General features: G+C 41.5%; 2 protein-coding genes across 2 annotated transcripts; both read right to left on the bottom strand.

Moving 5' to 3' along the window:
- Positions 1-7,125: 7,125 nt before the first annotated feature.
- Nkx3-2 (NK3 homeobox 2) lies at positions 7,126-9,625 on the bottom strand. Its single transcript, XM_047565629.1, has 2 exons — positions 9,160-9,625; positions 7,126-7,661 (listed from the first exon to the last, which is right to left on the bottom strand). The coding sequence occupies exons 1-2, from the start codon at positions 9,623-9,625 to the stop codon at positions 7,126-7,128; spliced, it is 1,002 nt and encodes a 333-aa protein (XP_047421585.1).
- A 15,416-nt stretch (positions 9,626-25,041) lies between these two features.
- Bod1l1 (biorientation of chromosomes in cell division 1 like 1) lies at positions 25,042-76,958 on the bottom strand. The gene is given in 28 exon segments (XM_047566234.1): positions 25,042-26,363; positions 30,665-30,818; positions 31,232-31,316; positions 31,414-31,463; positions 34,465-34,510; positions 35,516-35,550; positions 35,649-35,724; positions 36,705-36,778; positions 37,161-37,245; positions 40,757-40,836; positions 42,081-42,153; positions 42,779-42,849; positions 44,519-44,579; positions 45,864-45,907; positions 46,975-47,041; positions 48,380-48,444; positions 51,369-57,477; positions 59,296-59,368; positions 60,688-60,709; positions 60,712-60,825; position 61,263; positions 61,451-61,561; positions 62,718-62,884; positions 65,480-65,629; positions 66,162-66,770; positions 67,192-67,382; positions 71,299-71,423; positions 76,590-76,958. Coding segments are annotated over 28 exon segments (9,099 nt in total). The 5' UTR covers positions 76,833-76,958; the 3' UTR covers positions 25,042-26,245.
- Positions 76,959-144,179: the final 67,221 nt, after the last annotated feature.

Here is a 144,179-nt window from a genome sequence, read left to right as displayed (position 1 = left end):
CTCCTGACACCGTTAGGAATGCGTGGCACACATGCTGGAGCAGAGATTTTACTACTCGGTTTTTGTTTCCTCAAGCGGGTCCATTCTACTGAAGCTTTTCCAAAAAACACAAGCAAAAAGTAGAGTGGGCCCACAGATCCCTCGAAACGATGACACTTTGGCGCTGCCCAAGTTCCTCCGCAACCTTTGAACCCCCGTGGACTCCTAGCCTGCGGTCCACACTTAGCAAAGCTGGACGGACGCCAGATGCGCAGGTCCGGAGGTGGCGCTGTGAGCGCCGCCCAGCGGTTCCCAGTAGGCCCGGCCCCGCTGCACTGACAGCCAGGCACCCGCGCGCACACCTTCGTGGGTGTTGATGCGCAGAAATTCCAGTCGCACGGCTCGCGGAGTCTCCCAGGGAGGCCTTGGCGCGCACAAGGGAAGCCATTCAAAAATGTTAATAAGCGTATTAAAATGAGCAGCTTTACTGGCTGTCGTTTTACAGGGAGCCGCCCACCCTCGCTTTCTGGTGGACCCAGAACGCGAAAGCACTGGAGACGTTTTCCCCCTTAACGCATTTGCCATCCGAGGAGAGGGTACGCTCCATAGGCCAACGCGGTTCAGAGGCGGAAGAGCCCCAGATCTCCTCCCGCCCCAGCGTGGTGGGTAGCGAGAAGGAAAATCTGGACTTTTCCAATACAGCTGACCACTCAGGCCCTGAAAGGCAGGCAGAGGCGGTCCAGCTAGTGACCTTCCAGCGGAGGCCTGCAGGACAGCAACTCAGAGCTCCCCAAACCCTGAAGACAATACCCGCTCCCCGGAAAGCTAACACTGCTCTGGAAGGCAAGGATTCCGCGTTTAAAGTAGAAAGCATTTGTCCTTTACCTTCACTCTCCGCCAGAGCTGAGCGTGGGTTCCAGTTACTCAGGGGACTATCAACTTATTATTTTTTTTAAATAGACGCCCGGAGAAATCAGTTGCTTAAGATTCAACAACTCAGTGGCAGAACTGCCTGGCCTGTGGAGTGCAGGCCCTCCGGCAGCCTTACCGTAGGTACCTCAGGAGCCATTGACCTCCATCCACCGCCTCCCACTCTGTGCGTGCAGGACACACACGCGTAGTTCTTAACTCGAGCATCTTCCACCTGACCTCAGGGCACACGCCCAAGTCCTAGGGAGAGAGCTGAGACTCCACTGGTGGGGGCCAGGACAGGAAGCCCCCACGCCCGCACAGAACCTAACACTAGATCTTCACTCCCCGGGGGTTTAAAGATGCTATTACAGAAAGCACGGGAGGAATCAGGCGCTCACCGGAGACCTTGCGGTCTGGTGCAGAGATCATCACGTTCTTGGCCTTGGGGGCGCACAAACCGCTGGGCTTCGCGCCACAACGGGGCTACCGGCAGGGACAGGGAAGGGACGAACAAGGGTGCTTGCTCTAGGGAGCGTGGACGCTGTGGATCCGAAGATCTCACCGTGCACACCCCCTCAAACTTGGAGGAAACGTTTCCGTTCAGCAGCTAGCTTACCTCGCCAGAGGCTCCAGGGAAGGTGAAGCCCTCAGGTGACGCCCCCGCAACTCTCTTGTTTTCCCTCTGAAAGGAACGGAGAGATGCTATTCGTGGTGACCAGGGATTTCGGTTTTGCTCAGGGTGCGCCAGAAGTCCCCGCTACTGCCTCTCCCAGTCGGCCTCAAAGCAAAGAGTCTTCGGCAGGACTAGGGGCCAGGTGCGGGACTGCAGGGTTATTTCCCAGTTCTCACGCTGGCCAACTGCCCTTAATGTAGACTTTGACATTTCCTTCCCAGGAAGTGTAGTCTCTTGCATTCAACAAATTTGAAACAAGTTATTCAACTTGAACTTGTACCCTACACAGGACCACCCCGGTTTGCAGGGTCCTGGGAATCAGTCAGTCTTCTCCTATAAATGCTTTAATGATTTTAACAACGCAATTTATTTGAACAATTCCTATGTGTCACTCCGGGGGGAAAAAACAATTTATTATTAGATGATGTAACCACTTATAATAAAACCTTTTTTTTTATTTTTATTTTTTTTTTTTTTTTGCAATCCTGAGTTTCATTTTTAAAACATTTAGATCAGGAGACCAAATACTGGCCAGGTGTCTCCAGACTGACAGACCCTAAGTTTAGCAGACCGCAGTGCACTTGGAGCCCCCCTGGAGGATGTAGGAATTCAGTTCAGCAATTTGGCATTGCCCAGAGTTCACAGTAATAATAATTAATAATAATGTCAACAATGATATGGTCCTACCAGTTGTACAGTGCTTAATGGTTTTCAAAGTGCATCCACACTTCTGTGATCCAACCACTAGAGCTAAACCTGGGGAATGCCAGTGCTAAAGAACAATCTTTCGGCCACCTCGAATCCTAAAGCATGTGCTGAATCCTAAAAGGGCTTTGCATGACCTTGACCCCACCTCTTAGTGGCCTATGATGGTGGAAAAGTCACATGGCCTCTTTGAGCCTCAGTTTCCTCTTCTGTGAATGGAGATCAGGTTCACTAGGCTACAGGCAGCTTCAGTGAATTTGAGCAGGACATGATTTGGAGACACTTCCTCATGTATAAATCTCTAGACAAATGAATGGAGTTGTCGGGTTTTTGCTGTTATTGTCATGCTTGTAAACATTGTTAGGTTACTCCTCCGAGCCTTCCTTAGATTAGGAGCCTCTGCTGTTTTTTTCATCGAAGTGGCTTTCTGCAGCTGCAGAGTGCCATGAGTGGGTGCCAAAAACCCCCATGCTACAGCCAGCCCTTCACTCTTTCTGACCTACAAAGTGCTTTCAAGCATTTGCTGCCTCTTGCAGTTGCTGCATAGCTCTGTGCCATTCCCAATTAAAATAGTTGGCAGAGTGAGATTGCTGGACTACAAAGTTGAAGCCTTAGAGTCCCTTTGACAGCAGACTGGGCCCCTGCACTGGTCTATTTTGCTCCCCCTAAAGAGTGCTGCCCCATGTCCCCTGATTGTTCTTTGGAGCCCAGGACCTGCTCCACAGCTTTCCAGGTTTCAGGGGAAATATCCAATTCTTCCTGTAGCGTATGCTCTGTTGGCAGTGGCTTTCCCTTGAGCGAAGCAGGAGGCTTTCTATAAGAGGGTTGAATTCTGTGGACTTTGCAGTGGAGACCGGATTCTACATTTTCCTCCATAACACCAACAGAAACTTGGGTAGAGAAGAGTAGATTTTCAGCTGTTGGTAGAGAGCTCTGGTGGCTGGATAGGAAATTAGTTATAGGACCCTTTCCTGGAGGGAGATCTGCAGGCCTGGGATGAGGTTCTAACTCTCTGCAGTATTGGTCTGTCATTGCCAGGCTTTGCTCTAGAGGCCCCCTCCTCTGACAGGCGGAGACTGGGAACTAAGAGCAGTACTTCAGGTCATACTGCGCTCCTCAGAGACCCCAAAAGGCCCCTCCTCCAGCCAACCCAGTCTCTCCAGGTTCAGGTAACTGACACTACTGAGTCGCTGCTTGGAGGTATCAGGACACAGTGTTGGAGACCATTTCCCACTGTCTCCAATGACACTAGATTAGCCATCATTACCCTCTCCCCTTTCCCAGTGTGGGAGTCCTGCAAGTACGCTGGGATTTACTATGACCAGGAAGCCATTTGTTTTTGAAAATAGAATCCAATCTCAACTCTGCTATATCCCTATATAACTAGCACATTATACCACAGACTTAAGCTGCTGGAATAGGACACAAATGGAGATAAGCAAGGCCTACAGACCCAGGTTCTCTCTCTCTCTCTCTCTCTCTCTCTCTCTCACACACACACACACACACACACACCAGTGACATTTGACATCCACTGATCCCTAACTTGTTTCCAGAATGAGATTTGTGGGGTCAACTTGGATCCTCGGGACTCAATCAGTGCAGGTCACAGCGAATTCTGTCCCCTTTCCCAACTATTCCCCTTGCGTTGGTTTACCTATCTGTAAAGTGGGGCGGTGAGACCTGAATATCACCCCAAGACCAGCTCCAATGCTCACTAAAAGACAAATGGACAGAAGGATGAAGAAGAGGAAGGACTCTGGGCTCAGGCTGCAGCCCTGGCTGCTCTTGGTGACCAGGCCTCCAGGAGGAAGAGAGGGCTTGGAAGAACAGGGGGAGGAGATGGAGAGACCCTTGAGCAGTCAGCAGGGCGTCAGGGAACCAGACTGTTTTTCATCTTTAAAAAAGGAGGGGTGATGGTAAGAAAGGGTGGGAAGAAGAAATAAAGTAATGCTGTGGATTTCCAACAGAAACCGCATTTGAAGTTCGAGCTACAGGTAAAGACACCAGGTCTTGTGTCTCAAAATGAGGTACGAAACCTCTTGGACCTAGCAGGATTCAGAGGTTGCCTGACTCCTGACCTCAAAACAGTCCGGAGGCAACTCAAAGGGAAATTGCTCCAATCCGGATCAAACCGAATTCATTCGAATCATCTCCCCCCCCCCCCCCCCCCCCCCGCCTCCGGCACTGCAGTTAGCCCAGTAGAGTCAGCCCAGGAGGGGAGTGCGGGACAGGGAGTGGGAGAGCGAGAGAAGGGGCGCCGAGCACCCAGGTGGGAAGGGCAGGTGGGTGCGCGGTGGAAGAGGAAGCTCGGGGTGGGAGCCTGGAACTCCTTTTTCTCTTCGAAGCTTTCCGGTTGTTTGACCTACGAATTTTCTCTCTTAGGACGCAGCGACAAACTACTGCAATTTAGATAGATAGATAGAGAGAGAGAGAGAGAGAGAGAGAGAGAGAGAGAGAGAGAGAGAGAGAGAGAATGAATCAATCTCCCCTTCCTAAAAACCCTCACTAAATGGAGCTCTCCGGGGAAAGGAAAGGGGCATTGCAACGTTATCGGAAAGCTTCCAACTTTCCACAAGGAAAATGCATTTATAATTAATTATAAAATTAAAGTGTAATTTTAAAATATTTGAAGAAGAAACAAAATGATCGCCGGAACCATCTGGAAGGTAGCTGGGCTCGGAAGCGAGAGGGCGGGGTGTGCATTTTCCGAGGGCCTTTGCCTTTCACTTTTCGCTGTTCCCGGAAGGGGGAATCTTTCGGTAAAGCGCTGGTCGCCACGCTCCTCCTCACGAAGGGTTGCGGGACTCCTGGCTGCGGCCTTCCCAGAACCAAGGGAGGCCCGGAGGCCGGGAAGGTTGTGGCTGGGGAACGGCGCACATCAGTCTTTCCCCTCCAGGTGAAATTGAAAGAAGCCCAGGCCTGGGTTTCAGTGTTTCCGGGCCCCCGAGCACCGCATGGAGGCCTGGGCGCCTGCAATGTGGCATTAACTCTTCCCTGCTCGCCAGGGACCTAGCGGGAGGGCGCTGCTGAAGCGAGCATTTCGCTCCGGGGAATCTGGTATTCCGGGGAGTCTGGAACCCCAGCGGGGCCTGGCCATCTGTAGAACGGGGTAGTAAATAAACCTCGCCCAGCCCATCTTCTGCTCCCCCAGTGGATTTTGGTGCGGAGCAAACGACGACATGTCGTTGAAGGAGCAGAAGCGCTTTTACACAACGTAGAGTACTATTTGTCCCCAGCAGGGATAAATGCCCAGGTGATCCTTCCTGGGAGACTTGGTTCAGAATTTCAAGCGAGAGTGTTCACTAGCCAGTTCTTGGAATCAAATAAAAACTGACCACTTAGGAGAAATGCTCCGAAAATCGAAAGCAAACAGGATGGCGGAGGACACGAAAGGGTCAGCAGATTAGAGTAGGGGATGGAAATTGGCTGTGGGCTCAACTATGGGCTTTCCTAGATCTGCAGCCAATGCCCTCGAGAAAACAAGGAATCCTAGGAATTTGCCATGGGATTCAGTGGGATTCTTCCCTGATTCCTACAAACCCCTGGACCGTGGGGTTCAAGCCTTTCCTGCCGGGTGAGCAGCGGGGCTGCCCTGGGGAGGCAAGACGTTCCCAGTCCAAGACGGAGAAGAGTGTGAGAAAACGAGCCCAGCCACTTTCACCCCACGTTATCGGTTCCCTAAAGCCAAAGCCGCACCGAGTTTGAGAGAAAACACCGCATCAAGGAAGGCAAGTTGAACTAAGTTTATAAATAAAAAAATACAGCGAATAGTTTCCAAACTTCACAAATCTTTTTAAAGATAATACTCTAGTTGAGTGCACAGTGCCCTTAAGGAGGCGAAAAGCGGCGAGGTTGACCAGACAGGTAGGATCACCTGTTTTAGAAACAAGTGAGGCGTAGAGGGGAGTCCCGAGCCAGAGCGCAGAAGTCGCGGAGGGGCCTGGCGGCTGGACTGCTGAGCGCGCCATGGGAAGGCTGGCCAGGCATATTCACATTGATTACAAAAATAACCGTTATTTGATTACAAACAACTGAAAAGTGCTACAAGTCTTAACCTCCTTTGAAAAATAAAAAGAAATAAAGGCAAGTTTCTGCGAAGGGTCGCTCAGGTGTGCTCTCTTCGAGTTGGGGGCTCCCAGGCACTCCCTGTTTGGGCGCGGGCCGGACTTGGTTGGGAAAAGGAAGGCTGGGGACTTCCTGGCCGGTCCCGCGCCTAGAGGCGCCCTTTCTTACATTCAGCACCCTATAGTGCACCCCCGCCGGTGCTCTGGCACTCGGGAGGTGTGGGGCGGAGGCCCCCAAAGCCAAACCCTTCACAGTTCTAATCAACCCCGGGCCTGGGGCAGCCAGGCTTCCGCACTCCTTTGTCACAAATGCAATTTCCAAAAATAAGAGATATGTAGATACACATAGATCGGTAGCATGGATACCATGAACTAGTGTGGCCTAGTGCACGAAGCTCTCGGCAGGCCTGAATTTCTGGGGATTCAGGCTATGTGGTCTCCAGGAGTCCTCTCCGCTCCGGGGAAACACCATCCCCAGGCGAACACAATCCAAATCCGAATCCAAATCCACAGTCGTGGTAATAAATAGTGTCCAGGGGCTTACAGGCAGATGAGGGGCGAGCAGGGCTCCGAGGCCATGGGGTGACTGTCCAAATTAGAAAAAAGGCGCCCCCTCGGGGTGACTTAGTTCAGGTCATACGTACTGACTGGCGGAGCCAGAGCTGTATTTCATCCCCCACTTGCCCCTTGGGTTGGGCGCGCCTGCACCGAGGACAACCTGAACAACTGTCAGCGGCAGTTGGCGCTAGGGCGCAGGAATCGATCACTGGCTGCCTTGTCCCAGGCAGCTCACTGGGTGCCACCAGCGGCTGCGCACGTGGACAGCGCCCAGCCCGGGAGGCAGTAGTAAGGGTAATAGTAGGAGGGCTGAAGTGGCAGAAGCGAAGGTGGCCTCAGCACCTCGCCGGGCAGATACTGTCTCTGGTCGTCGCGTACCAGCACTTTTACTGCCACCTTCTTGGCTGCGGGCGCCGAGGCCAGCAGGTCGGCGGCCATCTGCCGGCGCTTGGTCTTGTAGCGACGGTTCTGGAACCAAATCTTCACCTGAGTCTCGGTGAGCTTCAGTGACGCTGCCAGGTCGGCGCGTTCCGGCCCGGACAGGTAGCGCTGGTGGTTAAAACGGCGTTCCAGCTCGAAGACTTGCGCGTGGGAGAAGGCGGCGCGCGAGCGCTTCTTTCGGGGTTTAGGCGCCGCGGGTTCTTCCTCCTCCTCCGCGCCGCCCGCCGGGCCGCCGCTACCTCCGCCGCCCGCTCCGCTGCACAGCCCTGGCAAGCGCGCACCTCCCGGTCCAACGCCGTCATCCTCGGCTCTCGGGCTGCGGTCGCCTGCAGACCCCGGTGGAAACAAAAACGAGAATGTCACATTGATCAAATTATGTGCGTGTACGAATATGCCACAGTGAAACACACTATTCGGTGCTATTATGCACTGGTAAAAACATTTCTTTTTTTTAAACAAGAGAATGTCAGAGTCCAGAGTGAGTCTAGGTCTCAACTGCAGGGGCCACCGGGGGCGGAAATACGCTTCGATCCCCGCAACACGGAGATAAGTCCCGAAATCCGTGGGCTCTGGACATATGTCTCAGAACCCTGTCCCACTCGCTTCTCGCATTTAGGTTTCTTCTGGAAAGGGCAAACAAATCAGCAACTGTGCTAACGCTGTGCTTCCCGCGCCCTCTGAGCTCCAGGTTCCCCTTAGTAACGTGACCCCTTAGTAACGCAGGACGCTGGGCCTGAGCATCCCTGGAAGCCCTCTGCTCAGCACTGAGCCCTGGCCTTCTAGGCTGCGTTTCTGTGACCCTCCTCCGGTTCACCGCCTCCGCACACTCACACTCACACTCACACACGTGTGTCGTCACAGCACACACGCATTGGCTACACATAAAGGGAATGTCGGGGGGGGGGCAGATCTTGGGACCAGAGGTAACTGGCATCTCCCCCCACCCCCCATTGCCTAGGATTGCTGTGCCAAGGACTTAGGTGGGTTTTTCGACTCTCTTCCCAAGGAAAGGAGAAGGCTGGGGCTGAATGGTGCAGCGAGCTGTCTGCCCCTGACTCGTCCTACGGCTCTTCCCCGGCTCTCCCTGAAGCCCCCCAGTGGAGTGGTCCACTGTGTTTGCCTGCTTTGGGGCAGCGGTAGGCCTACAGCAGCGTGCACCCAACCGACAGGCACCGGGGTTGACTTCCCACCAAGAAACGTGTCAGCTTCTGGCTGAGGGGGCTCCTCTTCGAGATGCCTTGGTTTTGACTTCAAACCCTCACCCTCTTCTTTCAGGTGGCTACTGAGTTTGCTCCCAGCTCCTGGTTTCTCAGTCCAACACTGCTCTCCCAGCCCTAGGGCTGGAAAACTAAACCAGCCTTTCCCCCAAAGTCCCTCTCTGCAGATCCTGGGCTCTGTCCCACTTGGAGGTGTCCTTCACAAGTTATTCGGTTTAGGTAAAGCTGTCCTGGAACATCCAGACGTCAGGGTATTTGGGCCAAGGCGAGGTCACTGCCTAGCTGAGGTCTCTGGTTCCCTTTTGCTGACTTTGAGGACTTGAGGACAGACACAGCTAAGGCACTGGTGACGAACTCCGAGCTCTCCCAGCACCAAGTGCAACTGTCTCTTCCAACCGGGTCCAGGGCACATTGCCCCAGGAAGCAGGGTGAGGAGTTCCTCGGTCCTCTGAGGGTCCCAGTTCCCAGAGGGTCAGGGAAGTCCTCACCAAAGCGCAGAACCTTGGGACCTGGCCAGAAGCTGAGTCCCGGGTGACCCCATGGTGACCTCCTTGTTCATGCCCTCCTTGTTCAACCCCTTCCCCTCCCCCGCCCCAAGCCAGCAGACCTGAAACGCTGGCTGACATCTCGCTGTCGCTCCGGCCTGCGACTTCCTCCTCCAGGTCCTTGGCGGCGTGCAACCCGCAGACCGGCTGGTCGAGGCCCAGGGTCCCCCCGGCTACGCCGGCCCTGCTGGCTGCCGGCACGTCCACGCAGCGCCGCCTGTTCTCGTTGTCCTCGCTGAGAGCAGAGTCCGAGTCCCAGCCTCCCGGGGTCTCCGCGGTCTGCCCCGCAGCTGTTCTGGCCCGGGCAGGAGACGCTAGCAGTGAGTCCTCGGCGCCCCCCAGCGCACCCGCGTCCGCCTCCCCAAAGAGCCGCCAGCAGCAGACAGCGGGCGCTGCGGCCACCGCCACCGCGGTGCTCCCAGGCGCCGAGCGCCCCTCCGGCGCAGCCAGCCCGCCGCGCTCCTCTTTCTTGTTGAGGATCGCCTGGATGGAGAAGGGCGTCAAGGTGTTGGCGCCGCGCACAGCCATCTGCGCCGCGGGCCGGAGCGGGCGGCCGGCCGGGCGGGCAGCTGGGGCGCGGGGCAGCTCGGAGCCAGACAGAAGACGCCAGCAACCCGAGAGCGAGTGAGCCGGGCGCGCCAGGCCCTTGCAGCCCACTACTGCGCAGCTCCGCAGCCCCCGCCCCCCTCTGTCCCAGGATCTGCGCGGACCCTCGCCCCCACCTCCGAGGCCCACCCCGCCTGGAGACCCCCCGCCCCCTGAATCCAGCGCCAGACGCTCTCCGCTCCCTGCTCAGCTGGCCAGGGGTTGCCCCCTCCGGGGAGTGCGGGAGAATCGGTGGGGGCCCCTCCGCGCTGCAGTCCCTAGTTCCGCCGGGGCGCACGGCCCAAGTCACTTTTTCTTAGCGCCTCTGTCTTCCCCGCCTGCAGGATTTCACTCGGGGCCGGTCCTCCTCTTCCCCGCTGGGCTGGCTCTTCCGGAGCCCACCCCCCTGGCGGCGGCGGCGGCGGCGGCGGTGGCGGCGGCGGCGGCCTCTGGATTCAGAGAGGAACGGGGCACCTTTTTTACCCTCTGCCCTGGTTTTATCTGTTTCTTCTCTCTTTCCTTCCCCTGCGTTCCACCGCACCCCCCTCCCTCCCGGGTGTCATTCCTCACCGCTGAGTGACAGCCTCAAGTCACACCCCTTCGTTGGGCCGTCCGGAGCGCTCCGGGCCGTCGATTGGCTGGTTCCAGCAGAGAGACGTTGACTGGAAGAGACAAAACTGGGCACGTCGAGCCGCTAAAGACAGAGTCTCATTTAACCTCTTCTCTCCTGAACCTGGTTTTCGAAGCATCCTCCAGTAACAAGGAGGCTCACCCACCCCGAAACTACGTTTCTTATTTTTGCAGATATAACCATCTACTCCAGGGTCATGATGGAGCACGGATATGAAGTTCGGTCAAAGTCTGCGGCGAAAATCCAAGATAATTCGTAAATGACTCGGAGTTTCTGTTCTTTAGGAAGGATCCCAAAGTCGAAGAAAAAAAAAAAAAAACGCGTCCTTCTTATCCCCAAAGTTTCGCTGTTTCCTCTGTGTTAATGCTATTCTCTGAAATAATCAGTTAAAATCGTTCTGGAAATAGTTTCCTTTCCTTCTCGTCTTTGATTTGATGTGACTTCTATAGAGGAATTGATTTTTAAAATCCTGTAGTTAGAACTAAAGTCAGGCGAGAAATTGGAAGGCATCTTTGGGAGAACTTCTGGAATTGTTCAGTCATTTCTCTGGGCAGTGAACACTGAATTTAATTGGAGCTTAAGTTTTTCACCAGGAAGAGAAGAAAATCTTCCAATTTGTTCTTTAAATATTTTGTTACTTGTGAATTTAATAGAAACAGATAAGCGTTTGTTCGAAGGAATATCTGGGAATTACCATAGTAATGATCCAGAACTGACAAAATTTAATACTGTTTAAAAAATAAGAAACACATTGTTTTATGGAGTAGAAGGAGCCAAGTAAGAAATACGAATATTGTGGGTATATTAAAACACATGTTGTTTTTATTTTTAAGTAAAATTTGTTCAAGTAACATTTTACTGTCTTCTACAAATTTTACCAGAGGTTTAAGAACATCAAATACACAAACTTGAACCATTAAATACTTTTAAAGAACTGTGATTGTTAACTTACTGATTTGCTGGGATTTGTGTTTTAAAGTCATTAAAATAAATAACATTTCCCTGTTTCTGTTTTGGTTGTTCTTGTTCTGTGCTGCAGGAAGAAATGCATGTGCAAGCCCTAGTTTGCAGACCCAGAATGGGGTTTGGCATTACGTAGACTTCAGCATTTCATGCACATGGTTTTTTTCTTTGTTCAGAACCTGTAATGTACCTTGGAAAAAGTTCCCACTAGAAGAAGCTATTGCCATTTATAATTTTTTTACAATTATATTAGTTTTGAAGGAAAGGTCTTAAATTTGATGTTAGGATTTTGCAGAAAAGTTGGGTACACTCCACACCAGGGAGAGAAACATAACAGAATGCTTGCAAGGTTTCTAAAGAAAGTGACCCTTCCCTCCCCACAAATTTCCCCTATTTTTTTTTTTAAATTGCCACCCCTACAACCCACCCTAGTCAGTGTGTAGGGAGTACATTAGGTACTGTCATTCTCTAGGAGCAGATTGAGGACGAGGTTGACATAGGCTTCCCAGAACGTAGGGGATAGGCAGGTGTAGACTTTGTGTCCCATAGAGTTATGGCTCTGTGGGGCTAGGTCTTGGTTTGACAAATAATAGAGTGTGTTTCGGACATACAGGCGGGTAGAGATGTTTGGAGGTTGAATGGGCGAGTACTAGAATAAATTTGGGAGCTATATACTTACTGGAAAATAAGAACTACTATTTAGTTGACCAAAAAAATAAAAAAAAAAAATAAAAATCCCATCAAATCTCGGCTGCCACAGGCTTGGGAAGAGGTTTTGAAAGCATGAAAGATGCGGTTCGGTACTCTTGAGTTGTCGGGGGTATTTTGTGTGTTCCGGGAGTAACAGAAAGTGGCTGCATTCCGCGGCTCAGTCACCGCCACGGAGACTGCTGTCGTCAACTCGGGCAACTGCGGCGGCGAGTCGATCTTTAGGTTCGGTGAGTGACTGCAGGCAGGCCAGGGAGGTGGCTATGTGGCAGGGTCTTGAGCTACAACTAGAAGCTGCTCCTAAACAGGGCTTGGGTGGAGATGTAAGGCTTTTGGGGACCGAGAGTGGAGCTAGTCGGGTGCACAGAGATACCCTGGGGTGCATCTAGAGTCGAGGCCCGCGAGTGAGGTGTGTGACTGGAGCTCAGGAAGTTATCACGCTTCTTAGGCGCGCAGGTCGCTGGGGACCGCGGGGGTCTCAGTCGGCGCGCGGGGAATCCCGCTCTGAGCCGGTGGAAGGCGACTTCCTCCGGGCTACGCCTTAGCGCCAGGACCCGGGGGCCGCAGACGACCGTGCCGCCTGCCGTTTCGTTGGTGCCGCGCTCCGGCCTGAGCGGGCCAGGCGTCGGCGGAGCTGGGGAGCCCGGCTGGGCGGCCGGAGAGGCTCCTAGGGGCGTCCGGCTCGCCCGGCGCCCGCGCCTTCCTCCCGGGCCGCGCCCCTCCTCGCCCCCGGCCCGGCTCGCCCCTAGTTTTCTCCCTCACCTACCCCTCTGGCGGCCTCCTCTCCTTCCAGGTCCTCCTCCTCCCTTCCCCTCCCCCCGTTCCTTCTCTGCAGTCCGGTTCCTGCGCGCCCCCTACGTGCCGCGCCCTCGGGTCCCCGAGACGGCCCGGGCCTGGAATGCCGCTGTGTGGTGACGCTTCCGCCCGCCGCGGGCGGAGAGGGGATGAGGATGGAAAGCCTCGGGGGCTGTCCAGCCGGGAACCCCGGCCTCCCGCGCGCGCTCAGGCTGCTGCGCACGCGTCCGCGCTCCCAGGAGCCCCAGTCCGCTGAGCATTTTCATCTGGGTCACACGCGACGCGTCGTTTCTGTCCGTCACCCGCACCCTCCCTGGGCCGCTTCGCCTGAGCAAGGAGACCACCCTCTGCCACAAGCGTCCCGAGGGCGCGCGCCGGGCGCTCCTCTGTAACTGCAGGCCCTGCGGGTCTCGCCTCTCAGCGCCGGCTACCTGACTGGAGTCACCTGTGCTCCTTAGTTTCCACTCCTTTAAAACGAGGGTTTGGACGGTGCCCCGTGAGGCGGCTGCTGAACTGCGGGAATAGGGAGACGGGCAGGGGGTTGGTGGTCGGCTGGCCAGAACTCGGTCTAGGCAGAGGTCCTGCCCCGCACCGACTGGGTTGCCATTCACACTCCGAGGGCTCTCCAATCAGCCGAGCAACTCAGGCGTCAAGCCACACGGCTTTCCCGCCAGCAGACCCGGCTCCTGTGGTCCTAGGTTATTCAGCCCACCGCGGGGTTTCCCATGTGCATGGACCAGGTGTATCAGACTGCAGAGAGAAGGGTTACCGTGACGGGCCAAGGTAGTTTTATGGATAAACAGACACTGCTCGTCCACAAAGCACGGGAGCCGAAGCCTATTGGGTGGCTTCCTGTAGACCAACCACCCTAGGGATACAATGAGTAGAAAACAGTGTTGTCCTTTTACAGATGTGGAAACTGTCTATCAGTAGGTGGCTGAAGCAGAATTCAAATCTAGCCTCATCTGATGTCAAAACTAGTTGAATTTTCCTCTGTAACCGGTTTTTCCTCATTAACCTCCAGGTGTATTCTCCATAAACGTTTCCAGCATCGTTATTATCAGTTTCTAATAACTCATTCATTAGAAAACGAGCTTTATTTGCATTTAAGAAAGTCAAAGAAAAAAATGAAGCAGGTAAATTAACCATTTTTTTTTTTCTGTTCTGCGCATTTGAAAATAAAGCACTCTAAGGCCCGCGGATCTGAACCTTAACTTCTCTTTAAGGAGAAAGAAATACCATTTTATTTTATTCAATAAACCAAACCATGCGTAGAGGGAGACAGCCAAGTGATGGAAACTCATTGGGTTCAGAGGTCAGATTAAGCTTGTGAGTCCGAGATGTAGGGAAGCAAGACACGTTCCCTTTGGAGCTTAGATTCCTTGCTGTAGAAAGCCGGGGTTGGAGATCCGCTCTTAAGTGTACTAAAAATAAAGCACTGGCTCGGGAACCCGCCTGGTAAATGGAGAACGGGCGCCACCTAGCGGAAACTCCTTCGGGATGCGTGGTGGACCGATGTAAGGAAGTACCGAGTCTAAGTAGGGGAGACACAGAGAAAAGGTTAGTTTCCCCAAACAGAATATTTTTGCTCCCAGTTTTATGTTTCCACCGTCTCACGTAGTCAGTGACCTAATAGCAGAGATGTTCGACTTTAAAACTCGCCCAGACACAGAATTACACCTAAGGCTGAGCTCATTCAAGGGTTGGGGGAAGGGATTGGGGGCAGGGTGAGGACATGTAGAGATCATTTCCAGCACCATGGGTGTTGCAGTGGGGCGAGCCTAGAGACTTCTGACCTCCTTCCTAACCCATCTTGGATTCCTCTGTGCAAATTCTGCAGCCCTGCACAGCTGTGAGCGTTCGCTGCTCTCCTTGGATGATGGTTTAGGGCTTGTGTAGCTTTGGGATGTTTTTCAGAGACTGTTTTGTTCGTAATACTAACGAGGTATTTAGCCCTAAACATCGCAATGCTCAGGCATTACAAAGCCCTTCTCCTCCCCAGGGTTTTATTTTCTCATTTGGGTTGTCAGTTAGAGGGTGGGTGGATGGAGGTGCTATTTGGGCGAGGTGGAGGGTACTCCAAAGCGGGAGCAGGTTTGAGACCAGACAGAGAAAGAGGTTTTGTACTGTTGGCCATGCTGAGTTTGAGACGCTTGTGGAATACCAGTAAAACCCTATGGATTCATTGTGTTTCTGTGTCTCATTATCTTGGGGCCTCCCTGTTCCATACCAGGTTCTTCTTGGGAAATTTCCCAGCTTGTGCCTCCTCTCAGGCACTTTTCCAGGTTCTCAGGTTCAAAGACCTTTGAAAAACCCTACCCTCCATCAATAAACAAAGGTATTTAACACAATGGAAAAACTTCAGGTGGTGATAAGTGCTATGGAAAAAATCAAAACTGTGATGTGATAGAGACAGGGCTGCTTTATATGGAGTCAGATTCAAAGTAGAAAGAGATACCTTGGGAAGACTGGAGAGATTTTCAGAGAGAGAGAGGAAACTAATACACACCTGATATTTAGGTGGGAACAGTCTTGTTATGGTTTAGATGTGGTGTCCCCCAAAACTCATGTGTGAGACAATGCAAGAAGATTTGGAGGAGAAATGATTGGGTTCCAGCCTTAACCTAATCAGTAACTTGATCCCTGATGGGATTAACTAAGTGGTAACTGGAGGCAGGTGGGGTGTGGCCCGAGGAAGTGGATAATTGGGGGTGTGGTTTTGGGGTATATATTTTATTTCTGGACCTGGAGCATCTTGCTACCTGCTTCCTGATCAACATGTGAGCTGCTTCCCTCTGCCACTCTTCCGCCATGATGTCCTGTCTCACCTTGAGCCCCGAGGAATGGCACTGGCCTTCTGTGGACTAAGACTTCTGAAACCATGAGCCCTCAAATAAATTTTCCTCCTCTACAATTGTGCTGGGTGGGTCTTTTAGTGACAGCAGCAAAAAAGCTGACTGAAACTGTGATGGTCTGAATCTTTGTATGGCCCCCGTTCACATGTTGATATCGTGTCCCGCAATTGATGGTATTAGAATGTGGGGTCTTTGGAAGGTAATTAGGTCATAAAGGTGGGGTCCTCATGCATGGGATTAGTGCCCCCAGTGAGAAGAGACAGGAGAGAGTTTGCTTCCTCTTTCTGTGAGTCTTTGTCTCTGTCTCTTTTTCCCATATGCAGATACGAGAAGGAATTTGTCACCAAACACTGGATCTGTTGGTATCTTGATCTTGACCTTCCCAGAACTGTGAGAAATAAATGTCTGCCCTTTAAGCCATCCAATCTGCCATTCTTGTTAGAGCAGACCTAACTGGTGGAGGCACTCCCCGAGTGTGCTCACTACTCAACAGCATGCTCCTGTGGCCAGGGCACAGGGGAAGAGGGGCAGAGCGGGGAGCTGGGCCCTGAGAGTGCTCAGAGCCAGCAGGGTTCTGTAAGCCACCCTAGGGAGGGTGAGCTTCTCTCTAGATATGATGGGAAACCACAGGAAGATTTTAAGCCGAGGTAACTGAATATGACTTACATATTGAAAAAGAACACATTGGCTCTTCCCTGGCAAAAACTTGGTAGGGACAACTAAAGGAGACTCAGCGAGACCATCTGGAAGCTTGTGCAAGAAACTGAGCCTGGATCAGGTAGTTCTACTGGAGATAGAGGGAGGCGACCATCAGAACTGGCATCTGTCAGTATTCTTAATTTTTAAAAAATTATGGCACAATATACACAACAAAATTTACCATTTAAGTCATTTTAGAATATGCAGTTCAGGGTATCAAGTACCTCCACGTCACCACCATCCATCCCAAGAATGCTTTCACCTGATCACACTGACGATCTGTTCAACACTGACTTCTCACTTCCTCCTCACCCAGCCTGCTCCACGTACTCCAAGTGTAGAATCATGCAATATTTCTTTTTATGATTGGATTATTTTAATTAGTATAATATTCTTGAATATATACTGTAGATTGTGCCAGGATTGTCTTCTTTTTAAATTATGTTCTCTTGTATTTTCTTTATCCAGTCATCCATCCGTGGACATTTGGGTGGCTCTTGCCTCTTGGATCTCTAGAATAATGCTGCATTGAACATATATGTGTGTCACTATGTCTTCCTGATCCTGCTGCTTCCAGACCCAGAAATGGGATTGCTAGATCATGTGATTATTTCATTTTCAATTTTTTTCTGGCACCTCCATGCTCTTTGTTGAATTGACTCCCACCAGTGATGTGCAGGGATTCTCATTTCTCCACATCCCTGCCAAACCTGTTATTTTCTGTTTTTGTGATAGCAGGGGTATCTCTTTGTTGAATTGTTTTGCATTTCCTTAATGATTGGGAATGTCAGAGCATCTTTTTCCTGTGCTTGTTGGCCACTTGTATATTCTTGGAGAAATGACTAAGTTGTTTGCCTATGTTTGAAATGTGTTATTATTTTGTAGTTGAGTTGTAGAAGTTCTCCATATAATCTAGATATTTATCACTTATCAATATATCATTTGCACTTTTTTCTCCCATTCTGTGGATTGAAAGTCACTGGTGGTTTTAGTCAGCTTTATTGCTGCTGTGACTACAGGACCTGACCTGACCAACTGTAAAGGAGGAAAGGTTTGTTTAGGGGCTCACAGTTTCAGAGGTCTCAATCCATAGACAGCCAGCTTTATTCCTCAGGTCGCAGGTGAGGCTGAACGTCATGACGGAAGAGTGTGGCAGAGGGAAGCAGTTCGCAAGGTGATCAGGAAGCAGAGAGAGAGAGAGAGACTCCTTTCTCCAGATGCACAGTATATACCCAAAGCCAGGCTCCAATTCCCACCTCCTCCAAACACACCCACCACTTGACTTACCACTCAGTTAATCCATATCAGGGGATTAATTCACTGATTGGTTTAAGTCTCTTATAACCCAATCATTTCTCTTCTGAACCTTCCTGCATTGTCTCACACATGAGCTTTTGGGGGATGCCACTTCTAAACCATAACAATAGTTTTCTTTTTCTTTTTTTTTTTTTTTTTTCTTTTGTTGGGGGAGGACAGTACTGGGATTTAATCTGGGATTTCATACATACTAGGCAGGAGCTCTACCACTGAGCTATATCCCCATCCACTTTTAAAATTTTTGAGACAGGTTCTTGCCAAATTGCCCAGGGTGGCTGCAAATTTGTGATCTTCCTGCCCTCAGCCTCCCAAGTAGCTGGGGTTTCAAGCCTGTGCGGCTGCACCCAGCTTGTCTGTCACCATTCTTAACAGACCCAGTGGGTTGGATGCAGGTGAGGAGAAGGGAGTAATCTAAGATATTTCCTGGGTTTGAGCTTGGGGAACTGAGTTTATGGTTTGGATATGATGTGTTTCCCTAAAGCTCCTGAGTTAATGCAGAAGTGTTCAGAGGTGAAATGATTAGATGAGGAGAGCTAATCAGTCCATCGTAGTTTAAATGAATTAACGAGGCGGTAACTGTGGGCAGATGGGGTCTGTGGAGGAGGTGGGTCACTGGGGGTGGACCTGGAGGATCATAGATCCTGTCCCCTGTTTCCTTCTTTTCTCTGTCCATTTCCTGGCCTTCATGAGCAGAGCAGCACACCCTGGCACACTTGTTGACCATGATGTTCTGCCTCACCTCAGGCTGGCTGACCATGGATGGAACCTCTGAAACCAGGAGCCAGAGATAAATATTTTCCTCCACTAAGCTGTTCTTGTCAGGTATTTTGGTCATAGGGATAAAAACCTAGTTAACACACTGAGTGAGTAGTGATGCTGTTGTTGATCTAGGTGGAAAAGACTTGGTGGGGAGAGGGTGGGAGGAACTTGTTCACTTTTGGTGGTATTACATCTGAGATGCTTCTTAAAGATTCACACCAAGAAGACTGACTAATAAACCACAGAGTAGGAGAAAATATTTATAAATGATTAAATTTTTAAATGATTGTTGATAAAGAAACCATATGTGAGGTATGAATTAAGGAATGAAGATAACATTTCAAGAAGTCAGCCAAGACAGAAATTTGGGAGTTATCAGTGGAAAGGTGGTGTTGGTCAAACTGGATAGATCACGTAGAAGAGACCGCACTGATCCTAGAGGACCCCAGGTGCAGGAACCTGGGCTCTGCAACTTTTGCAAACTCAATCACTGAGGGAGAGTCAGCAGAGACTGAGGAGTCACCTCAGGAGGAAGGACCAGGAGAAGCTGGTACTTGAAACCAAGAGAAAAAAATGCCACACATAAGGAAGCGATGAACTATAAAGTGTACTGCTGTTTCACAGCACAAGAAATCAAAGCAAGAATCAATAAATGGGATGGTCTCCAACTAAAAACTTTTTCTCAGCAAAAGATGCAACCAATAATGTGAAAAGAGAGCCTACAGAGTGTGATAGATAGTAATAACCAAAGACCTGGAAACTGCTGAAATGCTCAACAGTAAAATGTATATTGTGTGGTATATTCACACAATGGAAAACTGTACAGCATAAGAAATGCCCTGTTTATCAGTACATGCAGCCATCTGGATGGATCTCATAAACTCAGTGTTTTAAATGACTCACTATAACATCCCTAGTGCTTGGAATGGGTCTGGACATGGTGGACTCGTAGCAAATATTCACTGAACAATGGTCTCATTCTGTCCTCCACACAACCCTGTGAGATGAGATGAGCAGGACAGGTTCCTGAATTTCTCTTTACAGATGAGGAAACTGAGACATGGAGAAGCCTGGTGATTTGTTCCGGGTCACCTGAACCTGGCTGCTCCCTAGGATGAGCGTGCCAACAGCCTGCTCCGCAAGACGCGTGCTGGCTCACCACCACGCCAAGGTACACAGCAGTTCCCTTAGCCCTTTAGCACGAATCACATATTTTAGTTTCTTATGTTGGTGTGAAATCATCTTCCGAGACCTAACGTGGACATGTTTGTTTCCATTATGGGATGTTTTGGACTGGGTTCTGAAAGGGAAAGTGCCTGAGGGCTGTGCTTCCAGTGAAAGGGGTTTAAGGTAGGGGAGAAAGCTTGCTGGAGAGATTTATGCAAATGCTGCCACTCTGTCTGAGTAAGTGTGGCCAGAAACAGGAAGGAGAAAACAGGGTGTTGTGGTAGGGAAAAGGTTTAATGGAATATCAGAACAGATGGGACTGTGCTGTCCTGGGAGCTGTCAAAGGAAGTAGTTTGAGGAGGCTTCAGAGGAATCCCTGCACAAATGCAGGTGACCTAGGGATGGGGACATGTGTTTCCTGTAAACTCAGAACGGGTTGTTAGCGAAGCGTGGGGAGGACAAGGAAAGCACCTTCTCTGCAGGTCATCTCTGGAATAAACCCACCTTCAGGTCAGAAGGAAGCAGGGGCCGAGGGTGAAGGGGGACAAATGCATCCAGACATGGCTTTTGCTGAAATGATTGATGAACTTTTTTAAATTTTAAGAATCTGAAATGATCAATTCCATCCTTTTAAACTCTAACAGTATTTTTTTGAAGAGTCAGAGGACCCCAAATGACAGAGATGAAATTAACAGAGTTTGAGATCTTGGGTTGAAAGAAGTATCAGTTTGACTATTTACAGTAAGACTTTTGGAAGACTGAAAAATTGTTTCCTACAAACAAAAACAGCTCCACTGTTGACAGTAAACTTTTTTGGAGTTCAGTGATCAAGTGGCCCTGAGTTCAATCCCCGGTACCCCTGCAAAACCCCCAAAACAAAAAGCTGACTGAGACTGATCCTTCAGTCAATGCAAACGGCAAATGAGGACATTAACAATTCCTTCAGAGACGTTGAAAATTCAGGCTTGGTTTCCACCTTAGGTAGCGTGGCACACAGGAACCTGCAAAGGCCCTCCTGCAGGGTAAGTTTTAGGTGCCAGATTGTTTACTTGTTTGGTCAGCCTAAAGAGCACAGCTGAGTTTATCAGAGATAAAGGGAAACCCAGCAGCCATAGTTGTTAAATCTAAGTTTAAACACCTGGAGAAGGTGAGATGGATGTGAGGGGTCAGAAAGTGACCCGTGCCAATTATGAAGCCGTTGTGTCTTACCTCCAAGTCTGTCCTTCCTATATTCTTCCTGTATTCTGTTTTGCAGTGGCAGTTCTGGGTCCCTGGGTCCTTATCAAGGGGTTCTCCAGAGAAACAGAACCAGCTGGATGTGTTCAGAGATATGAGAGGTGAACACTAGGGAATTAGCTCCTGTGGTGCTGGAGGCTGGTCCCATGGCAGACCGTGCGGGCTAAAGACTCGGGGATGCTGGCAGCAAGGCCCAGCCCAGATCAAAGGCTTCAGAGCCAGGACAGCTGGTGGTGTAGCTCTGACTGAAGGCCGGAGACCCAGGGGCTGCTGGTGCAAGTCCTGGGGACCAAAGACCAGGGAGCCAAAGAAAGGAGAAGAGTATATCCCAGCCTGTGGGAATCGATAGAGATTTCACCTTTTCTGTTTTTATCTCCCACCCTCCATCAACCGGATGGTGTTTTGCCCAGATGGAGGGTGAATTTACCCCACCTCGTCCACTCAGGCTCACCCACAAAACCCTTCCTCGATATACCAAAAAGAATGCTTTGCAAGTTTCGAGGTATTCTTAATACAGTGAAGTTGGCACCTAAAATCGACCACTGCAGGTCCAGCTGTTCTTGACTTATACCCACGTGCATCTCCTTAACCCATACTTAATGTACAGAAAAGATAATAGGCAACAGTCCCGCCTAACATGAGGTAGTCAATGCACTGCTCCCTCCCTGAGGAGGAGAATGAAGCCCTGAGGTGATGTTCACTCAGCTCTCTGAGTGAACCCATCACTCGAATACCGGGTTGTCAAATTAATAAAGCTTAACACTGATATGAAGCCAATAAATCTCATGTTACAAGAAAAAGGAACGGTGGATTGGAAACAAAACTGTTAGCATACTAGATGTGTATGTGTCCGCACAGAGAATCTCTAACAAACCAGGAGGGAGATACTCAGTCTTCATTTCTGTCTAATCATCACATCATATACCTCAAATACACATAATTTTCTATTTATCAATTATGCCTCAATAAAATATATATTTTTCCTGGGGGCAGGGGATAAATTGGCTAGATGGCCAGGTCCTCTGGTGAACAGGGGATTTCACTAAGCAGCGACCATCCTTGTCCTGCTGTTGACCTTAATGTGCCTTTTCATGTCTCACACTGTATGTGAACAATGACATGTTTTCAAAGCTCTGTCCTACAAAAATTTCACAAAAATGTTCACAAATTGTTGATTAACCTGGGAGCAACCAAAGACCTAGCAACAGGTGAATGGCTCAGACTTTAAGATGTGTATGTAGAATACTATATGGCAGTGAAAATGATCTATCTGGAGCTACACATAGTTAACAGGTTAATTTCAAAATATAGAAGAAAAAAAGCAAGTCTTAAATAATTCGTATAAACTGACTATGTAAAGCACAATGAGAAATTTCATGCTTGGAGATGTGTATGTATGTAGTAAAACTGACGACAGGCAAGAAATAAAGGACCTGTATTTAGGATGGTGGTGACCTTGGGGAAGGTGAGTAATGTGACTGGGATGGGGTTGGGCACATCAGAAGCTTTTGTGTTGGTACTGTTCTGTCTTAAGCTGAAGGCATAGTAAGTAGGATTTTTAAAAATGTGTAATATCTATCCTTTTGACATTTCATAAAACTGTGCAGTATTTTAAAAATTAAAATCTCGCTATTGTAAAAAAAAAAAAAACTACATGTTAAATTAATTCAGAGAAACAACTCGAATAACTGTCACTTGTTCAAAAGCATCTTACAATTGCTGTGGAGCAAGTAGCAGTTTTCATGTGGTTCACCGTGTTTGCCAGGTATGGACTTGTTCACAATTATTCAGCCTGATGTCACTTTAAAGTACATCATGGGTTCTACATAATTTGATTTTAAAGAACCAATTAAAAGAACGTACTGTGGAGATGCTGGGCATGGTGGTTCACACCTGCAAGCCCTGTAACTTGGGAGGCTGTGGAAGGGAGATCGCAAGTCCGAGGGCAGCCTCAGGAACTTAGCAAATCGCTGTCTCAAAATTCAAAAACAAGTAAGTGATAAGGACGGGGATGTAGCTTTGTGGTCAAGTGCCCCTGGGCCAATCCCTAGCAACAAGAGCAATAAAGTACATTGTAGTTTGGCCTCAAAACAAAATTACTGCACACTCCAAAGCACAGAAACCTGCCCCGCAACCTTATTCCTGGTCTGCTACTCTACTGGTCTAATTTCTACTCATTTCTTAATTGTATTAATGTGCGCACTGAATTTCCAGAAGTTTTGAGTGTGAAGGTGCATCTCTCGGAAGGAGTTTGATGTAACTAAGAGCTATCTAGCTATTACTACCTGCAGAGTTCTCCTCCAGGAAGTTTCTGAAAGGCTGACTCTGTGGTCAACATGGTTCTCATTGTCTTCTGTCTCTCCTGCTCCTCAGCTCCCAAGATGCTCTGTTCTCCAAGTTCCAACCTTGCTTCAAACTCTATACCTATAAAACAAACATCTCCCACCCATCCTGACCGCTAGAAGTTATCCTGTGTCCTAACTTCTCTCTGAAGGTGATTTCACCCCTTGCCATTTTCTGTGGCCCGACACCAACCTCTGCCGCCCAGCTCTGTGCTTCTGTGGTTGTCACCCCTTGGCACTTGCATTCATATTTGTTCTGTGATGGGCACATGCACTCAATAAATGTGCATTTTTATAGCATAGCACTTCCAGTGGAAAAACTGTGGCTATACAGCCATTTTCTATTTTCTTTCCCTAAGAAAAGTGTCCCTGTCATTGAAATATTAAAAAAAATCTTGTTCTTGATTAAAATTACACAAAGTTGAAGTAATTTTAGAAAATGTAAGGTACTCTTTTGCACATAGTAGGAATAATAAATTATAAAAAATCAAAACACAAATAAGAAAGTAAACTCCTTCAGCATTTCTTCCAGTTAGAACCATTTCCCCATTTCTCCCATCAGTCAGGTTTTACAAGCTGGGGAGATGCTCGGGGAAAGCACCGGCTGGATTATGGCCGTAGGTCAGTGAGCATTCGGTGGAGGTAGAAGGGTTAATGCCTCCCTCCCCTGGGGAGCAGGACGAACCCTCTGGCCTGGGGCTAGAGACAAAAAGTAACTCAGGCTCAGCTTTGCCACCAGCTCACTGAGATGTGGCCGAGGAGGGGAGTGTTACCTGCTGGTCGTTCTGAATTGGGGTGGATGTGGTGAACCTTAGTAGGTTCTAGAACTTACTCCAGTGGTATAACCTGAGGAAGTGGCCTTTCTGTAGGACTGGATTACCAAGGGAAGAAGACAGCCACCTTGCCCTCGGTTGTGGGATGCTCCCTACCTTCAGGAAGTCTCCCTCGACGGTGGCAGCTGTCTCACGGTGATGAGGAGAGCGGTTGGCAGGGTTGTTTCTCATGGAGAAGCAGTGAGGTCGTGGCAGTGGTGACGTCAGGGAAGTGACGTATGGGGAGAGACCTCCGAGTGTTTCTTAGTGGATCAGTAGGGAGCCACTGGCGTGCTGGGCTGCAGAGTTTTGGATTCTGTCTGTCCTGTGAGCTGCAGGATGTCTCACATCCTAACCTGTTTCTTCCTAAATGCTAGCAGTATCAAGTCACCACATCACCAAGAACTGCCCCCACACAGTCCCAAGGACCCCATGGGACCTGCTCTCTGCTTAGGTTTTAGAACCACTGGAAGCTCGTGGTCTAGCTGACTTCCACTAGGAAATTCTTCACACAGTTCTACTATTTAGTTTTGATTTAGCCGAGAGGCAGCATTTCCTCAAAACCCAACTACTGGGTCCCTACAAGGTCATGCCCCATTGCAGGCCTCTCTAAATGGAGGGTGGTTTTGTACTGAGAATATATTTTCAGGTCTGCACTTCTGTTAACTGATCTAAAAGTGACCAGTGCAAAGACTGTATAAGGAATTGGGAGCTTAAAACCTAGTCAGCCTTCTAACCTTGGCTGACTTGAAGATGATTCACTATATTGTTGAGCTTTGTTTAAAACTCATCCATACAAATAAAAATGAGAAACTCTCATGTTCCTGGTCCAAAGGTCCCTTCTAGGTCTAAAGTTCAATTCTATCACACGAGAGGCCATTACTGATTCATCTTTGAATATGAAAATGGAGCAGTATATTTAAAACCAGTTACTTGTAGAGAAGAAATGATTTGCACAGGAAAAGAATTTAAGACACATGAAAAAAAATTTACCACTCAAGATTTAGGGAAACATTTTATAATTTATATATAAAATCTCAGTAAGAAACCATGTAAAATGACAGAAATATCCACCTTACATTGAGCCAAAAAACAAAACAAACAAAAAATAACAAAAAACCCACACACACTGAATGTAAATTTTAATTATAAAACAAGAATATGAACAAAACATTTTAAAATAATCTCAATTATTTGGCAACTCATCACATCATTGCAAGAGACAAATTTGACCTTAAGAAAAGTTTATGAAAAACTTAAATTGGACAGTTTGTTCATATGGGAGTTAAAACATGTTTAAAAAAGAACCTGGCAATAAAACCAGTTTCTATTCTGAAATAATTGTATATAAAACAACATAAAATTCTGAAGCTGAATAGACAGGAGTGACCTAACATTCGATGCGTTTCTCTTTACTGAAAAAGATATGGAAAGAATATTGGTAGAAGCTTCGGAACAGCGGGAAGAGAGGAATGGACACCTGCAGAGGAGCCCCACTGCGGGAGGTGGCATGTCACCTTACCTGATCCAGGCTCTCTACCATCAGCAGGGCTGGTGGTAAAGTCACGGATGCAAATACAATCTAAAAACGAGTTAGGTTCTTAAAAACAGTCACGACTGTGAACAGAAAAGCAATGGAGACCCTTCTTCAGCTCAGCTACTTTACTTGGATACATGCGAGAATGTCTGTGTTTCCTGCCAGGTCATGTTCAGATAGTCAAAGGGCAGGCAGAGTCCTAAAAATTTTCTACTAATGACTGCATAGCATTTAAAACCCTTTTTTATTAAAAAAAAATAATAAAATAAAATAAACAGATATAGTAAAGTTCACCAATAAGTTTTCTCTGTAAAATAAATAAAGTGTTCATTGATTAGCATCATACATAGAGTAAAATACAACCTATTTTTACATGTTCATATACTATACACAGATCACCAGTGGGCAGCCTGGTGTCTGATGGCTGGAAGGGTTTGCATTAGTGATGTGTCACATTGGGAAATCCCAATTTTGAATGTTAAAATATACAACTACTTTGTTTTGAGTTCAGATACAAAGTAAACTTATTTTCCTTTATCTGAAATAAATGTACATAGTATCTTCTATGAACAATAGTTTATAAAGCTGTTTAAAACATAACAAGAAAAAGCTTGCACCTAGGAACTTATAGCACATGCATATCCTTTTCTTGGTTGGGAAAAAAAACAAGCCTACGGCCCACGAGGACGATCCCCTCTTCTCTCCACTGCGATCCTCAAGCGTCAGGGACGCAGTGTCAGGATTATCGCTTCGCCTTCTTCACAGGGGCTTCCTCGACCCTCTGCTGGCCTCTTGTCCGGGCTCCAGGAGGACTGACTTCTCTCTTGCGTTTGGTGGAAGGGGAGAGCTGTGTCTTTGATCTGCATTAAACAAAGTCAAGACAATGGCCAGAGTTAAAAACGCTGTTGCAAATAATTTGGGAGTCCTTTAAAAAAGAGTTTTTAACTAGACTGCCAAGAAGAGAAAAGTCCAGTGGCATTTATACAGAAAAAGGAGCCTGAGCCCCATGGAAGAGTGCGGAACCTGTGCTCTGGTTCCTGCTCTACCACCTCTGGGTGCTGGCCTGGGCAGGCTGGCCGCCTCCTCGGGTCTTCCTTCTAGCTCACCTATGTACACATTCCTACCAACATACACACTGCTCCAAATCGAAACAACTAACAGGAAGAGCAGGACTGTAACCTAGGGTCTGTCTCGTGCAAAACCATGTTTCCCAGTTCAGCACCACGGAAACAGATGGCAGAGTTAGAATAGGCTGTTTGGAAAAATGTTCTGTCCAATCTCTGTCACCAGCACACCCCTGTCCTCCGGTCTGCACTCAGAACTGTTAGGACTCCAATTAAGCATGTTACTGTCCTTAGATGTATAAAATCCCTGTTGGCTCTCTGAATTTTCAGGATAAAGTATCCAGAGCACAGTATACATGGTCTTTTATAACCAGCTCTCTAATTTTAACAAATGATGTTTTCTTTACAGCTTCATGCTTTTGACATGATTGCTTTTTAAATCACCTCATTCTTCCCCTCTGACCAGATTCCTTTGTTAAGGCCCAGTTCAAAAGCCACTCCTCTGGCCTGGGATTGTGGCTCAGTGGTAGAGCACTTGCCTAGCACATGTGAGGCACTGGGTTAGATTCTCAGCACCTTATAAAAATAAATCAATAAAATAAAAGTATCGTGTCCATCTACAACTAAAAATTTTTTTAAAAAAAGAAAGTCACTTTAAAAAAAAAAAAAAAAGAAGCCACTCCACTGGGAAGCCTTCTGCATCACAGAGCAAGCTGTACCTTCCTCAGAGAATCCATGGCACTTTGTATCTTCATATAGCATTCACCATGGTAATTTTTCTGTGGTGTTTTTTCAATCTTCACATTACGGTCAGCATTGTAAAGCAGCATATTAGTAGAACACATTAGAAAATACCACTGATGGTATACCTATCTGGATTTACTCATGAAAACTTGCTTCAGCTTCTACAGTGGGAATGTTAGCACCAGATATACTGCAAAACATATTCTTACTGTGGGTTGCTGTCAAAAAAGCTTTCAAAGTCTTACATATATCTTTCCCAATAGATAAGATGTTCACCCGGGGTGGCTGTTGAGATTTATTCATTTTTCTATCTCCAGTGTCTAGTGCAATGCTCAACACATAGGAATAGGCAAGGAATTTCTGTCAATGAATGAAAAGACTAGGAAAGTCAAAACTGCAGAGTAGGGAAAAATGGAACTTCATTGGTCTAAAAACAGTTGCTTATAGACTTTAACACTGTTGCAGACAGTGTGGTTCTGGCAAGTTTCCTACCCCTGTGTGGAGAATGGCTAAGAAGCAGTGTTTGCTAATAACTATTTCAAACCATGTACAGGAGAGACAGTGATCACTCAGGGAATAGGATTACCCAGTGCTATTGTGTCAGGACCCAGGTGATCAGAGAACAGCTCTGAGCAGACTGTCTTCCTGCCATGGGAGCTCCCTTTCCATATCCTTTCTTTCCACCTAGAGTGTTGTCTGTGACCAGTGGCACTGGTCGCCTGGGAGCCTGTTAGTCCCGGACTCTTAGTCCATCCCACACTTCAGAATCGTAATCTGCATTTTCACCAGGTGATTCCTCTACACACTGAATTGAGAAGTATGCACCTAGTTCTTCCAGGATATCATGAGAAAATCTGCTTTCCTTTGTAAGACATAGGGATAAGAGCATATCCATGTATTACAAATGTGCTATGAAGATCAAAGTGTGGCAAGAGATACCAAAACAGTTTTTTTATACATGTGAATCATCTTTTATTTTTGAAGTAAGATCTCAAGGACAGACAGCCCAAAGGGGAAAACAATGCCATGCCAGTAACTGCCCAGTACTGATGGAAAGTGCAACAGGAAGGAGAGAGGAGAACGGGCTGAAGCAGGTGGGGAGGGCACCCTAAGGAAGAGACTTGAAGAAGGGGAAGGATCTGTTTACTGGAGTGACACAGCTTACCAGCAGGGGGACAAACACGCAAAGGCCAAGCTAAGGCAAGAGATAGGACTTGGCACAACCTGTGGAGCAGAGCTTGACCAGGCTGCTGTGGAAGGTGCAGCTGGCAGGTGGCTGTGTCTTAAAGAAGATGCTCTGTCACCTCATTACCTCTGCAAGGCTCTGGCTAAGCCAGATGTATGATGCTTCACCACACTGTGTGGATTTAACCAAGCATCCAGACCGGTGACCACTTGGGGAAAGCATGCCTTGCCTTTGGTGGTGGTGGCTGAGAATCAATAATCACGAGTCTAAAGGATGAGCCTGTGTAGCCTGGCTGGGTGGCAAGGTCACTGAAGACACCTCTGAAGTTCTTCTTATTCCTTTTGGAAACCAAGGATTGCCAAAGACAGTTATTTGGAGAGATAAAAATCTTAAAACAAATTAGGAACAAAGCATTACTGTACCAAAAATAGTCTCAGGAGTTAAACATGACTTGAAGTGTAAGCAGGGACTTACCTTCCTAATGGGGGAGATTTACTAACTTTTTTGCTGGTAGGTAACTTCTCTTTTGCTAATTTTTGGCGATTTCTAGGAGAAACTGTTTCTGGGCTGCCAAGTTTGGAGGTTGCACGTGCAGATGGCTCACTATGATGCTTTCTGAAACAGATTATAGAAACACTGGGCAACAGTAGCACTGAATACTCCTGTCCTTGGGACTATTTCGAAAGGATGAGGCTCCTTGTGCACAGGAGAGTGGGGAATCAAAATGGGGATCAAAAGCAGAAAAATGGTTGGCTTCTTTGACCATCACTATTAAGCAGACCTCGATGTCATCCAGGACTAATGCTACTTGTATGGCTCTAGCTTGGCTTTTACTGTGCATGACATTTTATCATAACATAGAAAAAGATGAATTTGTGAAAAATAGAAAATATACTGGTTGACAAAATAGAGATATCAAAAGAGTTCACTGGAGCAGAATAGGGGCCTAGATTAATGAAAGTGCAATTCAGAGGTCCCCAAGAGTCAACTGCATAAAAAAGAAATTGAAATGAGGGAAGATGAATTACCAATAAAAGCTCTAAGAAAAAGAACTGTCTAGCTGGTGTGTGGTTCAATCTGAGAGAAGTGATTTGGATGCATACTGAAAAATAGAATCCAGAAGATAAGATGGGACAGTCCTCTTCTGAATTCACCAGAAACACCTGGTATAGAACATTTGCTTGAAAGAGACTACAAACTGAAGGGAGCAAACAGGGATAAAGAGGTTTAAAACAAGACGACCCAGAAGTTACCCTTAAATACTTAAGAGAAAATTACTACAAGGCCCCCAAAGTAGAACTAGAACCAAGAGTAAAAGTTACCATGAGACCAGCTTCTACTGAACATGAGGAAGAGAATGCCAAGGAGAGTGGCTTCCCCTGCCTGTGTGCAAGAAAAGGAAGACCATCTCAGAGGAACTGCTCAAACAGTGGTTCAGTCACTGACGGCCTAGGACTGGATGACCACTGAGAGCACAGCCCACCTGAGATCTAAAATTATGAAGAAGACACCATAGCCCTGAAACCAATCAACCCATTCCAGGGAATCTAAGCCAGAGAGAAAAGAATCCATTCATAAATTACAGGTTCCTAAAGTACCTTCAGGAAGAACAGTAATATCCAGGTGGTTTATCCAGATGATATAAGTCAAATATGATTTTTAAAGAATCACTTTTTTGGGGTACTGGGATTGAACTGAGAGGCATTACCACTGAACTATATCCCCAGACTCTTTTTTTTGGTAACAGGGACTGGACCCAGGTTCTTCAAGTCAGGCATGGTGGTCTGCACCTGTAATCCCAGTGGTGTGGGAGACTGAGGAAAGAGGATCGCAAGTGCAAAGTCAGCCTAAGCAATTTAGTGAGGCCCTAAGCAACTTAGTGAAGCCCTGTCTCTAAATAAAATATAAAAAGGGTCAGGATGTGGTTCAGTGTGAAGAACCCTCAGTTCAATCCCCAGAACCAAGAAAAAAAGGAAATGGGTTCTTCAAGGAGGTGCAGAATGATGGACAGCTGAGAACATGTGCCCTCTGTTAGAGATAAAATGAAAGGAAACAGCTTCCACTGGGGCAGGAGTGCTTCAGTTCAGAGAATCCCATGGAACTAGGAGCTCTTTCTGGGTGGAGAAATTGGTGAAGATGGCTGGCAGCTCTAAGCTGCCCCCATTACCTCTGTGCCTCTGATCTAGTGGTGGATCTTGTGGTGGCTCCAAGGGGCTCTTCCTCTTCCTCTTCTTCCTCTTCCTCATCAGACTCCTGATCTTTTTTGTCTTCAGTTGCTTCAGAAACTGATTTCTGGCGTTTTCTTTCTGGCTCTGAGAATTCTGTTCAGAGAGAAGGGTAACACCTGGATTGTACAATTCCCAAAGACACTTACAAAGGAGAGTCATGGAGTTTAGAAGTTAGGATATTGGGGACTTGGAAGCAAAAGAAGTGGTTTTCCACTTCCTTTTAGTTTCAGCACTTGCAATTCACAACTGTTTAACTTGATCTCAAACACATTTGGGATAGTTTATTTCTGCAGTTCACAGCCAGCATGCATGAGAAAATCACCTGTTCTGAGAAAAACATCTGGGATGTACCATTTCTGACAGGGGATCAGAGCCATTTCACACATATTTACATAATATGAATATGAGTTGTACCCCACTGGATTCTCCTCTTCCAAGGAAAAGTTCTTTAAAAAAGGTGATTTTGAAATACTAAGTCTGTAATTCAGATCACGCTAGAGACATACCAGCATCGTCCGACAGAGTGAGCGAGCGCTTGGGCTTCCTTCCTCTCCGACGTGCGCTTGCCACGGTTTTCTCATCACCATCGTCCTAGGGGTAATAAAAATAGAGTTGAAAGGGTGGTCAACTGATCCTTTATTACGTTTACTTCTAAAGGATGTATCCTGATAAGAAAACTAACACTTACATTGCTTATACTTCTCTCTTGTAGGGTAGCTGTTTCTTTATTGGATTCATCTTAAAAAAAAAAAGGGAAATCTTTGCATTAGTACATTATTACTGAAAAATTAACTTTGATTGTCTGATTATTATCTGTTCATGCACCAATGCTATTTAATGTACTGTTATACAATTTATCATCATTTTATATCAGTTAAATAAAGAATCAGAATACCTAGCAGAAAGCATGTCAGAATTTAAGTTAGGAAAACAGTTTTCATTTCAGATTTGCAATGCATAAGCTGTGATCTTGGCCAATTATTTAAAACTCCTAAGCCTCAATGTTTTCATCTGTAAAGACAAGGAGTTGCGTTAGACCACCTTCATGGTCCCTTGTAACTCAAGTACTCTGAACCCAGAAAGGCAGGGAAACAGGGTTTGTAGGGAGACTCTAAGACACACCAGGAACTGCATGCACCTCAGGATCATGTACGGGTTAGGTATTCCTTATCTGAAATGCTTAGAACTAGAAGTATTTCAGGTTTCAGATTTTGGAATATTTGTATGTATATTGAGATATTTTGGGTATGGGACTCAAGTCTCAATGTGAAATTAATTTATATTTCAAATACACTATATACATACATATATTTCAAATATACTTTACATATACATATATCCTGTAGGTAATTTTTAAATATAAAAAGTATAGAATTTCATGTTTCTTCAAATAACACAGTATAAAAATGACAATAAGGAGCAAAAAGCATTGCAATTTGAGGATCAATTCCTAAAAGTAATACCATTTTAATGCACAAATTTCTCAAAATATTATTATACCTGGGGCAGACAATTATATCTGTGTAGGTCATATTGATAGATAACTGTGCTTGTGTGTGAGTTTTTTTTAAAGTGATAAACATCAGATGGATATACAAAGCTGGTTGGCAGCTTCACTGATATTTCTCTAAGGTAAGTTTTGGTCTTTCTCCTTCCTTTCTTCTGAAGGTAATTTTATACAGCAGTTTTAGTGCACCTGTATTTTGACTGTGACCTGTCACATGAAGTCAGGTGTAGAATTTTATGGTGTCATGCAAGCACTTGAAAAGTTTTGAATTTTCGAGCATTTCAGATTTCTGATCAAGGATGTTAAACCTGTGCTGCTTTTAAATTTCAAGGTAGTTCTGTAAATTACAATCCTGATTTAAAGTTTGGAAAAACCAAGTTTGCATAATTTGATTTCCATAGTTTGTTTGGAGTCACATAATGAATAAGCAGAGTGATAACTGGAATAGTTTAATACATCACAGCAACTAAAAAATTATGTATTACAAGTCTGTTTGTAGGCTATTTAAGCCTATTCACAATGCATTTGTTTTCAGGAGATGTTACAATTTTCTGAGAATATATGTTGGTATGAAAAATGAAGATTAGTCAATGTACTCTTTGAAGCTATAATCAGGGCATGTTTGTAGATGATAAAAATTCAAAGGTACTTAGTAATGATGAAGACTATAGTAGTTGCCCTTCTCTGCAGGTTCAATATATTATACTACAGAGAAGATGGAAAAAATTTGATAAAAAGGCCAAAAAAGAAGTCTATTTTAAATTGTTCATCACTACCCAGATTCAGAAAACTATTGTCAAGTAACCCTCACAACAGAATCACATAGCTTAAGTTGGAGTCTTTAAAGGACATTCAAGTTATGAAGACTTTTTATATGGATTTAAAATATTATAAATTAAAATTGGTTAAAAACCAAGCATAGCTAGGTGTGGTGGTAGATGCCTGTTATTCCAGCTACTAAGGAGGCTTAATAGGCAGGTGGATCACAAGTTTGAAACCAGCACAGGCAATTTAGTGAGACCATGTCTTAAAATAAAAAGAACTGGAGATGCAGGTCAGTGCTATTATGCTTGCCTAATATATATATGAGGTCCTGGGTTCAACCCCCAATATTGTAAGACAAAAAAACAAAAAAGTTAATAATGGTGACAAAAACCTTCCCAAAATACATAAAGCAGAATTCTCCCTTCCTTTTTTTTTTTTTTTTTTTTTTTTAAATAAATGAACCTTAACTTACCAAGAGACAAAAATAATCACAAGCTTACATGGTTGAATGTGGAAAACATTTTGTACAGGTATTATATATTTGCTTTATCTTGCTGATCAGAACAGATACGTTCCTACGCTGGCTGTGCTATTTGTTTGATATAAAATAGCTCTCCCTCTCATTCTTTTTGCTTATGTCAGCCCTTTAGAACCCACCAGTGGCTCTTACATGAAAATGTACAGAATTTTAAACCTTAAAATCAATGTGTATGCACTTTGAAGAATCTGGAAAATGCATGGAACAGGCTAAACAATAAGGAATGCTCCCCTCATTCTGCCTGGTGGAGCTAAAGACTGCCAGTGTTTAGGAATGCATTTTCTCCTGGGAATGAGGACAAAAATATTTCAAACAATTTCATCTCTTGTGTCCTGGGCTCTGTAAACTGAAGAGACTGCTTCAAAATTACGATCCCTCTGAGCTCAGCAGGCTCTTGAGCTGAATTTGTGCCTTCCTGGAAACAGTGCCCAATCCCAGGCAGCTCGTCTATTTCTTTCCTACAAATCCAGCACATCTGGTGAGGCCCTGCAGTACAGGCTCTTCCTATGGATGCAAGGCCCCCAGTGTTGTGCCTTCAATTTTTTTTTTTCGTGGTGCTAGGGACTGAACCCAGGGCCTTGTGCATGTGAGGCAGCCACTTTACCAACTGTGCTATATCCCCAGCCTGTGCCTTCTATTGCCTTTACCTTCCTCCTTCTAGGTTTCTTAACAGAGACAGGCTCAGATCACAGAAAGAGACTGAAAGTATATTCTCTCATGGCTCTACGAAAAATTGTTACCACCAAGGAGTTCACTCATTTTACCAATGAACAGAATGAAAGTCTAAAACCTTCCCCAACAATCAGCCTTCTTGCTCACCAAGGGAAAAAGACTTAGTTAGGAAGTCGGTTTGAAAATTTCTGTGAGAGAACTGAAAGCACACCAAGTTCCTTCCAGCATACACAGAGCTAGGTGCTCCTGGTACATACCTGTTTGCATCATTTTCAGTTTGCTGCTAGGTGGAGAATGTTCTACCTAAGTTTAAAAGAACAAAAAACTGAAACCAGCAGTTTATCACATAGAAAGGCAATCTATAATGAAAAGAAGGTTTAAACCTCTACTTATTACACAGACAGGAAGTCTGGGACTTACTTTCTGCAGCAAGCTAAGTACACCTAGCCAACATGAATGCCCATGCTTCTGAACAGTCTTTGCCACCAGCTCTTCCCCAGTCATCCTGCTGCATGCTAAAGAATGGGCTGCTGTGGTTGATATTCTTAATATTCATTTCCCAGAGCCAGCAAACCATTTCCCGTGTTGGTAAATACAGTCACACTGGTTCTCTGTTTTTTTTCGTCTTATAATATCCCTATGAGACAAGGGCTGCAGGTATCATTATGTCACTTTACAGCCAAGGAAACCAGAGGTCCCTTGACTGGTCCCAAATCACAGGTCTGGGAATGAGTGTTTCTGCTGGGTCAGTGGTCACGTGTCTGTCCTCGTAACAGTGCTTCCACCAGACCGCATCAGTAGAGTCTTGACACCATGACTTCAGTGGGCATGCACTTCAGGGTCAAAGATAAAAAAAATTCAAAACGATAAACTATTGTTGAGGATTCTCCTACACTGGAACTAGTACACATTTTAGTATAAAAATAATTCCACAGAATGTAGTAAATGGCAAGACATGTTAGAGATTTCCATAAAAGTTACTGGTCTCAAAAATCATATAAAATAGCAAATTTCAATATTTTAGCTAAGGGTAACCATAAGGAGGTAAGTTCCAATACACAATTTTCCCATGATCCAACTCAAGGGAGGAAGGAATGGAACCTAAGAACAGCTAATAAAATTCCATTTGTATGATGTCACTACTAGCCAAAACATTTGAACGGTTGCCCCATATTTAGGAAAATCTTTTAAAGCTTTTCAAATACTTAAAAAAACAGGAGTTCAAAATACTAGATATTACAGTGTACCCTTTCAAGGCCAAGAGCCAGTATTTGAAGAGTTCTTTCTCATATTTTTGTAGGTACTTACAGTGGCAATGACAGTATCTGTTTTGGAGTCATCTTCTAAAAAAAAAAAAGAAAACAATAACAAAAATACACACTTAACAGATGAGTTTAAGAATTCTCCTGTGTATGAACTGAAAACACTTCCAAATACCTACTCGTTTTTAATGCTGTTTCTACAGGGTATTTACGAGGTCTTCCTCTTTTCCTTTTAATAATAATTGGTTGATCTTCCTAAGAGGGAAATGAAAAAAAAAATGCAAAAGAACAATTTTATCCTCTATTATACAGTTTGTTTTCTCAGCCTGAGATTTAGTTTCTTCCTAAGTGTGATCAAATTCCAACTTTGTGACTTAAAGTTAAGAGAGGTGTTGGGTGTTCTATTTCTCTCTCTGTAGTTCCCTCACTGGACCCTGACAACTCTCTTGAAATCCAGGGAGAGGTGAGGATTTTGAGAAGATGAGGTCAAGGAGGTAAGTGCTGGCAAGTGTCACCTCTTACTCTGTAAGAACTATGTAAATCCCATCTGAATTGGGACTTAGTTCAAGTTACTTATGAACAAATGTTATTTCATATAAAAAAGAAAGGAGTTCACCGATTTCTCATACAGAGGTATAAAAAACCAAAATGAACCATTAAAAATTGCAAAGTTAGCAATGGTTATCTAATCCTGGTTAGTGTACAGGTTGTTCCTGGGTTTAAGGGGCTCTGACCATGGGCTCCCTGAAACCTGAATGGGTCTATGAAAGCTAGGGCTGAAGTATCTTGTCTATTCCTTCATCCTCCCAGGAACCTAAGACATGCCTCATGAAACTGGGTCCCCTTGGCCCATCTTGATGCTGCTCCCATTTTCTCCTGGCTGGGCTCCATGGGGCTCAGATTCTTGCTGCTGTCCTGTCCTGGTACCTGGCCTGGCAGTGTGCTAAGCTTCAGGGTCAGACTTTACACTGCCACTGAGGAAGTGTTGGACTGACCTGATCTGACCATGCCAAAGTAGGTCTTACGAAAATGTTCTGATAAAACAAAGATGAACAAAATTAATCATAATGACACTGATAAAATGCATGCTACATAATGGTGTCCCACTGCACTGAAAAAGTAAAGCTCTTTCAAAAGTACTTAGGAAAATCTCTTGGTAACACTATTTCTCACATTCAATCTGGTTTTAGTACTTAAATCATTCTGAGCAAATAAACATGAAAAGCAGCTCTCACCTCCTGTGATTTGATGCTATCATCTTCATTCTGCTCTGGTTTTTCACTGGTAGCCTCACTGCTGCTAAGTTCATCTGTAGAAAAGGTAGGCAGGGCTCAGTGCAAGAGTCATCCTTCACCACTGCAAGGGGTGCTCACCTAGAGGACCTGCACCATCGCGGACACACACACACACACACACACACACACACACACACTTCATTTTCATGCCTCCACCATCAAAATTAATAGCTTGAGCTTGGTTCAGAGAGCAGCAGCACACTTTGGGTAGAGCAGGACCAATTTAAAAATAATTCTCAAACCTTATTAACCTCAAGCATGAGGTATGGTGTTATACGGAGAAAGCAAATGAGCAAAACAGACATTTCAGGGGGAAAGTTCAGTGAGAAAGATGCTGGTTACTTTGAAGGCTTAATATTTCAATTTATCCCAGTATACATATATGTTTTAATTCACCTTTTTCTTCCATGGTCCTTGAAGCAGTGCTGTTTGTCTTGGAATTTGTTTTGGATACTTCGTCCAAGTCTCCAGAATTTTCTTCCTATAGAGAAGTTGAACAAGAGGATTCTTTTTCAAACAACTCTGCCTCCACTCACCCTCTGCAAAGTTTTCTTTCTATTTAAAAACAATTTCTTAGCTGTTTTTTAGGACACGTAGTTGGAAAATGGCTTTTAAAAAGCAACTATTATTGCTGCTAGTGAGCTTATTAAAAATGAATAGATTGGCAAAAGATATTTTTCTTTGTGGAGTGGTGGCAGGGAGGGTTTAGGAGGAAGGAATAAATTGTAAGGTGCTAAAGGGATTTCTGAGTATTTCAAGGAGTGTAGATCAGTGATCTTTCAATAGTCAAATGATATATCCTTAGTCACAAAAGGTTTTGAGCATGAAATACCAAAGTGTTTATAGTATAATACCAATACAGTATGTAAATAAAACTATATAAAGTAGGATGAGATAAACTTAAAAACTAAAAATCTTAATTAATTTTACTTAATAGCCCACTACAATAATTATAAATCCTCGTTTTTTTAAAAAATTATATAACTTCTTTTAATTTTCACAGACTGCATTTTGATTCATTGTATACAAATGGGGTACAACTTTTTGTTTCTATGGTTGTGCACGATGTAGATTCACACCGTTTGTGTAATCATACATGTACATAGGGTAATGATGTCTGTCTCAGTTCACCATCTTTCATAACCCTGCCTCCTTCCCCCTCTCATTTCTCTCTACGTAATCTAAAGTTCCTCCATTCTTCTCTTACCCCCAACAACCCCCATCCCCATAATGTATCATCATCCATTTATCAAAGAAAACATTCAGCCTTTGGTTTTTTGGGATTAACTTATTTTACTCAGCATGATATTCTCCAATTCCATCCATCTACCTGCAAATGCTATAAATTTTATTCTTTAAGGGGGAATAATATTCCATTGTGTATCTATACCACAGTTTATTTATCCATTCATCTATTGAAGGGCATCTAGGTTGGTTCCACAATCTAGCTATTGTGAGTTCACTTGCTATTAAACATTGACGTGGTTGCATTACTGTAGTATGCTGATTTTAAGTCCTTTGGGTATTTACTGAGAAGTGGGATAATTTCTATGATGATGAACTTTTGGGAATCAAACCCAGGGCCTTACATGTGCTAGGCAAACATTTACCCCTGGGCTTTGCCCCTGGCCCTCTATTACTTTTAATATTACTTATCTGAAGAAGTTCTCCTGTTCAAAATACAAAAGGTCTACAAAGAAATACCCTCACCTGATACTTCCCTTCAGAGAGGTTCAATGTCACTGGATTTTGATTTACCTTTCCAGGACTTGAAGGGGTATAAATATGAAGGCAAATACATCCATATAACATCCACATTTCACATGTTTTTTCTTAAGCATTTAAATTTTTTTTTTGCCTATTTCATGCTGGTTCTTTTTACTTAGTATTGAGGATGACAAAGAGCTTCTGTTACTTCCTAGTAATACTAAGTGGTAGCTCAGTCATTTCTCTTATGTATTTGTGCCTGCATTATAAATGTTATTTTTTTCTTATGGTTTGCCTTGTAGGAATCTTAAGTATGTGTTTATTTTGAAAGGGTCAGTTCAATTAAAACTAGTTTGACAGACTCTGCAAATTCCTTTCACTGAGCATTTGTAAATTCTAATCAATCATAAAATGTTGAAAGAGAATAAAGAACTGAAGGGGCTATTCTCAAGTCCCCTATATTATGGAACTACCACTTTCCTTAAGGCACCTTGAAAGTCCTTCATGCCCAGGACTGAGACATGCAATTATGGTGCAAGATTGACATGTGATATCTAGGTAATGTTGCTCTCAGTAAGGACATCAGGCCCAATTTGCATATTAAATATTATTAGAGACTTGCTTATTTTTGGATAAAAGGCTGATATGAACAGAGGTTCTACCATTTCATCTCATAGCCCAATGGTACACTTTATACCCACCTTGGAAGAATATGGTTTAGAGAATGAAAGGTCAATCCTTAGGGAAAGTGAGAACCTTCTCCTAAGCAAATTATTTCCTCTAATCCAATAAACACTGAGACTAATGCACACTGTGATTTCCAGTCTAGAATTTCTTCATGTGAGAGAGGGGGGAAGAGTGTGTGTGTGTCTGTGTGTGTGTGTACTGGGGAGTTGGCGTGAGCAGGAATTTGGGGGACCCCTGCTCTAAGTGCAGCAAGAACACACATAATTTTTTTATATAGTGGGTTGAAGAACTGCCCAGAAATTTTCAAACCATTGAATGAACTGCATTTCTGTCCTTGGTGTGGTTCTTTTGAGAGTCAATCTCTAGCACCTTAGGCACTTAATCAGATCCTGAGGACATGAGTACATCTTGCTTTTTATTCCCTCTATGACTTTTCCAGTGCCTACATTTTATCACATATTCAATTTCAGTCTTCTTTTAGTCTTGGCATACACATTTTAGAATAATGATGTTATTCCTTTTATAAAGTGATACATACTTATTATGCAGAAAGTTATAATAGGAATGATAAAATCTCTTCCAACTTAATATGCAAAAATTACTATTAACACTAACCGTGATATGAAATAAATGCTATTACAGACAGTTTTCCATGCAAGAAAACATTCTAATACTAAAAATACTGTGTATGCAATTTTTGATGAAAACAGTTGACTTTGGTTAAATTCAATATTAAAAAACTTAAATGAAATTGAAGAGACAATAAATAGATACCCTTTCAAACTGCTTCTTTTCAAATTTAGGAGCATTAGCTCACCATTCCTGTTCTGGACAGGGAAGTAAGGGATAGGTTAAAAGCTATTTCTTCCTTTGACTACAATTCACCAGAATTTATGAGAGTATGCCATTTTCCTTTTTTGGATGGTAAGTAACAACCTGACTTAAATACTTTTGTAACGAGTGGAAGAAAATAGAGAAAGAAAAAAAAGAGAAGGAGATGGAGCTAGTCTGGATACACAATAAGAAGTTTCAAAGTGCCAAGTCTCAGAAATGGAAGAAAATTCTAAAAGAAGTCTAGCAGGAAAAAGGGGAAATCTGAGCAGGAGCAGAAATGAAAGTCTGAATTTCTCTGAGACATGAGGAAAAAAAAAAAAAAAAAAAACAGAACCATAGGAAAAGGCAGTAGGGAGGCTGACCTTGGGGATCCCTATATTTTAGGGGCAGAGGTTAAGCAAGAGAGAAGGTAGAATATTAGTATTTTAAAGTAATACCCATCACTGTATTTTGTATTTTGGTACATCTATGATGAAAATACATGAAAGCCTCTTTAAGAAATCAATATTACTGGGCAAAACCCCAAACAAACATTACTCTGAATTGTGATGTTAACATAATCTTGCAATTTACGAATTATAAAGTAAAACATTTTTTTTTTTTTTTGTGGGGGACACTAAAAAAAATCCATATATTTTTAATATAGTGATTATTGTTAGGTATAAACAAAGTAAAAGGGATACTAGGATGAAAAAATACTAAGTATTCAGAGTGATGTGATTAGGCTACCCCCAAACTTAAAATTAATATGTAGAAAAAAATACCTTTGTGTCTTGTGGCTCAGTTTCAGAGCACTGTTTCTGTGTTGTTTCTATTCTGGAATCCAGGACATCTGAATTACCATCTGTAAATCAGTTTGGACAGAATCACAAAGGAATAAAAGCTAAATGAAAAATGAAATGCACAGTGCTATTTTAAGACAGTTTTAAACTTCTTTTTTAGGCTTGTGACACAAGGAAGTCCAAAGTTATTCTGAATATATTTACAATATCATGTGATCTGAGCATCAACCACTGGCCTTTGGCTCTGGCAAAGTAAAAAAATAAAATAAAGTAAAATAAAGCATAACATAAAAAATTCCTAAATGCTCACAAGGTATCAACAAAGCAGCAGTTTTATGGAGAGGGCTAAGTGCACTTACAGTTCCCAGAGATACCTTAACTTTAATTTCCTGGATGAGTTACTACTTAAGAGGCACAGCTTAGTGGCTGGGCTTCGGACTTGGATTTGGTTGGCAGACGTAAAGTCAAGTTCTCAGAACCCTAATTTCTTCTTTATAAATGGCAACAATACTTAACTCACTGAATTACTATGAAGATAAAAATGGGAAATGTATATGAAGTGCCATGGATGGTACCTGAATATAATATGAACTGAAGAAAATCACTATAACTTAGCTACAAAAGTATTTAATTATCATTTTTTTATCCTGTATTCACTCAATAAGTATTTATTGAATTTCTACTTTGTGTCAGATATTTGAATAGAAAGGTCCCTATACTGTCCAATAAAGTTAGTCACATGTGGCTACTGAAATTTAAAATTAAAAACAATTAAAAATTCATTCTTTTATTCACACCGATCACAATGATGTGAACAGCCACATGTGACCAGTAGCTACTATACTGACAAAGTAAGCATGGAACACTTGCATCACTACGGGAAGTTCCAGCTGATGGCACTGATAGGACATGAGAAAACCAACAGTATGAAGCAGAGGGGCCTCACATGCACTCTGCCTAAAGTGCTTCAGCTCTGTAGGGCATCTGCTTCTGATGCAGAGCAAGGACGTGGTGACACCTGGCTGGGTAACAGACCACACTGCATAGGGAGCCTGAGTTGGTGTGAGGTCCAGGAGTCGACTCTTCTACAGGAGACATCCTAGCTTCTAGAGAGAGGTTTAGAAGAGATCCTGGCCGCGTCAAGACACCTCACATCAGCCTCCAGAGTTGTGACGTGAACAGTTGACACCCTCAAGGATTCTGTTACTGGTTTATTCTTTTGGATGTCAAATAATGTAATTTTTAAAGATGTCTGAAAGAGGAATATATATGTATATATATATATATATGTATATTTTTTAAATACCCAGTTCATCTTCTGAGGAAGCATAATTCTTCTTTCTTTTTCTTTTAGGAATATGCCTTTCTTCCTCTTCGACCTAGAATTAAGAATGACTACATTAAAGGCAACAGAATCTTGACCAAATGAACTGATGGGGGCACATAATATAGCTTCTATTCTTTGGAATAAATTTCTATATAAATTAAAAAAAAAAAAAAAAAAAAACACCTCAAGTAAAATTTTTGGCATCTAGATTTGAATTACATAATTTTCTAATCTTTAGTCTTTCTGGTTTTGAATGTAAATCCATACAGAACATTCAAACCTGACTGTGGTAACATACTACATTTCAACAATTCTAAAATAATTTTTATTTTATTTTTCATTTTATCATCTCTGAGGATAAGCTATATCTTACATCAATGGCATATCATAATTTAATTAGTAATTTTCCTACTTTCTTAGTGGCCCATTAAAAAAGGGCTTCTTATGGTTGATGAAGACACATTCTGATCATATAACATGGATGCTTCCAAATAATCCTGGAACCTGTGAAATTGTCCAAACATTTTAACAGCACACAGATACAAGTGATATGTAGAACTCATATTACATCCATTTAATATTACAAATAATTAAAGCCTCTTAACACTTTTCTTTGTGTACAGATGAAAATATTATATCCAAAACATGAGATGCTTAGGTTTATTATGAAAACATACCTCTTTAGAATTTGCTTCAACACTGTGACCTCTTATGGCTTCTGTGTTGTCTTTTCCACCACTGGATATCCCTGAATAATAAAGACAATAATGAAGAAAACACCTTAAATATTGGAATATTTTTTATTCTAATACTTATTTTAGGGGTGCATGGTGAGGATGGGGTGAGGAAAACATGGACTTAGAAATTTACAGAATAGCAGTAATGTTATGGAGTACTGCTATAGTTCATAAATAATTTTTGATGAGATCATCCCCCAAATTCCATTGGTAAGTTCCAGTTTCTGCCATTGTTAGATGTGACTTAATTGGGGGGGGGGGTAACATGTGCAGGGTCACAACAGTGGATTTCACAGTCGACTTCAGGCCTTTTCCCTTCAGCTTGTGTTGCAGCAGCACAGTATCAGCACACAGCCTCGAGACAATCTGGCATATTGGGTACACTAAAGAGTGGCCTATAACAGAATGACACCACACTAGAGACAGAGGTGCACTGCAGACTCTGGGGATCAGGCCCAACAGTAAGCAAAGCAGCCCACTCTGCAATTAGGAAAAGTAGCAGAAAAATCTAAATGTCCACCAACAAAAGAAGCAATAAATAATTATGGCATATTTCCACAATGGAACAGTGACTAGCAATTAAAATAACTAGTACTACACAAATCAACAGGAAAAAACCTCAGAACATATTGCCAAATGAGCAAATAACATGGAGATGGTTTATATAATACCACTCATCTAAATAAGGCAACATATGCTGCATATTGTTTATGAAACTAGAAAGTCTATTCAATGCAGAATAGTGCTTCCTGTTAGAGTGGGATAATAGAAAGAGACTGCAACAGGAAGGGGTGGTAAGGGGATGCAACTACATTTGTAACATTTTAAAAAGACGCGGGAGGTAAATATGCTAAATGTTAACATACAGTTAAACTAGGCACTAGGTATAGGGCTGTTTATAATTATCACTGCTTTACTTTTGTTTTATATGATATGCTATAAAATACGTGTATGAGAAATAGACCTTGTTTTCCATTCTCAGAATGGAGAATCAATAAAATTCTATTTTGTGGTTGAGAAGAAAATGATCTGCCTGGAGTTGGGGCTTCTACATATTGTCTGCAATGAGACATGATCCCTGGGAGAAGACCCACATAAATGTGATGTCCCTGATCTGCTACTACATTTCAGACTACCTATCAGAAGTTAGCAAATGTTCTGTTGAGAATATAGCACAGAACTTCTAGACTTCTATGGTACAAACTGTAGGGGACTATGCATTTTGTACTTTGAATCCACTATGAGGTTACTGGCAAAATTTTAGTAGTTATTTAAGGCACGATACCATACTTCTAAGCTGTGTGGCCTTGAACAAGTCAACTGACCTCTGCAAGCCTTAGTCTACTCAAAGATTTATGCAATGCTTAACATTCACTTCAGTGGATTATATAAATTCAATGAGAAAATTTGGAAGTAACTATCACAGAGCCTGGCACATAGAAGATTCTCAAAAACTGGTAAATATAATTAATCTTAAAATGATAATTATGAGCTAGATGCAGGGACACATGCCTGTAGTCCCAACTACAGGAGGCTGAGGCAAGAGGATATTAATTTGAGGTCAGCCTATACCTCAGCAAGACCTCGTTTCAAAATGAAAAGAGGGTTGGAGATGGAGCTCAGTGGGTTTAATCCTCAGTATTGGGATGGGGGTGACAACTATGAAATTCATTAATTTACCTGATTTTTTGTAAGATTCATTATGAACTTCTTCATTTGCTCTTGAGCCTGAATTTTCAACCTAAATACACAATATAAATGGTTACTTATGGATAGTTTCAGAAAAAGTTAAAAAGCAGAAAAAAAGGGGGGCAGTATTTATATAATCTGGTTGTTTGTGCAGACACCAAAAGGAAATGGAGGACATGTTCTTTTTAATTTACCCCAAAGCTCCAAAGCACAGAACATCTTCCTTGTAAAAAGTTTTAATTTAATTAAATTCTCATCCCTCAGTGTTTATTCTCCTTGTCTTTGAAATAGTTTTGGCAAAAGAGTGAAAACTAAGAGAAAAATTTTCTGAATTATATGAATTCCCTTCCCTTCCAAAGAACTCTCATGGTATTCTTTTTTTTAAAAAAACTCTGAAGGATTTTGTCATAATTACTTGTCTAGGTAAATCACGTCAATGCCACTTTATTTTAAACTGAGAGGAAAGTCTCAAAATATCCTACGATATTCCAAGTTCCGGTTACAGAACTTTGTGCCTGGGTGGAAGTTGTGCTCATCTGGGGACAGGATGGTTGCTGGGGTCCTGGGGAAAGGACGACACCGAAGGGAGAACACACAGGCGAGTTCTGTGGGTTTCAGCCCTATTTAAAATCTCTGTAACTCTTGGAGGGCAAACCTGAAGCACGCTTAGTGGGGCTTTTCTCTCCATCTTTCCTTTCCTTTTTAGCACACTGTGTCTGAACTTGCGGCTGCAGAACAGGGTGAGCACTATGATCCCATGGGGCCTGATGTAAGTAAAGCTCTCTCAGCAGCTCTAAGAGCCCTGAAGAGAAGGTGGCTATCAACGATTTACTAGTGTTTTATAAAATGCTTACCTCTGGAATGATATTAGGTTTCCTATGAATACATTAAGAAAAAACAAAACAAAACAAAACAAAACCAAATAACACTCTTCCAAGCATGAAAGGAATTATGAGCCTGATCTGGGGAAAAATATGTATATGTGGCAATTATGGTTCAGTACCTTCAGACAGCTTTCTAAATTTTCTCAAAACTAAAAACTATTTTGTCTATAGTACCACGATGAATTAAGACATCATGATCCAATTTTCATTTTACTATAATTATAAAAACCATAAAGTTCAAATTTCTTTATCAAAGACTGTAGGTAAACAGGGAAAAGACTGAGTAAAAAGCAGCTGGCAGTAGGTTGAATTTCAGTGGTAAGCATGCTACCAACTGGCCTCATAAGTCCTCAAAAGATGCACAGACAACCCCTCCACTTGGTATCTGTTTCTCACTCTCAAACAAAACAGAACCACCACCACCACCAAAATCAAAACCATTAGTCACTTACATTTAGGGATTCATTCACTGATGAAAGCTCCTTCTGTAGTTCAGCTGTTCAAAAACAAAAATGAGAAGTAAGGAAAATAGTTTTTGAATTGCAGAGAAACAAATTTAAAGATTTTCAAGGTAGTTAAATAGGATCACAAAGTGGTGTTTGTGAACTATAAAATTCTGACCAATTATTTTTCTACTACTAGAAAAACAATGGAAATCAAGGTTGACTGCATTTTTGTAATGATGGCAATGGTCCATTTAGTCACTACACTGATTTAACTATCTTGGTGATCTGAAGCTTAGGAAAAAGGTGGAGACTTAATGCAACTGTTAAGCTGCAGTATAACGCTGGTTCATTTAAAAATAATGCCATCAAATGACAAGTTAGATCCTATCCCTTCAAACAGCAATGGTCTGTTTATATTTGGATATTTGAAGTACAAGGTCTGCTGTTTCTACTCAACAGTGACAGAATACACATTTTTCTTTTAAACAACTTCCTTTTACGTAAATAGCTCTCTTATTGAATTGTAACTAAACACAGAAAAGCAGTCAGAAATATAACTGTGGGAACAAAGGACTTCAGAATCCAAAAATGTTACCTTCTCAATGATTAACACAAGATGTTAATTATCTGCACTAATTAAGGTGTCTGTCCAAATTCTGGATTAGACATCTTCAGCATGAAATAAGAAGTCTTGGTGAGGTCTTCCAGGACTGATTGATCTCTCTTAAGATCACTATTATTTGGAGACATCATATTTAAGCAATTACCTTAAATAAAATGGATTGATATTTAAAGAAAAAAATGTTAAAAATGAAAGAATAAGCTTGGTGTGGTGGCATATGCCTATAAATCCAGCTCAGGAGGCAGAGGAAGTAGAAACACCAAGTCTGATGCCAGCATTGGCATCTTAGTGAGACCGTGTCTCAAAATGAAAAATAAAGAGCCTGGGCATGTGCCTCAGAGGTTCAAGCCCAGCACCAGGGCAGGGCAGAGGGGAGTGGAGTCCCTCTAGAGGCAAATTCACACAGCCTGGATCAGCTACTGATTTTAAGATGTAATGAAAATAAAAACATATGCAAGGAGAAGTCAACGTGAACCACTGCTAAAAGGAGCTTACCTCCACACACAGTCCCTGGTGGTGCTAGAACGTTCTGATGTTTCTCTTTCCCTGAAGACACAAGTATCTAAAAAATCCAAAGTGCCATAAAAATAAGTTAACTGAAGTTTCTAAAACAAGGAGGTTAGACTAGCCTCAAGTGAATTAGACAAAAAAACAAACAAACAAAAAAACCTAGAATCTTTAAACAATATAAAAGCATACTTTCAAATGCATACAAAATCGAAAAATGAAAATGAAAAATTAATCTAATCTCATACTTCACCCATCAATAGTTCTCTTACTGCTTTAAAAGTAAAAATCCAACTTAGCACAATACGCAGCCTTCCTGATCAGGCCTACATCACCTCAAGCTGCTAGGAGCCTGGGACGCCACAGGCTCTGCCCTCTGAATCTAGAACACACACTCCTTTGCCTGGAAGGCTCTTCCTTTGCTTTCTCTTCTGGTGAGCATCTAGTCTACTCTCAAAGTTCCACTCAAATGTCTCCTGGCCCATGGTTCCTTTTGGGTAGGTTGTGCGCCCTCTTCCCTCTTGGTAACCTCCACATTTACTGCCATCTTGGAAGGTGCCATGGAATCAGGCAGCTGGAATGGGGCATGGAATGAGGCACAGAGACTAAATTGTATAAGGTACACAGGCCACAATTAAGGGGGAAAAAAAAGGATTTTGTCCTAAGTGTGATGTGAAGTCACTGAAAAATCTGTTTTATAAAACAAAGCACATTGCAGGGGACAGTGGTGTACACCTTTAATTCCAGCGACCCAGGAGGCTGAGGCAGGAAGATCTCAAGGTTGAGACTAGCCCTGGCAATGTGGTGAGACCCTGTCTCAGAACAAAAAATAAACAGGGTAGCGGGTGTAGCTCAGTTGTAGAGCACCCTGGGTTTAATTTCCAGTACTTGAATACATAAACAAATAAAAACTAAAGCTGATCCTTTAATTTTTAAATCTGGGTCTGTATGAATTACAGACTGAAGCGGGGGGCTACAGTAGAAGTGTAATGAGAAGCTACTGAGACAGTGGCTTAGATGAGGGCAGTAGCTACAGAAATAAAAACAGATGTAAGAACTGACAATGGAGTATATGTGGTTGACAGAAGATAAGGCTGACTCCTTCCTGGGTTTCAAGCTTGAGAAAATGGACTTCATGATGGTAATATTTACCAATATTACTGAGATTCTTAGCACCCATTCCCCAGAGGATATGGTAATGCCGATACTCAGTGTCAGAAATTCAGTAAAAAGAGGAGCTATATGATGCTTAGGTATGTATATATTGGATATGTGCATGTATATACTTATGTATACACACACACACACACACACAACACACACACACACAAGAATGAATATATGGCAAAATGGCATACAACCACTAACAGCTCAAGGTAATTATCAGCCATACCTCTGTTTTGAAGTGGGTTGACAGTTCTGCTCCTTCCAAAACTTTTGGTGGAGACTCTTCATTACCTAATGAAATACAAACCATTAAAAGAACTTAAGAATCTGATTGCAAAATACATTCTAAAAAAAAAAAAAAAAAAAAAAAAAAGACAATATTATCTGGCAGAGATTCCTTTGCTGGCTTATTTTATAGTAATTACAAAACAACAGAAAAGAATATGTTGTGTGAAAAGGATCTGAATGAAAGGCAGGGTAGTTTATTCATTTTGAGGCAGTAAAACTTTCCTGCTGTACAGTAAGTTGGCTACTCAGAAAGAATGAAAAACAAACAAACAAACAAACAAAAAAACCCCCAAAACCCAAAACAAAACAAAACAAAAAAACAAAGAAAGAAAGACCAGTGGATTAGAGGAAGGGGAACAGGAAGAGCAGGGAGGGGAGAGAGAGGAAGTTCTAGTGAATGAACTGAAGCAAACTTTATTCCATGCATGCATGATTAAGTCCAAATGAACCCTGCCATTACATATAAATATAATGTACTAATAAAAACATTTTTTAAAAACTTATAAGAAAGACAAGGAAAAATTTCTCAGGTGGAAACTCAATTTTACTCTGGGTCTTGCCTATTTCTTTCTTTTCTGTCCCTGTCCTTCTGTGGCTGTGGCTTCTTCAATTTCCCTCTCTTGCCTCACACATAATTTCCAGAGAAACCTTCTTTTCTTGCAAATCAACACTACCCTAAGATTCCATCTCACCCCAATTAGAATGGCAATTATCAAGAACACTAGCAACGATAGGTATTGGCGAGGATGTGCGGAAAAAGGTACACTCATACATTGCTGGTGGGGTTGCAAATTAGTGCAGCTGCTCTGGAAAGCAGTGTGGAGATTCCTTAGAAAACTTGGAATGGAACCACCATTTGACCCAGTTATCCCACTCCTGGCCTATACCCAAAGGATTTAAAATCAGCATATTACAGAGATACAGCCACAACAATGTTCATAGCCATTCAATTCACAATAGCCAGATTGTGGAATCAACCTAGATGTCCTTCAATTGATGAATGGATAAAGAAACTGTGGTATATATATACAATGGAATATTACTCAGCCATAAAAAATAATAAAATTATGGCATTTGCAGGCAAATGGATGAAATTGGAGAATATCATGCTAAGTGAGATAAGCCAATCTCAAAAAACCAAAGGATGAATGATCTCGCTGATAAGTGGATGATGACACATAATGGGGGGTGGGAGGGTGGTAAGAATGGAGGAAGGAGGGACTGTATAGAAGGATAAGAGGGGTGGGGGGGAAGAAAAAATAATAATGAATCAAAAACTATTACTCTAGGTAAATGTATGATTACACAAATGGTATGCCTCTAGCTCACGTACAAACAGAGAAACAAGATATATCCCATTTGTTTACAATAAAAATGAATTAAAAAAAAAAAAAAAAAGAAACCTTCTTTTCTCCAAGAGTTTGTGGACTTTTTCTTGCTCAAAGCTCTTCTACTTTTCTTCCTTGGGGGTGGGGACAGGGGAGGGTTAGAGTAACAGACTACCAGTGACTAAGTGGAAAACTTCCAGAGTATTCAATTTACTCCAGGCTAAATTCAATAGAAAATTTTAAAGTTATCTCTTTTAACCCTTAGGACATTTCTTAATGTTACCTAAGTCTTTATAATGAACAGGACTAACCCTACTGGCCTGTTTCCTAAGGCTATGCTAGATGATAGCTAAGGTCAGCTCCAGTTTAAAAGTCCAGGATGCCACAAATTACACACCCTGAGTGGAAAAGAAATATGTCCCCTGAGTCCTTCAAGTCTAGCCCATGTGCTTTCTTTGAGTTTTCACGACACAGGGCTTCACTTTATCCTATGTATGTGTCATACCTCAGTATCACTGCCAACTTGGGTATGATACATGGATGGCTGAATTTGTAGCTGTCTTCCCAGATTCTCTATCTTTGCATCCCCAGAGCACAGAAAGTAGTATTTTGTACAAAGTATCTGAAACTGGATGGTATAATGAATGTCAGATAAATTACCTCTAAAGTTATCACCTATTTCTAAAAGACGAGCATTCTCCGAAATCTGTCAGGAGGGACAATGTTTCCTTTCTCTTTCAAACATATTCTAAAACAAATACTTATTTTACTTGAAAAGCAAACTCAGTTAAAAAATTACAGGGGCTTGGAGTGTAGCTCAGTGGAAGAAGGCTTGTCTGGTATATGCAAAGCCCTGGGATCCATTCCCAGGCTTTCCAAAAGCAAGCGCTCCCTTAATTAGGAGTAGGCAATAACTGAACCATATACAAAATCTATAATTACTGTTATGGATTGTAATTATTGCAATTTCCATTTTATACAATAGAAAACAGTCTCAGAAATTACACATTTTTTTCCCTAAGATATTCCCAAGTGTCATACAAATTATTTAAGTTCTCTAACCTTATTTCTTCATTTGTAAAATTAGGGTGGTAAAAACATATTGATCTCATAGGGTTCTGGTAGTATTCTTCATTTTGACTGACAAGAAATTTGAAGATAGGCAGCTGGGGGTGTATTGCTCAGTGGCAGAACGCTTGCCTAGCATGAGTGAGGCGGTGGGTTCGTCCCCAGTATTGCCAAGTAAAAACAACAACAAAAAAGAAATCTGAAGATGAGATGGAGGATTAGAAACCTGAAACAGTCACAGAGATAAAACAGTTAACTGACTTTTTGTATCTCAGCCTCCTGCATCTTCTCTCCTGAAAATGAGATGTGGGTCTAAGGTTTTAAACTTTTAAACCCAAGTATATTTTTAGAGAAGCTCAACCTTTAAGTTTGAGAACTATTTTGCAACATTCTGATATGATGAAAAAATATTCTGATATATCATTCTTTTGGAATGGAATTAAAACCATCTTTTGGAAAATGTTTTAAGTGAACTGTTAAATAATCATCCTTGTAAAACACTAAAATATGCGGTTACAAACCGATTCTCACCTATGTCACACACGCTGGGTTCGACACAAACAGCATCCTCTACGTTTCCTTCTCCATGCAATGACCTCTGTGTGCCATTCCCATGACCTGTTTTCTCAGTAGAAGCTTCCACAGCCTGTTTACTGCTATGATCACTCTTTGTGGTCAAGTCCTTCCCACATTTTAAAGCCAAGGACTGAGCTACATGGCTGGCAGCTGGAAGGCTCACTGGGTGGGAGGAAGCAATTTTTGACTCTTGGCCAGTAATACATTTGGTGGTGGTAGTTTTCAAGTTGCCCTCCTGCTCCTGCTGGTCAGGAGGATTAGAATACTCTGGGGCAGTGTCTTTGACAGGTAGCATGTCATCAGCCTTTTTAGCACCGGTATTTACTGCTGACAAAGAACAAATACTGACAGAGATGTCTCCAGCCCTCTGCTGCAGTCCTCTCAGATGGACGGAGGAGGTGGCGCTTTTTTCTGAGCCCCTTCCTGCTGGAGAGCAGCTGGTAGTGCTACTGCCTCCTACTGTCTCTTTCTCTGGGCTTTCGTCTTTTCTCTGAATGGAGCTCAACATTACATTCTTCTCTTCTACATTTATGAGGTGCAAAGTGTTTTCATTTTGTCCTCTTGCTGCAAATGAGCCCTGAACAGGGCAGTCCTTGTCATGTCTGTCTTCCTCTTCTATAGCTTCAGTTCTTGGCTGGCTTTGCTCTCTGGAGGGCTCACAAAGTGACAGTCGATTGTGCCCTTCCTGGGTGCTCACTGCCAACCGGGGGCCTGCTTCTTTGCCTCCTGTGAACGGCCCAGGACGCTGACGGTTATTCTCAGCAATGAGGCTTGGCAAGGGGATCTCGCACCTGCTCACCTTTGGCAGGCCATCATTACCTTCTGATTTGCTTGCAGCCAGCTGACTCTCCTTGGGTCTGTCTAGGCTGGTGACCATCAGCACACACTCTGCCGTGCTGGTGGAGATGATGGCAGCATCACCTGAGTCTTCTACCCTTGCAGTGGTGGCCTGGTCTTCATCTGCAGGGACAGCACCAATCATGACTGCTTCGCACCCTTCAGAAGTGCTTGTGGAAATCATGGTGGTGTCACTTGACTCTTCCACTGGTGTGACTGGGGCACGGACTTTCTCCTGAGGGACGGCACTTGACACGGGGCCTTCACAATCTTCCACAGAGCTCGTTGAGATAATAGCACTCCCATCTGTAATGGATTGTGCATTTTCACTTACACCAGAAATAGAGGCCTCACATTCTTCTGCTATGCTGGTGGAAATGAGAGCACATTCGTCTTTGTCTTCCTTGCTGGTTGAGGCAAGAGGACATTCAACTTCTGTGGGAGCACTGGGCATAGGGACCTCAAAGTCCTCAGTGCTTACCAACACTGGACCTTTAGCTCTCTCTTCAACTACTGCAACTGGCTGCTGACTTTCCGCACATTTGATGGTTGTTGCACTAGAAATAGGCATTTCAAATTCTTCCCCTATACTTGTAGAAATCATAGCACACTCATCTTTCTCTTCACAACTCCTAGCTGTGAGTTGGTTTTCATCACCTGAAACTGCACTGGGCATGGGGGCCTCAAATTCTTCCAAGTTTATTCTAGTGCCTTCCAAATTTTCCTCAGTTCTCAGACTACGTGAATGCCCTTCTCCCATGTCTACAACTGTGCTCACCTGAGAGGTGTAATCACTTGTACTGGTGGAAATCATCAAGCCTTTCCCTTGACTTTTACCCCCAGCTAAATCATCTTGGTTGGAAATATTGCCACCAGCTGTAGCAGTCATGAGGCCATTACACTCTTCATTTTCTACAGAGGTGATGATGCTCTCATCTTCTTTCTCACTTGGAGATGTGTGGTCAACTTCACATTCTGGGACTGCCCCAAATATAAGAATTTCATGACTGCCCCCAACAAGGCCAGTAGAAATACTGGTATCGTCAACCTTTTCTTTCCTGGTGAGATGACTATCACTTTGATCAGAAGTTGCACTAGTCATGAGATCCTCACAACCTTGTGGAATTGGTGCCACTTGACTCTTTCCGGCAACTGCACTGGTCACACTGCTTTCTACAATCCCTTTAGCACTGGAGCAGATCTCCGTGTCTTTGATTTCCTTTTCTGCACCACTCATGCTATCAATGTTACTTTCATTTGCATTCATGATGCCTGCCCCAGCCTCAGCATCCACATGCTCCACCGTAGGACCAATCTGACTGTCCCCTTCTGCACTTTCACAAATCAACACCCCTTCACTTTCTTCTCCTATTCCTGTGCAAGTTGAAGCATGTCCAATTTCATTTCCTCTTCCGGTACTAGTCACAATGCCCTCCCCCTCATCATCCTCCTCTTTTGCACCTGTGCTGGTCACAATGCCTTCGTCATCGCAGGGACCAGTAGCAACTAATGGTGCATTAGTGACTTCTTTGGCTACTGTGCTGTCCATTGCACCCTCTCCATTTTCTTCTGTTTCAGAACTTATAGCACAGCCTTCACCGCTATCTTCTGAGCCCATGCAGCTTGCTGGTCCCTCTCCATCTTCTTCCGTTATGCCTGTGCTGGTAACCGCACTCTCACCTTCAGCACCGTCATTCACTGAACCGTCTCCTTCTTGGTTGGCACTTATTCCTGGGGGTGTGTCATTATCTACTAGAACCACATCTGCCCCTGTAACCATGCGCTCCTCCTGGGGCCCTGCCTCAGTTACTGAGCAGATAACAAAGTTATCATTTCTGCCTTCTGCTCCTGTACAAGTCACGGTGCCCTCCGTTTCTTTCTTGGGACCCATTCTTGTCCTATTTCCCTGGGACCTATCAATCTCTTCACTGCTCATAGATCCCATTCCTATTTCTGTCCCGGCACTTGTAACTGCACCATCACTTTCAATTTCACTAATAAAAGTCCCAGTTCCTTCAACTATTTCAGGGTCTGTGCTTGAAGAACCATCACATTTTTCTTCAGAACCTGCACTGGTTACGGCATCATCTTTTTCTTCTACGGCAACACTGTTCATACTGGCTTCACTTTTAACTGTATGAGCAGTCACGGGACCTGCTGCTCTGTCTTCCGACTCAGCCACAGAACACTCTCCACTTTCTCCTTCCTTAGTACTTGTGAGGAAAGTTTCACTTGCAGCAAATCCTTCTGTGACAACACCCCCACCCTCTTCAGCTGCAGCAAAAACAGTGCATTCGCTGGCTTCCACCTGGCCCAGGAGGGGATTGTTTATGGGGCATGCACCTACTACGAAGCCTTCGTCTGCCTCAATGCTGGTGCAGGGAAAAGCTACCCCACGTTCTCCTGTTTCTGAAGAAGTAGTAGTGGCATCCCCAGTCTTTATTGGATTTAAGTCAATGCCTTTGTCCTTCTCTTCAGTACTCGTGGCAACAGAAGCCCTTTCTGCTCCTCGAGCGCCAGTCACCAAATTCTCAGGTTTTCCATTCCTCTGCTGCAAGACCGAGGAGGCAGCACTGCCCCCAGCACTGGTGTCCACCTCACTGATTTCACTCCTTTCGGCATCAACTGATAGATTTTTAATTTCAGCTGGGACTCTATTATGCTTAAGTGCCACGGTTTCAGCATCGTTTCCCGTACTCATGTCTGCCACAAGACTGACAGCAACGCCATCCTTCTTGCCATTTTCTACTGTAGCTCTACCTGTCTGCTTTAAACTGGACTCTGCACTTAAGTCACTTTCTTGCTTGGTTGTGTCTATCAATCCACCTTCTTTACTAAAATTCTCATTTTCCACAATCATGTCCGATGACTTGCTAGCAAGAGATGTGTTCACTTTTCCCTGTTTGCTGTCCAAGGAAGTGTCCTGGTAACCTTCTGGAATGTGTCTTTTGCTGGCCACACTTACTTTTGCTGGTGTGTCTACTATGGAAGCTTTGCCGCCTTCTTTGCTGTCACTTGTCCTAGGGGCTTCTGATCTCCTAGCAGTCAAGCTTTGGTTAGGGATATGAGAGCGATTCACAAGGGAGGGGCTGGCTGTGCTGCCTCCTAAAACAGTTCTGTCAACTAGAGGAATCACAGCTGAGTCATGAAATTCTTTCTGAGGCATAACAGTCATTGAACCTAAAGATAATGAGGGGTCTACATCTGTGGAATGTTCAACAGCAGCATCTCCTTGAGTAACACATTCTTCAGTGGGTCTGGCTATGCTTTTCAAATTCTTTTGTGGCCTATCATTTTCTGATGGGACACTAGGGAACATTTTCTGGCTTGTCTTGGAGTCCACGTTCACTTCATGAGTTCCTCGAATGGGCTCTTTCTCCCCAGGATTTGGTTTAGATACAGCACTTTGGATATGCATTTTCTTGGTCAAGGTGCTTTTATTATGGTCAGCATGCTTTTCAGAATTGCCAGTAACGCCTGTTCCACGCCCTGGTTTGCAGGCTGTACCTGCTGTTTTTGAATCTACTGTGGAAGTTCTTAACTCATCCTTTAGAACTGTGGTAGCAGTTTTTTGTTTTGTAACATTTTCAGAGTCGAGGTCATGCTGAGAACTACTATTGCTGCTGTCCTGGGGTTTAGACACTTCCAGTACGTTTTCGACAACTGCCTCAGAATCAATTTCCATTGGCTCTTGCTCAGGCATTGATGTGGAGTCACCACATTTTTTTGGTCTCTGAAGGGAAGAAGTACTGGGAGTGCCCAGTGTGTTTGCTGCTAATTTTTCTTCTCCTTTAGTCATTTCTTGTGATAAGCTTCCTCTTCGATTTTCGCACAACTTTCTACTCAATTTCTTTTCTAGGACTGAACCATTTCCTCTGGCCTTTTCATGATTACTGTCAACTTCTTTACCATCCTTGTCATCTGATTTGTTTTCTTCTCTTTTTTTCATATCTTTGCTGCCATGCTTTAAGCTTTTGTTTTTGTGCCCATCTGATAGCTTCCTGTCGAGTCTGGAGGAGCCTGAGTCCCTCTCCCCCTTAGACTTCTCTTTTGCTGGTGGTAACTTAGTTCGGTGACTAGAGTCCCTTTGTGTACTATGTGCCGAAGCAGCAGCACTTTCTGATACAGGCTCAACACCCGTTTCTTCTATAGGTTTGTCTTCAACTTTAGATTTGCGCTGTTTTTCTGAGTCATTTTCTTCTGTGTTCTTCTCCTTATCTGGTTTTGGAATTGTCATCTGTTTTGTGACGTTGTCTTGTAATTCTGTTTCAGCAATTTTTAATTGTTTGCCCTGACCTTTTGATTTAGACTTCAACACAAGCTTCTCTTCCAACAAGCTCTTTGTTCTTCGCCTCTCCTTGTGAACAACCTCTTCTGGTTTTAAATTGCTATCTAAATTAGTCGTGTCTGTATCACACTTATCTTCTGAATAACTTTCACTTCTTCGCTGTAATGTGACACCATGTTGCTTGGAACCTAGAGAATCTTTCTGAATTTTAGAATCACTTGATCTTCTTGACTTGTGTTCTACCTTAGTTTTCTCAGTAGACAGATGTCTCTCTTTTTTGTTGTTGTCTTTTCGTACATTGTCATCTGTTTTTATAATATATTCAGAAACTGGCTTTCCATCTTTGCCTAAAACTGATAATTTCCTTTCATTTCTATGTTTACTTTTTCTTTCAGCTTTCTCATCTGAAGAAAGCTTCGTTTGTTGACTTTGCTTTTGACTATTTTCCTCTACTTTTAAACTTTTCTCAGAAGAGTGAAGTTCAGTCTCATCACCTGCTTTATGCATACTGTCACCTTTATATTTATGTTTCATAGATGATTTCTCTTCTGACAGAGTTTTCTCTTTTTCTGGCTTCTCCTTGGAGGATTTCACGTCTTTCTTAGGTAAGCTTTTCAAATGTGGTGTTTCAGAATCATCTTTCTTCAAATGCTTTTCATTTTTAAGTGTGCTCTTCTGTTTCTGGGGTTCTTCCATGGCAATTTCTGAGCGTTCTGTTTGTCTTTTTCCATCTCTGGTGTCAGTTTCTTCTGGTGCTCCTTCCATAACCACAGGGGTAGATGTCCGTCTTTTATGTTCTCTTTCAATTTTGGATTCATTCTTGTTTTCATCAGCTGAATGCAAAGACTCTGAAAGTCTCCGGGCAGGTTTACTTGGTTCACTTTTTGCATAAGCATGCTTCAGCTCCTTTGAAGAAGATGTCTTTTCCTTTTCACAGTGCTGTAGGAAATAAAGGTTAAAATGGGAGAGTTACCACAACCAATCTTTAGATTCAAATTTAATATCTGAGCACACTACATTACTATGTTGAGTCCTGCCATATATGTGACACCTCATCCAAGCCTTGAAACAGCCTGTGGTAGGTATTATTAACCTCTTTTATGCAGCAGGAAGCTGAAGACTGCATGATTCAATAATAGGACATCCAGGCAATAAGTACTTGTGCTAGCAGTGAGTTAGATGATCTTGCTCTGAGTCCTGCACTCTTCTACTGCACTGCAGGCAGATCTGCAGAGACTAGTTACTTCTCCTGAAATCTGTTCACGCACTTAGGAAGACTTCTTCAACTCTAAACAGTTGGAACTCACGAAGGCCCAGTAGTCATTAATAAATGTGAACTGGATGAATGACATTCCAATCTTCATTCTAAAAATATTATTCATGCTAATGAAAATAATGTAAATGCTTTTATACTAAAATAAAGATTTCTTATATTTTACTTTAGAACCCCAAATCGTTTAGACAAAAACTCTTCAACTAGATTACTTGCACAATATTCTACTTATGAAGTTTCAAAGGTACACAGTAACTCACAGGATATAAAAAATAAGTAAGTTTATGTATTCAGAAGCAGATACTAAGAGATAATAGCATCTAAACCTTCCTCTCCACTCCATGTCTTGGTACTGAGTAGATTCTTAATATTAATCAGCAGATGTTAACCAAACCCACTTCAAAAGAACTGTTTATCAGCTATAATTATTCTTGTTCAAATAATGGGCCAAAGTCCTGTTTTAGGAAAGTCCTTTGTGTCTCTGGGTCAGTTTAATAATACAACTCACATGTTTCAACATAAAGATTTATGTACTTCAACTAATATATGGACTCAGACTCAGCAAGACCCTAATAACTATTTTAAAATTAAAATTTTCAAAGAAAGAACAGGAGTTTGCATCAATCTATACAATAAATAACTCTAATTAATTAATGTGAATAAAATTTTATAATTTTCCAAAAAAATTACCCAAAATAAAAATTAAACACTTAAAAGATATGCCAGTAACATATCAGGATGTACTTCTATATATGACTCTAATTTCTGGATAAAAAAATGTAAAATACTTATTGGCTATGAACAAATAATCACTGAATTATTAGTTTTTTCCCTTGGAAATGTTAAGATATTTCAGCTAAAGAACTGTAAAAATGGCTGAGTAAAGAGGATTTAAACCCAATGAAAGCCAGTTTGTCCTGAGAAAATAAGCCAAAAGGAGAAGAAATGTATTCACTGCATATAATTTTACTACTTAAAATGATCAAATCTCAGATACAACTTAAGTGCTCAAATATAAAAAATGCTTAAATAAATTACGACAAATGCACTTACTACACCACAATGCAATTGTGAAATAATTACAAAGTTTGCAAGATAACATCAAATGAAAAACAGATTACTTCCACCCTAAAATATTATGTGCATTTGTGATTAAGGAATGAAAGAGAGGAAAATGGATTATTGTCGTTTTAGTTTTCTTCTCTCATTTTACTTTCTCATTATTATTACTGGCAGTTTTGCTATTGCTGATATAAGAAACAGGGTGAGGGGAAGGAAGATAAAAGCTTATTACTTAGATAAAAGATCATATAAATCAGCTCACCAAAATGAGGAGGAATTCAGGCCATAATAGGATGAGGGTTCAAAAATGCTGAATCTGAGGCATTTTTTTTTTTTTTTTAATTTAACATGGAAAAGATCAAACTACATTCAAAGATTTACTACAAAAAGAGCACTTGAAATGGGGATTTATTAACACACACCTCATTTGTTTTGAAGGTTTCTTTGGAATCTTCTTCAGACTGCTGTTTCTTTTTGGAATTCTCTTCAACATTCCTAAAGAGGAGGAAAAGTCAAACATGAACTTTGAATCTAAAGTCAAAATTTCTCAGGAAGGTAGGAAAAAAAACCTTTCCTTTACTATAAACACTTGATCTAGAAAAGGAGATTTGTAATACTTCAATTTAAATCCTATTCTTAGACAACAGAAAACAATCTGAAATGTGACATGTCTTGGTGCTAAAGGGAAGTCTAGCTGAAACAAAAACTCTTGATCTGTTGAATAAAGAGAAATAATGTACAGGCCAAATTTACATTTTGAAAGTCTTACAACTTTTGAGTAAATAGGGCATTCTTTTTTATTCAGATCAACAGAAATGAGGTACAGTAATAAATCTGACAGCTTGCTTCTGAATTCTGCAAATTACTGATTCAGTTATCTTGAAGTCTATGATTAAGTTACATAACTGTGACTTGATGGAACAACAAAATTGTAGCGCAGGGCTCACATGACCTTATTGCTCTCAGAAGTCTCTCTGGCTTTCCAATTCTTACAGAATTAGCAGTGATAGTGCAATGTTAGAAATGAACTACCTGGGCAGAGCGGTGCCACCTATAATCCTAGCTACGTGGGAAGCTAAGACAGGAGAACTAAAGTTCAAGCCCAGGCTGGGCAACTCAATGAGACCCTGCCTCAAAATTAAAATGAAAAGGACTGGAGATGTAGCTCAGTATAGAGCACTTGTCTAACAAGCATGAGGCCTTGGGTTTGATTCCTAGCACCACCCAAAAAAAGAAAAATTAAAAAAAAAACAAAAAAATGAATCTAGTTCAGGCTCTGAGTTAGGGGGAGAAGCATGAGACACTGGTAAAACGACTAGATAAAAGATTGGAGAAGGCATGCAATCATTTTAAGTAAATGGCTACCAAATAAATGCCCAGAAAAGAGATACATCTAGAGTATATCTATAGTGATCTATAGTGTTCATAAACTCTCAAATTCTAGGGATAATAATACGTTTACACATGTACACTATTTTTGAGAGAAGCTCTAAAGCTTCTATGAGATTATAGAAAAAGTAATTAAGATTAAAATACATAACAATTATGTGAGTGGAAGAGCCCTTGCAGAGTATGTATGAGGCCTTGTGTTCAATTCCCAGAACCACACATATAAAAGATACATTACTTTGAAATGTTATAGATAAAAACTCAGTGAATCACCCCCAATGACAAACATGAAACCCTAAGGTCCTACAAAACATGTAGTAATATACACATCTAAGGCACTACTCTTTACTATATTTTCAACATCTCTCTTCTAAAAGCATGCCAATCAAGTGTTCAATTGGAATGCAGCCAGAAAAAACAAGCACCTTGAATCCTTTCTTCTCTTTTGCTTAAGGCTACTTTTTTCTCTAAAACTTTCCGTTCTTTAAGGACTTCTTTAATTCTGGGGGCTTTTGGTTCCAAACTCTTTGTTGATGATTCTTCGAAGTCCACAGGACTTTTTCCTAGAGAAGAAGCAATCAATAAAATATTTCAGAAGAAAATTTTATAAACAGTGTTATATTTCTCTTTCATTAAGGTTTATAATTACTCTAAAAATGTAAAATAACTTTAATATTCTTAAATGGTGCTGAAATAACATAACAGAATTTAATTTTGTTTTAATCAATATTCCAGATAAATGTTAACTTAAGAAGCTGTTGGGTATAGCTCATTGGCAGAACATTTGCTCATCATTCATCAGGTGGGTTTAATCCCAGTACCAAAAAGAAAAAAAAAAAAAAAAAAAAAAAAAGAAAGTTAACATAGAGCATAGGTTAAATGCATTACTATCAGTAGAAAGACTTGATTACTTACATGTCAATGATCGATTTCCAGTGATGATTCAATCTACCATTACTGAAAAATAAATTGCTAACATATGGAGAGCATCCACTAGTACCCTATGGAATGCTTAATTTACATATAAAATATACTAAAAAGAAAACTAAACACATCAGATTAAAAGGAAGGGAATCCTCCACACTTGAGAATATATTTTACATTATTATGTCACAATTAATATGAGCAACTAGAAAATAAGAGAGTACAGAAGACAGCTTAAGATAAAAAAAGTCAAATCTACTGTACCTTGGCTTTGGCTTTGGAAGACTTTGTCTTTTCTGCTTTCTGTTTTCGCTTTTCTTCAAGTTTCTCTCTATTAATCTGCCTTCTTAAAAGTCTCTCTTCTTTTTCTTTAGCCTAAAACCACAAAATACCCAGACAGATTATCAGGCAAAAGTAAAAATACTTTGAATTAAATAGGAAAAAGTCTTAGTTTGCCCTCAGATATTCTTACAATTTAATGGGCTTTGCAAAAACACATAGATATTACATACATATATATTATACACAGACACCCATGCATATATATAGTTGTATGTACACAGAAAATATACATGCACACACATTTGTGAGTGTGTAGGGGTATATATGTATGGTTGTGTACATTTCAATTTGGAAGTTATCAGAAGAATAAGAGACAGACGTGAAGATTTTCCTTTACTCAGAATGCCACTGGTTTACAAAATGGGAAAGGTATTATTTAAAAGATTGTTTAGTTTTAACTGTCAGTTTCAATTAAAAAGAGAGCAGTAAAAATATCAAAGATTTTCAAGTAAATATAGATAGAAAAAAGTTGGAATGCAAGTCTGAGTTAATGGGCTGGTTTTAAACAGATCTGACTTGGTGGTTATACCCTTGGGACACAGGTTTTGGATTTGCGACCTTCTTCTTTCATATTTTAAATAAGGAAGAATTCACAATCACTGTGTTAATCCCACCACCCCTTTCTGACCCACTGTTCAAAGTCAAAGCACCTAGCACCACCAATCCTAAGCAGGGACAACTCCTGAACATGTAATCTTTATAAGACACAGGCCTGGGAGGAAGGTTATGCACTATTCGCACTTTAGTGTACTAACTTTTTGTATTTTAATGTTTCTTACACTGTAAGTAAACTTAACCTGATGGACACATACAATGAGAGAAGAATTTTCTTTAAAAAGCTATTATTAACTCAGTAGCACATCTCAAATTTAAAAGTATTTTCAAATCCAGGAAATAGGTTGACTACATTTTTCTCTTAGTAATATGCTAATAGCTGCATATCATATTTTTCTATGACTTGATCCATACTGATCTACATTTCCATACTATGAAACATTTAGATTGTTACCAGTGTTCACTTCTATTAATAACAATGTCCCAAACACCTCTCTCATATGTATATGTCTATGCTACCTAGTTAAATGACAAGATTCCTGAAGGCAGAGTCAGATGTCTCTTCTCTGGACATGCACCAGTTTGTCAACCTGAAGCAGGAAGCTAAAACAGTAACAGCCCAAACTGGACTTACAATAGACTGTCGTCGCTGTTCCACAGTAAGCTCATCATCAGAATCACTATAGTACTTCGAGTAAAGGTATGGTTTGTGAACATAAGCATGCCGTACACTTTTTGGTTTTCCTTCATTAGAATCACTGGTTTGAGTTTTTGTTTTGTTCTGTTTGTTCTTTTCTTCATCTGGAAGAAAGTCAACAAAAAAAGAATGTGTCTATGAATTAGCAAGAAAATCAATTTGTACAAGCAGTAAAAGCTGTATCAATATAGTTCAAGTGTATCTGGTATGTGAAAATTCAGAAATCGAAAATTTTACAAGTTATTATTTATCTTATTTCTTAAGGATCATCTTCTCACATATAAAAAAGAAAAAGAAAAAATTAAGCGTTCCACTTGCTTATGTTGTTAAGAAGAACTTCAGACAGATTGAATCAACAGTTTTTCTGCAGTGCTGGGAATGCGACCCAGAGTCTGGTGTACGCCAGGGAGTTACTCCTCCAGCGCAGTTTACGTCAGCAAGGAACGTTTCATCAATCTGGCAAACTCAGAATCAGAAGAGGTTTGAGAACTTCACTTTAAGCCTTAAGAAGGTTTTACAGGTTGAATGCAGAAGCAAAGCAAATAACTTACTGAATTGGTGATGGTCTTTGCCTTATTTGGCATGGTCAGGTAGCAATCCCTCAGTAAAGGTAAGTTGGTGGTTTCTGATGGGTTAAGTTTAAGTTTCATTTTACGATTTACATTGTTTTCAGTTTGCTTCTGGGGAACCCAGGAACCTGAGGCATTAGAGTCATCTCAGTGTAATGCTTCCTCCACTCCCCAAATTTTTAAAACAATGTTCTTTTGACAAGTGGTTAATTCTTATTTGTCCATGAATTTGATATGAATGCTTTACCACCATTAAGTTGAACAAATTCACTTGAAGCTGTACTTTAAAAGAAAACTTGAACATGTACAAATATGTAACACAAATCCCATCAATATGTACAATTAGAATGCGCCAATGAAAATATGAACCAAAAAAACTCCTTGAGATTTTAATAATCATCTTTGATTTTAGGCAAGAATCAATAACGGTTTGTACATCAAGTACACACTACTTCCTCTGCACTAAGAATGTTATTTGTTTCCATTTGGCAAAAAGGAAAAGAATAAACAAGGTTTTTATTTCTCACCATTTAGTCAAAATAGTCATCTTTTTATCTTTTAGATCCCAAACACATAAAATCTTTATTTAAAATAAGAGACTTGGGCTGGGGAGATAGCTCAGTTGGTAGAGTGCTTGCCTTGCATGCAAAAGGCCCTGGGTTCGATCCCCAGCACTGCAAAAAAAAAAAAAAAGACTCCAAACAGCATCACATACTGGAATTTTAGTTAGGGAAGAGTAGGCAGAGTGTCCACAGAAGGAGCGGTATTCTTCCAGAATGGGTGCTGCAGAACTGGTCTCGTGAACACAGGCATGGAAACTAGGGAGTAATACTGTTGTTATTTTTAGATATAGAGAAGTGAATAGATAATGGGAAAGACTGAGAAAAACATCTGTGTGGTTAGAAGGTTCTACTTTTTTCTCCCGATTTTCTCCCTAAGTATCCTATCCAAAGCCAGCAGCAAATTTACCAGATGCTATACTGACAGATGATTCACTTTAGTATTTTCTGAATGTTTTAAACAAAGTCAGAAGACAGACTTTAATCATGGGTAAAGAACAGCATAAGGTATTGGTGAGAAGCACGGTATCAGGTTTGAAATCTGCACTGGAGCTCACTAGTCATGTAACTTTGGACAAGACACACTCTCCCAGTGACTCTGCTTCCTCTTCTGTACCTACTTTTCAGGGCTGTGGCAAGGACTCCAGAAGTTATTACACAGAGGCCCTAAGCACAGTACCTGGAACATACTGAGCACTTAGGAAGGGTTTGCTGGAAAACGAATCACGTATAAAGAATTCAGCCTTGCACAGGGAGAGGTCTGGTCCTGGCTTCTGGGAAGCATCTCTAAGCCTTGGGAATGCTGTGTCTGACTGGAGGGTTTTTGTTTCCATTGCAGCCTCAGGTCAAACAAACCATATAAGATGTGGTTGAGGGGAGGGGCTTTGGGTCATGGAATTTCAGCTTGAATAAGAGGGGCAGCCAACTATGACTACATACGAGAGCCCCATTAAGAACTTTGGAAACCGATGAACTTCTTTGGTTGACAATACTCCGTGTGTATTATCAAACATGGATGCCAAGAAAGTGAGGCTGTCCAGAACTGCAGAGGAGAGGATGACTGGAAGTTCCCTGTTTGGAACTTTCCTAACTCTGCCCATATACCCCTTCCCTTGGCTGATTTTAATCTGTGTCTTAGTTGTAATAACTGCTAACCATGAGTATAACACATCTTAGTGAGTTCTGTAAGATCTTCTAGTGAATTACTGAAGGATAGTCTTGGGGACCCCTGAATTTGTCACTGGTATCAGAGATAAGGTTGGTCTTGTAGACTGTGCTTTCCTAAACATCACACATACACATATATGAAGCATCTTTATATACATTATCTCACTTGAATATTATGACAGACCCAGGGGATGGAGTTCAGAGATGGAGAACCAAGGCTTACTGAGGCTGGTAATCTTACCAAGCTTGCTCAGTCAACATTGAAGCTGGAAAAAAGAAATTTTCCAACTACAAAATCCCATGCTATTGCCACAGTACCACCTTATCTCCCAGAATAAAGCAGAATATGCAAATAGTGCTCAACAAAAGCTTCACAGAGGCATTTGTAAGGAAAATGCTTTACCATCAGATGTAATCTCTCCTTCTTCCATGCTATCAGACATTACCACTTCCTCCTCAGTGTCTTCTTCAAAAGAAGAAAGGTCACTGGTATGGACAGAGCTAACTGTGATGTCTGTAAGTCCATCCACATCAGAATCTATCAAAGAGCAATCTCCAAAAAGAAAAGAAAATAGAAAATAAGTCACCTCATTACAAGAACATACTCAAAGCCCAATTCCTAAATTATACTTAACAATTTATGCTTTAAATATACATCAAAGAAATTAAACTATCAAATAGATCTGTTTTCAGAAAATATAAATGCAAACTAGTATACTGTAAAAATGATTGAACTATTAATTTAGTGTAAATGATAAACAAAAAGTAAATTTTTAGTAATTGTACTAGATACCTTAGAGCAATTAGGATGTACAACTATGAATTAAGTTGCTTGGAATAATGTATATGATGAAAACACAAGACAAAATTTATAGTTTCTCTGCTAATTTTCTATACATAGATACATTAGTATGAAAATACATAAATGCTTATTGCTTTCTTTTAGCAAAGGGAATAAATATTTTCATAGTTTTGAAGCAAGTCTCAAAAAGCTAATTAAAATTTGAAGGCAAATTTGATACTCCCTTTCCCCAATCAATACGACGTCTACACACTGCTGCAGGTTTTTGCAAGTTCTTAAGTACCTTCTCTCGCCCCTTCAACAGTGTTGGTTTTGTTCTTTTCTGAAGGAAGTTTTGAACTGTCTACTTCTTTTTCCTTTGTTTGTTTTTCATCTTTTACTTTTTGTGTATCTTCACTTCTTTTTGAGTAATCAAGTTTCTTTTCAGTCTTTTCTTTCTTTTCTTTCTTTCTTTCTCCTTTCTCATTGCTGTCTGGTTTCTTTTCACCTTTGTCTGTTGACTTATTTTTTTGATCACCATTTTCCTGCTGAACATCCTTACTGAGTAGAATTAAGCTACTGTTCTCTTTTGTGTAGTTTTTAATTTCTTCAACTGGACAAGGGAGATCACTATGCTCTTCTGACTTTGGGGCTGTTTCCAGTCCTTCCCCTCCAGTGTCAGGTGTAGTTTTTTCTTTATCAGTCAAGTCCTCTGAAGTTCTCTCTTTGTCAATACTAATGTCACTGCTTGGCTGAGATGAGAGTTTTTTAGACAGTCTCTCATTGGTCTTGGCATTGGACAATTCTGTTGAAGCCCTGGCAGCATTAGCTTCCTGGTTAAGAGAAGTTATAGTTTCCAAGATTGACATGGCATCCTTGGCTACATTAGCACTGGGTCCAGGAGCAGGGACACCTTAAAGGAAAAAAAATATTTTTAGAGCACATTTATGCAGACCATTTGTGCTCCTTTAGGTTTTCAGGAACCAGTACAGGTACACATATTCAGAATGTTCTACTTCCTTTAACACAGTATACTGGGAAGGGCACCAGCAAACCCCAGAACAGTCTAGTTCCCCCCAAAAAAGAGTATCTTCTCTATTTTAGTTATTCCCTCTATTGTTACTTGCACACACATTGCTAAAATGTTTATCATTTTATATTAATTCAAAAAAAGAAATATTGCTTCAGTTGAGGAGCTTGGTTAATATTTAAAATAAGTATAATTTCACTGGAGTAGCCAAGTAGGGCAACATTTTAAAGACCAAATATCCCTAATTTGATACTCAGTTCAAGAAGAAAAACAATGGGACTGATCAAGAGTAAAAGCAAAGCACCTTGTGTAACAACGGAGGAGTCTGGTTTCTCATCATCTGGAGATGTGCTGCCGCTTGCTTCCTCTTTGTGATTTAGTGTGGCCAAAAACTCATGCACAGCTTTTTCCACCTGAGGTCTGAATGTGTGGTTGATCTTTGGATCCACAACCTGAGAAATAATTCGGTCGATACCAGACTCCAGCATTCCCGATCTGAAATAACATAATTAGCAGTAGAAATTATGAAGAAAATAATCCTCTATTATTTGCACTAACTACTTTTAAATAAAACTGTATCTCTCATAAGTATGTATTTAACCTTAAATTGTCCCAATCCATTTATCTGGTTATACAGGAAGTGGAGAAGACAGAAAATAAGTTTCATGCTAGAGTAACATTTTACTATAAATACAAAAAAGTATGAAAACTGTTCATCATTGTGCAATTGGTTGAAAACTAAAACAGACAAAACAAAAACAAAACCCTTTTAGAACTAGCCACAGTACTAGAGCCCAGGTATATAGGTGATTCTTTTAGCACTCCCACTCGGCCCATGGTATACAGGAATAAACAATCACTAAAGCTGAGTTTAGGGTTTTCAATAAATGAACTCTGCAACATTTTTTTAAATGGAAAAACACAAGACTTTTCTAAGTCTTAGAGACTCCAGGAAAACTGAAGAACACATGCACAAAGTATAATTTCACCAAATTTTTTTTAAAAAAATAAAACTTTAGGAAAATACAACTAAAACTTAAGACTTCTGGCTTTCTTTTTATTATCTTCCTGATATAAAGACAGGGCAATTTATTCGTTCAGCATTCATATTACAATTGTCTTCTCTATAATAGTCATCATATGGCTAACCAGCAGAGACAAATCAGACCTGGCCTTGAACAATTATAACACATATGAAAAGCACGCGAGCACATCAGGTACTGCAGGGAAAGAGGGGAGAGGAGTCATTTGTATGGCCAAGGTAACTTGGGAATTCTCCACAAAGGAGACACTTTGAGTTGAGTCTTGATTTCTACAGAAGAGAAAGGGAGGAAAGGAGCTTCAGGTTGAAGAGATAACACACAACAGAAAGAGGAGTGGGCAAAAAATAGTATCTGACACAAGCTCTCTACAAGGCATCTGGGCAAAGTAAGTGAACATGAAATTATTTTGAGAAACATACTTTCTTCATAAAACAGAACTGGAGGAGTGACTGTGTTGGGAGATTGAGATGCTAGTCACTTCCAGGTTCTAGGCCTTGGTCTCCCTCTACAGAGAGGGTGAGAGGATGTTACTTCTCACACCTTCCAAAAGCTATTTTTGAATATAGCTCTGTCTGAAGTGGAGGATGGATTTTATTTTCATTTCTTGAGGCACACTGCCACCATGTGATACTATAATTCCACTTATGTGGGCCACAGAGAAAAATGAGCCAATACAGCACAAAGTAGGTTACCTGCTTTTTAAAGTTCTAAGACTAAAAAAAAAAAAAAAAAAAGGTAGTGAAAAAAACCCCAATGCAAATCCTGTAAACCCTGCTAAATTTAAGAGGTACCTTCAAAATACAGGAGGTGGAAAAGAAATAAGCAATTTTAAGAATGTTTTGATTTAGGACCCAAGTATAAAGTCATAAAAAATAAAGTCCATTCATTCCAAAACTATTGCTTCAGTGTCTCTGTTCTGGAAATAAGGAAAACACATCTACATTAGTCCTGTCTCCCATGGAGGTAAGTTCTGATCTTAAATAGGAATGGAGTCAGTGCTAACAATCACACCGCCCCGAGCGGCCTCAATGTCTTGGGTTGTGGCCACAGATGCTTCACAAGAGTGCAAAGAACCCTCAGTCCTAGGTTCAAGGGCAAAGCCAAAGTGTTGACAGCTGACATTTGCCTGGTTAAAGTTACTTCTTTGTCTGTCTTTGAAATTCAGTTCTGTCAAGATCATTATTCAAAGCTCTATGAGATTTTCAAATTCAGCAGTACAAATTAAAGCCTAAATAGAATCAAAACTTCCTTCCAATGGAGTCGGGAGATGAGGAATCAAGTCAAACCATCTGAGATTACTGATATTGGACATTTTTGTAGAACAAAAATGGCAACTGCAGATAGCTCAAACTTACTAGTAGCTTAATCTCTCAAAATACACGCATAAAAAAACTGAAATTATACTTATTTATATAGGTTAATCTATCCCTATATCATCAGTTAACATACAACTAAATAATCTCTTCCTTCAAGAAAGTTTTAAAATGTTATCACCATAACAGAAAACTTTACTAATGATATTTAAATAAAAATAATTTAAAAATAAATAACAAGGAGAAAATTTTTAGATGTCCCAGGAAGAATGATACCTAAGTTATTCAAGAAGACAGCTGTTTTCTGACATTTAAAATGTCTATGTTCTTACTCATAAGTAGACTGCTCCAGAATTCCTCACAGAACACCTTACTCCCTCACTAAACATAATTTTGTGGTAACAATTTTTCATATTGGTACAATATTTTAAGTGTTTGATTTTTAAAAGCACAAGGTTAAGTTCACTTAAATAAAATATAATGAAAGATTGTTTCTTTATCTTACAGTTTCTGTATGCTGAAGAGTAAATGCAATTTCAGATACTAAAAAACGATATTAACCAAATTGTATTGTTATATCATGTGTACATACGAATATGTAACAAGAAGTTTGTCTTTCATTTGATATTCTCAACATATAAAGAAAAAGAACTCGAGAATATATAAAATATGCTTTAAAGAAGCAACACAATCATTTGTGAAAAGGCAGCTAAGAAAGTGTGGAATGAGAGCAACACATAACCAGTAGAGCTATGCTGGTGGTGGAGGGACACTGTCAGTAAGCAGGTCCCCACTTGCCCAAGTCCCATTCCTGCAGCTTATTTTGGAACTGTTCTGAAGCTCTGTGGAAATGAATAGCCCTCCAAGCCTGTCACCCAACAAATGTCTTCTGTCTCTTCTTTTTCCTGCAAGAGCTTTGACTTTTTCCCCCAACAGGTATTATGATGCAGCCCTCTAGTGGAATCTTTTGATCTCACCTGGACTCTCTTACAGGTTCTTCAAACATCCTTTAAAATGTAGACAACAAAGCTGTTGTTAATTTCCCTCTTCTCTTATTCACCAGGAGACACAGTCCAAGCCCCCAGGCTCCTGGTTTCTAGTATTATCTGTGACTAACTGAATCCTTTAGTTAGGGTGTGAATTTTTTTATTTCTGAGGCTTCCTGTGGCTTGAAGCTATCACACTAGAGAGGGCTTGCAATTCCTACTGAACTGAAGAGAATTAAAGAGGTAGCAGGTGTAAAATAGACTTTAATTGTTTAAGAGCTGGACTTCATTTTCAAAAATGTGCCTGAATGTATCTGTCAAGGAAGAAAGACTAGAAGCTATTTAAATAACTTACTCTTTGGGTGTGATGAAGCAGGGATAGAAAGTCTTCTTGTTTTTGCAAATATGTATATTCAAAAACAACTAAGACACTGTAAATCAGGTTTGTTTGTTTGTTTGCAGTAAATAACATTTTTTATGCCTATTTAAATATTTCAACTCTTATTCTCTTTGTTTTATGTTCACTCAAAATAGCTCTGACAGATCAATACCTTTTCCCCTCTTCTATATCATTAATAAACAATAGAGCCAGAAGTCAATAAAAGGATAAAGACATGGCCTCAAATTATGTGAAAATATTTTAATTTCAGTGATCTTTAATGTTTCTTTATAAAACAAAAATAATAAAGTCTGCTTTTTCAGGGTCAAAAGATATTTGTGAGTGCAGCTATACAGGACATTATATTTATCATGTAGTAATAGTATATGTAGAACTTTCTAAAACTTACGTTATTTCCTTTCTTCACATATTTTCATAGGCCAACAGCCAAAAAAAAAAAAAAAAGTAAATAAATAAAATAAAATCAGACTGTTAAAACTAATGGGAGAAATGTGAAGTAATTAGACCATATTCGAAAATTATACTGCATCACATGGAATACCCACACCAAACCTGAAAAAAATTGCCAACATCATTAGACTAATAAACTTCTATGCAATGTTTCAGCTCTCAGGCAGAGAAGGTTGGGACACTTTAAACCTGCCTAGAAACTCCAATTCTGAGACTTACTTGAGGACTTGTTGCCGAATATTGTTTCTTAGTTGGTTCTTATTGAGATGGGGACTCCATGTATGAGTAGCCAAGTGGTTTGCAACAAAGTTGTCAACACGCTGTCTCAGATTCTGATAGGCAGGCTAGAATGAAAAAACAAACAAACATACATGTTAAAAGGACTGTAGTTCGGTGGCAGAGTACTTGCCCAGCATGTATGAGGCACTGGGTTTGATCCTTATAGTCATAAAAGAATATTAACAAAATAAAGGCATGCCATCCATCTACAACTTCAAAAATTTTTAAAAAAAAATTTCCAGTGTTATAAAACATAAGTATCAGTCTCAAGAATTTGTGCACTTTTAGCAGTGTTAATAGTTCTTATAGTGTAAGTAATAAGGCAACAAAGTTTCACAACCTATGACAATCCTGCTTGTAACTTATACCATTCAAATATTGCCTATTTTATCAAGGGCAAGGTATTTTGGGATGAGGAACACAAAGTAGAAAAACAACTCTTATAATTATAGACAAAGGACTAGAAAATAAAACATAAATACATGTTAATTTGGATGATCTGAAACAAAGGGAGAAAGGTAGAGGAAATAAGCCCTCATTGAGAATGTGGCATTTGAGTTGCAAAAAAATCAGTTCCAAAGTTTCACATTGTAGCTGGGATATGAACTGCCCTCTTTGAAGATACAGTCCAGAATATGAGCAAAGAGCAAGCAGATGAGAAATTGCAGGTCAGGAGCATTTGGGGAACCCCCCGATGATCCAATTTGGTTGGAGAAAAGAATACAAAAAGCAGAGAAATGACATTGGGGACAGAGATTGGGGCCTGGTGCTGGAAGGCTTTGGGCACTTGGAGAAGTCTGAAGTCAGAAGGTAGAGAGCAGGAACGCATTACACACAGGGCAGTGATGTGCTGTCTCTGGATGATTAATCATCCTATAGTCAAGGAGTAAAAAGACACAAAATGTATTTAGGAAAGCATGCAATAATTAGACTGATGGAGGTCTGTGTCAGGGTGGCAGAAATGTTTTGAAAGGTGTGGACTCATTAGTGAGGGAAAACCACTAGAACTAGGTATCAGATGTGAATAAGGCAGTGGCTCTGAACCACAGTGATTTCAAACTTCCCCCACCCCCACTGTCAAGGGGAAGTTTGGCAATGTCCAAGACATTTTTGATTGCCACAAAGGAGGGGGATGCTACTGGCACCCAGTGAGAGACAGCAATGTTGTTGAAGCTTCTACAATGCACAGGACAGTGGCCCCACTCCAACCCCAAGCAAGAACTATCCTGCCCAAAATGTCATCAGTGCTAATGCTGAGAACCTGATAGAAGGGGAACAGAGAGAGAGAGAGGACATATATTAGGTCATCTCCACTTAAAAGGGCATTGTCTAGAAGGAATGCGCAACCATTCACTCAGGACTGCTCCCGGTCCCTAGAAGTTGCCCCTCACTCAAGGTCTTTTATTTTTCCTTTATATGGCTCTTAACTGAGATGAGTTTGAGTATCCTTGAATGATATTAGGCAAAAACAGTACAACCTCATATTCTGCCATTTGCTACCTTTGCTTTTCAAAGTTTAAACTCCAGAAATAAATTCTCATGCACCTAATATTCCCCCTACTTGTCTGTATGGGAAACTTCTCACCTTCAGAGCTCATCCTAAACCAGGTAGTCATCCTGAAGCCCAAGGTAGGCTTACACTGACCTTCTTCCATGTTCCTACTGTTTTCTATACACACAACATTTGAGTAATCCTTCCACTGCACTGTATTTTGGGGGAGATATTTATCTCTCCACATGGGTATAATCTTGCTCCTCTTCCTCTCTTAATTTTTGTTTTCACATTGCTTAGGGGATAAACAATTAAGAGTTCTTAGATGACTGGGTAGCTATCTCCACCACAGTTGACAAAGATTCCAACCCTAGGAGATGGACTTTCATCACTTCCAACACTCATTTCTCATGCTCCTCTCCACTTACTCTATGAATGTGAACTAAAACTAATATTTTTCTGCCCAATGATTCTAAAGCCTAACACACTTCTCCCCAGTATTCCCAAATCCAGTAAACACTAGTTTCAGATATCATAATGCATTTAGCATTGTAGTCTATCCAAAATAAGCTCAGGTTTTTGCTTCTAAGTCCTCCTTCCATGAACAAATGCTGTCAGAACTAGCATCAGCATACATTCAGACACTGACTACTTCCCACCACTTTCCCTGCTACCACTCTGGCCTAAGGTATTCTCATCTATATGGATTCCAGGAACTGATCTGCCCACCCTTGCCAACCTGAAGTCTATTTTCCAAGGGAGTACAGTAGATATTCTAAAATGAGGGTAACCATAATTCATTATCCAAAGTAGATCATGAATGTGCATAAAAGGGAATGTTGTTAATAATTATGCAGGATCAACCTTCTTAAAATACAAGTTAGATCATGTCCTTTTGTTCAAAACCTGCTAATAGGTTCTCAGTTCAAGAAAAAGGCAAACCAATTAGGTTGGAGTCAAAAGCTTGCAGAATCTGTGGAGGGAGGGAGGTGTACCTTTCCTTAGGCAGGTTCCAAGGCCTCAGGTCCTCTATACTTCCCATCTCTTTACTTGGAATGCATCAGTTCCTTCAGTGAGCTAGAATATCATCTCACTGGAAACTTCCCTGAACAACTTACTCAAAGGAAAACAGTAAGCCTTTTCTCCCCTTGTTTTCTTTATTTTCTTTTCCCCATAGACCCTCCATGCATTATTTATTGTCCATTTTTCTCTGCTAGGATGTAAACTCTATAACAGCTGGACTTCTGGTTTACTGCTGTATCCCTGGCACTGAAAACTACACCAGATATGTAGGTGTTGCTCAGTGAATATTTCTGGGGTGAATAAATTGACCAGGAGCCATGTATAACTGAGAAAGTATCCAAAATCTGCCTATATTACTTGGGGTAGAGAAGCCGTACTTATTTATTGGAGAGCTCTCTGCCTAGGCCACAATGGTGGGCCTCTTGATGTCTCTCCTTCTCCTCTTCAGATGCTAATCAATATAAAGGAGTCAGAATGGCCTCACAATCATGAGGCTTGCTCCAGAGATCTGGAAACTGAGTTTTTTGTGTTTATTGAGATTTTTAAGCTTACTTTTTTTTCCAAGTAAGAAAAGGGAATGTAAAATGCTAATAAATAAGAATATCTTAAATACAATTAAAATGAACAAAATTGCCAAGGAAGAGGAAGAAAAGAAGGGGGGAGAGAGTAACTGATTGCAGGAGTATGACAGCATATGAGAAGTGAGGGAAGAACTTCAACCATACCCAGAAAATTCTTGTTTTTTGGAAGGTGGATGTCATTTCAGTTTTGCTCTTATTTTGTGGTCCCTGAATACCTACAGATTAGGTGGAACCATATGAAATTGCCTATAGTTGACCACTTTGAACTATTAAAGCAGTATCTTAATGTGTGTACATGTATTTTTCTTGGGAGAAGGCCTTAGCTTTCATTATATTGTCAAAGAAACTGTGCTTCCCCCTATCCCCAAGAAAAGTTTTAATAATCCACTTTAGAGGGTCTGGCAGGGATATTATAGAGACACAATAATAACATTTAATATGAATAGGATGAATAAAAATTAAATCTTAGACATTGTAGCTCTCTCCAATTCATGCATTAAAAATTCCCAGTTGCCTACACAAATAACAACACACAGAATTGTAGGTTTCTGAGAGTAGCAAAGTAAAATCTCTACTTACTGAAAAACCAACTTTATGTGGTACCATTTCTCTGGACATGTCTAATATTTTTCTATCAAGTAATTTAAAAAAAGGCAACTGGTATCAGTTTTAAAAAGATGTGTATGTTGACAAGATCCTGTCTCAAATAAAAAATAAAAAGGGTTGGGTATATACTTCAGTAATACAATTACCTACCATGTGCAAGCTCCTGGCGTCAATCCCCAGCACCACAAACAAACAAAAAACAGAAACAAAACAGATGGCTGTGCAACTTCCCTGAATAAATCAAATTCTCTTTAGTATAAAAACTTTAATACCCTGAGAAAGTATCTTCTACATAGTGGTCCTTACAGGGAAAGACATCCCCAGATTTTCTGGCGGGCTTTTCCTAGAAGTGGTAGAACTGTGTGCATTCATCTCAAAGTCTGGGAAGAATCTGCAAATACTGTAAACACCCCTTTTTCAAAGAAACAAGGGTTCTCAGACCAGCCAAATATTTTATGAACAAATTCTTACATCATCAAAACAAGAATTGAAGCCAAAAGACATAACAACAACAAAACAATTTTCCAACATGCTTCCTGCTTCACCTGCACCTTTCACCTGCCTCCGGAGTTCTAGGTTCTGTTTTTTCATTCGTCTCATTGATTGCTCCTTCCTGTTGTCTTCAGCTCATTCTTTGCCAAACCCAGTAAGTTTACCTGTTCCTGCTAATGCACCTTTTACTCTGACATTTGGTACAAAGTCCCTTCCCTTTCCAGCCCCCTTTTTGGCCAGGGAACATCTTTGCTGATCTTCCCGATCTCCCTCTTATTCTCCTGAACTCATTCTCTTCTGCTTTTCCTCTTCGGTATTTGTTGGCATCTCTCCTCCATCCTTTCCCCAAAGAATGGCTCTGTTCTCTCTACCTGCCCCTCACCTTAGAAAAATAACTTGGCCTATTCTACATTAGTCAGGCAGTCACTGCTAGACAACAAAATAAAATCCCATCTCCTAACCCCTTTTCACTGCCTGGGTTTGCCTCCTTACCCCCGTCCCCAGTGTTCAGCCAAACACACTGCAAGTAATTTATTCAATTATCACTGAGTGATTTCTCTAAAAGACAAGGACAAGGAAGGCCCTTACCGCCCAGGAACCTTCAAGAGCGAAGACACATTAACTTGGATACAAAGTAAACCAAGGAACAAATTGTCAGAGATGAGAACCGACACAAAACAGCACTCCTGGCGTTAGTGCCAGCAAACCGCTCTCCCTAGGAACGATGGCTTGGTCTTGCTCAGCACACCGGTGTAATTCCACAGCCCAGGTCGTGCCTGGCCAGCAGCAGGCACTTAATGAACACCAGTCGGTTAAATGAGCAAGGACACGAGAATGAATGAACACACCGCGCTCTGCAGCGCGTGCCACGCAGCTGCAGCTCAAAGAGGAAGCGCTGCAAAAGCAGCGGCTAGAGGCGCACTCGGAGGGGCCGGGCTGGGGAAGTGGGGGCGCCGCCGGCCGGGGGGCGCGGGACAGCGCCCCGGAAGGCGCCTCCGGCCCCGGCCCCGCGGCCCCAGCCCCCGCGCGCCCCGAACCTTGGTGTCCACGTCGGCCAGGCAGTCCCTGCGGAACTGGTCGAAAAGCCCCTGGCTCTTGAGGTGGTTCACGATCATGGCCACGAGCTGCGGGTCCCCGGCGCCGGCCCCCGCGCCGCCCGCCCCTCCCGCGCCCGGGCCAGTCCCAGGGCCCGGCGGCGGCGGCGGCGGCTGCGGCTGCGGCTGCGGCGGGGGAGGCGGCGGCGCCGGAGGTGGCGGCTGCGGCTGCGGGTTGGTGGCCATGGCGGCCTGGGCCGGGGAGCTTGCGGGTGCGGGGAGGCGCTCCTGGAAGGCGGCGGCTACACAGGTCCCGCCGCCTGAGGGAAGCCAACGGGATGTTGTTACGGAACCAGCGGATCCAGAGCAACCCCGGAAGTGAAAGGGAACCGAGGGACGGAAGGAAAAGGCGGCGATAAGAGCAGCTCAGTGCGGCTACGGGGGCCGCGAGGGGCCAGTTCCGGCCGCGTCCGGGAGCGGGCGCCCTCTGGAGGCTGGGTTGCGCCGGAAGCCGTGGCGGCGGCAACTCAAAGGCCCCGCGGCGGCGGGTTGCGGGTCTGGTGCACAGATTCGAGTGTGGGCTCCAGGACGGTCACGGGTTCGACGTGCAGCACTCCCGGGACCCGCGGGCCTGAATGGCACCTGCGGGTTGAGGGCCGGGCTGCAGGTGGGGCGCTGGCTGGTCCCGCCCGCCGGGCGTCGCTGCGGGGCGCTCCAGCTCCTGCGAGCCGCGCGTCAGGCCGCTTGCTTCAGACTCCGCGAGGCTGCGCTCTCTGCCTCGCCTGCGGTTCTGCCCGGGCTCTGCCCGGAGGTCGCAGCACGACTCCCCGAGTCCCTCCCACCCGGGAGGGTTTCCCTTTTGCAGTCCTGCTGTTCAGCGTGCCTTGCCTGGACCCCCCTGCCCTCCAGCCCTTCCCGTCGGGGAAGACACCCCCCAACTCTTAGTGTCAGGGGTTTTGCTCTTGATTACAAAAATTACGGGTAAAGCTCACCTAGCACGCGCAGTGGGTTGACTCCTTCCATCTTCGGAAGAGTACGGAAGAGTACGAAGGGCTGGGTCACACTACTACCCCCAATTCACAAACCAGGAAACTGAGGCCCAGAGAGGTTGAATTGCACAAGGTTACACTTGATTTGGGACCGACTTGTCCTTAAAATTATTATTAGTGCCCTATCAAAGCAACATTAAAAATTAAAAAGTTACACGATGACTATTGTTCCTTTTAAAATTCATGCCCTTGTGGATGAATATATCTGATTAGAAGGAAAAGGGTTGAGTATCAATTTTTTTCCTATTTTAAATTGTTATAACTGTATGGCCTGAGAAATCTTGTTCACATAGAAAAATTCTGTACTTGGATGAATTTTGTTGTAGCAAAATCACTTTTTTTGTTTTTTACAGTCTTGACCTCAGAAAATTAGATTTGGTCATTTGTAAACTGAATATTCAGTTAGGTCCTCCCTCAATTTTATTGACAGCAACCAAAAACTGGCTTACCAAAGGCTTTGTTTACCTAGTCCTTACTCTTGCACTTTTTCAGTTTCTGGGAAGTATACCAGATGAGCTTTATAAAGATATCAAATGGCTATGAATTACACTTTTTCAACAAAATGCACCTTGTTTAACTGGATATACTTAAAAGTTTGGTGAAAAACTAAACATTGTGCATTTTTATGAATAGTCTTGGAAAAATGTTTTTCATTATTAGGTATTTAAATTGTTTTTGTCATAACTTTTGCAGCTACAGATTTAGTTAATTCAAGTTGAAAATGTTTGTCATATAACCTAATTAACAGGACCCATTTTCATGTCAAGGTATTTCCCATCAAAGACTTTTTGACGACTTCATCATTTCAATTTAAATAGCCTCTGTTCAGTGTTTTGAGAAGCATAATGAAGACTTCAGAGAGAGGGAGAAAAAAAATCATGAAATTAATCTTAAAAGATTTCTGACTAAAAGTAGTCAAGGTTAAAGTGGTGTAAAATATTATTATTTTACCTATTTTCAAAATTAGTTTTGAAAACAAGATGAGACAATAACATGATTCTCTTTACTTAATTGGCGACCAATGGAGTACAGTATGTTGCAAAACTTGTTAATTATCAAGTGTATATATGGAAAAGGCATGGTATTTCAATGGTATATGTGGATGTGTACATCATGTTTATTCATCCTTTTGAGAATAACTAAGGATTGTCCATAAGACTTCTGTAAATCTCCACAAATTTAATTAGGCAAAATGACCAAAATTGGGGAAAATTCTGGGGGGTGATATTGGTCAACTTATATTGTGTGCATGTACGAATATGTAACAAATACCATCATATGTATAATTTTAATGCACCAATAAAATAATGGAAAAAGGAAAAAGAACTGGTCAAACAATAAGATTTGATACTAAAAGAAGAACTTGTTTGGTCGCTACTAAATATTTTTATTTTGTGACTAGCCTGTAGAAAATCTTCAATATTTTCCAAAATGTGTTAATGTGAGAATTGATAATAATTTAAGTAGATAATGCACAACTGATTTTCTAAAATGTGTAATAGTTGCTTTACTGAATAGCACAACCTTAATCTAAAAGAAATAGCACATTTGTACCAATGAGTTCAAGTTACACTTGTTACCCACATTGTGCTGAATACAATATAACTGGAACAATGTTGCAGCCTTGAAAAACATCTGGATACATTGAAAATAATCCAGGTCAGGCATCTGTACAGCTTTGGCTGTACAAAGTTTCTTTTTCATTTGAAGATGGGTCCTAGAGATAAGCATTGCAAATACCAGGGATGATGGGAGACAGTATTTAAGTTTTTTATTTTTTATTTTTGTACTGGAGATTGAACACAGGGACACTTCATCCCTGGGGTACATCCCCAGTCCTTATTTATTTATTTTTAAGTTTATTCCTTTTTTTTTTTTTTTTTTTGAATCCAATCCAGCCTCAGCAACTAAGAGAGACCCTCTCTCAAAATTTAACAATAAAAGGACTGGCAGGTAACTCAGTGGGAAAGTGCCCTTGGGTTCAATACCTAGGACCAAAAACTAAACTAAAATAAAATAAAATAAAAAGTTTGACTATGTTAGGTCCTGGAAGAGATGACATATTCACACACACAAAAAATAATCTCCATCATACCCCTAACCATCTGTATGTGTGTTCTGAATTAAGGACAACCCAAAAAGTTCAGATACTTCTTCCCTGAACATGATAAACTCTCATTTTGTTTCTCAAGTGTGATACTAAGTTCACAGTTAAGCAAATTTTAGCAACACTTTGGGGAGGCAATGGTGAGTTTTTGTGATAGCCATTACTGGTAGCCAGCTGTGTCCTTGAGTACCAGAGTCTTGCCAAGTGGTTGACTCCTGGGGTTCCTCTTTGTCCTGCTGTTCAGCCTCTCCACCACACCACTCAATCCTCCCAACACTGTTTCTGGGGGGGTGTATCTAGTGAAAGTCAAACACTGGTGATTTCCCAACCCTGGGGAGTCCATCTGGTTTCCAGGCAGAATTGTTTCCTTTTCCTCATATCCCCACTCTGTGGCATGTCCATCTTGACTAAGCCTTTTGTGATTAAAAAAAAAAAAAAAAAAAAAAAAAAAAAGTGAATAAATATTTTCTAAGCGACTCTTCATCTAAAGCCTGGTAGAATCTTTTCAATGATGGTTCAGACAGAGATCAAGGGGAAGAAGCAAAGATTTGCCATTGCCTCTATAAGGCAAACTACATGGTCACAGCTGTTTTCTGTTTCTGTGGTATGAAACAGTCCATGAAAGGGGAGCTGCTGATTGGGCAGAACCTTATACAATGGTAACGTGGGGGGCGGGCAACAGGAAGGGATGGTAAGATGCAGAGGGAGAAAGGTGATTCTAGGACATGTGGCAGAGACTGGAAACCTCACTCCCTGTCAGTCTGGAAGAGCCTGAGAGCAGGTGCTTTTGAAATGGTCAATGTGTTAAGCTGTGTGAGCTTGTGTTACCTTAAGAGCTGCAGAATTCAGCAGAGTGACTGAGTTCCCGCTGTTGAGATAAAGGAAGATGGGTCTGCAGCAGCACAGTGGCAGTCATGGCCAACATAGACTAGGATTAAGTTTTGTAAACCCTGGAATATATCAGGGCAGGAACTTCAGAAGAGAGAAATCATACAGAGGAAAGGGGAGGGAGGACTTTTTCTTTGAAGTCAGACTTTTTAAATTATTTTTTAAAATTTATCTTTTAATTTTTTGCAGACTGCATTTTGATTCATTGTACACAATTGGGGTACATTATTTCATTTCTATAGTTGTACAAGATGTAGATTCATACCATTTGTGTAATCATACATGTACATGATTACATGTACAGATAATGATGTCTATCTCATTCTACCATTTTCATACCCCCTCCCTCTCATTTCCTGCTACATAATCTAAAGTTCCTCCATTCTTCTCTCACTCCCCACCCCTCACTCCCATTATATGTCATTCTCCACTTATCAGGGAAAACATTCGGCCTTTGGTTTTTTGGGATTGGCTTGTTTCACTTATCATTAACCACCTTATTGGTTAATACTTCAGGAGGGTTCCCTGAGGGTAGTGAGAAAGGTTAATAGTGGTACTCAATTTGTTCTTGCTTCAGAATCTCCTAGAGGACTTGTTAAAAGACACAGTACTAGGCACCTTCCTTGAGTCTCTTATTTGGTAGGTCTTGGGAAGGACCCCAGACTTTCCATCTTTAACAGATAATGATACATTTTTATTTGGGAAACAATGAACTGGACAAATAATGGCCCACAGGCCTATTTAAATATACCTATTTTTATAAACAAAGTTTTACTGAGACAGCCATGCCTGCTGGGTTTGCTTATTATCTATGGTTTCTTTTGATTCAATGCCAGATTTAGGCAGGGATCACATGGCATGCAAGTCTAAGAATATTTACCATCTGGACCCTTACAAGTTTGCCAACTGCTGGGTCCAGAGGAGGTAGCAAAGGTGTGGGATTGAGCTACATCTCCAGCCCTTTTTACTTTTTATTTTGAGACAGGATGTCACTGGGTTGCCAAGGCTGGTCTCAAACTTGTGATCCTCCTGTCTCAGTCTCCCACATAGATATACCAAAAGGAAAGAAAGAAAGAAAAAAACTAGTCTATGATCTTGCCCATTAATTAACAGTAAACTTTCCATTAACTCACATGCAAATTTACTACATTGTGAAAACATTATTGGCTTTTGTGGCTATGGTGTGATCAACTTCTAAAATCTGAATTTTCTCATCGATGTTTGGAGAACCCTGATTCCTGATGGCAACTTATGGTTCCTTTTAGTTTTTTTTGTAATATTTTTATCATGCGCTTTCAAGTTTTAACATTTCTTTTTGTAAGAGGATATTCCTTTTATGCAGATAATATTTCCCTTTTCCATATTTCTTTGCTCTCAGGATTAAAACTCCTAGTAATGATAGCAATCAGGTTTACAAAAGTAGTATTCATGGTGAATTTAGATTGCCAGTGTTTATTAATACTGCTGAGTTGTACTGAAATTATAACTTAGTGGTAGAGCACTTGCCCACTTGCCTAGTCTGTGCAAGGCCCCAGATTTGATCTCCAGCGCGTGGGGCGGGGGGGGGGGGTGTTGTGGGATGCTAAATATCACTGAAATGTTCACTCTTTTGAAAACTGGGATGGTAGATGTCATGAAAAAAGATATTCCCTCATATACTAATAAGGATAGAAAGAAGTTTTATATTTAGTTTTCAAGAAAAGTATTTTTATTTAAAAATAGCCTTAGTGTAGCCAGGTGCAGTGGCGCATGCCTATAATCCCAGTGGCTTGGGAGGCTGAGGCAGGGTGATTTCAAGTTCAAAAGCCAGCCTCCACGTGCTAAGCAACTCAGTGAGGCCCAGTCTCTAAAGAAAATACAAAGTAGGGCTGGGGATGTGACTCAGTGGTCGAATGTTCCTGAGTTCAATCCCCGGAAACCCGCTCCCCCCAAAAAAAAGAATAACCTTAGTGTATATTTTCTGAATATTTTAGTTTAATAATAATGGAAGAAGTTTTGCATTTAGTTTTCAAGAAAGATGTTTTTATTTTTAAAACAACTTTTATGTATGTTTCCTGAATATTCTAGGTAATACAGGATGTCTTGAAAACTAAAACCCTACCTTCAAGAATGAATTTGGGAAGAGTAGAAATTGAAGGAAGAGCTGTAGAAATGATATTATATGAATACCCCAAATTCAATCCAGGTCATGGAAGAAGAAATTCTGGGAAGGATGACCAAATAGTGATTATAAGTAAGTAATTAGATATGCGAGTCCAGGTAGTGTGCTATATTTGAAGAAAGAATCTTTTTAGAGGGGAGGTGGCTGGGATTGCATCTCTGAAAGGGAGGAATCCAAAGTGATGGAATTGGCATTGTCTCTATGGAGAACATGCATTAACTGCTGGGTGCTGGCCATTAAGATCATCTAAGTAATTCCCTTTCTGACTCTATGGTCATTAAGTACTTTTTGGGTCACATTTGGAAATGCCTATAGGAAGAAAAAGTGCTGATGATTAAATAAAGGAAGCTGTCTACTTGGTGGTTATATCTTCCCCTGAGTGATTTTTATGCATATGCCTCCTAAGCACTTAGAACCCAGTTGAGATTCAGATCCTCGCTTTGTGTAGACAATCATCTCTGACCTTTTAAGATTGAAGACTGAGTCCCACATTGGTCAATAAATTCAAGTACGACTGTGGTACCAGTTTGGGAGACCAGCTCTTCTATTTCAGGTAACATCTAATTGGATTGACCATATTTTTTTTATTGAAACTTTTAGTGATTACACCAGTAACAAATTCCATGTAGAAAATTGGGTAAAGGCATAAGTTTATTGACATTGGTGAATTATCCAGAGATAAGCACAAGGCCCAACTGGACCAGTTAGAACCCTCTCGTGGAAGTTTTGAAGAATAGCTGGCATCTCTCTGATGGTCACGCCATAAGCAGAAGTCTGGAGAAGTCAACAGGCAGAGCCTCTGCCATCTGAACAGAGCTAGTCTTCAGAAGGAGAACATCTGCCAGCAGTAGAGCCACTAGAGTTAGGGTGGACAGCAAATGCCCAGTCTGCACTCCATGTGTTCCCGAAGCCCAGTTATACTTGTTCCTACACTTCATTCGATTATGTGGAACAAATTCCTCAAACTACCCACACTGATAAGAGTATTGTTGAACTGGAATCTGCACTGGTATGGTAACAGAAGGGCACTAAATGGCAAGGGATTGTGAGGAATGGTGCAGCTTGCACAGGGACTAATGAATATCAACATTTCCCAATATTTACCCGTTCGTAAACAAACTGAACCTTGGCACTTCCTGCTAATTGATGCTGGCATGCACCAGAATGCCAATACACAGCTGATATTCTTCAAGCCAGACGGGTTGCTCTTTTCATAATGGTGCATGAGTTACCCCAGGGAAGCCATGGATTGGGGAGTGGCATCTTTACAAAAGCAAGAACCTTTTTGAAGAATGGTTTCCATGGAATTTAGTGGCATGCCTGAGAGGGAGCAGTTACTTGGAGAAAGAGAAAATGGGGCCACTTTTTAAAAGAAAGTTGAATAAAAATCCTCTTTAGTAATTATTTTAGACAAAGGACAACAAAGTGACTATTATGCTTTTCTGGATTTAAGTGAGGAACTTTTGTTTAAATGTCACCACTGTGTGACAAGAGTATGAGATGATTACAAGGTGTGATTTAGATAAACATTTAAAAACTGAGTAATAGCAAAGATTCTTTTTGATTGAACATACATTTAATGTACATTTGACTTTTTATCAAATTGTATTAGAATGCAAGTATTTATTCTAATACAGACTTAGCCCAATAAATCTTTTTATAGAAAGTCCAGGGGGTACCTTTTCAGGCTTAGAATAAATCTTTACAAGAGGCATTTCTAGGGTGGCATAGAAGTGGCAGTGTCCTTGGTCCAAAAGTTTTACTCCCAAAGACAATTTAGAAAATAAAAAAAAAAAAAAATGAAGGTTGAAACAAAGACAAACTCCCCAGACCTAAACAGAGTGCTACTTAGCACTTTCCTATCTTGAATTCTCAGCCTTTTCAGACTGACTGCCTGTTCCACATTTGAAATCAAAGGTAAGAAAAGGCATCACTTTTAAATCTAAACTGCTGTAAGACTTAGGTGATCTTAATTTGTTAGACTAAGACATCAACTATAGATAGATTTTCTTCTATTGAAGTTTATCTCTTTCTTTAATATCTCCAAATCCTCTTAAAAACTCTGTAAGGTCTTTTTGTCCTATTTAAAAAATTATAAGTTTTCAATTGCACCTATAATACTTGAAACATCAGGAATATTTTTTTCATGTGGGCTAAGACTTCCGTTTTGTTTTTCCTTGAAGATCTCAAATTGTGGTCTGGGCTATTGGGGGCTCCAGGAATGCCTGGAAGCAGAAATAGATGTATCAGGAATGAGGATGCTCACGGTGCCGATAATTGGGAGTAAATTGACTCCTAAAGTACACCAAGGATGCAACATGGTACGGAGTAAAATGTCCCGTCCTGGTGGAGACTCATCGAGTGCCCCAGGAGCTTTAGTATCATCATTCTCTCCTCTTTCTCTCTCTCTTTCTCTTTTTCTCTCTTCTTTTCAAAATAACAGAAGAAAACCATTGAAGCACACACTTAAAGAAAAAAGAAACTGATTTCTTCTTGTGATATGACTTGGTTCCAATATAAATTAGGGAATGGAGATTTACGCTATAAATGGGAAGGGAAATGTACAAGATCTGATTATCTATTTAGTTTGTTTTCTCCCTGGTGTCTTTTCTGAGAAAACTGGTTATTCAAGTGTTATTACCTCAAGCAATTTTTCAAGGGCTAGCTAACTCTCAAACTCAGTTGGGACTAAAGGACAAAGAGGTATAATGCCCTTTAGAGGGTCCTAAAGTAGGAGATAAACAGTGATGATGATCAAGGAAGATTTGACTTGTGAATGACAAGTGGCCACCTGAACCATTGATTCACTGTCAGTTATGATTGGAAAATCCTGCCCTGGATGTCCCCAACTGTACAGGCCTCCCTGTGTCTATGTTCCCTATGCTATAATCTATTTCTCACTGTGTCACATGATAGACATCTGTGACAGGCTCTGTTTTGGTTCCTGGAATTCTAAATCTGGTGCATACTCTGTTTAGTAAGCATTGATAACTTTCTTGCACCCTACCTTAGGGGATCCAATACCTGGTTTATGCAAATTAAAAAGTCAGCTTTTCGTCTCTTTGTCTTTTCTTCCTTCTCCTGTCTCTTGAGAAACTTTATTTCTTGCTTCTTTGTTAAAGGGGATATCTGGTCCATTGGTGACTCTGGAAAGAAAGCTTTCTATGCCCTCGCATGGATTCTAGCTCTAGCCAACAGATTAACCTCTAACAAAATGGTCCTAAAACTAGTATTGGGTAAAACTATAATTTAAGAAACTGGAAATGTCAAAGGAGGCATTCCTGAGTTGGGTGGACATAGAAAGTGCTCTTTTCCCTACTCATGTAAGTGCTACTTCTGATTAGAAAACAAGTAAATAGTTCTTCAAAATATACTTTTCCTAATCCTTTAAAAATTTTTTTCCACTTGTAGGGCTGTCTCCTCTATTGAGTAGCTCTTAAAATAGGAAAAGATATTAAGTCTGCATAACAAGTTTCCCCTTTAAACCTTTTGCTTTCACCTACCCCTTTCTTAGTGATGTCGAGGCCAGATTTTGTCTTTGAGATGTAAAATTTCTGCCTTGTTTCAACTGAGTTTTATTTTTGAAGTACAGGTATGATATTAAAAATTGCTCTGATAATCATATTAATAATAATCTAACTTTTTAAAAACTGGCAAATAGTGAATCTAAATAAGAGCTATAAAATCTGTTTTGTGTAAGTTTGTGTATATGCATATAATGTATGTTGTATTTACATGGTACCAAATTGGCTTATAAATAAATGAGCACTCACAAATTTAAAAAGACATAACCCCAAATGTCTTTTAGTCTATGTGACTTAAATATATCTTTGTTATTTATCTTAAGTTATATATTTTAAGTTACCTTAAATTTGTGGGCAAGATAAAAGTAAACTTGTCTTTAAAATTATTAACTTTTTTTTAACTAAGTTAATTAGTTAATGGCTTTTTTTTTATTAGCCATCTGGGACTTTATTTTTCTCTGTCTAGATGTTTGGGTCTGTTAATAAATGTGTTTTCATAAATTTTTGGTATAGGAACAAAAGCAGGTTAGGATTGCTTTGTAAAGTCCTCTACAATTAAGCCCATCTGAAGTTCTGTTTGAAAGGATAAATTTTTGGCATGAACATTGTTATAATTTTAAAATCAATATAATGCAAAATTAAGTAAGGATTTGGATTTGGATGAATTATAATAGGAATTTGAATGTTGTAAAAGGGATTTTAAAAGGAAATAGAACTTCTAGAAGATTTTATGTGTGACTGAGTTGACAAATTATGGATTTTTGTAGAGGGTAAACAGTTATATAAGGTACCTTAATGTTATATAAAATTTTGATCAGAGCTATTATACAAAGTATGTTTTTGCTATTATTAATTTCAGTTTGTATTTTCCTTTTAAAATTTTATTGCCTGTTAGCATTTTGCAGAAGTAAAATTTCCAACAGGCTAACCTGAGGTATTTTGAGACAATGAACCATCACATCACCTACATGACACTGATATGAACAGAGCTGATACTGACTCCAATGTAATGGAAGGTGTAAGTGGAAAATCACAAATCTTAAAACTCAAACCCACTACTCCCAGTTCATGACTGGTGGAACTGGCCTTCCAGGTGTTCAACAACTGAGACATAGAGACCAAAGCCAAGGAAAACAAAAGTGCTAGGAAAAAAATAGCCAATATTTTGGCTCTTGCCTTCCAAGGTCTCTAGGACCTGAGGAACTATGGGACCCCCCCACAAGGGCCTGACCTCCTGATTGGGGGATTATGAGGACTCCAGAGAGCAGGAAACCAATTGGTGTATGTTTTGCATAGCAGAGGAAAATATTTTTAAAACTTCCAAGGTAAGCCACATGGTCAGCAGCCTCCAACCCATTCTGGCAGATGGCAAAACTGGAAGAGGAAAAAGGCTGAAGGAGCCAGGAGACCCCTCACATTTTCCTAAAAGTAACCCCCAAGGAGTCTCAGCTGTCCTTAATAGTAGAACAGAAAGTGATTGATTTTTGATCAGCATAGGGGGTCACACAAGTGATCTCGAATGCCCAACATGAAAGTATAAATGAAGACAAATCTATTAATATGAGGGAAGAAGAAAGGTCAAAGGACAGTCATGTAAGCATGAGCATTTAAAATGAATAGACAAGGCCCTTGTAAATATAACTTGAGATATATACTTGTGCCAACCCTACCAAGAACCAGAAGGGTTCTTATGTATGATGATACTATCAAAAGAGACTGTGCCAAAATTATAAGTTGGTTCTGAGTTAATTTGATTTTGATCTAGTAGAACCATTATTGGCAAATTCCAAATCTTGAGATGTACAAAAATGAAAAATGTTTAGGTTTATTTGCTTAAAGTCACTTGTTACCAGATACTATTAGGACCTTTGATTATTGCTTGAGTCAACTTTTTCACTTCTGTGACCAAAAAACCTGACAATAACATTAAGGTGGAAAAGTTTATTTTGTGGCTTATGGTTTCAGAGGTCTCAGTCCATAGATAGCTGGCTTCATTCCTAGGGTCTCTAGGTGAGGCTGAACATCATGGTGGAAGAGTTGGGTAGTAGAAAGCAGCTCAGGACATGATCAGGAAGCAGAGGGAAAGAGTTCTGCTCAACAAGGACAAAATATAACCCCCATGGGCACCTCCTCAACATCCCTTCGATCTTGATGTTCTGCCTTACTCAGGCAGAGTGATGGAGTCAGCCATTTATGGACTGAGACCTCTGAAATTATGAGCGACAAATAAACCTTTCCTCCTCCAAAGTTGTTCTTGTCATGTCTTTTTGTCACAGTAGTGAAAAATCTGATTAAAATTGAAATTGGCACCAAGAAGTGGGGTTGTTGCTGTGACTAACCTGACCATGTGGTTCAGAAGCTTTTGGAGCTTTTTGAAATTTGAAGAAGAAATTTTGAAACATTTAGAGCTGAAAACTGGAAAAGTTTTAGATTGTTTTAAGCAGCACTTCATGGGTGACTCTACTGGGAGCTCAGAAGATCAGAGTGTCCATAGGACTGGGATGGAGAAGACTGAGCTCATGAGTTTTCAGAGCAGAGGAGGACTCTATAGGATGTGGGATTAAAGGGCATTTGTGTTATGTTCTGGCTAAGAAGTTGTCTGTATTTTGTCCATGTCATGAGTCTTTCTGTGAGACTGAATTTAAAGGTGATGGACTAATTAATTTGGTGGAGGAAATTTTAGGACAACACAGCCTTCAGGAGGTGGTGTGGATTGCTGGTGGCTTTTAGCCAAATTTATTCTAATAATCAGGAGTAGAAAGCAAACTGAAAATTTTGAAAAACTTGTAGTTTGGCCAGAAAACTGTGAGTAAACAGCCACTAAAGAAACATTAATTACTTTACCCAGAAATAAGAGGAAAGATGGCTTGAGGGAATTTCAGGAATTGACAGAACCATACCCATCTCAGGCTTAAAGGTATAAAAGTAAAAATTCCTTGAGCAGAGACCAGTGGGGCACTGTACTTGCACAGGGGGGCTTAGGAAGTTGTTTAGCCATGCTCTACCACCCAGGCACCGAGAGATTGCTGGAATGAGGGACCCAGAAGGCTTACCTACTGCTCAAGGTGGTGGCAGACCTTGGCTTCATCCATGAGGTGCTGATTCTGCAGGAATGCAGGATATTGGAATTAGGGGGTCATGAAGGCTTCCACCAAGATTTCACAACCAGTCCTGGGATGCCAGGTAAAGTGTAACAGAGTCAGAGTCCCTGCAAGTAGCTCCTGAAAAGGTGATATATGGAGATATGAGAAGAAAGCCAAAGCTGCATTGGAGTCTACCAACATTAAGAAATGCCAGTAATGTGGAATGTCTACTGAGGAAATACGCAGGAACAAGTCAAGAGAGAGGCCAAGTGGGCTGCAACCATTAAGACTGTAGGGGTAGAGTTACATAACCTTTTGAAGAAAACCTCATGATTCCATGCTGCTCTATATAAACAAGAGCTCTAATCATGTTGTATTTAAAGTACTAGTTCATGGAGACCTCTTTGGTGATGTCTGAAGCCCCCAGAAAACAGCCATCTTACTTGAATTCCCCCATAATGTGGGTCTATCTCACTTCACTCTTTGTCTGTCTGTCTCTGGCTGATCTATTTACCTCAAACTAGGCCTGTATTTCACAACCTGGCTACACAATATGATCAGTTGGGGAACTTTTCAGAAATAATGGATTCCTGGGCTGTCCTCCAAAAGACTGATTCCACTGGACTGGATTTCAGCCCAAATGTCAGTCTGTTTTAGAAGCTCCCCATGTAATTCGGTGTGCAGAAAATGTTAAGAACTGCTAAGATCCTCTTACTAATTCTCTCTGTGCCTCAGTTGGCTCACATGCTCAGAATCTGGAAGTCCCTGGACTCCAACAGCTCACATCAATATAAAAATGAGCTTTTACCAATATCAAAAAACCAAAGGAAGAATGATCTCGCTGATAACGGATGATGACACATAATGGGGGTGGGAAGGGGCAAGAATGGAGGAGGGAGGGACTGTATAGAGGGAAAAGAGGGGTGGGAGTAGTGGGGGGGGAAGGGAAAAAAATAACAGAATGAATCAAACAACTTACCCTATGTAAATTATGATTACACAAATGGTATGCCTTTACTCCATGTACAGAGAAACAACATGTATCCAATTTGTTTACAATAAAAATAAATTAAAAAATGAGCTTTTACTAACAGTCACTTTGTGACTCAAATCTTCTACTTGCTCAGATTAGTGGGTACCCTCTCACTATGGCTTTTCATTAGGATTCATTTCATGAAATGCCCAAGAACATCCACTGATGGATCCAAGAACATCCATTCTGCAGATGAATAACAATTCTTTGAATTTTTTTTTTTTTTTTTTGGTCCTTGCTGAACATGGGAATCCCCTGATGGTTTAGACAAATACCAGTCCTTGCAGAGCTTCCTCAGAGAACAGTGGACACTGGTATTCTCTTGGCTTACCCTTGCTTAAGGATACCATTCTCCACAATTGGCCTGGGTTGCCAGGGCCATAGCCTGTAAGAGATCAGCTCCTTCACTTCACACAGGTCAACCTGTTTCCCAAGGCAGAGCCCAGCACCTGGGGAACAGTCTCACAGCAGACTGTAACATGTCCCCCACCCCCACAGCCTGGTTCCAGCACTCTGCTTCAACCACCTAAGCCTGGGTCACCAGTCCATACTCCTGGTTCCTCCTGGTATTTTTCTGCTTGGTCATTCTTCCATTGCTTTTTACCACCTGACCTCAGGTAAGTCTTCTCTCATGGATAAGATGTACTTTAGTAAATGTAACAAATAGATAAATACCAAATCCTCTTCTCTCAGAAGTTTCCTTTATTTCTTCTTTATATGTGTGTGGATTCATATATGTAAAAACATATGAGAGAATATTCATCATTACCTATCAGCTTCTTCTGGACCCAAAACTCTTTCCACGTTCTATTTCCAAGTCCCATAAAAATGGTCCCATACCTGAACCAATGGGTAGGTGTGATCTTATTTTCTATAGGTATAACTTACAGTGACTATTGGGATGATTATTTCCAGAACAAAAGAACAACCTGCCCTAAAGCTAAGTTCAAATTTTCACTGTGAACATATAACATACAGGTTTTCTTAGTTACAACCATTTTTAGGATTTATTGCCCCAGTCAACTTACTACATGTAAATAAGATTGGTATGAATGTTTTTTCTCACATGGTTGTTGAGAATAATAAATGAGATAAGATGTTACTCCCTAGAAGAAGCTAAACTTAATTAAATAATAGTGGTGATGGTATAGGAATAAGGAGCATGCCTGATGTTTAGGAAAGCAGGCAAAAGGACCTCCTGACTCTGACTTCCTAGCATTCCTCTCTCTCCTCCCTGTCATTCCTCCTGTTTCCTCTCTGTGGCCATGTGCTCTCCAGGACAGGGGGTGGCACACATATCTTCAGATTCAAAACAGTGACCTTGACTGTTCAGGTCTGTGCTTAGTGGATCCTCTCTGTCCTCCCCAGGAGACACCTCTTCTTTGTCAGGTGCAGCTCCATTTTCTTCACTTCAGTTTCTCATGAGATACATGGACTGTAGGAAGCAAACCGAAGTGAAAGCAAGAAAACCAAAGTCCTGCAGAGAATATGTATGCACACTTCACTTGGGATTAGGGGAGGTGCTCTCTGACACCACTGGCAGAATACCTAATATGTTTGAAAAGCAAATCTGCAGAAATAGAAGCCAGTTGTCTTGCAGTTTCTGACCAGCTCCTTTTAAGTTATCAGACCTCACTTATTTTTGTTCACTTCTTGGCATGAAGTCATCTCCTACATGCTTTTTCTAATTCGCTGCGAATGGGTTCATGCATGTCTGTTTTCCTTGATCTGGATTCTGGATGTTTGTCCATAATTGTGGAGGGAAGACATGAGCCATTACACGTTTCTTTTCTGATGTTAGAGATGCACTGAGTTTCCAAAGTTGATGAAGTGGGGCATGCCAAGGTAGATAAACCTGGATTTGAACTTGACTTAGCCATCTCATCTGTGGGTTGGTGTTTCTTACTTAAATAAACTTGGGTCTCACTTTCTTTGATTGCTCAAAGCAAATTACATTTTTCCCCCCAGAGGAGTTTTACTGTGGGGACTTAAGAGGTACCATATATGTATAAAATCCTCAGCCTGAGTGCTGTTGAGTTTTAGATGCTAAATAAATATCAGTCCTTTTTTTTTTTTTTTTTTTTTTTACGAGGTTGACAAGTGCTTGAACTAGATGCAAGGAATGGCAAATAAGTTTTCTTTCATGAGCCAGCTCTCAAGGAGTGGTGTGGACTCAGGGAGTGTTGTTGCAAGATGGATTTTAAGGGTGAACGGGGAAGAGTGTCACAGTGGCTTAGGAGGGGGCAGTTGGGAACGCAAATGTCGTATATTTTCCATCCTGGGTCACAAATCCTACTTTTCATAAGTCAAAGCTAATACAGTGTGGACTTTATCTTAAAAAAATAGATATTGTGCAAGAGGATGGGGTAGGTGTGCCCACTGTGTCACGTTTTGAGGCCTCTTGGCATGCTGGAGAGGAATGAATCATTCTTCAGGTGACTTTGGACCAAACCAGTTCTTCCCCCTTTCTTACATGTAGGTCTCAACAATAATCAGAGAATGTCCTGAGAACACAGCATCCCGAGACAAGGAGAGACAGACTGGACAATCAGAGCTCTGTTCCAGTTGACCTCCCCAGGAACAGGATGCCCTTTGCTATGGTTTCAACACGTCTCCCAAAGTTCCTGTGCTGGTAACTTGATCTTCAAGGCGACAGTGTTGAGGTGGGTCTTTTAAGAGGTGGTATTTGTCATAACTGAGCGACCCCGCCTGACCCCTGCACCCAGGTCGATGCCGTCACTGGTTGGTTGCAGTCATGGAGTGACCTGGCGGCTGAGTCAGGCCGCCTACATTGTGGAGGTAAGCGGTGGGCAGCTAACCTGCCCAGCCAGCAGGCCAAGGACAGACGTCATAACTGAGCGACCCCGCCCGACCCCTGCACCCAGGTCGATGCCGTCACTGGTTGGTTGCAGTCATGGAACAACCTGATGACTGAGTTAGGCCGCCTACATCACGGAGGTAAGTGGTGGGCAGCTAACCTACCCAGCCAGCAGACCAAGGACAGATGTCATAACTGAGCGACCCTGCCCGACCCCTGCAACTAGGTTGGTGCCACCACCTGTTGGTCGCAGGCGCGGAGCGAGCTGGTGGGCGAGTCAGGCCGCTTGCATTGCCGAGGTAGCAGGCGAGCACCTGCCTTGCGGAGCTGGGCGGCGGGTAGCCAACCCACCCAACCACCAGGCCAAATACAGATGCCACCACTGAACAACCTCGTCTGATCACCACGCCGAGGTTTGTCGCCATCATGGAGTTAGCCAGAGGCTTCTTTATAGGCTGGTGCGGGCATTTTGAATTACTCCCAAGGGCTGGCCATCATCATTGGAAGGGCAACTCCCTTCCTGAGACACCTACAGGTAGAGGACCTTTGACAAGACCCAGGACCCAAGAAGAGGAGGTATTGAGAGACTTGGGACCAACTCAGAGCCACCGGGGAATATACCCCACCTGAAGGCCACCACCCCAAGAAGGCCAGCTTCCTAGTGGAGCACCACATTATCAAGTTCCTTCAAGTCTTCAGGCTACTGAACGCTAGGAGGTGAGTTATTGGAAATCTACAGAGACAATGTTAGTCAATAGAGGAAATCTGCAGTATCCCAGAGTTTCACCACTAGAGGGGTAGATACCTGAACAATATGAGAAAACAAGGGAAGAAAATGTCCCAAACAAACCTAGATAGTATAGCAATAAAATCCAATGACACCATGGCAGAAGAAATGTCAGAAAGGGAGTTCAGAATGTACATAATCAAAACAATCAGAGAAGCAAATGAGGAGATGAAAGAGCAAATGCAGGCATTGAAGGATGAGATGAAAGGGCAAATGTAGGCGTTGAATGATTGCATCAATCAACAGTTAAAAGAGCAAATACAGGAAGCAAAGGATCATTTCAATAAAGAGTTAGAGATATTGAAAAAAAAAACCAAACAGAAATCTTTGAAATGAAGGAAACAATAAACCAAGTTAAAAACTCCATAGAAAGCATAACCAATAGGATAGAACACCTGGAAGACAGAACCTCAGATATCGAAGACAAAATATTTAATCTTGAAAACAAAGTTGACCAAATAGAGAAGATGGTAAGAAATCATGAATAGAATCTACAAGAACTATGGGATATCATGAAAAGGCCAAATTTAAGAATCATCGGGATTGAGAAAGGCTTAGAGAAACAAACCAAAGGAATGAACAATCTATTCAATGAAATAATATCAGAAAACTTCCCAAATCTGAAGAATGAAAGGGAAAATCAAGTACAAGAGGCTTGATTATACAATTATAATGAAAATACCTAACATACAAAATAAAGAGAAAATTTTAAAGGCTGCAAGAGAAAAGAATCAAATTAATTCAGGGGAAAACCAATACGGATATCAGCAGATTTTTCAATCCAGATCCTAAAAACTAGAAGAGCCTGGAACAACATTTTTCAAGCCCTGAAAGAAAATAGATGCCAACCAAGAATCTTATACCCAGCAAAACTTACCTTCTGATTTGATGATGAAATAAAATCCTTCCATGATAAACAAAAGTTAAAAGAATTTACAAAAAGAAAGCCGGCATTACAGAACATTCTCAGCAAAATATTCCATGAGGAAGAGATGAAAAACAACAATGTAAATCAGCAAAGGGAGGAAGTACCCTAAAGGAACAACCAAATAAAGGAGAAATCAAGTCATGTCAAAAAAAAAAAAAATGAGCCAAATAACTGGGAATACAAATCACATCTCAATAATAACCCTGAATGTTAATGGCTGGAACTCATCAATCAAAAGACATAGACTGGCAGATTGGATTAAAAAGAAAGATCCAACAATTTGCTGCCTGCAGGAGACTCATCTCATAGAAAGAGATACCCACAGACTAAAGGTGAAAGGATGGGAAAAAACATACCATGCACATGGTCACAGCAAAGAAGCCGGAGTATCCATCCTCATATCAGATAATGTGGACTTCAAGCCAAAGTTAGTCAGAAGGGATAAAGAAGGACATTACTTACTGCTTAAGGGAATCATAAATCAGCAAGACGTAACAATCATAAATATCTGTGCCCCAAACAGTGGCTCATCCATATACGTCAAACAAATCCTTCTCAATGCCAGAAATCAAATAGACCACAACACAATAATACTAGGTGATTTTAACACACCTCTCTCACCACTGGACAGATCCTCCAAACAAAAATTGAAGAAAGAAACCATAGATCTCAATAATACAATCAATAATTTAGACTTAATGGACATTTATAGAATATACCATCCAATAAAGAGCGAATACACTTTCTTCTCAGCAGCACATGGATCCTTCTCTAAAATAGACCATATATTATGCCACAAAGCTACTATTAGCAAATACAAGAAGATAGAGATAATACCTTATATTTCATCAGATCATAATGGATTGAAATTAGAAATAAATGACAGAGTAAAAACCAGAAACTACTCCAACACCTGGAGATTAAATAATACACTATTGTATGATGAATGGATAACAGAAGATATCAGGAAGGAAATTAAAAAATTATTAGAGGTAAATGAGAACAAAGAAACAACATATCAAAATATCTGGGACACTATAAAAGCAGTTCTTAGAGGAAAATTTATTTCATGGAGTGCATTCAATGAAAGAAGAAAAAAATCAACAAATAAATCACCTAACACTACAGCTCAAAGCCCTAGAAAAAGAAGAACAGAGCAACACCAAAAGTAGTAGAAGACAGGAAATAGTTAAAATCAGAGCTGAAATCAATGAAACTGAAACAAAAGAAACAATTGAAAAAACTGACAAAATAAATAGTTGGTTCTTTGAAAAAATAAACAAAATTGATAAACCTTTAGCCAAACTAACAAAGAGAAGAAGAGAGAAAACCCAAATTACTAAAATTCGGAATGAACAAGGAAATATCACAACAGACACGATTGAAATACAAAACATAATTAGAAGCTATTTTGAAAATCTATACTCCAACAAAATAGAAAATCTCGAAGATATCTGGTTTCTAGAGACATATGAATTACCTAAACTGAACCAGGAGGACATACACAATTTAAATAGATCAATTTCAAGTAATGAAATAGAAGAAGTCATCAAAAGTCTACCAAAAAAGAAAAGTCCGGGACCAGATGGGTTCTCAGCCGAGTTGTACCAAACCTTTAAAGAAGAGCTCATTCCAATACTTCTCAAAGTATTTCATGAACCAGAAGAGGAAGGAACCCTCCCAAACTCATTTTATGAAGCCAATATCACCCTGATACCTAAACCAGACAGAGACACATCGAGGAAAGAAAATTTCAGACCAATATCCTTAATGAACATTGATGCAAAAATTCTCAACAAAATCTTAGCAAATCGCATCCAAAATATATTTAAAAAGATAGTGCACCACGATCGAGTGGGTTTTATCCCAGGTATGCAAGGTTGGTTCAACATCCGGAAATCAATAAATGTAATTCACCATATCAATAGACTTAAAGTCAAGAATCACATGATTATTTTGATAGATGCAGAAAAAGCATTTGATAAAATACAGCATCCCTTCATGCTCAAAACACCAGAAAAAATAGGGATAGTGGGAACATTCCTTAACATTGTAAAAGCCATCTATGCTAAACCCATGGCCAATATCATTCTAAATGGTGAAAAACTGGAAGCATTCCCCCTAAAAACTGGAACAAGGCAGGGATGCCCTCTTTCACCACTTCTATTCAACATCATCCTTGAAACTCTAGCCAGAGCAATTAGACAGACCAAGGAAATTAAAGGGATACGAAAAGGAAGAGAAGAACTAAAACTATCCCTATTTGCTAATGACATGATTATATATTTAGAGGAACCAGAAAATTTCACCAGAAAACTTTTAGAACTCATAAGTGAATTCAGTAAAGTAGCAGGATATAAGATTAATGCTCATAATTCCAATGCATTTTTATACATAAGTGATGAATCCTCAGAAAGAGAAGTTAGGAAAACTACCCTATTCACAATAGCTTCGAAAAAAATAAAATTCTTGGGAATCAATCTAACAAAGGAGGTGAAAGACCTCTACAATGAGAACTACAGAACACTAAAGAAAGAAACTAAAGAAAACCTTAGAAGATGGAAAGATCTCCCATGTTCTTGGATAGGCAGAACTAATATTGTCAAAATGGCCATACTACCAAAAGTGCTATACAGATTCAATGCAATTCCAATTAAAATCCCAAAGATGTACCTTACAGAAATAGAGCAAGCAATCATGAAATTCATCTGGAAGAAAAAGAAACCCAGAATAACTAAAGCAATCCTTAGCAGGAAGAGTGAAGCAGGGGGTATTGCAATACCAGAACTTCAACTATACTACAAAGCAATAGTAACAAAAATGGCATGGTATTGGCACCAAAATAGACAGGTAGATCAATGGTACAGAATATAGGACATGGACACAAACCCAAATAAATACATTTTTCTCATACTAGACAAAGGGGCCAAAAATATGCAATGGAAAAAAGATAGCCTCTTAAACAAATGGTGATGGGAAAACTGGAAATTCATATGCAGCAGAATGAAACTAAACCCCTATCTCTCACCTTGCACAAAAATCAACTCACAATGGATCAAGGACCTTGAAATAAGACCAGACACCCTGCATTTTATAGAAGAAAAAGTAGGTCCAAATCTTCAACTTTTTGGCTTAGGATCAGACTTCCTTAACAGGACTCCCATAGCACAAGAAATAAAAGCAAGAATCAATAACTGGGACAGATTCAAACTAACTATCTTTCTCTCAGCAAAGGAAACTATCAGCAATGTGAAGAGAGAGCCTAAACAGTAGGAGAAAATCTTTGCCACTCATACTTCAGATAGAGCACTAATTTCCAGAATATATAAAAAACTCAAAAAACTGTACACGAAGAATACAAATAACCCAATTAACCAATGGGCTAAGGATATGAAGACACTTCACAGAAGAAGATCTACAAGCAATCAACAGATATATGAAAAAATGTTCAACATCTTTAGTAATAAGAGAAATGCAAATCAAAACTACACTAAGATTCCATCTCACCCCCATTAGAATGGTGATTATCAAGAATACAAGCAACAATAGGTGTTGGCGAGGATGTGGGGAAAAAGGTACACTCATACATTGCTGGTGGGGCTGCAAATTAGTGCAACCACTCTGGAAAGCAGTATGGAGATTCATTAGAAAACTTGGAATGGAACCACTATTTGACCCAACTATCCCACTCCTCGGCCTATACCCAGAGGACTTAAAATTAGCATACTACAGAGATACAGCCATATCAATGTTCATAGCTGCTCAATTCACAATAGCCAGATTGTGGAACCAACCTAGATGCCCCTCAATTGATGAATGGATAAAGAAACCGTGGTCTATATGTACAATGGAATATTACTCAGCCATATAGAATAATAAAATTATGGCATTTGCAGGCAAATAGATGCAGTTGGAGAATATTATGCTAAGTGAGATAAGCCAATCTCAAAAAACCAAAGGATGAATGATCTCACTGATAAGGGGTTGATGACACATATAGAGGGTGGGAAGGGGGCAAGAATGGAGGAAGGAGGGACTCTATAGAGGGATAAGAGAGGTGGGAGGGGTGGGGGGGAATAACAGAGTGAATCAAAAACTATTACCTAGGGTAAATATATGATTACACAAATGGTATGCCTCTACTTCATGTACAAACAGAGAAACAAGATGTATCCCATTTGTTTACAATAATAATGAATTAAAAAAAAGAGGTGATACTAATGGATTAATGCTGTTATCACAGGGCAGATTAGTTATGGTAGGAGTGGGCTCTTGGTAAAAGGATGAATTTATCTGCCTCCCCCCTCTCTCTCCACCTTCGCCCTCTTGCCTTCTGCCCTAGGAAGAACAGCAAGAAGGTTCTTGCTATGTGCCATCTTCTTGATTCAAGACATCTCAGTCTCCAGAACTGTGAGACAGGAATCAATTTTCTTTCTACAGTGTACAGTCTGTGGATTCTGTTAGAGCAGCTTGAAATGGACTTCGACACTCTTTGGTGACTCAGCTCCGTGTTTCTTGTGTCTGGCTTGTTTGTTCAACACAATCCAGGGCTCCTCTCCGGCTCCCTCAGCTGCTGCTAGTGAGACACACACAGTGGAGACTCTACCTCCCATGGCAGTTTTCCTGAGCATTGGGGAATGGGGTGGCACGAATTCCATGTGTCTATTGTCTCTTGACTGTATATATTAAATCTGCTTCAAGTAAAGCACGCATGAGTGAAGCTTCTTGTTCCTTCTGCCATGGGAGGACGCGTAGAAAGGGCCATCAGTGAGGACGAGCCCTCACCGAATACCAAATCTGGTGCCTGACCTTGGACTTCCCACCCTCCAGAACTGTGAGCAGCCAATGTCTGTTGTTGACACATTACTAATCTATGATTGTGTGTGTGTGTGTGTGTGTGTGTGTGTGTAGCAGCAGGGGTGGACTAAGACATAAATCTTTGTCCAGGAGAAACTGCACAAAGTGAGGGACTCCGTTCCTCATATTCTCTCCTCTGTCCCAGAACCCTTGGCAGTACCTGGCTCAGAGTCAGTGCTAATAAGTCATTTGGGAGTAACGGAATATATTTGCAGAATGTGCATATTGGTTTTGGCTTCCTATTGGGGTTGTCAAGTTTCAGTGAACAAGAGGTCAGAACCTCTCTCCCTGTGCCCAGAGTTCCCCCTTTAAAATAAATATTTTATAATGCCTCTTGAAATGTCTTGCAATGAAGTTCACAGATCACATAATTTGTCTACAGATATATTTTTTAAAAAGTCAATATGATGTCTTTGTCATTCTTCCAGGGAAAATATGAAAATAAAGTAATTTACAGTAAGGCAATGAATATTTCAACATACAAATGCCTTCTACTACATTTAAAGACCCCATGAAACACACAGATATTTGTACCTATTCACAGGGTAGACACAAACATGGAGAAAGCATTGACATGTTCTGCCAACTTATATCATGTATTGCATTTCCTAAATGGTGACCAACTCTTGGTAAGATTTCTCCTTACATACAATCTCCCCTTAATTGACTCTGGAAAATTCATTATATTAAATCTATATAGAACCGTGGATGTCGCTCAGTGCTAAAGTGCTTGTCTGGCATGTGTGAGGCACAGGAGGAAAAAAAAAAAAAAACAACAAAAAACACAAAACAAAGCAAAGAAATTATATAAAAATGCTCTGTGTTGAGATGTAAAAAGGAGCTGGAATCTAGGTTCTGAGAAATTTTTTGACTAGGTAAATATCCTGTGGGACACATGGACATGAAGCCTAGTCTTCATGGGGTGGATAGCTCCAGGCTTTATTGTCACAAGGTATTTACCCTGTTTTGTCCTCACCCGTGAAATGCCAGCGAGTGCCCCCTTGTCATGGAGCCCAAGATACCCACACATTGCCAAAACATCCTTGAGGTTGGTACCACTCAATTCTCATTCTATGAAGGAGAGACTCACTACCTCCCGTAAGGAAGAATTACTCCCTAGAACACAGGGGGATTTAGAGGTAATGTGTGGACCATAGCAACAAGCTCCTGAATTCTCAGTCTAAACCAGGATTCTTATTTGCAATTGGAGCCAGGGTTTGGAGTCATGTAGACATAGTTTCAAATTCTGACTTTGACCTTGTACAGATCGTTTCCTCTTTCTAAACTTCTGCCCTCTCATTTGCAAAATGAAGATTAAAAAATAGCATTTATCTTAGAGTTATTTTGTCTTAGAGTTGAGAGAATATGACTGAGATCCTGACAGAGAGCTCTCAGTGAATGATAGTGCTATCACACTGTATGTTAACCTTTAAGCCCACTTACTTGAGTGCCAAGAGGAAGTTCTGTATCATGATCTTGGACAAGGCCTCTTGAATTTTTCTCTGAACAGAAGCACTTCTTGATCTTCATTCTTTATTTCCAACTTTTCAGTCCCTTTCCAGGACAAAGTGTCCCACCAAGGAGCTCCTCCTCCTGCTGACCCTGGGCTACCCTCAAGGATACAATGTCTTGGGTAGACCATTCTAGTCAACTTGGCAATTTGACTCTTACCTAAGAAAGGGAAGAAGAAACTATGTGGCTGCAATTTGGTTCCCAAAGGATGAAAGAAGATGGCCCATTTTGAGTTTTTATTTTGTACCAGATGTCTTTTGTATGGTTATTCCCGCCCCCCATTCTCTCAACATCCTACGAGGCATGTTTTATTTGTTACCTATCACCTGCATTTTACAGGTGAGAAAGTGAGGACTCAGGACTGTTGAAGCCCTTTCTTTAGGTCAGGCAGAGCTCAGACTGAAATCAGGTCTGATAGGTGTTGCTTTGATTTGGGGTCTTCCAAAAGCTGACTCTTGAGACTAAGATTTGTGTGACAGTGGTCTATTCGGTAATTGCTATCAATTTTTGGTCTCAGCTCTGAATGTACCCTTCAATATATGCTCTGTGGCAAACAAAAGGATTCCTTTTAGACTTACTGCTTTGAAGTGAGCTCTATGTTAAGCTTTCTCAGTAGAGGGCGCTGGAGGACACTGCACCCGAGCAAGGTCCCCGCTGCTTCTGCACGCGCCGGGGCTCGGAGGTGTGAGTCCGTGAGGATTCCTCTTTCGGTGACAGAGCAGCCTCGGTCTGCTAATAACCTTTGTGCGTCCCCTTCGCCCCCTGACGTGGAAAGCAGAGCCCCCAGGGCAGCTTGCGCTCCCTGAAGGGCTGCTGCGCTTCCCAGTGCGCGGACTCCCTACGCGCCACAGCCTCTGGTGGCTGATTTTGCCTGCAGTCCCTGCTGCACTCCGGTGGGTGCGGGCCTCCCTCTGCAGGTTCTGTGTGCCCAGTGCACAGCTGCTTTCGGAATAACGGGTCGCTTCTAGAGTGGGTTCCTACAGCATCCTGCGTCCAGCGCTCTCGGAAGGCCTCGTGCTCCGACCTTCTCCAGGATCTCATCCTGATCGCATCCTCGCCTGCACTCGGGAGGCTGCCTGCTTTCCGTGATTCCAGGCCGCGTGCGGCAGGTCCAAAGCAGCTTCTCTGCTATCCAGTGGGCAGAACCACACCTTCCCCTAGAGGGCTGGGTCCTTCTCAAGTCAGCTTTTTGCTGGGTGCCCTTCCTCACCTTCAGGGTGCTTTCTAGACTGTCTTTATATTTTGCTGCTACCCTTTATCATGGTTAATGTTTTTTTTTTATTCTAAACTCCTGTTACCTTACTATGAGATCTCTCTCTTCTGAGAACCAAAATTGTTGTTAAGAGACCATACCAGGAAGAGGATAAAAAAAGGAGGGGAGAGGATCCAACAAGCAGTATGCTAATGGGTGTTCTCCACTGTGCACACTTAGGGCTCAGACCCACCAGAGTTCCTCTGAAAGTCTGCATGCCACACCCTTTAGCCTTGCCCTAGCAGGGGCAAACAGAAGGAGCTCATTGTTTGAGGGCTGTTCTTGGGGATAAACCCCTGGCACTTCTGTCCTGCCCTGCATGTGCAGAACATACTTCCGAGGCCGGAAAAAGCCCCCCAGGAAGAGAGAAGTAGGTCTTGCTGGTAACATGTCTGTGTGTCCAGGAACTGCCCACTGAAGCTACAGATGACCTCTGGGACAGATCAAAAGGATGTGGGTGGCAAGGACCCGTCAGTTGCAGACATGTTGCAGGATGCTGGGTGACTGAAGGAGCTAGTCAGCTGGATGCTGATGAGTGGCTCAGATTGATCTGAGGGTGAATTTTCTGGAAAAGATAGTTGCAGAAGATCAAATGTTTTCCTGACTGGTGTAATTTAATTGTACAGTTGGTGTTTGCTGTGTATAATTGGATTTTTCTTTGACCTTGACAGTCTTGCCAGCTCACTACCTCCATTGGAAGACAGTTTTCTGACTCTTTCAAATACAGCAAGCCAAACCAGGCTTCCATGGCTGGCTGGCAGGACTGCCATCGCCACGAGGTGCCAAGGCTGTGGCAACCAGCCAGCAAAACCAGTGTGTTTGTATTTTCCATTTTGCCCTTTATAGGAACATTTCAACTGAAAAAGCATGCTTTTTCATTCACTATGGGCTTCTTAATAGAAATCTTGGTGACATTCAGCCCTTTTAATTCGTGCACAGTTCTCTCAAGTGACGTCAAAGTTCTGTTCTGCTATAGAGCACAGTGGGTACCAAGGTCAGAGGTTCTGATCAAAATGGACACCAGAAAAAGACTTAGGCAGGGGTTATAGGCAGCATTGGTCTGTGGGTAACGTATGCCCAAGGGGGGCACTTCTACTCAAGATGTGTAAGTCACTCACTTTTTGCAATAATTTAAACAACTCACATGGCTTTGCAATGGAAGATATGTTCTTTTCCCATGCAACAAGCTCAGAAAATAAAAAGTAAGGATGATTACTCTGTACTGAAATGGAAAAGATCTCTGAGTTATGTTGTTAAGTGACAAGAGTAATATAAAGAACAGTCCTATGTAAGTATTGTATACGGGGAGACTACATAGTTAACATTTGCTTGGGTTTGCATACTAATGTCATAAAAGTATCTGGATATGGAAAAGGAGGGCAAAACAAGATCTTTTGATTCATACCTTCTATATCATTTTGATTTAAAAAAATCCCATCAATGTATTTCTTGTTCAAATAAAGACATAAATGATGAAATGCCCAGTGAAGAACATAATCATTGTAATAATGCCCTACCATTATTCTTACAACCTTTGAAGGCAGCTTTGCATGGGAAAATGCATTGCACAACATTCAAATGTCTGCACCTGGTGAATCCTTTGCAAACATTAGGGGTGGGGGTGAGTGTTTTCAGAGGATCATGGAATTTTTTTTTTCTTTTTTCTTCTATTCTGCTATTTGCCATCCAGGCAGCAGGGGGAGGTGTTTCTCTGTTTTTCTTTGCACTTTTCTCCAACTCCCCAACTTGGTATGCAAAATGGACCTAGAATTCTTTAATTCAAATCTATGCACAAAATGCACCACATTTGCTAGATTCATGTTGTTACCCTCTCATCCCCCAAATCTTGAGGGGACTTGGAGCTTCCAGCAGGCTGCTAATGATTATTCAAAAGGGGCTGATTGTTGGGTTTGCTGGTGTAAAGTCCTTCTTCCCTCTTCTTTCTGTCCCTCCTTATCATTCCACTCAGCTCCCATACAGCACTTGCCATAATCAAGTCACAGAAAACAAAACTTAAATTATGGAAATTCACAGCTTATTTTTTCATTGTGCAGATAAGACTCAGGATTTGGAAGGCAAAACAAACAATCAAACAAATAAAAAGAGGATTGATTTTGGACCTCTGTGGAGGGTGCCAAAGTTAAAAAAAAAAAAAAAAAGAAAGGAAAAGGTAAAAAGGGAGGAGGCTGGGTGCTGGGTGATTGCTTATCTATGTGCCTGGCACTGTGCCTGCTACAGCTTCTTACATCCTAACACACCATGAGGGTCACTAGAGCCATTTTGTTAAGGAGAGGATTAAAACTCAGAGGGGCTGAGCCACTTGCCCAACTTTATCTTGCTGGAAAATTGTAGAATGGAAATGGAAAGGCAGATCATGTTCAAAGCTGAAATATTTAAATATTTTATCCCTACACACTACTAAGGAAGCAAAAGGCAATGCCTCTCTTGTGGGTCAGTCCCCTGTCTGTCTTCCTCCAGCAGACTCTGTACCGGCTTTCACACAAGGGTGTCCCACCTGCTCTCTGATCTACAAAGCTTCGATAGAGAAGGAAAAGGAAGACAGGAAAACCAGCTAGAGCTCCCCAAATGCTCAATGGAAACTGCCTTCTGTTACACAAGGGCAGCAGTTCCTTTAGGAAAGGGAGTAACGTGGAACTGCCCAAGGTCAGAGATTCCTAGAGCTATGGACTTGGGGAAGTGCCAAGGAAAGCACTGTGCTGTTCAAAACATTATTTGAGAGCATTTTGTGCTCGTGGGTGTGTGTCTGAGCTTTCCTACCCCAACCTCCTGGAGCTGCCTCCGGGGAAGTACTGATGAGACTCAGGTGGTGGCAGTTTGGGAGCCCTGGATGGACTGATCAGAACAATGAACCTAGAGCACCATGATGACCACGCTGTATCAAAGCAGAGTTCTCAGGAGTGAACTTGGGTGACACCTCCTTTCTGTTTCAAATAACATCAACACCCTTGGGGAGAGAGCCTGGCTCTCTCTGATTCTGAGTGGAGCAAGGAGCCAGTCTCCTTCGGTACTAGCGTGACTGTGACTTCAGCACCTTTTAACACTTGCTGTGTCAAAGCGAAGACCGTCTGTCATTTCAACAGGGAAGAGCAAGCAGCCAGTGGGGCTCTTCTGGCAGCCTGAAGTTCCTGCTAGAACTTTCCTAGATTGTTTTATTTGTCTTTAGCTATGACTACATTTATGCTAAAGCATTATGGTTGTCTGTTTATGGTAGTGATAAAGTGTCTCATTTAAATACATGAATTTTAGTTAAAAAAAAAAGAGATCAGTTCAAAGGATAATAGTTGAATGAATGATAGGATAGTGGTATGTAAATGTGGCAAGAGGGGTGAAGGTAGCACCAAAATGATTGGAATATGGGAATATTGTGGGTGATTGTTTCTAAATATGTCTTTCATCTCAGGCATCTTTTAATTCTAACAGCAGCATTTGGGAACTAAGGGAAAATTGGAATTGTACAATAGGAGGTTGAGAGGGATGTGACTGGCCTGAGGTCACACAGTGTCTTGTGAGCTCACATTCTATGTGTGCATGTGTGTGCACATGCGTGTGTGTGGGTGTGAGAACACATGTATGGAAGTGCATTTGTGTGTCCTGGTGGGGCGGGAGGGGAGCAGAGCAGCACGTTGGCCCAGAGGTCAAGCTGCTGAGGCCTGTAAATATTCAGGTTATCTTGGAGGGAAGGAAGGAACAGGAATAGGGAAGGAGGGAAACAAACTTTTGTCCAAAAGAAGGGCTCAGAGATAATGAGGAGGGGGAAATCCTCTAAGCCTCAGTTTTCGTGCTTGTTGCAGCAGCCAGGGCAAGAGCTGGCTGGTTCCCCCAGTAAGTGCAGCAGCAGGGTTTTGCTGAAGAATGTGGCATGAAGCAGGTAGGTCAGCATCAAGCCTGAACAAATGTGATTATGGCTAGGAAGTGAATGGCAAGGTGGGACAATGCATCCCAGTTGTGCTGATTTTCAACACCCATGCTGGGACCAGCAGAGCTGCCTGCTGAACTTGCAAACTGGCAACACTGGATCCAGAAGCCCTGGTCCCGTGACAATTTAATTCTGGCCTGGACGGTCAGCCTTGAGGAAATCAGTCCGAAGGAGAAAGGACTGAGCCTCACTCAGGGCCTGCCCTTGGGGAGCCGCAGCCTTCTGCCTCCGCCTCACTGGGATGCCTGCTCTGAGTCTTGCTTTCCTGTGGGTACGACGGGATCGCGAAAGTGGGGTTTAATACGCGGTTAAGGACAGCTCATCTTTGGGTGGGACTGTGGAGCCCAGCAAATGACCCAGAGCAGGGATTTAACGCATATTTGTGAAACGAATGAGCAGCCTGGACAAATCAATAGATCTTGGATGAGGGTTGGTGCAGAATCAGGGTACGATAAGCATTAGTCGCCAGTTTACCTTCACCCTGTGTAGTCAAGTCACTGAATTTTTTCAGTGTCAAGATTTCTTCATTCCTCAAATTCATATTAGAAGTTACCTCCTACATATGTTCTTGGAATAGAGCCATATGGGCAAAAAGTGATTGTCTTGGTTGTCTATTTACTTATTAAGATATTGACTCATTAAATCATTCATATTCATTCATTCAACTTGTATTTATGAAGTACTTAGTGGGAAGATAACATAGGCATTTTATGCTAAGATCTAGTGGGGACATCAGATAATAATCATGTCAATAGATAATCAAGACAATACTTTCTAGATATCAAGTGTGGTAGAATGAAATAGTGATTAGATAACATAAATGATAATACTAATATTAATAAAAGCTATTACCTATTAAGTACTATGTTACACAGTTTTAAACATTTGCCTCTATATCTATTCCTTGTCACCATCCTAAAGATAGGTCTAATTATTATCTTTTATAAAGGAAAACTGAGGTACAGAGCTAGAAAGTAATGGGGAGGGATGAGCTATTTTAGACAGTATGGTCAAGAAAGACATGCGTGGAAAGTGGCTTTTTTCCATATTTTTTATTGATGCATTATAATTGTACATAATGAGGTTCATTGATAAGCATTTGTATGTGCACAAGGTATAATAATATAGTCAATATGGTTCCTGTGGGATGTGACTTTAAAGTAGGGACAAGGGGTATACATTTCCTGAGTACCTCTAAAATCCATGCTCCCTTCTCCATGTCGCCTGTTGTTTGGTGAAGGCCACCATCTTGCTCATTAGGTGCCCTTCTTGTAACCAGAGTGATGTGACAACTCCCGGAAGTGACAGACAGGTTAGTTAAATGCATTCTTCCCTGTTGACCTTTCTTGGATGTGGTTTGTGGGTGTTCTCTGAATTTGAAGGACACAGACTCAGATCTCCAGATGACAGCACAAGGGATTTCAACTTGCCACTATGAATTCACCCATGGAGGGGTAGGCTGGTTATCTCTTATGTTCCCTTAAACACTGTTATGCTGCTTACTATGGGAATGGGGCGGAAAGTGACCCAGTGGTGGCGGCAGAAATGAAAATAATCTCAGCTATGCAAACAGCACAGTAAGTTTCACAGCCTTTAACCTCCAATCTCCACCTGGTTCTCCAACGACCTTGTAAAATGGAGATTTTTATGCACGATTGAGAAGTCAGAGAAACAAAGGCGGAGCTGCATCAGATGTCTAGCCAAAGTCATATAGCCACTCGAGACTAAGCTAGTACTGGAGTTTTTCATATGAAAGACCTGTACATCATTTGACTGTAGGCTATAGGAATGTCTTTCTTAACTAGGAAAATAATTGCCATCCTAACAACCATCTAATGTTATAATTTACCCTGTACCAGTGTCTTGGTCTCTTCTGGCTGCTATAACAAAACACTGGTCTGAGTGGCTTATGAACAATAGAAACTTATTTCTCATGATCTGGATGTTGGGAAGTTTAAGATCAAGGAGCCGACTGATTTGGTCTCTGGTGGGGGACTGTTCTCTGATGGAATCTTCTCATCACATGCTCACATGATGAAAGAGATGAAAGGTCACTCTTGGACCCCTTTAATAAAGGCATTAATCTCTCTAGTAAGAGCTCTATTCTCAATGGTTAATCACTCTCAAGGGCACCTATTTCTAATACCATTCACTTTGTTGGGGGTGACCAAGCTTTTAACATAAGAATTTTAGGAGAACACAAATCTTCAAATCATAGCAATCTGCCCTGGGTTCCCCCAAGTTTATACCTTTCTCACATACAAAATACCGAATAGTCCCCAAAGTCTTCACTAATCCCAGCATCAACTTTAAAGTTTAGTTCAAAGTCTCATCTAAATATGATATTTAGATATTGGATATGGGTGAGAGTCATGATATGATTCACTCTGAGACAAATTTCCCTCTAGTTGTGAACCTATAAAATCAAACAAGTTATGGGATTTCAAAATACAATGGTGGGATGGCATAAAGCAGATGTTCTTATCCCAAAAGAAACGGGGAAGAAGAAAGGAGCCCCAGGTCCTGAACTAGTCCAAAGCCTTCGGACTTCAGAATAATCTTTTGCTCAAGGTCCATAACATAGTGGCTCGGAAGTCCTGCCTCTATGGCTGTGCTGAGCATTGTCCTGTGGGGGCTCTGCAGTGACCTCATGCACACAGCAGCCGACTGCCTGGGTCAGTGCCCGAGGACCTGGGCAAGTCCATTCTTCTAAGTAAGTCCAGGTGGAAGTAGCCAAGCACCCATGACCCACGCACTCTGTGATGGCAAAGATGGCACCTCAACACTGCTCTGAGGTTCGTCATCTGTGCCTTCTGGAGGTGTGCCACATGGCCCATGCTGCACTTGAGCCTGGTTGGAGCCATCCTGGGTGACTGAGGAGGGCTGCCCTTGAATGTGGGAAGCAGGGCATCGAGGAGGTGCCAGGTAGCTAGTGCTAAGTTTCCATGGGTATCTGTGTCCCTGTCTTCAAAACTGCTTTGCCCTCCAGGCCTTGGAACTCTGGCTTTCAGAAGGGCACAGCCCTGATGATCCTTCAAATACCGTTGGGTCACTCTTCATTGTCTCGGACAATTGATCCTGGTGATTCAAATTAATTTTTTTATCTAAAGGTTGCTTGACCTGCACTTTGTTCTCTCCTGAATATACTTTTCTTTTTTTCAGTGTGGACAGGTTGTGACATTCCCAAACCTTTAAGTTCTGCTTTTCTTTTGATTAAAAATTCTGTCTTTAAGTCATTTTTCTCTTCTCATATTTTACTATAATAAGTTAAGAGAAGCTAAGCTGCACATTCAACACTACCTAAATATTTCTTCTGTCAAATATCCTTGTTCATTATTTGTAAGCTCCACCTTCTACAAAATTGTAGGACACGAACCCAACTCAGTTAAATTCATTGCCACTTGATACGAAGGGCGGCCTTTCCTCTAGTTTCCAGTAATAGGTTCTTCATTTCTGTTTGAAACCTCATCAGAATGGCCTTTAACATCCATATTTCTACCAACATTCTGTTCATGGCCACTTAATTATTCCCTAAGAAGATTGAGGCTCTCTCTATAACTTTCCTCTTTTCATCCTGGGTCCTCAAGAAAATCACTTATGACAGCAATCTGTTCATAGCAATGTAAACTTCTCCTAGCCTGAAACTTCCAGCCTGTTCCCATTGCCCAGTTCCATCCATGTTTTCAGGTATTTATTACAGCAGCATTCACATTTCTTAGTACCAATTCTGTCTTAGTCCATTTGAGCTGCTATGAAAGTATCACAAATTGAGTAGATTATAAAACCAAAAAATTATTTTTTAAAGTTCAGAAGGCTGGGAGTTCATGGTGTTGGCTGATTCAGGGTCTGGTGAGGGTCTGCTCTCTGGTTTATAGAGTGACTCCATTCTGTGTTCTCAACTGGTAGAAAGGTAAGGGGTCTCCCTTTGTCCCCTTTTATAAAGGCACCGATACAGTTCATGAGATTGGTCCCATGATCTAATCATACATCAAGCCCCCAACTTCTAATACTTCTAATACTGACTAGAATTTCTACGTATGGATTCCAGGGGGACAAAACATTCAGACCTCAGTAGCCAAGTCTTGAACCAAGAGCTCCATTTGTGCTCACCTGTTCAATCCTGTAACATGCTACATGGGAAGCCTGTGTAGCCATGTTCAGCACATGGTAAGGACTTCATTAATGTTGACTTACAAGACTACTTTTCTTTTGGATGAGAGGAAACTGAGGCTTAAAAAGGTTAAGTAAACTGTCCAGGGTTGCACACTAAGGAAGTGACGGGGCTGAGATTTGAGTGCAGGCCATATGGTTATGGGTCTAGCTCTCATCCGTGGAGCACAGTGCCCACCCACGTTGTGGCTGGGTCCTCAGTACAATTATGTTTTAGGCAGTACATTCTGAATTTTAGATGTTTGCAACTTGTTTTGGCAGAGTTTTTTCAGTTTTTCATTTGAATTGTTATTTGAAGACCTTCAACTGTGAATCTTGTGCTCTGCAGAGACTACCCGGGCTATGGCCCACACCATGGTTTCTTTCTAAGACTAGTTCATCTCCTTTTCACTCAGGAAGAGCTGAGGGTCTGGGGCACTGGAGGAACCTTTCCCCTCTCGTGCCTGAGGATGTGTCTCCTGAAAGAGTTGGTAGAATTCTATCCCTGTGAACACAATAAGATTTGAAATCCAAGTGGTAGGGTTTCCTTTCATATTTTGCCAAGTGTTCAAACATAAAGCCATTTCCTAAGTAGACAGTGCCTTTGCATTTCCCCATCTCTACTCCAGGCTGCAGCTTGATATTCTCTTTGCTTCATTTCACTAAGATTTTATCTTTCAGGCCCTGTGCTCAGCAACATAGGGAGAGCAAACTGGGTGCGTGTGTGTCTGGATTCCATTTCCAGGTCTCTCGGATGTTGTAGAGAAAGAGCACATGATTTCCAGTGGAAGTTTTATCCAGGAAGCAGAACCTTAACCAGGCCTTGAAAGATGTTGGGATTTTGAGAAAAGGACAAGGAAGTGCATCTCTGAAAGCCAGAATCACCTGAACTCAGACTCTGATGCTCTGCCCTCCTGGGAGGTGGCTCCCTCCTGGGGCTCTCCTTTTGTTGGAGGTCACCTTGGGGAGGCTACACCTGCTGCATCCATACAGAGGATGGCCTTTTGTGTCTCAGGAGGTCTGCAATAGGAGCCAACATTTATTGTGCACTGCAGTGGCCTGTTCAGGCTGCTATAACAAAAAACTCCAGAATGGGAGGTTTATAAATGATAGATTATCCCTTATGATTGTGAGAAGTCCAAGGTCAAGGTACTGGCAGATTTAGTGTCCAGGAAGAGCTGCTTCTTGATTTATAGATGGAACCTTTTCACTAATCTCATATGGCATTGGATGCGAGTGAGCTCTCTGGGTCTTTTATAAGGGTTAATCCTGTCCTTGGGGCATTACCCCATAAACTTAATCACCTCCCAAAGGAATACCTCCAAATACCATCACATTGAGGTTGGGAGTTCAACAGAGGATTTTAGGGCAATACAAACTTGCAGTCTGTAATACACACCTACTGTGTGCAGAAGACAATGCTAAGTGATTTTTGATTGTCACTGCCTTTTATTAGTGTTCATTGCTCTCAATTTTGCAAGGAAGGAACCCAGAGGCTCAGAGAAGCTTCGTTCCAGGTTGTAGGCCTGGCCAGTGCTGGAGTGGGTTGCAGCTCCAGGCTCCTTGGGCTTTAGCGTTTAGTCTCTCTTCACTATGCCTTGACTCTAGAAGGAGGTTTGTCCAAGTGGTGGTTTCAAAGGCAAGAAGGGGTTGTGATCATCACTTCCAGTTGAAGGCTTGAGAGCAGCCCCGTTCACAAGAAATATGGCACTAGCCATGCGTTAACCTGTTAAAAAGGAAAGAAGAAATATGTGGAATTCATTTTAATAACGCATCTGATTTGACTGGGTATATCCAAAAATATCACAGTTTTAACAGCAATCAAAATGAAGAATTTCCAAGGAGATGTGTATATGTACGCACTTTTTATGTTAATTCCTTGAAATCCTGTGTGTATCTTGCACTTAAGGTGCATCTCACTTTGATTGACCATGTTGCAAGTGCTCAGCATATGCAAGGCCGTGCCTGCTGTCCTGCCTGGCACAGGTTTAGAGGAAGCCAGAACCATACTGACAGCCACAGCTAAGGATGAGCGAGCATTTAGGAAGTACTGGCTCTTGCTTTGGTTTCTGGGCTGCCATAGCAGAAGACTTCAGGTGGGCGTGGCTGAAACAACAGCTAAGCTGCTCAGAGTTCTGGAGGTGGCAAGACCCAGGAGGCAGCTGGTCTGGCTTCCCGAGCCTCTCTCCCTGCCTTGCAGAGAGCTGTCCTCTCACTGTGTCCCCAGGTCTTCCCTCTGTGTCAGCCCATCCCTGGGTTTTTCTCTGTGTGTACGAATTTCCTCCTCTCATAAGGGCACGAGTCAGATAGAATCAGGGTCCACTTTAATGGTCCTGTTTAAACTTAGCCTCTTCCTTTATCTCCACATATAGTCACATTCTGAGGCTCTGGGGTTAGGACTTAAATGGATGAATGTGGGGGAGGGGACACACAGTTCGAAAGACATCAAACTAAACTTTTTCTTTCTTTTTTTCTAAAAATGTTCTTTCTTTCATTATTATTATTATTATTTTTTGGGTGGCACTTTCTCATTGATTTATATTCCTAGATGTTTTATTTTTTTGACATTTATTTATTTACTTATTTATGTTCATTAACTTCTTTTTGACAGTGATAAATTTTTTAAAAAATTCTTATAGACACTTCACAGAAGAAGATTTACAAGCAATCAACAAACATATGGAAAAATGTTCAACATCTCTAGTAATAAGAGAAATGCAAATCAAAACCACCCTAAGATTCCATCTCACCCCAATTAGAATGGTGATTATCAAGAATACAAGCAACAACAGGTGTTGGCGAGGATGTGGGGAGAAAGGTACACTCATACATTGCTGGTGGGGCTGCAAACTAGAGCAGACACTCTGGAAAGCAGTGTGGAGACTCCTTAGAAAACTTGGAATGGAAACACCATTTGACCCAGCTATCTCACTCTTTGGCCTATACCCAAAGGACTTAAAATCAGCATATTACAGAGATACAGCCACATCAATGTTCATAGCTGCTCAGTTCACAATAGCCAGATTGTGGAACCAACCTAGATGTCCTTCAATTGATGAATGGATAAAGAAAATGTGGTATATATATATACAATGGAATATTACTCAGCCATAAAGAATGATAAAATTATGGCATTTGCAGGCAAATGGATGAAATTGGAGAATATCATGCTAAGTGAGATAAGCCAATCTCAAAAAACCAAAGGAAGAATGATATGGCTAATAAGTGGATGATGACACATAATGGGGGGTGGGAGGGGTTAGTGTTAGGGTTAGAGTTAGGGTTAGGGAGGGGGCAAGAATGGAGGAAGGAAGGACTGTATAGAGGGAAAAGAGGGGTGGGAGGGGTGGGAGGGAAGGGAAAAAATAACAGAATGAATCAAACAACATTACCCTATGTAAATTTATGATTACACAAATGGTATGCCTTTACACCATGTACAAACAGAGAAACAACATGTATCCCATTTGTTTACAATAAAAAAACAAAAAAAAATTCTTTTCATACATGTATATAGGGTAATGATATCTGTCTCACAATCTACCATCTTTCCCCTTCCTACGCGCTGCACCCTCCCTTCACTCCCTCTGTACAATCCAAAGTTCCTTCATTCTTCCCTACTCACCCCCCACTATGGATCAACATTTGCTTATCAAAGAAAACATTCAGTCTTTGGTTTTTTGAAATTGTCTTATTTCACATAGCATGATACTCTCCATGATTCTCTCCATCCATTTACCTGCAAAGGCCATAATTTCATTCTTCTTTAAGGCTGAGTAATATTCCATTGTGTATATGTACCACATTTTCTTTAGCCATTCATCTGTTGAAGGGCATCTTGGTTGGTTCCATAGTTTTGCTATTCTGAATTGAGCTGCTGTAAACATTCATGTGGCTACGTCACTATCATATGCTGATTTTCAGTCCTTTGGGTATAAACTGAGGAATAAAATAGCTGGGTCAGATGGTGGTTCCATTCCAAGTTTTCTGAGGAATCTCCATACTGCTTTCCAACGTGGCTTCACTAATCTGCAGTCACAGCAACAATGTATTAGTGTATCTTTTCCCCCACATCCTCGCCAGCACTTATTATTGCTTGTATTCTTGATAATTGCTGTTCTGACTGGAGCGAGATGAAATCTTAGGGCAGTTTTGACTTGCATTTCTCTAATTGCAAGAGATGATGAAATTTTTTCATATGTTTATTGATCACTTGTATGTCTTCTTTTTTTTTTTTTCTTTTTTTGAGGCAGGGTCTTGCTAAGTTGCTGAGGCCATCCTCAATCTTGTGATCCTCCTGCCTCAGCCTCCCAAATCACTGGGATTAATGGTATGTGTCATGGCACTAGGTGAAGCTAAATATTTTACATAATCATTTTTAGTTTTCAACCAAATCCCATGACTAGTATTCTAGTACTATTAATAACTTCATCTTATAGTTGTAAAGTCTGAGGCAAAAAGATGCAGAGCCAACGATGGGTCTGTACCTAGACCCATCTGATGAGTCTTCATTCTCACTATCCAATCTGATGTGATATTTGGGGAATCCATGAGCCTGGTACATTGCCATGGTTTAGGTTTGTCCCCAGAGCCATGTGCTGGAGGTTTTAATTCCCAGCGCTACAATGTTGGGAGGTGGGTTCTCATGGGAGGTATTTGGTTCACAGACTCACTGTTATGAATGGCCTAAGGCCATTCTCATGGGATTGGTTTAGTTCTCATGTGAGCAGCTCTGTTACAAAAGCAAACTGTCCTTCTACTTTTCTATCGTGTTTTCACACAGTACGAAAATCCTCACCAAAAGCTGGCTTTGTGTCCTTGGACTTCTCAGATTTCAGAACCAGGAGCCAAATAAACTTCTCTTTATAAATGATCTGGCCTGTGGTATTCTGTTATAGCAACAGAAAACAGACTATGACAAGCACATTATTGTCAGTTCCTTCTAATTACATATGGAAGACACCACCATCCAGGAAGGATCTCTGGAGGCAGGAGAACTTTTAACCACAGGAAGGTGTTCATTCTTTCTTCTGATAGACACTGTGATCTTGGAATAGAGATCAGGTCTGGGAAGGGTTGAACAGTGGGATCTGGCGTCATAAGACAAAGTGAAGGGTGGAAATGGTAGTGGTTTCTCAGACTGGCTTCATCCCTGAGGATGAACAAGTTATTTTTTATGAAGTCCAGCTGGTCAAAAACGTAGGGCTCTAAAGGGAATATGGATGGTATTTTGTGTAGAACTGTGAACACTCAGAAGATATGACAGAGTTCTAACCCTGTTACTTGTGAATATGACTTTCTTTGGATATAGGGTCTTTGCATATGAGAATAATTAACAAGGGTTCATACTGAGTTAGGGTAGCCCTAAGTCCTTTGATTGATGTCTTTATAAGTCTTTGAGAACACAGAGACACACAGGGGGAACATCATGTGAGGGGAGGCAGAGATTTGAGTGATCTGCATGCCAAGGAATACTAAGGATTTCCAGCCACCACTAGAAGTTGGGTGAGCAGCCTGGAACAGATTATCCCTCTGAGCCTGCAGAAGGAAGGACCAGAGCTTGCCGATGTCTTGATTTTGCACTTCTAGCCTCCAGGACTTCGATTTTCACCATTTTAAGGTTTGTGGAACTTCCTTCTTCTTCTTCTTCTTCTTCTTCTTTTTTTTTTTTTTTTTTTTTTTTTTAACAAAAGCCTAAGAAAACTAATACAGATGGGAAGGAAAAGAGAGTCATGAAAATAATTGCTTTGGATGCTAATACATGTGACTCAGGGAGAGGAATGGAAGTTAGCAAGTGTCTGGGGACTTATAGCAAAGAAAGATTTCAGAGGAGGATGGGAATTATGGTCTTGGAATCTCCATACAAATGAGCAGCCTGAGAAATAAAAGAAATGAATGGCAAAGGTGGTGGCTGTGATATTTTCTAGTAGTCAAGAGTTGGCTGAAATTCAGTATCGGCGTGAATTCAAACAGCAGTACAGCCAGATCTCAAGACCCACGCTTAGTTTGTGTCTCTGCAGCGTCACCCAATTGTGGATTGAAAATACATGAAAAGAATTGTTTCTGTAACCGAACATGTGCCTACTTTTTTCTTATCATTTATCCCCTAAATAATACAGCATACAGCTGTTTACATAGCATTTACATTGTATTGGTTATTTTTATTTATTTATTTATTTTTAAATTTTTTTACAGACTGCATTTTGATTCATTGTACACAATTGGGGTACATCATTTCATTTCCACGGTTGTACATGATGTAGATTCATACCATTCGGGTAATCATACATGTGCATAGGTTAGTGTTGTCTGTCTCATTCCACCATTTTTCATACGCCGCCTCCCTCTCATTTCCTTTGTGAGTAACCTAGAGATGGCTTAAGGTATAAGAGAGGACGTATGTGGGTTAGAGGTGAATGCACACCAGTTTACATTTTACATGGTAGGTTTTGATATGGGGAAGGGGGATTGGAACCAATATCCTGTGGATATCAAGGAATAACCATACAGCTGTTAAATGGGAAAATATTTTTTATATTAAAAACAAACTCAGACAGACTCAGGGTAACTCGAAGTCTTGAGGGAGGGAAACAGGCAGCAGAGCTCAGGGTGAAGATAAATAAATATATATAAAGATGCATGGGAGAGACATTCTTAAAGGCATAGAAAGGACCTTGTGAACCTCCAAGAGAACTGGTGTCCTTCTTATCCAGGTCACAACTGGTGCAGAGGTAGGATATGGTAGTAGGGGATTTGTCACCTCTCTGGATATTTGCTCCATCTTTATCCAACTGAAAGTACTTGGTGTTTGTTGAGCTTTACTGGCAACCTCACTTCCAAGAAGAAGTGACTAAAGAATTTCCACTCTGAACCCACTAATGATCTGCTAATTGGTTGGTGAAGTGGAAATCACAGGGTATAAATGTAAAGTCAGATGGGATTTCTCCTTTTGGGATGACCACGACTTTGTAGAGTTCATGAGTGCCAGGGAGAAGAAAAGAAATGCAGTCAGTATTGTACCCTGAACTTTGGAAGGAAAGATTAAAAAAAAAATTCAGGGGAGTTGGGATATAGCTCAGTGGCAAGGGTAGGTACTTGCCTAACATGCACGAGACCCTTGGTTTTATCCCCAGCCTCATCGCCACCACCAACAAAAAAATACATTTTAAAACAATTCAGAGTGTCCTTTTTGTAATTCCTCTTGATGAATTATGCAAAATTCCATAGACTCTCTGTTTTAACCAGCTTTTTGGCTGTTGGGACCAAAAGACCTGACAAGAACAATTTTAGAGGAGGAAAAGTTTATTTGGCACTCAAGGTTTCAGAAGTCTCAGTCCATAGACAGGAACCCCATTGCTCAGGGTCTGAGATGAGGCAGAACTTCATGGTGCAGAAAAACAACCCAGAATGTGGCACCAGGAAGCAGAGAGAGAGAATCTACACACTAGGGACAAAATATACTCCAAAGGCACACCCCCAGTGATCTACCTCCTCCAGCCACACCCTGTCACCCAGTTAATCCTTCTCAGGGAATCAATGCACTGATTGGGTTTAGACTCTCGCAATTGAATCATTTCACCTGTAAACTTTCTTGAATTGTCTTGCACATGAGCTTTTGGGGGACACCTAATACCTAAGCATAACACTCCTCTCCTTCTTCCGCTCTCTTTCTCCCTTTCCACAATTGAATGTCACATACTTCTAATTTTGTGTGGATCATTGGGGGATTAAGTTTGCATTTAAAAATTGAAATTCTCCGGGACTGGAGCTTGTGATGGGGTAAGGTTGGTGCCCAGGCAGACATCCCGGGCATGGCTGCGTGCAGGCAGCAGGTTCCCCCTCTTTGTTCTGGAAGGACTCAGTACATGCCATCAGGGCAGTCTGCTAGTTGTGCTTTTCACACGCCGCTATTCATACTTATTAAATATAAATGACAGTCTGTTTGGTTTCATCATTAGTTTCAATAGTTGCACATTCTTGATAAACCTTATGGTATTTTGTTAACATTATTGTAGGAAATGAAAACATTGGCATTACTTACGTTTTGAAACTATAGTTTTGTTTTCAGTCAGCTGTTTTGCTTCTGTGACCAAAAGACCCAACCAGAACATTTTATTTGAGGTACATGGTTTCAGAGGTCACAATAGATAGATGACTGATTCCATAACTCTGAGTCCAAGGTGAGCTGAACATCAAGGTTGAGGGGCAGGGAGGAGGAAAGCAACTCAGAACATGGCAATAAGGTAGCAGACAGAGCTCTACTCACCAGGGACCAAATATAGCCCACAAAGGCAACTCCCCAGTGACCTACCTCCTCCAGTCACACCTGTCCCGTTTATAGTTACCACTCAGTTAATCCAATCAAAGTGAATCAATGCACTGATTATGTTATGGTTCCCATAACGCAAACATATCACCTCTGAACTTATGTGCAATCTTAGAGGCAGATGACCAGTGTGGATTATAGTATTGTCAAAGACATTTAAGCCTCATTTTTTCACTATAGAATAAGAGTAAAACTTTAGTGAGGATTAAATGGCATCCTGCACATACTGTTTAGACAATGCCAATAAATAGTTAATACCTACTAATAGCTCAGGGGTGCTTGCAATTTTCTATGCACTATATGAAGTGCCTTACATATGCTTTACATATGCCTTACATATGCTTTACATACAGTGCCTTACATATGAAGAGCCTTACATATGCCTTACATATGCTGTTTTTTTCTCAGAAAACTCCACAAAGAAGGTGCTACTATAATCCATATTTAATTTATTTTTGGCATTGGGGGACTGAACTCAGGGATGCTTTACCACTGACCTACATTCCTAGTCCTTTTTTATTTTTTAGTTTGAAACAGTGTCTTGCTAAGTCGCTGAGAGGCTCACCAAATTGTGTAGGCTGGTCTCAAACTTGTGATCCTCCTCCCTCAGTCTCCAGAGTCACTGGGATTACAGGTGAGTACCACTGTTGCTGGCTATCATTCTTATTTTACAGATAAGGAAAGCAAGAGACACAGTGCATTTAGGTAACTCTCAAAATTACACAGTTAATGACAGCATGGGAATTTTAAACCCAGGAAGCCTGGTTGTAGATGTCTTGTTGGTAACTGCCACATTGAAAACATCAATAAAACACCTGCTTCTTATCTCAAGGGGTCATAGAATAAGATCTAGGCCAAGTGCATTGTCTCCATTCATTTGCAGACTACTCTACTCATTTCCTGTGCACATTAGGAGGGACTGTGTCTTGCTCATCCTGATTCCCAGCACTCAGCTCAGTCCTGGCTTAATGAATGACTGAGGGACAGTGATCGATCTCCTCACTGACCTTTTCAGTACTCATAGTCTTTCCAGATGATGTTAATGAAGCCTTGCTCTGTCTAGGAACATCACCTGGAGTGAAGTCTTCCCAGATTCCACTTTGAATCCAGTGTTTCCGACTTGATTCTGAGGTGAATCTTATTGAAATTCCATGAGCTTAGTCTGGCCATCCAGTTGAACGTATCAAAATGTTGTTTTTCACCTGTGCTTAAAATTCACATAGCTCTCTAACCATAGATTTTAGTCCTGAAATGAACCTTACACGAGAAAAAATAGGTGTCTAAAGATATGAAATGACTTTCTGCAGATCACCCAGACGTTGGGGCTAGATTCTAGACTGGAAACCAGGACACTGTCCTTGGCAGGTTGAACCTGGAAGGAAAACCTGGAGAATTAAAGATACCACAGTATGGACTTTGCTAATATGTCCATACATTTAAATTAAGCTGAAAAAAAAAAAACCTTACATATTTCTTTATTAACAAATGGCTTTAAAATTCTCTTTTTATAATAAAAATTTTAGAAGTGATAAAAGTACAGATATAGGATACCCACTGACAAAAAAACCGTGATGATATCACATATGGGCTTTGAGACATCAATGCAAGTTCCTCACAACTTGGATTTTATTTTGCACATCATACATCAAGTAAGTGTTTTATAAAAGATTTAAGGCATTCAAAACATTCAGAAGTGTATCATTTATGGGAATCCCTAAGCATCTATGAACCAAACTAGGCAGCATTTTGGACAAACTCAAATTATTATACTAATGGAAACATTAGAAAAGAAGGTTCGAGTCTAGGGCTCTGTTTGAATCAAGGTTCATTATAATATTATTTTAACAGATGAGCCATTTATGGAATTATATTTTCAAAACAATGATTGGCCAATATTTCAAAATGAGTAGTTTTTGGTTGTACTTGAAAAGGAAGAAATTTGTGAACTTAGGGAATAGATCCTTTCCTAAGGACAATGTTAAGAGTGACCAAAGATAATAGAGATTATTAGCTACTCAGTGCCAAGTATTTACTGGCATTACTAATGCATGGAGATACAATCCATCACTCCTTCCTCAGGGACACCTCTGTCCTTTGCCTATATTTCAGGTATGGCAATAATCTCAACCTTACATTGCATGTGGCTTGTGTGTTATGAATGAGCAGTGACTGCCTCTTCAATTGTTCTTAACAGGTGAAGTGAGTTATCTAAAGTCACATACGACATGTATAGCAGATCTAGGATCAGGTCCAGATCCTTAGATTCCAAGTTCTGTGGAAAAAAGTAAAGACCAAACAGATGAAAATAAGTGAATTCTCTTCATTTGGAGTTGTTGTAGTAAAGAAGTCAGCCACTGTTATTTGTAATTTGGTACAAACTCATAGGCAGGCAGAGGAGCAGGAGAACTTCATAGTGGAAAGAAGGGAGGGCTTCAGGTGTTTCCAGGTTGAAGGTTGTTGGCCTGGGAATGTTGGAGGGCTTCCTGTGCAGTTGGTTAGGGATGTGCCATTGATGCTCTTTGGTCCTAAGTTGGAAGCAGGGACAGTATTTAGGGAGGCTGTCAGTTATTAATCAAGTCTTGACTGTTTTGTGATGATTGTAAGGGGGTGGTGGGGAGGTCATTGTTGGCTTCCTGGATCAATTGCTGGGACAGTTGTCTGACTTCCTAGAATAGTCTGAATCACAGGCAGCAGGCTGGTTTCCTGGGTGGATTCTAAAGATAATGGTTTCGTTTTCTGGGTTGCTTGCTCCAGACTGTGGTTCAGAGTTCTTATGGGTCCATGAAGGTCAGTTTTATTTGCCATCTGTCCATTGTGTGTGCATTCAGTCTGTCAGTCTGTCTTGTTCCTTCCAGATCAGGCCTCAGCAGGCGTTCTGTAAAGTGCCAGATAGAAAGTATTTTCAACTTTGCAAGCTGTTCAGTCTCTGGGGCAATCACTCAACTCTGGCATTTTAGCATGAAAGCAGACACAGATGATAGGTAAGGAATGGATGGGACTGTGTTCCAATAAAACTTTATTTTCAAAAATAAGCAGTAGGTTTGATTTGACCCTACTGTCCTAGTTCATTGTCCTAGTTCATTGAATAAAGGGTTTCCACAAAATTTACAAATCTGTGTTGTGACTCACTCTCTCCTGACCTGTTTCAGTGCTGTGGAAGCTATGATCATTGGGGTCTAATTTCTGAGAGGTGACACATTCAAGAAGCATAATTCAACAACCAAAAAAATTTTAGAATTTCATTATTTTTTCCTTTCTCTCAAAAGATCTTTATACAACTCATTTAATGACAAAAGGACCCCTCTTATCCTGCTGTTTTCCTTCTGTCTTGCTCCTTCACAGCACATATTCCCATTTCATAACCTCGGTTGCCAAAACTCTTCATTAGTCCCCTTGATGCACAATGATTCAGCACCGTCTTCCCCTCAAAACACACCAGGCAAGAGCAATATTGTCAAATTGGCCAGGGTGATGTGTCCTTACCCTTGTCCCCACAGGTTTGCAACATGGCTGCCATGGCTTCAGTCATCCCAGGCAGAGAGAATAATATCTGGAGGAAGCAGAGGCCATTTCTTTTCTTGCATCCCCTTGAGAATGAAGAGCTTTCTCCCATGTGCTTCCCAGCAGATTCACGCTCATATCTCATTGACCTGATAGCATCATACCTACGTCAACCCTGCTAAGAGCAAGGGGACCACCATGACTGGCTTAGATCAGGCCAGGTCACCTGCTGGGGCTGGGAACACCTCTTGTAGGGGAGGGTGGATGTGAGTGAATGACTCTGAGGATCCATAGGAAGGATGAAGAGGGGGTTGATATGGAGAAGCCAAGCAGCTGTACATTCAGCAAGACACAAAGGGGTAGGCAGAGCAGCAGATGTACAAACAGGCAGCAGGAGGAGAGAGGACCTGTAGGAGCCCATCTCCAGGTGTTCAACATTCCTTAGAGCAGAAACCGTCAAGGATATTCCTTCTTGTGGTAGAGAGAAGGCTTGGATTTGTGGGTAAATTGTTGGCTCTGATCTTCCTCTTAGCACATCGAATGCTATGCAAGAGCAGGTAAGAGCAAACTGGCAAAGATGGTCTGTCTTTCTGGTCTCCAGCCTGCTTTTGTTGCCTACTTTCACACTTTCCACAAATCTCACCCTCTTGTGCACTGAGAGCCTTGCACTTCCCACCATGAATGCTTTGAGCTGAAGGGATGTTGGTTGTGGAGAGGGAAACCCCAGTCGTGAACCGTGGCTCACCTGTTATCTGCTTGCAGACTTGTACAAGTTACCTGGCCATGAAGAATAATATCAACCCCATCTTTGCAGAAGGATGCTTACTGCCTTCTTAGCTCAGGTAGTTGCTGGGAGGATTAATGAAGAAAATAAATTTTCAGAAAGTACCTGGCCCTGCTGTGTCCTTTGGGTTAATCAAACCTATCCACTCATTGTTCCCTGAATCACTTCCTTCTTTTCTGAGTTTCTATCTTTACATGTAGCTTCATGCTATTCTTCTTCCTACACTGCCATCCTCTCCAGCTACGATGCCTTTCCTTGTCATCTCCTTCTGGGATCTTATCAACTGAAGCAGGGCCCATATTTATTTTATCTATGAATTTACCAATTACATCCAGCTCATAGCAAATAACCTGGAACAGTAAATACTCGCTGAGAAATGAATGAGCAGAAAATAAGAGAACGTAGACGCAAATATTTGTAAGCTTAGGGTATGCTGCAAATGCAAAATACTCTATTCTCTTCCCACAAAAAAAAGTTAGCACAGATCTCTTTAGAGAGTAGGCATGCAGCTGAGGTAGTCCATGTGTCCTGGGTGCAAAGTGGAGCAGAACTCTGAGCTTGTTTTAATTTAAATTGGGAATGTTTTAGAGCATGAGAAGACTTGTCTTGTGTCAGACCTGATCTATGTATCTTGCCTTCAGGTTGTCCAAAGGCTAATGGCAAACAGGTAACGTCTTGCCTCCAGGAGCCTCCTTCAAACAAACATTGTGAATTGACCATGTTGCTTTCCCACTGAGCCTGGACATGGCCTCCACATTCTTTTAAAGCTATTTTTATAGGTGGCTAGTGCCAATTCATCAGAACTGGCCCTTAAATTGAAACTTAAATTCTCTTCATATTCATATGTATATATATATACATTTTTTTTTTGATGGGGGTGGGTTACTGGGGATTGAACCCAGGGTGCTTAACCACTGAGCCACATCCCTGGCCTTTTTAATATATTTATTTTGAGACAGGGTCTCACTAAGTTGATTAGGGCCTCACTCTCACTAAATTGCTGAGGCTGGCCTTGAACTCATGATCCTCATGCCTCAGCTCTCAGAGTCGTTGGGATTAGAGGCCAGGTGGTATCCAGCCAGAGTATTCTTTTTTTTTTTTTTTTGAGGTGCTGGGGACTGAACCCAGGACCTTGTTCTTGTGAGGCAAGCACTCTAACAACTGAGCTATCTCCCCAGCCCCCAGAGTATTCTTTTTTTTACTTGCTTGTTATTTTCTATCAACGGAGACACTCTCCTTCTGCCGATCACGTCTTTGTTCTCCTCTTTTGGCCATCAGAACGTCATTATATCCAAATACAACCCCTCCTTTGGTAAAAGTATGGCAGTTTTTGGCTTTTCAACCAAAGCAAGTATCTTGAAGAAATATGATTTGTTTTTTTTTCCTACAAAATAAGAGAAATATCACAGGAGAAATGAATCCACCCGCCTCAGTGAGATCACTGGGAAGTGTATTAGAAACAAGCCCCTCTGCACAGGGCTGATCCTGGCAGGCCAGTCTCACTTTTAAGTGCATTGCTGTTTCCACAATATACTGCTCTGATGCACCCTTCTTACCACTTAAAACATTTTACAAATGTTTCCTAATTGATTTATTACCCTGGAACCAGTTGAGAACCCAGCAAGAAGAGTTATTAAAAAGTCAGAAAAACTGATTTATGATGAAAGATTAAGAACTGAAAAGGATCTGAATGCTGACCAAACAAGAGTCCATGGCAGATGCCTTAGCTACCTGTAATTGCCTGGCAGCGTGTGAACTTCGGAGCAAGACAAGGGGTATTTCACTTGATCATTAGAGGTTTCAAAGCAGAGAGATTATTTATTTATTTTTTAAGTAAAGAAAAGTTCAGTGAGGCAGATTGATTCCCTACGGTGGTGGGCAGTCTCAGAAAGCTGCATACTCAAGGTTGCCATGGGGTCAAGGTCAGGAGTAGGGAGTGATGCTCTTGTACATTCAGGAAAACACCAGAACCTTCTTCTAACCCATTCTTCTTGTCCTTCTCTATCCAACAGCCTATCAGTTTTGAATATATGATTTTGGAAGACTTTATTACCTTTGTGTCTCTGGAAAGAAACTGAGAATCTGCAACAATAAACCTAAGAAAAATAACTATCTAATTCACTGTGGAGAATGCTCTCTGCCAAAAAGGATTGTGTCTGTTGCTTATAGGCACCAAAATGGGCATTTCCATAATTAGTTCCTCCAAGTAGTTGACTTAGAAAATCTCAAGTTTGCAGAAAATGTATAATAATAATATAATAAAAATAATTCATAGGTTCTTTATGCTTAAAAAAACCCTTTGAATTTTATTGTTTTAGGAATGAATGTCCCTCAAAGATAAATATTTTTTCTTTGCTCCATATAATTAATTAACTTATAAATGCACTCAATCCCAAAGCATTAAATGACTATTTATGATGCATACCATATGAACTAGTTAAAGAAGAGTGGTGAGGAAATTGAAAGTGTCACTTCTCTCCGAAGGGGGATAATGCTGGGGACAGGGCTCTCAACCACTTCTTGCATGGCTTCTCTGTTGTGAATTCTTCTCAGGGGTGACAGGAGGCCTGGGACTCTCATCACCCATATGGCTTGTGCCTCCAGTCCTTGTCAGACACTGACCCAGGCTAGGCTGAAGAACTAATGGATGATTTTTGTATCTATGTTCATCAGGGACATTGGTCTGAAGTTTTCTTTCCTTGATGTGTCTTTGTCTTTCCTTGATGTGGTTTTGGTAACAGGGAGATATTAGCCTCATAGAATGAGTTTGGAAGGGTTCCCTCCTTTTCTATTTACTGGAATAATTTGAGGAGTATTGGTGTTAATTCTTCTTTGAAGGTCTTGTAGAACTGGCTGAGAATCCATCTGGTCCTGGACTTTTCTTAATTGGTAGGCTTTTAACGGTGTTTTCTGTTTCATTACTTGAAGTTGTTCTGTTTCAATCATGTGTGAACTCCTGATTCAGTTTAGGTAGGTCATATGTCTCTAGAAATTTATCAATGTCTTCAACATTTTCTATTTTATTGGAGTATAAATTTTCAAACTGGATTCTAATTATCTTACATATTTCAGTTGTGTCTGTTGCGATGTTTCCTTTTTCAATCATGAACAGACACTTCATAGAAGATATACAATTGATCAACAAATATATGAAAAAATGTTCAACATCTCTAGCAATGAGAGAAGTGCAAATCAAATCAAACAACATTACCCTATGTAAATTTACGATTACACAAATGGTATGACTTTACTCCATGTACAAACAGAGAAACAACATTATCCCATTTGTTTACAATAAAAAAAAAGAAAAAAAAAAGAAAAAAAAACCACTCTAAGGTTTCATCTCACTCCAATCAGAATGGCAATTATCAAGAATACAAGCAATGATAAGTGTTGGCAAGGATGTGGGAAAAAAGGTACACTCATATGTTGCTGGTGGGAATGCAAAATGGTGCAACCACTATGGAAAGCAGTATGGAGATTCCTCAGGAAATTGGGAATGGAACCACCATTTGATTCAGTTATCCTACTCCTTGGTTTATACCCCAAGGACTTAAAATCAGCATACTACAGTGACACAGCCACATCAATGTTTATAGTAGCTCAATACACCATTGCTAAAATATGGAACCAATGTAGATGCCTTTCAATAGATGATTGGATAAGAAAATGTGATTTTATAAATATATATATATATATATATATATATATGGTGGAATATTACTTAACTTTAAATAAGAATGAAATTATGGCATTTTCTGGTAAATGGATGGAGATGGAGAATATCATGCTAAGCAAAATTATCCAAAAAACCAAAGGTGCGAATACTAATTCACAATAAGTGGGGGGATGAAGAATAATAGAGTTACTTCATATTAGGTATAGGGGAGTGAAAGGAGGGGAAAGGGTATGGGGTTAGGGATGATAGTAGAGTGAAACACATTATTACCTCAGGTGCATATATGACTGCATGACTAATGTGATCCTACAATATGTATAATCAGAAAAATAAGAGGTTACACTCCATTTATGTATGATCTATCAAAATGTGTAAATGCATCCTACTTTCATGTACAACTAATTAGAACAAATAAAAAAAAATTTAAAAAAGAGCTAATGGAAAAACCAAACTTCCAAAGCACAGTGTTCACAGAAGGAATTTGTTTAATGCAATAAATTGGTTCAAAAGGATGGGCAGACCCAGAAGAGACTCGGAGGACTGGGAGGTAGCAGAGGCCACGGCCATAAGTGAAGGTTTGCAGTAGGGGACTTAAAGAGAGTGGGAGAGAAAGTGAAGCAAATGATTCAGGTACGAAGACTCAGGGTCCCTAGGACACAGCTCCAGGGAGTCCCATTCTAATTGCATTGAATGTGAGTGGCATCCCTGGAGTTGGGGGACACAGAAGAACTGAAGAGGCTTTAACAGAGACTTACAGGGATGCAGGGGAGGAGACCTGAGCTCTTCAGAAGTGTTTGCCAAATTTCTGAGGGAGCAATATTTAAGCTAATTCATGGTGATGTGGAATTAACTAGAAGATGGAATGAATTAAATTTCAGGCATAGGCAAAAGTGGTTGCAAATCTAAGGAGGTTGGGAGAACATGGGCTGTCCTGGGCCTGCCTGTGGAGTGGCAGGAGGTCACACTTGGGTATAGAAGTAGATGTGGTTGGGAGTAGTGCTGATCCGGGGAGAGCGTGAATGGCAAGTCGGATGGTGGGTGTCATTCTGCAGGCGTGGAGAGGCCACTGCAGAACTGCATAGCAAGGTCCTTGATCAGAGAGTGATTTGGAGAGATCACACATTCAATGGTGTGAAGGATGGAGGCAGGTGAGGCTAGTGACGGAGGACTGGTTAGGAGGTCATTGAAATTATCTGGGCAAGAAATAATGAGGGTCTCATAAAGTCACTGAACGGGGGCTGCGGAGGCAGCAGGGACAGGTCCTCATGCTACTTCCTTCATGCTTTTGCTTGTGTCTGTCTCCTCCAGAGGAAATCAGGTTGGGTGTCTTTCACATTTAGGTCACTGCAGGCTAGCATGCGGAGATATCTAGAAATGACTTAATTGTAACTTGCTCAGGCACAGAGATTGACAAATAACTGGAATAATAGAATCTGGCATTTTTTTCATCTGAAAAACAATTTTGCCTTATTAATAGTGGGATCCAGTTCATAACCCCTTGTCATACTCTTCTTTTTCCTCATTGATATTTTAGTGTATCTTCATTCATATTTGCATGAAAATATGTATTTCTATGTGAAATGCATATACTTAAGAGAGTCCAGTTGCAAAAAATGATTTTGCCTTCTACTTTTCCCCCTTCATCCTTTTCCTATCAATATTTTCCATTCCACGTATAATTCTTAGTAAACATAATTTAGAATGATTTCACAGTTTATTTTATATTGCTATATTACTACTGGATTAACTCATTGTGGGTATTTAAGTCATTTATAGTTTTTAGCTATTATAAATAATGTTATAATGCATCTTGTTTTCAAGATGTTCATAACAGTTTAAAAAAAAATGGCCCCAAATGCAAAATAGCCCACATAGCTATCTGCAGAAGAATAATCAAATTGTTGTATATTCTCACGATGGACTATGAAGCAATATGAGGGAAAAAGTACTGATGTATGGAACACAAATCACAGAAACATTACGTTGAGTAATGATACTGGACACAGAAGACGGCCTGTCGTATGATTTCAATTACATGTAGTTCTGGATAAACAGATCTATGGTAGGACAGATCAGAGAAGTGGTTGCCTTTTGGGGATACAACTGACTGGATTGGGCTGGATGGAATTTTCTGGAAAGATGAAGATGGTCTATGCTTTGAATGAAATAAGAGTGATGTCCATATAAACACTTGTCACAGTTCATCACACTCTACTGTTTTTTTTTCTAGTTGAATATATTCTTTTCTTAAAAAAATATTTATTTATTTTTTTATTTTTTACAGACTGCATTTTGATTCATTGTACACAAATGGGGTCCATCCTTTTGTTTCTATGGTTGTGCACGATGTAGATCCATACCATTTGTGTAATCATACGTGTACATAGGGTAAGGATGTCTCTCTCACTCCACCATCTTTCATAATCCCCCCTCATTTCCTGCTACATAATCTAAAGTTCCTTCCTTCTTCTCTCACTCCCCACCCCCACAACCCCATTATATATCATTCTCCACTTATCAGGAAAAACATTTGGCCTTTTGTTTTTTGGGATTGACTTATTTCACTTAGCATGATATTCTCCAATTCCATTTATTTGCAAATGCCATAATATTCTTCTTCTTTATGGTTGGATAATATTCCATTGTGTATATATACCACAGTTTTTTTATACATTCATCTGTCGAAGGGTATCTGGGTTGGTTCCACAATATAGCTATTGTGAATTGAACTGCTATAAATATTGATGACCTTAAATAGCCAAAACAATCCTGAGCACAAAAAGTAAAGTAGGAGGTATCACAATACCAGACCTTAAGCTATACTACAGAGCAACAGTAACAAAAATGGCATGGTATTGGCACCAAAATAAACAGACAGACCAAAGATACGGAGTAGAAGACACAGAGACGAACCCACATAAATACAGTCACCTCATACTAGACAAAGGAGCCAAAAACATTCAATGGAGAAAAGATAGTCTGTTCAACAAGTGGTGCTGGGAAAACTGGAAATCCATATGCAGTAAAATTAAATTAAACCTCTATCTCTCACCCTGCACAAAACTCAACTCAAAATGGATCAAGGACTTAGGAATTAGACCAGAGACCCTGCACTAAAGAGAAGACAAAGTAGGCCCGAATCTTCATCATGTTGGCTTAGGATCAGACTTCCTTAACAAGACTCCCAAAGCACAAGAAATCAAAGCAAGAATCAATAAATGGGATGGTCTCCAACTAAAAAGCTTTTTCTCAGCAAAGGATACAACCAATAATGTGAAAAGAGAGCCTACAGAGTGGGAGAAAATCTTTTCCACATGCACTTCAGATACAGCACTTATCTCCAAAATTTAAAAAGAACTTACAAAACTTTACACCAAAAATACAAAGAACCCTATCAATAAATGGGCCAAGGAACTGGACAGACACTTTACAGAAGAAGACATACAAGTGATTAATAAATATATGAAAACGTGTTCAACATCTCTAGTCATTAGAAAAATGCAAATTAAAACAACTCTAAGATTTCATCTTACTCCAATTAGAATGGCTTTTATCAAGAACACAAACAATAATAGATGTTGGCATGGATGTGGGGAAAAAGGCACACTTTTACATTGCTGGTGGAGTTGCGAATTGGTGCAGTCACTCTGGAAAGCAGTGTGGAGAATCCTCAAAAAACTTGGAATGGACTCACCTTTTGACCCAGTTATCCCACTCCTCGATTTATACCCAAAAGACTTAACATTAGCATAGTACAGTAACACACTCTACTTTTAAAATTCATGGACCTTGTATATAAATTATAACTTAATTTTTAACATTTCTAACAACACTTCTTTCTCTGGGTAGATGAAATTTATGCAAATTTGTAGTAACATGGAAAGGTTGTGTTAAGCATATCACATATCCCATAGGTCAAGACCTATGGATTTCAAGTCATAGACACTGATATTGTAGGGAACAAGACACAAAAAATATTACAGCAAGTCTCAAGCACTAGGCTACCACAATCTCCTGTGTTTATGATGCTCCTACAAGATACCTAATATATAAGACTGCTGTGCAATGCTGTAAAAGAACCTACACAGTCTATTCTGAGAAACAGTTACTTCAATAAATAAGATAAGTGGAAGAACAAGGATGTAAGAAATTTAAAAACTTTTAGAAGGTCAACGAAGCCTGGGGAGATAAAACTCAATAGTGTAGGGACAGATAGAAATGGAATGGAGTTTTCTGTGTCTTAAATAGAAAATTACAAGGCGCTGCTTGAGCTTGCAGCTGCCGTTATAGGAGTGCAATTTAGCAACCAGCTAGGAACCTGACCCCAGCCTCGTAAACAAAACTGATGGACAGCTTCCTTTAGACTTTTCTCTGTGATGAGAAGTGTTCCACCAGCAAGGGTACTAAATTATGGCTGGGTCAAAAATGGTCTGTCTTGTTCTGGTTGGTAGTTGCATGAAGCTATGCAATTGTCAAAATTCATAAACCTCTACATCAAAGGTCAGTCCTTTTGATTGATATCAGTATCTCAATAAAAATCATATAAATAATAAAAAAAAGAAGAAGGAATATTTTTCTTTCATTTGCTACAATTCCCATGGCAAATTAACAGCCACTAAGTAGTTGGACAGATAGTGCTAGAATTGTCAGTCAGATTTAATGTTTGGAGGAGTGGTCACAATCATTCAATGCACCTGGGAGGTCCAGGTCATCACTGAGTAGCAGATGAACTGGCCAGAGCAGAGGTACCATCTATGCTGTTGTCTTCTTTGGCCAAGCACAAGGCAAAGAAAGTCCCTCTGTGGACTTGGCTGCCAGCGTGGGGATAACAAAGTAGGTTTCATCTTCTGTCATCCATGAGTAGCACAGGGAAATTGGGGCAAGTGAGGAAACCAGGACCTTGTCCTGGTTCAAAGAGGAGATTCAGCATCGATTCGTGACATCTGTGCAGCATGTGACAGGGTGGATTGGAGGCATGTAGGCCAAATATTTGCTAACCGCTCTTGGCCTGAGGTTTTACCTGGGCAAGTTGGATGGGACTGGATTCTCGAGAATACTAGAAATGGTTTCTAGAGGCAGAAGCATTGGCTGTGGTCTGCCAGGAGTATTCAGGCATTCTGGACTGGAGAGTTGCTTCCACTTCTTTTAGAAGCTTTCAAAGGTGAAACCAGCTTGCCCAGCAGTTTGACTGAGATGAGGCTTGGCAGCAGTGGAAACCGGGTCTATGAAATGATGACTGAAGCCAGATAAAATGGGGGTAGAGGAAATGCGTGTTGACTAATTGGGAAGGTGGCCCTGAATTCCCTGAGTGAATGAGGGCGTAACCCCAGGGTCTTGGTGGGAGAGTCACTGCTCTCTTGGTGCACAACTGGTTTGGACCATGAATACAAAATTATGAATTGATGAATTCATAGCTCTTTAACTGCCCTCCCTACATTGAGGACAGGCCTGGTACCAGGACCTGGGATCTGGGGGTCAAATGTTATACATTTCTAGTCCCTCTTCTGGAAGTTTCCTCTGGGTCCTCTCCAAGACTCTAACCTCCTGCTCTGGGATCATCATTATGTTGACCAGTTGTCACAGTTTGTCTGAGATTGGCGTTGCTGGAATTGAGGGATTTCCTGGAATGTGGGGTTTTAGGGACAGCTGGGAAAATCCTGGGTAAAACAGGACAAATGGTCACCCACGTCCCCTCAGGTGTGACCTCAGTCATACCTGATTAATTTTACCTGGTTTTGAACTTCATTTTATGTACTCTTGCATCTGGCTTCTGTCATATGTAGCCGTGAATCTGAGTTTAGCTTTATTGATGGATGTAGCAATCGTCTTTCTTTTTCTTTTTTCCTTTTTGCTGAAGAGGATTCTCTTGAGTGGATATATTTCACTTTATCCATTCTCATGTTGGAAGTTTTCTGACGTGAATTATAGAGGAAAAGTACTTCAATATGAATGTATCAGTACTTTCATCTTTACTATATGCTGATTAGCCTGCAAAACATACCTGTCTTTATAATAAATCTCCTCAAATTCTTAGGACTAGGGGAGGGGTAGATTACAAGCATTTCTGAGTCCATTCAAGTTGCTCTAACGAAATGCCATAAACTGATTAGCTTACAAATAGCAGAAATTTATTTCTTAGAGTCCTGGAGGTGGGGAAGCCCAGGTTCAGTGTACCAGCATGGTTGGATTCTTTTCTGGATTATGGAGTATTAACTTCTTGCTGCATGCTCACATGATGGAAGGTGTATATGAGTTCCTGGGCTCATTTTGCAAGGGTACTGATCCATTCATGAAATCTCCTCCCTCATATCCCAATCATTCACCAAACATCCTACCTCTATGTACCACCAAAATGGGGTTTGGATCTCCACTTAAGAATCTGTGGGAGGGCACAGATGTTCAGACTATAGTGCATACCTACAATCAGTTAAGGTTGGCAAGTAGTTTATTTCCTTAAGACAATTTCAGGGACTGTGCCAGGGACTAGGTAGAATGTTTAGTGATTTGATTTCATGATAGCTCTATGGCACCATCATCACCACCCATTTAACAGGCATAGGGAGGTTGAGTGACCAGTATATGCCAGAGGTAGAATTTGAATCCAGGTAGTCTGCCCAAGAGCTGGTTTTCTTGACCACTTCACTCAATGCCTCCCACAGAAATAAATAGACTCTCACTAGGAGGGGGTTCAATCTTGCACCTCCTTGGTAGGATATTGAAATCTGCATGACCCCGCAACCTTAGAAGGTAAGCACTATCCTATAGAGTTATTTTAGATTAGGTAGAGTGGAGTAAAGGGAGAGGAAGGGGTGTGGGGACAGAAAGGGTAGAGTGAAACACATTATTACTGCATGTACGTATATGACTGCATGACCCATGTGATCCTACAATATGTACAATCAGAAAAATGGGAAATTACACTCCATTTATGTATAATTTACCAAAATGTATAAATGCAGTCTACTGTCATGTACACTTAATTAGAACAAATAAAAAAATAAAAAAGAAAGTAAACACCGTCCTGCCTACTTCTAGGTTATGTATGATTATAACTTTAAAGTGATATGTAGAAATAAGGAATTGAAGTTCCATGACTTCTACCTAAAAGATCTGCCACACCTTGTTCCTGATTTGGTGGACACTGATTTTACACCGTCCTGCCTACTTCTAGGTTATGTATGATTATAACTTTAAAGTGATATGTAGAAATAAGGAATTGAAGTTCCATGACTTCTACCTAAAAGATCTGCCACACCTTGTTCCTGATTTGGTGGGCACTGATTTTCCATGATGTATTCAAGGCTAGAAACATGACATCCCAAGAGTTACGGTAGCTATCATGTTTCAAGCAGCTGAATGCTGTGAGGACAGAAGAGAGACAGAAAATAGAGATCCCAATTTTATTAGCAGAGTGAAAATTACTGTGAACCACATTGTGCCTCTGGAAATATTGAGGCCCTGGAAGCCATCAACTTGGACAGGAGGGAAGTTTTGTCCACAGGTTCCTAGTGCCTGAGGGTCTGGAGAGAAGGGACCTGGGTTTGGTGGAATGGGGTTAATCAGTACCATCTTTAACTGAATTGTTTTCCACATAAACCAAGGGCTAAAGGTGAAGTGGACAGATAACACAAATAATTGCTTTATTTCAAGGGTGAGTCATTTCTGGCCTGGGGCACTAGATCCAGATTTCAGTTTGATTCCAGTGCATTCCTATGGTCACCCCTGCTTTGGCCCAGAGATTAATTTCTATCCTGGTGGACTTGTGCGACAAAACCACTCTGAGAGGTGTTTAAAAGTTTGACTGTTAATGCAGAAGAAGATCTGTGAATAACTCAAGGTTAAAGAACATCGGCCCTGATAAACAATGATGGCTACTTAAATAAAAAATCCTCTGAGTTTGCACTTGCCTGTCTGTGTACCTCTCTCACCAGCTTTCTCTCTCTCTCTGCTCTCCCTTTCTTCTCTGTTGGATGGCTTCCTATCTCCTCCTCCCTTCTGTTTTTTTCCTACCTTTTCTTCTCTTCACTAACTGGCTACTATGGGTAATGGAAGCAACAAACTTGGGGCCTTAAGAGCAACCCCCAGAGTTCAAAGATCAGGAAACCAAGGTTTATAAAGTAGAGATATGAAGCAGAGTCAGAATGTGAACCTGCCTCCTGTGATTCACCATCCACTATTTTTATTTTTTAATTATTAATTTTTTTGTGCAGAAGATTGAACATAGGGCCTCCTGCATACTAAGCTCAGGCTCTACCCCCAAGCTGCACCCCCAGACCTCCAATATTCTTTAGCATTTGCCAAATGTATTTTAAAACATTATATTTCCATGTTAAGAATATTATATGGCCTTCATAAAAATGTTCAAAAATACAGAAGCTGAAAAGAAAACAATAAAAATTGAAACAAAAAAATGGGGTAAAATGGGTAAAATTTCTTTTACCCAGAGATAAACATGATTAACAATTTGGGTGTATTTCCTTTCAATCTTCTTTCCATTCAAATGAACTGAAATTACATCTATTTTAATGAAATAGTATTCTATTGCAGAGGCACATTTGAATCTAGTTCTTCATGCTTGACTTTCTATTTGCTAGCATTACCACATATCATTAAATATTCTTGGAAATATGATTTTTAACAGAGGCATAGTATTCCAGTCTATGGCCGTACCATAATTGATTTAACCGTTTGTGGCACTTACTGAAAAAAGTTCCTTGTTTTCAATTTATGAGCAGGAGGATGAGACATTTGATATGTCCTAAAGGGGAGAGGAATGATCTCCAACAATCCTACCTGTATTCCTTTTTATTCAAAGCCTTAAACTGACTTTTCTCCTTATGGATCGTCACCTCACACAAGGAAGCAAGAGGACAATTCTGTCTCTGGTTGTGTTGCTGGAATTACTTTATTTCTGTGACTTCCTTTGCCCTTCTGTTCCCATACATGGTTTAGAATCCACTTCATGTGGTGCTTTCTTCTCTGGCTATCCATCTCATCTTTAAAAAAATGGCTTGTTCATGCTGCCATATCTTACTGCCATTGGCTTTGTTCAACAGCTTCCTTTTTTTTGGTAATTTTTAACTTACTCTCCCTCTTCCCTTCCCTCTACCTCTCTTCTCTCTGACCTTCCTTCTTTTCTTCCTTTCTTCCCTCTTCTCTCCTCCTTTCCCCTCCCCCTCTCTCCCCTTCATTCCTTCACTCCTTCCACCCTTCCTTCCTGTCTTCCATCCTGCCTCCAGCTTTGTTGAGGTATAATTGATAAGTAAACATTGCATTTATTTACAGTGTACAATGAAATGCTTTGATATATGCACACATTGTGAAATGATCACCATAATCAAGTTAATGAACATACCCATTGCTTCACATGGTTATTGTTATTTTTTGGTGGTGAGAATTTGTAAGATCTAGTCTCAGCAATTTTCACATATATGATATATTATTATTAAGTTTTAATCATTGTTCTGTATCAATATTCTCTTCAACCAGAAAAAGTGCCTGCTGGGCACATGCCAAACATAGCCAGGGAGTGCAAAATAGAAACTTGCTCATTGTTGGCACTTGGCACTTGATGGTTTATAAATCCTTACCTGCCTGGGAAGGGTAGATGCAGATGTCCCTACCATCCACAGAGAATCCCTCAGTACTGTAATCACAAATTGGACACAGTTTTTGAAATTTTCCCATTTCAAAGGCAAAGTGGCACAGATAAAGCAGAGGGTCAGAGTGCAGAATTTGAAGGCAAACAAGCCTAGGCTGAATCTCACCTTTGCTCTAATTTGCTGTGGAACTTTGGATAGATAATCCGTGTCAATCAACTGAGCCTCAGTTTCTTAGCTTCTTCATTTGAAATTAAGGAATAATAAGGGTCCCTCACTGAAACGCTTTGGCGAGGACTTAAAGAATAATACACTCAAAGAATTCAGCATGGTACCTGGAAGTTCAACGCAGTCAACGAATGGTAGCAAGACCACCCTTTACCCTACTTTGCCTCAGCTCTACCTTCAAGGTCAATGTTTACGTTTTTGATAATAGAAAGTGAAAATTAAAGTGACAGTCATAGAGTTATTCCTTAAATATATGTCTGAATAGACCAAACATACTTGGGTTTAAATTAAAAAATGGGAACTTTGATTATAAGAACTTGATGAGGAGCAGGAGATCAAGTTTGGCAGCATCTTAAAAGACATATTTAGAGCAAATTACTTAACTTTCATGTTCTCAGTGCTCTCAGGCTTGTGAATGACTGACTTTGAAGGTCTGGAGCTGCTCGCTGAGCTTTCTGGGTAATGGTCTGTTTCAGGGAATCGAGCTTCCTGGGTCTAAGCAGGTGGACAGGCTGCCCTTGGGGTTTGGAACTGGACTGGAGCTGTCACATCCACTTACTCAGACCGACATGACCTTCTTTCCACACCTGAGGCTGTTTTCTGTGAGCCAAATATGGATGTGCCAGGTGCAGAAGAGAAGTTCTTTGCTGTGGAGAACAATTTGGAGTAATATCTGCTCATAAACAGAGTCGTTTCCTCTGAAAGTGATGCATTAGCAGCCGGGCTGGCTGTTCCATACTGTTCTTTCAGGCAGAACAGCAGCAGGTCTGAATCACCTTCCGGAAGCACCTTGTGACAATTCACTAATTATTTTTATGAGGCCAGATCAGCAATAAAGGTGGCCTTCCTTTGTTCTTTTTCCAGATCCATATGACAGGAGAGACCATTTCTCAAACCTCCATAAGAGAGCCCCTCGGGCCAGGTGAGGGAGGCGTGGGATCCCCTGGTGGGGTTGCTTTGCACTGTTGACCTTTGCATGTCCTTGTTTTGGTCCTGGGTTTTTGTCCTTCTTGGAGTCAGAAACTGTGTTATTTTCCTTGAATTGCCATAACAAAGCACCATAAACTGAGCAGCTTAATACAACAGAAGTGCATCTTTCCTAGGTGTGGGGGCTAGAAGTCTGAGATCAAGGTACCTGGCAGAGTCATGTTCTCTTGGAAGGCTCTAGAAGAGAAGTGTTCCATTCTTTCTTTGGGCTTGTGATTCTGTCAACCATCCTCCGCACTACTCTGGTGGCTGCGACACTCCAGTCTCCACCTCCGTCATCACTATGCATTCTCCCTGTCTGTATCTGTCTCTCTGTCTCTTCTAGTAAGGATGCCGGTCATATTAGATTAAGGGATCACCCCACTCTTCTTAGCAAATTGTTTCTGCAGCAAACCTATTTCTAATTAAGCTCACATTAGAAGACATTGGGAGTGGGTTTTTGCATGTCATTTTGGGGGAAACAATGGTAGCAGAAGGTGTCCAAGGATACCCCTTTATGAAGGCTTGGGGCATCCTTTCTAATTGCTTACCTGACCTGAGGCTGGTTGAGAGCTGCTTCAAGTGTGCACTTGGTAGGTAGGTGGAGGAGAGCACAGTTCCAAGTTTACACACGTTATATGCAGGCGTTTATGAGTGTGCCCTCTGTGAGTCACTCTTTTTTATTTACATGAACACAGTAATTTAGTAAGATGGTAGTGTTCCAACCAACAAAGGAAGAGAGGACTTCCATCTCCCTGCTGAGTCATGGTCCATATTTGAGGGTCACCGTCATTCCTGAGGCATCTCTTCTGTGACCTGAGCCTCGTTTCCTGAGGGAAGGAAAAAAAATGTACTTGGTCACATTGAAATTACTACGGGAAAGTTAAAACTCTGGAGTTAGACATTTAAGAAAAAACAAACTCTTTTAACCAAACAGGGCAACTTTGAAAGTTAATGGAAACCTTGTGAGATGTTCTACGATGTCATTTCATGAAAATATGGGCATTTCTGTGGTGAGTTTCATCCAAAGTGCCTCCAGTGCCATGCTAATTTTATAAGTTATGCTGTCTACGGAGCTTACATCCTGACCATGTTTAATTCAAAGTTTCCAAATCCTGTGGAGGTGCAGTCCCCACTGGAGGCCAGCTTGAGGGGCAGTACCAACTCTATTTAGGGTATTCCAGGATTCTGAGAATATTTCATTCCTTATTTTTATTACAGAGAGTTACTTGGCATAGTAGGAAAAAATGTGGATGTGAAATTAGCTGTGTGAGTCTAGGCCTCAGTTTCCCCAGCTGGAAAATGAAGCGTTTGAACTTCTGACTTCTAAGGTTCTCTTTCACATCTATCCTTCTTGGAGTCTGGTTTGTGATGATTTTTCTAGACCATTTTGGAATGTAGATCAGGGAATTAACCAGGCTTTTAGGGACTGACTGTGACTTGGCATTCTGCTCAGTTCTGCTGACAAAAATGTTCGGTTGCATGAAGGATTTCCCTGGTTTCGACCTCCACGTTCTTCAGGCTTGTCGATGCCTGTAGCACAGCAGTGACCTTGCAAAGTGGAACAGCCACTTTGCATTTCTTTCTGCCAGCAGTCATGCTCTCCAAAGGCTGTCCCAGAGATTATTGATGAGGGGTATGGCCCAATGTGATCCCTAATATTTGTGTAGCTCTTTATACTTTCCACAATGAATTCACGATCACTCATTTATTTAATCCCCATGATAGTCTGAAGGTAGGCTAGACTGGCATTATTATTCTCATTTGAAGAATGAGGAAGCCAAGGAGCATTGAGGCTATATCACCTTAACAAGGTCACAGAGTAAACTAGTGGCAGAGGAAGGACTGGAATACAAATTTTTCTGGCTTGTAGTTCAAGTTTCCTTCTATTACATTACATTTGAATTGAACTGAAAAATAAAGAAAGGCAAGAACTTAATGTGAACCTACTATGAGCCAGAAAATATATTAGACAGAATCCAAACTATCATGTATTTTATCCCAAGAACTATATTCTTTCCATTCCCAGTATTTTTTTCTTGATACAAGGATGCAAAACTGTAAGCTCCAGGGATATGATATAAAATTGATCAAGTAGGTTTGGTTTCCTGGGTAACTCAAACACTCTCAGTTGTGAAGGGCTAGTACATTTAGCATTATGGTTTAGATGTGTTGTCCCCCAAAAGCTCATATGTGTGACATTGAAAGGTTTGGAGGAGAAATGATTGAGTTATATCCTTAACTTAATCAGTGAAATAATCCCTAATGGGATTAACTGAGTGGTAACTGGAGTCAGGTGAGGTGTGGCTGGGGGAAGTGGTTCATTGGAGGTGTGGCTATGGGGTATATATTTCATGTCAGGAGAGTAGAGTTTCTCTCTGCTCTCTGATCGACATGTGGGCTGCTTCCCTTCCACCACACTCTTCTACCATGATTTCCTGCCTCACCTTGAGCTCCAAGGAATGGAGCCTTCTGTTTATGAACTGAGAACTCTGAAACTATGAGCCCTTAAAGAAACTTTTCCTCCTCTACAGTTGTTCTGGTTGGGTCTTTTTAGTCTCAGCAATGAAAAAGCTGACCAAAACACTTACGGAAGGAAACAACCCTGGAGTGGGGTCATCTCCAGTGTCTTCCAGGGAGATTCCATGGCAGGCGAGTAAGGAGTGATGAAAGCTATCAGGAAATGTGTTGTTTTCCCCAGGAGAGACCCCTGGAAGACAGGTAGAGCCAGGAATGTTGCTTTTCTCTCTCCTGAGTGACTGGTGTGCTGTTCAGAAGTGCCAGGAATTCCTTAGGGCTACTCTGGAGTCCTTTTTCCCTGGTGCCTGGGCCCACAGTGATCTTGCTAGGGACTGAGCTAGAGAAAGTATTGTTAAGTAACTGTAATAGTGTAATATGATAGGGACAATCATAATATTATGTAAGTGATTGTGTTATGGAAATATCGCTAATAATAAGAAAACAAGTTTGTGTTTCCATGAGAGAATGGGCTTGGGTTACAAGAGCTGTTCTGGGTTCTTGGGAAAGTACATTATCTCCCTGGGCTCCAGTTTTCCAATGTTTCTTGGTGGTGGTTCTGAGGCTTCAGTGAGGTGATCTGTGTAGAATGGCACTCTTTGTGTTTGGGACTTTTGTATGGTAGGTCCTGGATGAGAAGCTCTTCTTCTCACCTCTGTTTTGAGTTAATAACTTGATTTTGTTAAAATATTCTGGGATAAGGACCATTTTATTTAAAACTGGTCTATGATCTTCAAGAACAAACATCAGAGCTTTACAAACAAGTTTTCGAAGTTATTTCCTCCTCTGGAGCTGATTAGTTGTTCCTTTTCTGTGCATTTGGCATTCCTTCCGTTGGGAACTTTCTTCCCTCTCTCCACATATGTCTTGTGGGGGTTGATAATGATGTGGCTCTGCCTTCCTTACTACAGTGATTATCCGGGTTGGACACATGATTCTAGAGGAGCCAATCACAGTCTGTTGGAGTTTGCTGGGGTCACTGGTGGATAAAGAGCAGCACTCTTCCCTGAGGTTGCTAGCTGTGAGAAAGGATGAGCCTGAAGCTGCTGGTGGCTGTCTTTGATGCCTTTAGAAAAAGTCCCCTGAGAATGGAGTCCCCATGATGGAAAGCAGTACAAAGAATATTAAAAAGAAAGATTATTCATGGTATATTTGAACCTTTGAATCTATTTAACCTGCTTAAGTTTATCCTTACCCTTCATCTGACTGCTTGCTTCTCTGAGACCAAACATCCTGTACAGTTTAAGCTAGTTTAAATTTTCTTTTGTTTTTTGATTGAAAAACAAAACCATATTATGTACTTGGACTCGGTGGATGAGATGAGGGTTCTGGTGTCATGGGAAGCATATAGTGAAGGAGTCCTTACAGAAGGCAGGTAAGGAGTTGAAGAGGCTCACTTTGCCTAATTACAGTGGTCAGGAGCTGGCTTGTCTTTCAGAATAGACTTGCATAAAAAAAAAAAAAGAAGGCACACATACTGACTCTTGATTTCTAATACAGTTATAAGAATGATAGACATTTTTGAGGATCTGTCTCCTGTCCAAAATACTATGTGTTCTTTTAGGCATGACTATAGGCAATTAGGAAGCTCTGCCTGGCAGTCCTCATGGGGGAAGATGCTCTCCTCACATCAAACAGCTAGCACATTGCAGTTGTCTGAAGGGAGATGCAGCTAATGACAGCCCTGGGGCCAGCCATGTTCGTTTGTGTATCTGCATTCTTAGACAGGTGACTCCTTCTGGAAGTCCCCATAAAGAGTCTTAGTGGAGGTGCTGTTCTCCTTTTGGTTCTTTCTGCTTTCTACTCCTAGCCTTTCTGTCTCTCTCCTCCTAGCTGACATGCCCCTAGGAGGAAGGAGACTTTTGTTCAGGGTTCCTTCATTGCAACACTCTTTGTCCGCCTGTGCTGTATCCACCTGACTCTCAGGTGTGCCATTCTGTGGGAAAAGTGGACCCTGAGGAGATGGCAGCTTTTCTGTCTACTGCTTGCAGTGTGACAATAAGTGAATAAAGCCTTGACTGGTACTTTCATTTTGGCTCATTGTTGGAATGGACCACCTGGACACCTGGCAGCTTGACAGTTTTAATTCCTGTAGATTCTTCTAAACATTATTATGCACGATTTTCCAGACTGGCTAAGAGCAAGGAACATGTCTGAGAGTAGACCCCAAACTTCAATGCAGGATTTTCAACCCCAACTGTCCATTTGAAAATACTGATGCTCAGGTCCCATCTCAGATTAGTTACATTGGAATTTCTGTGACTACATTTTAAGCATGGTAATTTAAAAACTCCTGATGACTTAATATTAGCCAAGATTTGGAAAATTGTTTAAGAGGCATTAGAGTCCTTATCTGGGACATTAATAGTATAGATTCCAGAGAATTTCGTTATCTATTGAATGAAAATCATATTGGGGTAGTGTCTGGAAAACTGGGGAATCCATGCAATTCTCATGTGGGTGGTAACTAATTCAAGGATGGTTGAAAAAATATTGATCCACTACATGAGTATGTGCATGTGTGTGTACTCTTTGTTGGAAAGATGGACCAGGGAGTAAGGGAATAAAGAATCCAGAATCAAGGAAGAGCCAATGCTAGACCTGAGTGTCCAGACACGCAGTTAATCAGAGTGTGGGTCTTCTGAGATCTAAGTGAACATGGTTCCTTATAAGGTGCACCTTGGCCCTCTCTGGTCTTGGAGATTGCCAAGGACTTGTTTCCAAGGGCTGAGTCATGGATTTTCTTCTCCAAGTAGCCAACTGCAAGGAATCTTCCTGCTCATCACATTTCTTCTGCCCAGTGTCCCAGACAGCCATTATCAAGGTAAAGCTCCAGCTGCTGAAGAAGTTGGTGGTTAGTAGCTGGAGGGGACCACCTTGGAGGGGACAGACCTGGAATCACATCCTGGTCTTGCTGCAAAGCTGCATCTTTGGGCAAGTTTATGAGTTTTCCCCTTATCTGTTAAATAGGTGTGCTCCTACCAACTTTATAGGGTCTCTGGGAAGATTCTATGAGCAGCTCCAGAAGGTGGTCATTCATATTCAGAATGTTCCTGGAGGTTCCTAGAGGAGTCAGCAGTCACAGGAAATTCATTACCAATGTGATCTGAATATTACATGAAGAGGGCAAAGAGGACTTTGAACGAGCCTTTGTTTAATACTCTTTAACAACAAAGTTATTTTCCTGTTTTTTAAAAAAAATCACACATAGTTGTCTTTAGATCATATAGATTTATAAGCTGTAAGTTCTTGAGCTCAATACATAGTGTAAAGATTACTCTAAGTATCAATAAAGTTATATATGGACATCTGCTTGATGGTTTTGAGATAAACAAATGTATTACTTTTCCTGATTCCTTATTGAAAATCTTTTTTCAATCACTTTTAAATTGGTGGTCACCAGAGGGGAGTGAAAGGGGAGGGGGAATCTGGGGATAGGTAAGATAGTAGAACAAATTGGACATTATTACCCTATGTACATATATGACTACATGACCTGTGTGATTCTAAATCAGGCACAACCAGAAGAATGAGAAATTGTATTCCATATATGTATGGTGTGTCAAAATGCATTATACTGTCATATATAACTAATTGTAACAAATAAAAGCAAAACAAAACAAAATTTTGGCCAACTATGATGGTGGGAAAAACCAAAGAGGGGGAAACCAGACTATTTTTCCTTCCAATGTAGCCATCCTTCAGTATAATGGCCTATTCAAGTTCCAGCCATTTGAGGAGGATAATTGGTTTAACTTGGAAGTCAACCCAGTCTACTGGTGGTAGCTACTTAAGACACTCTGGGAAGGAGTCTGAGCTTCCATCTGGCATCCACAGAAAAAGCTGTGGTCAACTTACTAGGTCCATTGTGGTCATGGATTGATGTAGGGTGCCACATGTTTCCCATG

The sequence above is a fragment of the Sciurus carolinensis genome, chromosome 10 (genome assembly GCF_902686445.1).
Source record: "Sciurus carolinensis chromosome 10, mSciCar1.2, whole genome shotgun sequence".
In the NCBI taxonomy this organism is placed as follows: domain Eukaryota; kingdom Metazoa; phylum Chordata; class Mammalia; order Rodentia; family Sciuridae; genus Sciurus; species Sciurus carolinensis.
The sequence above is the reverse complement of the archived record's forward strand: the minus strand, read 5'-3'. Positions and strand labels throughout refer to the sequence as shown.

What these genes read in the sequence shown, in the direction of transcription:
- Nkx3-2 (XM_047565629.1), bottom strand. Translation starts at nt 9,625, where the DNA reads ATGGCTGTGCGCGGCGCCAACACCTTGACGCCCTTCTCCATCCAGGCG. An exon ending in GATGTCAGCCAGCGTTTCAG is followed by an intron (nt 7,662 to 9,159) that starts GTCTGCTGGCTT and finishes CGGGGTCTGCAG; the next exon opens with GCGACCGCAGCCCGAGAGCC.